Consider the following 134,562-nt stretch of genomic DNA (forward strand, 5'->3'; position numbering starts at 1 on the left):
TAAATATTTTGTCAAATAATCAATTACTATTAAAATATAACAATAATTGTCACTTGGCGGATAAATTCTACCAAAAATGTCAAAATGTAAAGTGTTGAAAACTCCAAAATTTCTCAAGTAACCAACAAGAGGTGTTTTCTTTATTCTTTTATTGAGTTTTACTTTATTACAAATTGTACAACTTTTACAATAATTTTCACAGTCAGAATTCATTGTCGGCCAATAAAATTGCGATTTTATTTTATACAACGTTTTTTCATGACTTAAATGGCCTGACCAAGGGCTATTGTGTGATTTGTTAAGAATTTCATTTACTAAAGAAGGCGGCGCATAAATTTGAGCATGACCTCTCAAATTTTGCGGCGATTTGTATAATATTTTACCGGAATCTAAGAAATATTCAGGTTGCTCTAAAATATATTGTGACTCTTCTAATTTTTTAATTATTTTTTTGATTTGTGGATTTCTTAATTGTTCTTCTTTAATTAAATCTTTACTCCAAATTATGGTTGGTTCGTTAACTTGAATTTGATTGATTGAGATTAAGCGAGATAAGCTGTCAACGTTCGAATGTGCAGATGTGTTGCGATAAATAACTTCCATGAATAAATTTCGTAGTTCGCAACACCAGCGAGCTAATTTTGAAACGGGATTTTTAATATTTAGCGTAAATTTTAATGCAATACTGTCAGTTATGCAATAAAATTTAGTTAAATAAAGATATTGTTTAAATTGTCTTGTTCCTAATATAACAGCTAAAGTTTCCTTCTCGGTCGATGAATAATTAATTTGGTGTTTATTCAAGAGTTTAGAAAAATATGCGATTGGGTGTTCTACATTATCATCTCCAATTTGACTTAACACTGCGGCTACTTGATAATTAGAGGCGTCACAAAATAAAAGAAAAGGTCTGTCAAAACGGGGAAAAGTTAAAACTGGTGCGGAAATCAAAGCTTCACGCAATATGTCAAAGTGTTTTTTATGTTGATCAGTAAAAATAAATTTTGCGTTTTTCTTTGTTAAATCAGTTAATATTTTTGAGTAGAGTGAAAAATCATCTATTGAAGTGCGATAGTAGGAAAATAATGCAAGGCATTGTCTGACTTGCGTCGGATTTTTAGGATAAGGTAGTTTTTTTACTATTTCCACTTTACTGGGGTTAGGTTTTATTCCTTGTTTGGTAATTAAATATCCCAAATATTCTATTTCTTCTACAAAAAATTCACATTTTTGAGGGGAAATTTTTAAATTGTTTTTTATTATCCTGTCTAAACATTCTTCAAGATTTTTAAAGTGGGCTGCTTTGGTTTTATTGAAACAAAGGAGGTCGTCTAAGTAAATTAAAAGTTCAATAAATTTTTTGTCATTAAAAATTGAATCTATGCATTTTTGAAAAATAAAACTTGAAATTTTTATACCCATTGGAAGTCTGTTTATAATAAATTTTCCAAGCTCTGTTATAATAGCACAGATTTTTCTGCTTCTTTCCGACAGTTTAATGCTGTGAAAAGCATCAGAAATATCTATTTTACTATAAAAGCATGAATCTGATAGTGAGTTTAACATTTTTCGGGCACAATAAATTGGCCAGTAATCATTTTTAACAAATTGGTTAATTTTACGGTAGTCAAAAACAGCTCTATATTCTTGTTTTTCTCCCTTTTTAACTTTTTTTGGAACTAGAATTATAGGTGATTGCCATTCGCTTCCACCTGGTGTAATAACTCCTTGTTTTTGTAATAATTCTAATTTTTCTTTTAATACATTTCTAAGTTTAATCGGTACTGGATAAAAATTGCTGCATATAGGTTTTGTGTCGCCGACGTTGATTTCGGCTTCAAAATTAGGTACATACGAGAACATTTTTGTCTCGTCAATAAAAGCATCTTTTTTGTCCCAAAGAAGAGCCATAAGGGTCTCTCTAGTCGCGGGATCTAAATGGGAAAGTTTGAATTTCGAAAAAAAAATTTCTTTAGTGTCTGAATTTTTTACTTTATCTGAATTAGTGTATTTTATGGTGTCGTTACTTTTTTCCTCAAAATCAGAATAATCCAGAGTGATATCGCTATCCAATGGACAAGAGGCAGATTCATTTTTTATATGCTCATCCTGTTGTAACTTAAACGCAGTAATAAAATAGTCTAATCCGTAACGTTGATTGACTTTTTCATTGTTTTGAGTACTATTATCATTATCTTCATTATTAAACGCGCGCGTTTGTATTGAGGCTGGCGGCAACACACCACGATTTGCCGTCCCTCGCTCTGCAAAAGAGCTCTTTCTGTCCTCTTTCGTCATCTCCAACTGAGCTATTTGTCCCTCGTTTCGAAAAGAAGTATGCTCAACCGATGCGTTGGTAGCTTGGGGCCAAGACGATTTTTCTTTGGGGGATAAATTGAGCAGTAAATCTTTTCTAATAAAAGTTGCAAGTTCTGATTCCTTCTTATCTCTATGAGCTCCGCCACAGAAATCAAAGGAGGCTAAAGAATTTACATTATTTTGGATCCGTGAATTTACATTATTTACAGTCACCTCGTTATTAAGATCATTGGCTTTTAATGGATAAATTGGAATCTTTTTATTATATACGAACAAAATGTTTTCTGATAGAATTGGTACTGCAGAGAAAATTCGGAAAAAATCAGTGCCTAAAATTCCACATACTGGCAGACTGATATCATCATTTAATACAATTATGAAATCTTTTTCAAAATTTAAATCTTGATAACTGAATTTTAAATTAGCAACTCCTTCTGAGTTTAATTTATTTCGTGTTACGCCAATTATATCTACATCAAATTTATTGCATTTTACTTTGGACATTAATAAATATTTTTTATTGAAAATTGATGCGGCGGCGCCAGTGTCAAGAAGTAATTTTACATTTCTTTTTTTTGATTGAGGCATTGTTACTTTAATTACATATACATCGCTAATTATTTTTCCACCGTTAAAGAAAGAATTTAAATGGGAAATATTGATTTTATAAGGAACATTTAAATCTTTAATAATATTTATTAAATCTTTAGCTGTTTCTCTTATAAAAAAATCAACCAATAAATCTCTTTCATTTTCGGTGAGAAAATAATTTTCGGCGGGAAGAGTGCCCTGTGCGTTTATGTCTTTTTCTAAGTAGGTGGGCTGAAAAGAAAAAGACAGCTCTAGTTTTTTTGACCGGATGTGTTTGGCGTCCTTTTCTCAGCATCTGCTTTAAAATTATGACAATTTCTCATGACGTGGGAAGGGTCTCCACAATAGAGGCATTTTAATGTGTTTGAGTTTTCAGAATTTGGGAAAGCTTGTTGTCCGAAATGTGGCGCTTGATGCTGCTGCATTTGGGACTGCTGGTTAGGGAAATATTGAAAAGCATACGGATTAAACGCTTGCGGAGGATAATAAGAGCGCGGCGGGAAATAACGAAAACCGTTGTTCTGTTGGCCTCGGCCACGTCCTTTGTATCTATTTTTCCCTCTGTAAGAAGAGAAGTTTTGTCTTTGCTGGGGTGGGTGCTGTTGGGGTGGGTTCTGTTGCTGGCCGGAAACATTAGATGGCCCAGCGACAGGAGCTGGCTGGCTTTTGGTGGGTTGGGTGGGTGGCAATACTGCGGGTGGCTCATTTTTGTCGTCCTCGAGAGACAATTTTGAAAAGTCAAGACGCGGACCTTTTTGTACTGCGCTTCTGTTTTTTAGTTCAATGGAATCCAGATGGTCATGTGCGTCCATATACGAAACTGCATTTATAACTACAGCTTGGCGGGAACACATTTTATTTAAGCGAAAATCGCTTTCTTCAGTTATTGCGGCTTGCAAAACTTCATTAAATGAATCTTTATGATGAGCGATCACTCTTTTTCTGAGATCCTCTTCATAAATCCCTTGAATGAATTGAGCCATAATTTGCTCATTTAATATTTCGTCGTAAACTTTTTTCTCGGCAGCCGTTGCTTTCTTATTGGGAGGTCTGGCATTTATATAAACTGAACGGAGTCGTGCGGCAAAATCAAGTATAGGTTCATCCGGTAATTGTCGAGTTAGAGAAAATTTTGCTATTTTTTCAGTTAAAGATTCAAATTTCATAAAAAGTTGGACTAAATTTTTACAAAAATCATCCCATTTTTTTTCTTCATTATACGAGCTTCGGAAAAGTAAAGTTTTAGCGCGGTCGACCAGTCTACTTTTTGCGACGCATATTTTTATTGTGTCAGTCCAATTTAAATTGTTGCCAATGTCTTCAATACATTCTAAGAATTCTGTGATATGCGGCGTGCATCCCGGCTTACCCGAATAAGTAGGAATTAGATTCACTAATTCCCCTCCAATAACCGGTGCTGGCGGGACTGCCATTTCGAATTTGTCAGAACTTGGTAATTTTTTATCAATTAATTTCTTTTTCAACTGAAAACTTTTTGTGCAAACGAATCTTGGATAATTTTTTTTTTGTTTTTTGCTTACCTATTTTAAAGTTTGATAAAATCACTGTAATGATAAAAATTGCTTGCCAATTTTTAAATAATCAATAATATAAAAGATAAAAATAAAATTTATTGAGGTTATTGAGAAAATATTTTCAACTTATTTTCTCTGTTATGAAAATAGTGTTTAATTATTAAATTAAGAAAAAAGAAAAAAAATTTTATTTTATTTGATTAAATGTTTGATTGAATAAAAATAAAAAATAAAATAAAATAAAATTAAGAAAGAGAGTAATAAAATAAAAATAAAAAATAAAAAAATTTGAAAAAATTTTGATTATGATTTTTTTTTTTTTTTTAATTTTTTTTTTGTAAATTAAAAGAAATTGAAATAATATTTATTGTTTTCGCGCGATAGGTAATTATTCTGACACCATGTAAATACGTACGTGAACCTGGGGGTTGGCCAATTTAATTAATTAATTATTTAACTATTTATAAATATATCTCCTTAATTAATATTTATAAATGGTCAAATAATGTAGCACGGCCCCAGATTCAGACGCGCTCGCCCGTCCTCTTTCAATACTATTGAGACGTCACAAGGAGATTAGCTTATTATGTAAACTATTATCAAGTGGCGGTAATACAAAAGTCAATACACACAAAACGCGACGCGGAGCGTGGGTGCGTTTTGGCCAGATGTGTGAGAAAAGGAAGCGGCGGCTTCTCCTGCTTTTGTCGTCAAGCGCTTCGGCTACAAAAGGGCGCGCTTTTGAGAAAGCGTCGCTCTCACGGAAAGCGAAATTGAAAGTTATGCTTTAAATTATTTAATTTAAACGTCTCAATTATATTGTCAGATTACGAACTTTCAGAATGATCGATTGGTCTGTTTTAAAATGCAATTTTGTTATTTATGATATAAATAAATATTAAATTTATATAGCGGTCTTATTTATTTATAAGTTTTAAATTGCTGCATTTCAATTTCTTAATATCTAAAGGATTTTATTTGTCAATTTAAATTGGCTAATTCTTACAGTGAAATTAGAGGATTTTTATTCTGTTGATTGCAAGGTTGATACAAATAAAATAATCAAGTTTTGTTATAAGTTCAATAACTATTAATATTGCTAGCTAATTATTTTGAAATATTCAATTCGTTTAATTGCACAATAATTAATTAATTTTGTATGTTGTGTTTCCACTGTAAAATTTCTTTTTAAGATTACAAATAACTATGATTTATGAATTAACATACAAAGTAAATTTGATTGAGAGATGGATTTTAATTGCGAGAATTAATTCCTGTCTTGCCTAAATTGATTTATAATTAATGAACAGGCCCAAGCCTCTAAAAGAGCCTTGTCCTCAGACTAACAATATCTTTTTTTATGAGAGATGAACTTTTTGTTTGATTCGGAGAGAGAGAACGGAGTAAAAATAACAGCAAGACAATATATAAAAGTACACACAATGGGCAAACAATTCGCGCAAAATATATGCAAACCTTTTCTCTGAAATGAGTGCGGCGGCAGGATGAACACGCCTGGGGTTGACACAATTTTGTATTCAACAAGATCAATTACAACTTATTGAACGGCTAATTGTAGTTGGAGATCTGCGTTTGACGGCCGGTGAACGAGGTCTGATTTTTATTTTCCCGAACTAAATTTTGAGGAGAAAAACTCCTCCTAACTTTAAAAATAAAGCCAATAAGGGTGGTCTAAAATCTAGGAATGCATCACGTGACGTCCATGACAGATAATTAATGTGACACAGAGCAAACCGGTAGGGCGCACGGACTTCGGGGGAGCGGCGAACTTGTCTCTTCTTTCTTGACGAGCAGGGAGCGCACACTCGAGTATAATTGATAATAAAATAATCTCGCAATTTATAATGTTAAATCTCTCAATTTAGCATGCCAAATTATATAATATAAAATTAAATATAATTCTAAAGGATATAAAATAATACTCCTAATTAATCGACCAATAAAAAAAAACTAATTATTAAAAATATTAAAAACTAGCCCTCTCAATATTCACACCTTTGACAGTGTTGCCAGTCGCAACCTTGCATTTCGCCGCCACTCTTATATCTTCTTGCGGCCTTGAAAGATTTGTTTTCTTGCTTTTTGCTCAATTTATTGTGATTCCATCCAGCGTTTTTTTTAAGCTTGCCTATATGTGTTGTCGAAGTTAAATCTGGCTCTATAATTATCACACGTTTCACAATTAGTTTTATTTACCACTTCTTTTTCCGGTGCGGGCAAATTAAAAATATTGCCTAGATTTCCCTCTTAAGTAAGTAGCTTGATTTGTATGTACTGATTAACCAATTTAATTATTTCACTGCACACACTTCGTAACGGATTTTTTTCAATTTTGTGTAATGTCATTAGTAAAAATTTTATATCATAAATTGAAATTACAGGCATTATAAATTATCAAGTAAAATTAACAGCATAAACAATTAAACTTATATTTTGCAGCTCAAGAGCGCAAAAAACTCAAAAAATTTATAAATCATTAAAAATTTATAATTTTTGAAAAAATGCCATAAATTTTATGCTTGCAATTTTTGTAAATTATTTTGCTTAACACAACCAAAAAGAACAGTTCTTCGCGATCATTTTCAATTTTATGTTTTGAAATTTGGTCCCGTAATTACCGAGATACAGCTCTCAACACAAACCCTTACGTAAAACGAATGTGGGGTGAAAATAAAGTACTTTGACCTTGGAAATATATTGCCTATATTAAATTAAATCAGTTTGTAAATTTCATTAAGATATTCCACGGTTATCTATTATTTTGTAATTTTTTATTTTTCTGTATTTATTGATTTGGTTGTGTGTTTAGTGGCCAGAAAACAATACAAAACGTCGGGTGTGGTTTTCAAAGGACCATATTTAGTTATGGCGTTGGAATTTTTCAAGTACGAGCAGCCGTTGAATTTTGACAGCGATTCAAAGTTAATCAAAATCGCTATACTCGCCATGCATTGTGCGAGCGAGCCCCTCTCGCGCTGCTCTCGCCTCTCCGCCTGCCGCTATATCAGCAGCGAGCAGAAGAGAGCGCGGCGGTGGGGACGTGGGGGTTGCATACGCAAAAATCGGCAACTTTCGGCGGCTCTATAGGCCGAACCATGGTAGATCGAGACTAATGAACTTCAACACGTAGTTCCTGAAGGTCAACCCCACCTCCATGCCAATTTTCATTAAGATCAATTTTTGCTTATCCGCACACCTCCCTTGTGAGTCCGAAGACCAATTCATTGCTCTTCTTATGAGTAGAGTTTTAACTGTAGCAGAATAAACAATAAAAAAATTTTATATACCATGATTTTTCTTCCAGCTTATTGAATAGAGCTCCCATCCCATCTATAATTAAACTCCTTGGTGGTTTGCTCTTGCATTTTAAAAGTAAAATCATGGTTAGGCAACTCGCGCAACATACATGTCGCTCGGGCTGCCTACTTCTCTTTATTCTGCGATCGGGCGACTAAAAGCTCCATCAAACGAATTACTTTGGCCACAACACCGTGACTTTAAAAATTCAATGTTTCAACTGCATATTTTTACTTTGTTTCTTTGATTATGTATTAATCATGTCCGTCTATTATTCAATTTCAATACCGTCTTTCGAACATTAACTGGATTCTTAATTCAAATAATACTTTAAAAATAAAATTATACTTTTTTTTTTGTAAAACTTGTAATTAAATTTATTTTAAAATTTGAGCAATAATCATCGTTAAATCATCATTAAATCTGATTATGTGCAAGTAAAATTGTACCTAATTGGAGCACATGGCAACAATTCAAATTTGCTCATCTTACAGTTGTAATGAGAGGACCTTGATTAAAAATAGCTAAAAGTGCTTCCTCAATGCTTTCAAGAACGTCTACATGCCGAGACCTTCCTTTTTCTTTTTATTCATTTATTTATTTTGTTAAGCATTATACACCACCACATGCATAGTAATAAAGTTTTTTTTTAATTTTAATATTTGCATTATTCAAATGATAGAACTTGTTCAAGTCATAGAATTTGTCCTCTAATACAAACGCTTTCCCCTTTTACAACAAGATCCTCATCGTTTTTGAGGACTTTCAAAGATTTTGTCAAGGCATTCAAAATTCTGGGGATCATAATTTTGGGGTTTTCAACAGATTTAAGTATTACAAACGGCAGTTTTGATAAAAAAAAAACCTTGCAAGCACTCAACTCACCCCAAACAAAGGGCCGGGGGCACAAAGAGAACGAAAATTGGCCGAGGTTACACAATATTGGCTCTCATTTTATCAGATGTAACTCTTTCTTGCAATTAAAATTCATCGAAGCAACGTTTTTTTTTTAAATCGTAATACAAAATAATCCGTATTTGCTGACAGGAGAGTGTTGGTCAAAAACTGCAATGCTTTGAAAACACCTTTTGCTCTGAATAAAGTGCTCTTGGCTCGACAAAATTTCCTATCGCCACTTGTCAATTTATTATTTTTGATACATCAAAATATGAACAAATAAAATTAAATATATTAAATTTTATTATATCATATTTATCTATAATGTTAATACTATAAATCAAGCACTAAATTTAATATTTTTGAAACATGCATATCAAGTGCACCTCCAGCCTCAAGTAAGTTCGGCCGGTGTGCTTTTTTCTCCAGGGCGGGCCACTCATTATACAAGAGAAATTTTGTCTCTGCGTGCAGAATATGTGGCCAGCAATTTAAAAGTGACTGTTCTTTTGCTTTTTTGGTACTGTGGGTTTGCCGCGGCGGCCGAGTCTCTTTTGCTGTGGGGCGTTTTGGCAGATTTCTGCTGGTTCAAAAAACTTTTTGCTATTGAACAATAAAGATAAATAAGAATAATAGCATAAATAGTAATGTGGAGCAGGATATATAAATATATATTGTTGGCAAGGTCAAAGATTACGACTCACGACATGATCTATTAGGCCCCCAAATTAGGTTTTGATTGGTCAACCCCTGCCGACGACTTTCACAAACTCTTGTTGCATTATAATAAAGGAGTCCCGCAATAGGGCCGAAAAACAAGGCCGTAAACGGCTGAGCGGAACAAGGCCGAAAAGGAATAGGGCTGAAAAGGAACAAGGCCAAAAGCTGTAAAATAATCGATAATCGTGAGCGCGTTCAGCTCAGCAAACATTTAAACTGAAGATCCTTTGCGCGCCGATACCGAAATCCTTCGCGGCCGTTTTGCATTGGAAAAGTGACGAAAATTTAAAATTTTTGTAGAAGACTTCAGCAAAATATACTTAAATTTTAGGCGAGACACATATCAGAAAATCACAGAAATTTTGGGGAAACACAATACAAGATAAATTGATCTCTTGGACTGCATAAAAATATACCATATTGAATTGGAACTCGGAAAGCAACCTCAAGCCAGGTTGCGCCCACTTCGGCCCAAGTCAAGTTCAAGTCCGTGCAGTGTAGACCAGGCATTACGGGTTGACACAGCACGGTAATAGATGCTTTCCTAAAGAAACCAGTTCTTCCTATTTAGTTTTCACCGGTATTTTGGCCTTGTTCATTTTCTGTCCTTTTCCTTTTTGGCCTTGTTCCGCTCAGCCGTTTTTGGCCTTGTGCCTTTTCGGCCCTCTTCCGGCACTCCATAATAAAGTAAGCACTTGGAGAGCCCACAAAGGATAAAAAATTTACTTAATTTTATATGCGCGAGATAAATGTTAAATAATTAAACCTTGGCCGCGGTGTGAAGACATGAGGTCCTGAATGCAAGCACGAGTGCAAATTTTCTTGAACCAGCTGTGCCAGCCGCCGATTTTGTTCATTTAAAATTTGGAGTCGATCGAAAAGCCTCTGCGACTGCAAATATTTTCCCCTTTCAAGCACCATGGCTATAAACGGCAATTATTTTTGTGTATTTTTGATGATTCATCATTAATCAAAGCTTTAGCAAAATTCTTGCTAGTAGTGGTGCCGTTTTGCTTAACAATTACTTTTTTTAAATACATTGTTTTCGACAGTTGAATTAAACAATGTATTTTAACAATGTGGACGAAAAAACAATAACATTGCTCCAATTAAATTTAAAATATATTATTATTGTTTATTTGTCCACATTGTAATGATAACAAGACTGAGTCTTTTTGCCCAGCATAGGAATTCGCCCCCAAAAATATATTTTTTCAGTAGAAAGAGTTGATCCAATATTTTATTGCAGTGAAAATTTCATAAAATATTTAAATGTGTCGCTTTAAGATTAAAAAAAACCAAAACTCCTCGTCATGGGTGAGCTTGCCCTATTTTGCGCATCCTTGAAAATTGGCCGGACGACGGATTGTGCCTAATGTCGAAAGTGAAATTTGCATGCACTAGTCCTGAGCGATAGATTGGTGCGGGATATTTTTGCAAGGCAGGAGATTGAGGAGTAGATCCTGATGAAATGATAAATAATATCTTAAAAATAAAGAAAATAAATGTTTCAGGCTATTGAAAACAAATTAATTCATTTTAAGTGCTTGATGCAGTGGTAGCCGGCCTGCAATTGTGCAGATGAAAGAAGGGTTCTTTAAACGCGAGTAAGCCAGCTCAAAAATCGTTTTTATAATTTTCAATTTAACTAGAAACACCAGCAACTTCTCTAAAAGCCAAATTAATCAGATCATCGCAATGATAGTCAAATTTCTTATCAGATTTGGGTGGATTGCTGCTGCCTTCATTCTGGCTTTTTCCGATTCGGGCATTTTCCAAGGAAATCAACTATTAATTTTCAGGCCAAATTAAAATGAGGTACGCGCCAGCCAACACCTGGCACCAGTATTTGGTGCTTTTTATTTATTTACCTTTGAACAATTTGTTGACCGCGAACCTCCGCCGGACAAATTTCCACCACCAATTCTGTTCAGCAAAGCCGCCGATAAAGTTGAACAGTTCGGACACCTCTGTATTTCTTATAAAAATGAGAATGAATTGTAAATTCCTATTTTATCATATTAAGTGATGGAATAAATCATATAACGCCAAAAGTTTGACGACGAGCACTCCAAAAGAGCGATGATTTGGAGACCGCGAGATTTTTTTGCAGAAAGTATTAAAAAAGAGCACATTTCATGCTTTTTTCCAATTTTCTGATGAAAGGCGATCGTTCACCTGCGGCGATGTCTGGGAGATTACAAAAAATGGAAATTGAAGAGTGGGCCTTTGCCAAAAGGGCGATATTTGTAAAAATAATCGTGATCTGCCATTTAAAAACTTACTCTCTAAGCAATGTCAGTTAACATTTTCGTATTTTTACCAATTTTTTAGGAAGCGAAATTCTGCAGCTGCGTCTTCATCTTCAACTCCACTCTCAAAGAAGAAAAAGCGCAAGTCTGCTAATTAATATTTTGGTTTGGATTTCATTTGAAAATAAAATTTTGATTAATTGCACAGAGATGAAGCAGTCACAAAAGAGGGAGAAGATGAAGTTCTGGACAAAAATGAAGGTGGCAGAGATGATCTTCTGAGACAGGGCAGCTTCAAACGGAAAGGCACGAAGAAAGCATCAATGGGTACCAAACCTACCAACGACAGCAATGCATCCTTGCAGTTACAAGGTTTTGTTTCGTTTTTTCACGAAACGTTGCTTAAAGTTGGAGAAATAGAGCTGAAACGCCCTTATATTGGCCGAATCATCTACGAAGATGGGGACTTACTTCACGTCCAGGTGTTCATGTAAGAAACTCCAAGTTATCACTATTATATGGTAATTTTTTGCTGAAATTTTAGGAGAAGCTCAGAATCTTATCTGAAAGGATTTGAACAGAAAAATGAATATTTCGGAACAAATCTTTGTTTGGATGTTCATACAACAAAAATATTGAGAAAGCCAACAAAGATTCAACACAAGTCAGATTTCGACAAAAACAGAAGCTCAAGTGGAACGGGTTTTTACCAGATGAGGTAATTTTATCTGCTGCACTGCTAATTTTTTTTGGTATGAAAATAATAAATTTTTACCTTTTACTTATTTAGACTTGATGAAAAGAGCGGCGCTTTCACAAGTCTGGGTCCGACAACGGGAAACGAATGCGACTTGTGTGAGAAAAAGGAGAGAACAAGATATGGACAAATGGTCCAGATGGAGAAAGACGGGGTGAGAGATATAAAATATTAATGTTATTTATTGTAATTAATTTAAATAAAATTTATAGTCTGCCTTCAAGTATAAAGGAAAATCTTACTGTGTTGGTTCATATGCTCTGACTACCAGACTTGTGTCTCCTATCCCTGACACATTGCCAGCCTCAAAGGTTTCTCTTTAAATGATTTATTGATTGGTTTTTGTTAAAATGACAAATTATTTAGGATGAATATGACCCTGATGTTTATACCGAGTTTTACCGCGTTGCCAAAAGTAAGACTTTGGAGATAAAGCATACAGTCCTTGGAGTATGTCAAATATTGGAAATCACAGCTAGCCCAGCAGGCGAAATTGATGCTAAGGACGTTAAGCTGAAAGTTAGGGTTTTCCGACAAGCAAGTGACACGCAAATCCCTAATCGAGAAACAATTTGTCCTCACGAGTTGTTCTACACAGAGGAGGGTAATTAAAATTAAGTAATAATGTTTCTTCATTTTGCTTTGTTATTCTCATTTTAGTGAAAGAAATCTCTGCAAATGCGATCGTCGGGCAAGCTTATGTGGCTTACAAAGAACGTTTGCCGCTTCAAAAATTTAAGTGGATTCAGCAAGGAGACAACAGATTCTGTTACGATAAACAGTACACGTTGGGCTCCAATACACTTTCTGACGTTCCCAACGTAGCTAAAGAATCCATCGGCCACATGGACCCAGAGGTAATAAAAAATTTTTCTGACACTTTTATCATAAAAATATACCTTTTCTGGCTTGAAATTAGACGAAGAAACCTGTTCACCCACCAAATCACAAAGTGCCGACTGAGAGGCTAAAAGCATTGGATGTGTTTGCTGGTTGTGGTGGTCTCTCACAAGGTTTACATGAGGCAGGCATGTGTGAGACCAAGTGGGCTGTGGAGAGAGACGCAGATGCCGCCCAGTCCCTTAAAGTAAACTTCAAAGATGTGACAGTTTTGAATGAAGACGCGAAACTGATGTTAAAGAACATGAAGGAGGTGAGAATTATACAAAATATTAAATAATGAATTTTTTAATAATTTTAACTTCAACTGCACAGAAAAAAATTCAAAACGACAAAGGGCAGTCTTACCCCAAAAAGGGTGAAGCGGAATTGGTTATGGGGGGTGCACCCTGCCAAGGATTTTCGAGGTTGAATCGGTACTCCCAAGGAAAAGCAGCATTGCTCAAGGTATTTTTTCAGTCTTATCAAAATATTCCTTCCTTTAGTGATTGCTTGTTTTGTGGACATTTTTTTAAATTAACATGGTTGACATAATTGAAGTGTGTACCGCGCATGACGAAAAATTCCATAAAAATTTCGCAATTAATTTTATATATGCCCACTTTTTCTTGCTCTCAACTTTCAGGTAAAATGTTTATGCAACTTGAGCAACGCTAATGATGCGCCGGTTGCCTAATTTCTCAATCGTGCAACTATTAGGCCCATAAAATGAATTTATTTGACCCAAACACAAACTTTTCATATTCAATATTAAAACTGCGGAAACTTTGATTCTTCAATGGGTGCGCTAAACAATTTTGCTCTCGCGCTCATGGGCAACCTTGCTCTCGCGCTAATGACTTTTCAAATTCTTGCGCTAGCACTGTGCGCTCAAATTAACAATCATTTTATTTGATAAAAAAAATCCAAGGAACAAATACATGTCAGAATCTTGGCCTCATAACTAAATGAAAATCTAGAAAACAATGCAATACGCTGATGTTCTTTTAGAACACTTTTAATGCAATTTTTATATTTTAATTATTTTATAAGCTATTTTTCAAAATTAAATTAAATAAAACGTCAGCTTAAAGTATATTATGATTATTAATTTAATAATCAGCAATTTCAAATGCAAATAAGTAGTTTATTTTTGTGTCAGAACGTCACGATTGAGGGTTAATTCATAGGGATTGAATTTTAAGTAGACTTTTCCTCGATGGATTGTGTGAGTTGTTTGTTGTTGAAAACTGCAGCCAAAAAATATGCAGAGTAGAATATTGTATTTTCTTAAAAAATCAACAACTCACTTTATATTAAATATAAAAGAATTTAAATTATGATTTAAACTTTCCTGCTTGATATCGATCATGCAACTCATGACCATGGAAGAGCTAAATTGTGCATGTCCAGAGTTTCTCAGATTTAAAAAATTCTTTTAAATTATTGCTGTGGGATTAATTCTTTAAAACTTGCTGACTGCAATTTTGAGCGCACTGAGCTCGCGCTCAACTCAAAAGCGCCCATAGCATCCTTGCTTCTTAATTATTCAACAATCTTGTGCGTCTATTATCAACTTTAAAAACTGCCATTAAAATATTGATTGCATTTTAGATATTAATTTCAAATAATTTGTATTTCTCTTTTATATAAGAGATAAAATTACCTTGCATAATAATCACCATAAACAACTTAACAATTTAAGTCTTTTTTGGTATTTTTTGTTCTATTTTCAATTTCTAAACTGATGAAGCTCGCGGAGGATACCTACTAGATCTAGCCAAAAAATATTTCTTCCGCAAAAAAAAAATTGAAGCTCGATGATGAAACTAATTCCAGGGGAGTCAAATCCTCTGCAAAAACTTTTAGCTCCAACAACCAAATCACTTTCATAAGCAGAAATTTTGGGGTCTTCGGGATATTTTGTAAATAATTAAATTGCATTATAAGCCAACGATACAAACGTTGGCAAAATTGTGTCAGCTCCTATTAGATTGCTCCTTGATAAATATTTAAGGTTAAAGGTAACTGACCCTGGCATAAAGGTCCATGAATTTTATTTTGACCTGTGCTCCTTGAAAATTTGCAACTTGAAAAAATCATATACAACCAAGAGATACGTCATATCTTATGGTATCAGAGTACAAATTTTTAAAATTGAGGCATTTCATCATATTTGAGTCATATTAAGTAGGATTATTATTGTTAAATTCATATTCGAAGGCAAAGGACTAGCAAAAAATTGGTAGGTTTAATTTACTTAAAAACAAATTCACCTGCATGAAGTTCTGAATGAAAAACATTTTTGCTAAAGAATTAAATGTCGAGTCTAACTGTCGGAGAGATTATTTCTAGGAACTTTTGCGAACGGTTATCATTAAATTATTTAGTTATTAATTAATTAATTAGCGAGTAAAAACTTTTCGAGGAAACTTTTCTTAATAAATTGTGCGAATTAATAATGAAATATTTTTTGTAATTTGCAGAATTCATTGGTGTTTACTTTCTTCAGCATCATAGCATTGTTGAAGCCAAAGTTCTTTATTTTTGAGAACGTTAAAAACTTTGCCTTCGCTGAGAAGGGTTATTATCTGAAAAGAGTCATCGCTCGCTGCCTGAGGATGGGGTATCAGGTGAGATTTGGAATCCTGCAAGCAGGCGCATATGGAGTGCCGCAAGACCGCCAAAGGTAATAATGTGATTGTTGTAAGTTTAACATGCATGTAACGATTACCGACTGCGTGCACTAGGATCATCATCCTTGGGGCTCTCCCTGGCAACAAGCCGCCTCACTTGCCAACAATCACGCATGTGTTCAACCACAGATCGCATTCTCTCAATCTTGATGCTCAGCCGGTAATTTTTAGTAATTTAAATTTTCATTATATTTAACGAAAATCTTTGTCAGATCGACGATGGAACAGCCATTGTTGACCAAAACTGCAGAGACGCACCATTTAGAACAGCAAATGTGTATGACGCAATATCAGATCTTCCGGATATCCAAGGCAAAGAGAAAGTGTCCAGCAATAACACATACTCACACTGCAGGACGATCTTTCAAGAAAAAGTAAACAAAAATTACTCTATTGTCCTTATAATTTGTTTTTAAATCCATTATTTTCCAGGCTCGAGAGCTTTCAAATCAACTGGTCGATCACACGATTAAAGTTTTGTCACTTCTCGACACACTGAGAGTGAGTTTAATTCCTTGTGGCGGTGATTGGAGGTATTTGCCAAACATTGAAACTTACTTGCCAGATGACAAAAAAGTAGAGCAACTGTAAGATTTTCACATCTTGTTGATTTGATATCTTGCGAATATTAAAATTTAACTTCTCACTTTCTAGCAAGTACTTGGAAGGCACAAAAGTTTGCCCTTGCCAGTTAAAAAAGAATTCGAAGAAAACGATTGAATGTGTCAAACAAGGAAACACCCTCATTCCGTGGTTCCTCTGTCACTCAGGAGACAGAAATGGACACTACCGTCAATCGTACTCGAGACTACACAATTTTGAGCCATTCAAAACAACTATCACCTCTCCAAAGCCAAGCGGGAAGCAGGTAATTTTTCAAATTATTAATTTCAAATTTCAGTTTAACTGACGTGCGGTTTTCAAACAGGGCGCAGTACTGCATCCAACTTTCCACAGGTGCTACTCTGTGCGTGAACTCGCCCGGTCTCAGGGTTTCCCAGACCACTTTCAGTTCAGTGGGTCCCTGGATGCCAAGTATTGCCAGGTAATAAATTATAAAATTGTCCTTTTAATGAAACGAACTATTTCAATATTTTCCCTTTGAATAAGAGCTGTTATCATTATTACTACCTCAAAGTTAATGGCCAAGTTAAAACATTTTTCTGCTTTTTAAATATCCTAGATTTCAATTTTATTTACATGCCTCCATTGCAAGTAGTCTGTTGAGGCATTTGGACACAAAAACAGATTGTTATTAATATTAATTGTTATAGATTGGCAATGCTGTTCCTCCGCCTTTGGCTAAGAGGATTGGAATGTGTTTCCCGTGAATGACCAACCAGACTCCTGATCGACTGCTCTAAATTCGTATACAAGTTCTATAGAAATAAATTATTTTTAAAATTTAAAATTTATATCTCTTTAAATGTTTTTAATTTGCAATTCATAATTTCCTTTACCTTAATTCCAAAATTGAAATTAATTTATTTTTTCAATCATTTTTTAGAAATAAATTCCCGTTTGATATGACAACTTTTATAATGACACTTAATTTTAATTAAAATTCAAAAAAAAATTATTCTAATGAAAGTAAAAATAAAAAAAATTAATGCAACAAGTATAAAAAACTGCTGACCTGAATATGGAAATAAATTATTTGTGAAAATTGTGGCTTCTTGAGTTTAAATATCAAGCTTTCAAATTTTTTTGCTGATAAATATGATCAAATCTTTGAAATAAGTCAATTAAGGTGGCGCCACACTAACGTTAAGGGAACTGATTGGTTTTGATTGGCCCACCATAAAATATTTGAGTGGAACACGTGACTGCGATAAGCAGTGAGACCCAGTGGGTCTTTTGCTCTAGCGTTGCACAACCAGTAGCTGCAGGATCACAGGCACGATCACCATGTGGAGCTCTTTGTTTTCTGGGTGAGAGTTTTTTGATAAAGCAATCTTTATCTTTTCTATTGATTTATTGTTGGGTTCAACCATTGAGATTATGTGGAGTGAGTTTTTCATTCGCTACATAAGAGTTGCAAAATTCATCGGCCAAAATAACATTTAATTATTGATGGCCCATCTGCATTCATCTATATCGCTCACATGATTCGAGTGATTAAAAAGACTGATATCTCATTAACTTTTAACTTGCAGTATTTAATCTGGTGTCCACAAAAAACGTTGAAAGAGACAGAAATTATATCATCAGTATTACAAAATGTAATTATTATTGTTTTTGTTGTTAAATTTTTCTATTAAATGTGATTAAAAATAAAAATTGTATTCTTTTTTTATATAAAATAAGATTTATAAGTTTTTACAAAAAGTAAATAAATTTAAACCCGTTAAAACCTATATAATTTTTCATTTCAATTCTTGAATGATTAATTATTGATTTTCTTCATTAAAACAATAAAAACACATTGATATTTCTTTAAAATTAAAAAATTTCTAGAGAAATGGATCGAAACCCATTACAAAAATCCCACATTCAATGATTAGCTGGTCATATATTTGAAAGCTTCATTTCAAATTCTTTACATTCCCAGTCACGTTTGTGCGTGTTTTTTTCTTTCAGAGGCTCCAGCGCGGAGAAAATGTTGCAAGAATCTACTTTCACTGTCAACGGAGCGACAGTCACTGGTCTGACATTTGAATACTAAAATTCCATGGAGATTTCTAAGTAAGTTAAAATTTTAGTCGGAAATGAGGTTTCGGTGACGACGTCCCTGACCTCGTACTTGAGAGAAACCTTGAAACTCACCGGCACTAAACTCAACTGCGACGAGGGCACGTGCGGAGCGTGCATAGTCGTGGCCAAAATTCAGCGTCCGGGAGCCACGGTCAAAGAGATGGTCTCCATCAACTCGGTGCGGATAAAATAATAATATAAAATAATAAATTAAATAAATTTCCCCCCCCCCCCCCCCAAAAGTGCTTGGTCCCGGTGCACAGCTGTCATGGCTGGGAAATAACAACCATTGAAGGAGTTGGAAATAGGCTTGGTTACCATGAGGTCCAGACTAAATTGGCGCAAAACAACGGCACCCAGTGTGGATTTTGCACTCCTGGTTTCGTCATGAATATGTTCAGGTTGATTATTTTTATTTTTTTTTATATTGGTAAGAGACTAATTAAAAAAAAAATTAATGAGACTATAAGAAAAAAAGTAATATTAAATATGTAAATAATTATTTCATGAAATTTCAAGTTTGGTATCGGATGACAAAAAACCGACCATGCAACAAGTTGAGGACTCGTTCGGAAGCAACATTTGCCGCTGCACCGGCTACAGGCCGATTCTGGAAGCCTACAAAGAGATGGCTAGTGACGCGCCACCTCCGCACCTGAAAAAGCAGTGCGCTGATATTGAGGCAGGAAATTCTCTTAATTTAAACCACAAGTTAACCTCAAATAATCATTAAAATTTAATTTATCATAGGATATTTTCAAAACTTGCACTAAAACCGGCAAACCCTGCGCCGGAGATTGCAAAAAAATTGAACCGCAGTCCATCAAAATCAACCTGGGCGCTGAAAGTTGGCGCAAGGTCATCAAAATCGAGGACTTGTTTGCAGCCTTTGCAGAAATAGGGCAAGAAAAGTACAAACTGGTGGCTGGAAACACCGGAGAAGGTTAGATCTTATTTCTAAAAATCCTTAAAATTTAATTTTTGTTTTCATCAGGGATTTACCGTTCCCAAAACGTCACTGTCTACATTGACATCAAGGACATCCCTGAGCTGAGTCAGGTGATCACCACGCCTGTTTTTACAGTTGGTGCCAACAAGACCTTGACTGAGGCAATTCGCGTCCTCAAAGGTCAAGCTGGAGCCAATGGCTACGCATATTTGACCGAAATAGCAAAACACTGGGAGGACATAGCAAGCCTTCCTATCAGAAATGTAAGACAAAAAAAATTATTTCATTGTATATTTGACTTTACAGATTAAGTTGTTTACAGATCGGAACTCTAGCTGGCAATCTGGCTCTGAAAAAAGAACATCCCGACTTTCCTTCTGATGTGTTTACTATTCTCGAAGCTGTTGGTGCACAGCTAAATATATGTTAGTATTTTATTTTAAATATTTTAGTTCTAGCTTTATTGATGCTAAATACTCGTCAATAATTCATTTCAATATTTTCATTTTTAAATAAATAGTTCTATAAAATAAACAATTAGCAATATTCATATTTAAATTTATTTTTTTTCAAAGAAATATTTGAAACTGTCAGCAAGGTCAACGCATCACAACAATGGAAAAAGTTTTGATTGTTGTTTGAGCTCTCTTGGGTACAAGTAAAGTTGTACTCGATCAGAACGCTCGCAACAATCGAAATTTACTGATTCTCCGACCCCGACTATCGGCATTTTTTTTTTTTACAAAATTCATTTAATATAAAATAAATATAAGCCAACATTCAGTTTTCAGTGTAAAAAATTATCACAGTTTTTGAATTGATCTAATATTTTCAGTGACTGGAGTTAACACTCGCGTGAAGCTGACCCTGCCAGGGTTCCTCAACTACAACATGAGCAAGAAAGTGATCGAGAGCGTCGAGTTCGCCTCTCTGGACCAGACGTACACCCTGCGCACCTTCCACGTGCTGCCCAGGTCGCAGAGCTTCGTGAGCCACGTGAACGCCGCCTTCCTCATCAAGGTCACGTCGGCCACTTCGTGGGACTTGGCCGAAGCCCCGCGCCTCGTCTTCGGGGGCATCGGCGCCCAATTCATCCACGCCTCAGCCACCGAGCTGCTGCTCAAGGGCAAAAACCTGCTGGATGCCGCTGTGGTTACGCAGGCCATCAGCACCCTGAAGGGCGAGGTCGTGCCTGACCAGGTCAAACCTGGCACCAGCACCGACTACAGGAAGAAACTGGCCGTCGGACTTTTCTACAAGTTCCTCCTCGGACTTGATCCAGACAAGGTTTTATTATCAAAAATTGATTAACTAGAAAAATTAAATTGCAATATTAATTAAGTTTTCTGCTTTCTTTTTCAAAACATAAAAAAATCGATTTTCATATTTTCTTCTTGAATGATTTTAGTCCTTAATCATTTGGATATAAAGCAATATTATTATGGAACTTTTGCCACATTTAAGGTGAATCCATTGTATCGCTCTGGCGCCGATATTATCACCAGGCCCTTATCAACCTCCACTCTGGATTATGAAACAAACGAAAGTGTTTATCCACTTAATCAGCCCATTCCCAAGATCGAGGCCCTCTCCCAATGTTCAGGTATGAACAACCAAGACAGGTAATAATAAAATTAATTTATTCATTTTAATGAATCCAGGTGAAATCGAGTACATCAACGACATTCCTGAGCGACCTGGGGAGTTGCACGCAGCGCTCGTTTTGACCAAACAGTCGACAGGAACAATTGAATCGTATGATACAGCAGCTGCCAGCGTAAATAACTTTTGTTTCGTAATAAACGTCGGACTCAAATTTAATTTAAGTTTTGTAATGGCATCTTTAACTTCCAAAATTTTTACACCAAAAATATACAGAGTTTTGAAAAGTAATTAAAAATTTTAAATATTGATGAAATTATCCTTTAAAATTTAATTGTGAAAAGATGAATTTTACAGGGTGTTCCAGGATTCATCGCCTTTTACTCGGCAGCAGATTTGGGAGACATTCCAAATACTTTCACGCCCTCCAGCGTCTATCCACAATTTCTTGATGATGAGGAGGTACATTTTTTGCAATTTTACTATAGCTTTTCTATTATTATAAGTAATTTTTTTAGATCTTCTGCAGCGGTTCAGTGAAATACGCAGGGCAGCCGGTCGGCGTGATTGTGGCCTCGAACAGGGCGGCCGCGGTACAGGCTGCGGAATTGATCGACATCAAATACAAAAACGTCACAAAACCTCTGCTGGATGTCATGGAAATCGTCAGAATGACAAAAGAACGCATCGTTGTCTCCGGCAAAGATAAGGAAAGCGAGCAGTTGCTGAAATGTAAATAATTTTTTATATTCCCTTAAAAATTTTTAAAAATAATTATTTATTGGCAGCGGCTCACAAGGTTCAAGGAAAATTCGCCATAGGAAACCAATACCCGTTGTACATGGAGAATTTGTCATGCATTGTGGTGCCAAATGAGGATGGCTTTGACGTTTACTCGTCGACCCAATGGATGGACCTGGACCAAAATGTGGTCTCCAGAACAGTTGGAGTTCCTGCGACCAAGTATGCTACCAGCTTATTTTCTTTTTGGAAAAAAATTACCGAAAATTCAAAAGGGTCAAAGTCCACGTGAAAAGGATCGGCGGTGGTTTTGGTGGGAAGCAGTCCAGGTCGGCTATTCTGGCGGCCGCCTGCTCTTTTGCGGCCAAAAAGCACAACAAAGCTGTCAGACTGATTCTGCCCTTCACTACCAACATTGAAACCACCAGCAAAAGATTTGCCCAGCGAAACGAATACGAGGCAAGTATTTTTAACTCTCCGATCAAAAGATTTTGAAAAAATCTTACCAAACTTTAATCATATTAAATTATTATTTGTTGCAGGCAATTAATAAATATTAAATACACAAATCTTTAAAAATCATTGAAGTAAAAAGATGGAACAAAATTATTTTCTTAAGTATTGCAATTCAGCTCAAATTTAATTTAATTTTCAATTTAGAAAAAAGATTGATTTATTGTGCAATTTTTTTAGAAATTTCATTCAATATTTTTAATATTTTGTTTCAAAGGTTGGATTCGACAACTCGGGAAAGATCGAGTACGCCATCATCAACATCTACCAGGACAGCGGCTGCTCGCGAAACGAGTCGCCCATGGGCATTTTCAACGCCTTCTTCACGAGCTGCTACAGTCTCGAAGGATACAAAATTCAGCCGCACGAAATAATTACCAACAAAGCTTCCAACGGACCTGTGCGAGGACCAGGTCAGACACATATAAATATTATGAAAATAATTTTTGAGAAAATAAAAAATTAAGGCCCAATCGAGGGAATCGCCTTCCATGACGAGATAATGGAGCGAATCGCCAAGACCCTGAAGAAAGACCCTCTGGAGGTGAAGCTGCTGAACATGCAGACGATGGACAGTCCTTTGCCCGGTTTGATCACAGAGCTGCAGAGAAAAGCCGATTACGCCAAGCGCAAGCAAGAAGTGGACGCTTTCAATCAGGTTTTTTTTAATAAAATTATAAAGTAGAAAATGTTAAAATAAATTAATTTAGAGCAACCGATGGAAAAAGAGAGGCATCGCCATCACTCCCATGAAATACCCGTTCTTCCTATGGAACCATTTGACCTCAACAGTGTCCATCTATCAAGGAGACGGGTCAGTCTCGATTGCCCACGGAGGAATCGAAATGGGCCAGGGATTGAATACAAAGGTTTTTTTTTAATATTTTATAATATTAATAATTCATTATTTAAATTAAATGCAGTTGTAAAATTTTAATTAGTAAAAAAAGATAAAATAAAATATTTTATTTCTAAATTTATTTAATTTTTCTCAGGTGACGCAGGTTGCAGCGCACATTTTGGGACTGCCCATTGACCAAATTTCAATCAAAGAGAGCAACACAATCACTGGGGCGAACAACAACATTTCTGGTGGAAGCATCATCAGCGAAGGAGTTTCATATGTAATTTTAAACATTTACGAAATTTGCAAAATTTCAAGCTATGTTTTTCAGGCTACGATGAAAGCGTGTCAAATTTTGCTCGACCGTTTGGCCCCTGTCAAGGCGACAATGGAAAACCCCACTTGGCTCCAGTTGATTCGCAAAGCCTACGACACAAACGTGAACCTGACTGCGCAATTCTTGTAATTGTTAACAAGCTATTTGTAAAATTTTAATAAAAAAATTTGATTTCCAGGTTTTCAAGAGACGTTCCTGACGTCAAGAATTACAACATCTGGGGCGTTTGCATTTCCGAAGTTGAGGTGGATTTGCTCACAGGCGAAAGGATGGTAATAAAAAATTTATAAAATTATATAAACTAAATTATTAAATAAATATTTATGATGAATAGATTTCTCGCGTGGATCTTCTAGAAGACGTCGGACAAAGTTTGAGTCCGCTCATCGACATCGGGCAAATTGAAGGGGCGTTCGTGATGGGTCTCGGTTATTGGCTTTCGGAGCAAATGGACTTTGACCCCGACTCTGGCAGACTTTTGCAAAACCGTCTTTGGGTAAACCATAAAATAAAATTATTTTTGCAGATTATTGACTTTTAATTGCAGCATTACGTGGCCCCTGGCGCTAAGGACATTCCGGTTGACTTCCGTGTCTACCTACGCAAAAACGCACCAAATCCGCTGGGCGTTCTTGGATCAAAAAGTAAGTAAAATTTTAACAATTAATATTTTTAATTTTATGTTTTCTTATGTTCTCTATTTATTGTAATCACCGCACATTTAAATTGTAAAATGTGAATAATTTACTGAATTTAATTCTTAATTTTTTTAGCTACTGGTGAACCGGCGATTTGCATGAGCGTGAACGTCTGGTTTGCCATTCGGAACGCTTTGGAGGCGGCGAGAAAGGACGCTGGCGGACAAGACGTGTACTTCGACATGGGTAATTTTAGGATTTTTCATTTCTTTCCTTTTAGAAGTTTATCTTTTAAAATTTTGCAGATCATCCAGCTACAAATGAGCACATCTTCCAAGCATCCCTCACTGATCCCAGTCAATTCCGTTTATAATTATGCTATTCCATCCTTTTACTATTGTCGAGGAGCTCCGTTTTCATTATACATACTTTTTTCTAATAAAATGCAAATATCGTTGCTCGCAAAATTTATAATATTTTTTTCAATTATTTTTAATCATGTGAGAAATAGAAGAAATTATTTTCCCGCAACGAAATAAACTTGATAGTATAAATTAAATTTTGATTCTTCATTTTCATCAGTTCTTGCCTGACTATTTTTCATTTGACAAAATTAATGACACAAAATTTGTAAATCGGTTCAACCGCAATCGCGGTTCGAGGATTAAACATGATCTTGTAATTAATTTTAGCGGAAAAAAATATAAAATAATGACTCACCATTATCCAGCGTATGCACTCCATAGACTCTTCTAGATCACACACAGAGGACATGGTGACAGGAACAAAAACACTGATTTTGAAGCACAAAAACGGTAAAACTCAGCGGAATGCACTGCACTAACTTGAGTCAGAAGCAAGGATCTTTTATAAGTAAAAGATCCTTGATCAGAAGTCAGAAAAAGGAAAACACACTGCACAATCCACGCATTGTTTATTGTTTTGGTGTGTACGCGTGTGGAGAATGGACAACACTGAACACGCGGGGAAGCCGGGGAACTTTGAGGGTGACAGGATTTCTCTGCTCCTTCCTGTACTCTCCATTCATCAACAAGTTTTGCACGTATGTTGGCACGTATTTTTGGTATTTGAAGCTAACGACACTAGCGACTTACTGCGGGGGTTTCTAAAAGTGAAGTAAAATTCTGGCAAGAGTTCAATGAGTCCTGGTACTTTGTTTAGCTTCTTTCTGCACCATCATCTCGTGACGTCAGCCTTGCCGGCTGCAATGCTCCCGCTTTTTTTCGCCTTTTTAACATGTTGTCATCAATCTTTTAATTATTTTCATCTTTTTGCCCTTATTTAAGAAAAGACACGTTCTGACCTTCGCTTTTTACTGAACCTGAGGTCAATTTCTATTGCATTTAACTGCAATTTCGTCGCGAGTTGTCTAAATCCGCGCTGAAATGGAAGATTCCCAACTTCACATCGGTAAGCAGGAGATTTAAATTTTTTTTATGTACTTTTTCCAATGATTTGAATTTGCATCAAAACCAACAGTTCATTCTTGGAAAACTCGTTTTGTGGAAGACAACCACGAGCACTGCGTTTCAAAGCTGAAGGAGCACGAAACATGGAAACAGGTTGGAATTAATTTTGATTTTTACTTTCTACAGTTTTGAAAATTTCCCTGTAGGTGCACTTTTATTCTGCTCCCCACTCGCACCACTACTCAAATGGCCAACTGGTTAGAATTCAGGGCATGATTCAGGATATGCACAACCCCGAGTTCTACATGTCCAAGTACACCGTCCGCAACAAAGTGACCGGCACCCGTCAAATGCATTCTGGAAAATACAAAGATGTCCTGCAAGTGGAGGTCTGTATATAAGCTTTTTTTAATTTTTAAGGTTTCATAAATTATAATTTTAGAGTGACGAGGAAATTGAATTTCATGACGACAGAGAGTTTTCCAAAGAGAGACAGAGCCTCTTTTGCATTCCGATTCCTGCCTTGAACGAGTGGGTCAAAGATGTATCCTTTTTTTTCTAAAATTAATTCATTGAAAATTATTTGTATTATTTCTGGATATGTCCTTGACAATTTAAAAGTTGCACAAGCAAAACTTGGTCCTTCCAGAGTCCAAGGAGGGTTCGGACGCTGACAGAAGAGGCCTGAAAAGGAGTGCAGAGGAGAATGAGGACGAAAACATGGATGTTGAAGACTCCGCTGGCAAAAACAAGAAACAGGAAACTGAGAAGGCAGCTGGAGGTGGTCAGGCCACGACAACACTGGAAAGCATTCAGAACTTCAGCTTTCCGATCCAAGACTGCGAGGGACATTCCTTCATTTTAAAGGTTACTTTTTTAGCAAAATTGTTTTTGAATTTATTTTAAAATAAATTTCTAGGTTTATGATTCTGAGGATTCAATTAAACTCAACTCGATGGTCGAAGTTGTTGGCTTCTTGTCTACGGACCCTGCCCTCACCTGTTTAGATGGGGGGGAAATGGACAATGATCGCAACGCAGAGCATCCTCCCCCTTCACTCGTACCACGTCTGCATGTGCTCGGCATCAACATTTTAGAGCACTGCAACCCTCTCCTTCCCTCATTCAACTTCAAGACAGGTGTGACTTGAAAATTATATGTAAAAACTTTTTCTAACAACAATTATGTATTCAGAGGCGCAAAAAGCATTTGAGTTAGCGAATGATGTTCTGCTCGACCTGAGGATTATTTTCACCCCTCTGCTTTTTGGTGACAAATTGGCTGTTGATTTCTTCATTTGCTTTCTCCTCTCAAAAGTGTAAGTCAGTTTTTTTTCAAAATCTGATTTATTATTAAGGTTCATTTTTGTAGATTTGCCCGGAAAGACGTTACGAATGTGGGGAATCTTTCTGTGAACTTCCACGAGTTGCCAAATTTGACGGATTACACAACCAGATTTTATCAAATTTTGGAGAAAATTGTCACCAAGTCTCACTACTTCCCTTTGACCATCGAAGGGCTGAACTCAAAACCATTCACACCCAAGTATATTTATAAAATTTCCTTAAATTAAGTTTCTAAATTTTTTCATCTAGGAAAGACTACACATCAAATAAGCTAAGAAGTGGCCTCTTGCAAATGTCGCAAGGAACTCTCCTGGTGTTTGACGAAACTAAATTGAATGTTGGGCAGCTCCAGGATTTAGGTAATATTTTCAGATTTTTTTTTTATTCTTATTAATAATTTTCTGAAGGAACGAGAAATGTCCTTGCTCTCAGAGGATTGCTGGAAAGGCAGGAGGTGCTCTACGACTTCCAATATTACAACACTCCTTTCCACACAGACCTGCCTATATTGATTTTTTCTGAGAAGAAATCTTTGTTTCCTGTGAGTGGTCTTTAATTTAAAAATTGCTGATTTAAATAATTGTTCAAAAACAGTGTGACGCCAGAATTCCTTTGGAGTGCGATCCCGAAGCATTGAAAGTCATCAACAGCTCTTTCGAGGCAGCCAATTTGTACCTCAAAAAGGAAGAAGTTCTCACCAGGATCAGAACTTTCCTCACAGCTGCCCAATTGGCAGACTATGAAATTGCTGATGAAGCACAAACGGTAACTAAAATAATTATGCATAATATCGAATTGTAAAATATTATTTTATTTAGAAAATTCAAGAACATTTTGTGGAAATGCGTCAGAAGGACAAAAATTTCACTGGTGACGATTTGCACATGATTTTGAATTTGGCCAGGTTTCTTTTACAATATTTTTCAAGCACGTAAAAGTTGAATTTAAAATTTTTTCAAGATTGGTCACTCTAAGCTCTGGGCAACATGTGTTGACTGTGGAAATTTGGAAGCAGGCTTGCGACATGGAGGGAGCAAGAAGAGCCCGTCTGTGAGTCAAATTCAAAGTATGTCAATCCTAAAATTAAATCTTGCAACTCACTCATTTTATAAGCCGGTATTATTTTTCTCGCAAACATATCTTGTTGAACCCCAGCAGGCCCAGTCATACCAATGATTTAACCTGAAAATATATCAGATTAGCAAAAAGTAATTTTAAATAAAAGAAATCAAGGCACATACCAAAATATCATGCATTCCTCGGACGGAAATTGCGCCGGTTCTCCTGGGGGCCAGTCCAAGTAGGTCAAAGGTGCCCCGTTGGCCCATTTGGTGTAGTTCGTCTCGCCAATTTTTGTCAGGCCAGAAAACATATAAGTGCCGTGAAGACCTGGAATTAATTTTTTTAATCATTTTGATAAACCCTAAAAAATTGCACCAACCAGCAGCCAAAATCAATCTCTGAATGCAAAAATTCCGTTCAGGCGTCTCTGCTGAGGCAATTTCCATGCCGTTTGCTTTGCATTGTAGTTTTGCATTGTCATAGGTTTGCTGTTGATTGAAAAAGAATATTTGAGATAATGAACAGATTAATTTTTATCAATTTGGTTACCGAGTCTGCTGAAATTACAAATTGACCTAGAAGCACAATTTAAATTAAATAAAAATTAATAAATGGTTAATTAAATAATTCAAACCTGGAGTGCAAATCTCCTTCGGTGATGGGTTGAATTCGCAAACGTATGGAATTGAAAGGTCGCACGGAATATCTCCCCAGATTCCATTCCTGAAGAAATTTTTTTTTTTTTTGAAACTTGTATTATGCCAGAAATATCAAAAGATCTTACTCAAAGCCAGCGCAATGTTCGCCTGACCAGGCTTTCAAATTAAACGAGACTGGGAAATCACTGTAGGTCAACAGCTCGCCATTTGCCCATCGAGTGTAGTAAATTTCGCCTATCTTATTTAACGAATGCCACATGAGGGCATCTTTTTTGCCTTGAATATGAATAATTTTGGCTTATTTCCATAATTTTAGTACACAAAGAAAAATTGGTTTTACCTGCGAGATAGATGACATACCGAACACAAACGTTTTCCTCTGGTGTTTCCATCGAAACTAAATCACCGCTTGATTTCTTGCACTCGTCCCGAGCTTGCGACCAGGTTTTCTATTTTATTTTTTTTAAAAAAAAGGTAAAATTTTCCTTTGCACGAGAAATTATTATAACTTACCGGGTCCGTTGATACCGAGTAATTTGATTCTAAAATTGAAACATAAATTTTTGTGAGGAAAAGTTATTTGTGTGCGTTTACGTCCATCACAGGGGTGTTTGAACGGATCATGACCCTCGCAGGCATACAAGTATCCACCTCCGCAGGGTGCATCGTGCCAGTGTTGGGTACTGCATTATTTATCAAATTATCATGCAAAAAAGATTTTTCTTCTCCAATCTTACTGAAAAACGACACAGTCCTCTGAAGCAAACGCCTCAGGATTTTTGCCATCCCAGTCTGTGTACATCAGATCCGCGCCGTTCAACCACTTTGAATAATTTGCCACTCGGCGTTTTTGCAAACCGATCCACGCCTGTGTTGCTCCAAGCCCTGGGCAAATTATTAGCACTAAATCGACGGCCATATTCACGTGCTATACCTTGTCCCGCTAGGTATTGTCCCAGACACATGTTCTCCTCTGGTGTTTCCAAATTTGGCAGATTCATGTTTTTCTTGAAGCACTCGAACCGTGCGTCATCAAAGCTTTTCTAAATTCAAACATTAGCAATAAAATGCAAAACCAAAAAAAAATACAAAATTAATTCACTGATTCAGTCGACACGAAGAATTTGTATTCTTGAAGAAAGAAAAAGTAATCAAAATTTTTAATTTTAAATGGTGCAATTTTTGAACATTTACTTGAGCAAATGTCTTTGGCTGCGGGTGACTCGCAGATATATGTGTTTGACCCCATGCACGGTGTATCAATCCATTCGCCATTCCTTTATTATTATGAATTATACACTGGACTCATAAAATTTCAATTGCTTACGAGTAAGCGACGCAGTTTTCTTCTGCAAACTGCGCTGGCTCGCCAGATTTCCACGCACTGAAACTCAACGCCGTCCCGTCCAACCACTGCGTGTAATTTTTCTGCCCAATTTTGTTCAAACTGTGGAAAACGAGACTTCCACTTTTTCCTGTTCAGCAAGTTATAAATTTGGCCTTGTGCAGAATTTTTTCGACTTGCCTGCCATTGCGATTTTATCTTTGATACAAGCGTGATCCTTGGCAGTCTTGATGCTGGCCAAGTCCATCGACTTCTTCTTGCACTCGGTCCTCGCGCCACCCCAGGTTTGCGTGTCAGTAGAAATGGTGAAGGTTGAAGGTACTATAATATTATTTTTGAATATAAATCAAAATACCTGATCAGTTTTAAATCAAGTTCGCAAATTTAAAATGGAAGCTAATCTTCCAGCGCAATTTGGAAAAACTGTATTTATTTTTAATAGAGTTAACTTTACAGAAAAGAGCCCTCAAAATTATTCAAAAATATATATATGTATCATTTTGAATTAAATAAAACTCACGTCCTTTGCAAAAGTCTTCGATGACCCCTTTTTCACACACATAGTATGTGGCGTGAGTGCAACCAATGTCATACCAATGCCCATCGCTGACAAGTAATTAGAAATTAAAAATATCACCAATTTTAGTATAATTTACATATTCAGAAGACAATCCTGAGTGGCAAACGCCGATGGTTCTCCTGGAGGCCACGCATTGTAGGTCAAAAGCGCGCCACTGTCCCATTTAGTGTAATTCAGTTCACCCCTCTTATTCAGGGCGGTGTAAACCCAGGCGGCACTTTGCCCTTGGAAACCACGTTGAATAATTGCACTTTTTCTCTTTAAAATAAGAAAATTCTAACCTTTCCTCAAAATTTCCCTCTGGACGCAAAAGTTTTCAAAGACGGTTTCAGCAGTTGCAAGCAGCATCCCCTTTGATTTGCACTTGATCTTGGCGTCGTCATAGGAGACCTTTATGATTGGCAATTAAAAAAATATATATTAGGGAAAACAAAATAAACATTATTTTTACAGATTCAATATTCAACTCGAATTGGCCTATTTCATAGAAGAACGTAATTAAAAATGAAAATTTTTAGTAATTTAATTAAACCATCGACGCAAAGCTCCTTAGGTGCCGGATTGAATTCACAAACAAATGGAAGTTCTGATGTGCATGGAAAATCGCCCCACATCCCCGATCTGACGTAAATGTCAATTCAAATTGTTAATCATTTCAAACTGAACCGACTCAAATGCGCCGCAGTGTTCGGTAGTCCACGCTACTGGGTTGTACGAAGGGCCAAAGTCGTGGTAGGTCAGGAGCTCCCCGTTGCCCCAGTGGGTGAAAAAAGTCGATCCCATTTTATTTAACGAGTGCCACATTCGGTCGTCCTTTTTGCCTGATTATCGAAATTTGGTTAAAAAAAAATTAATAATTAAAATAGTATTTACCCGCCAAATAAATAATGTATCGGACGCAAATGTTTTCCTCTGGCGTCTCCATTGAAGTCAAACCGCCTCCCAACTTTTTGCACTCGTCCATCGCCAGAATCCAAGATTTCTGAAAAATTTTAAAATTTTTAAAATTTTCAAGTCTGATTTGAACATACAGAGGTTGTTGAAATGTTGTAGTTGCCAACTGAAATTTAAAATAAAAATTGAGTGATCAATTTTAATTATTATTATTATAATTTTTAATTGTGTCGCACATCCGTCGCAAGGGTGTTTGAAGTCATTTGATTCGCAGCCGTAGAGGTATGAGCTAGTACATGGTGCGTCTTTCCAATGATTTTTCCTGAAGAGATGCTACGTTTAGTTTATAAATAAAGGAGTGAACTGTGAAAATACTCTGCAACGACGCAATGTTCCGAGGCAAACGACTCAGGATCGTTGACATCCCAGTCGGTGTAGGTCAAAGTTTTGTTGTTTGACCAGAAAGAGTGATTTTTCGTCATAATTTTGTCAAGACCAATAGTCACAGGCGTCGTATCAAGACCTGAAGAGCGATGATTTGGATAATATCCACGTTGAAAACTTTTCTTTTACCCTTTTCTGCAAGAAATTGACCAAAGCACGCGTTTTCTTCGACAGTTTCCAAATCAACGATTGTCATATTCCTTTTCAGGCACTCTAACATCGCTTCTTTGTAAGGTTTCTAAATCATTTTTTCTATTGTTAGTTCTGATATCTCTGTTAGACGGTTTGAAATACTTGATCGGTGGAAACGAAAAATTTGTACTCTAGGAAAATTTATTTGCGTTACTAAATGTTTTACATTTTTTAGTCTCATTTATACTTGCGCAGGTGTCTAGGGGTGCTGGGAATTCGCAGACGTAAGCGTTTGCTCCTGAACAAGCTGTGTCTAACCAATCCTTATTCCTTAAGTCAAGGAATCGATATGAGTGAAGATCTGATTGTTTTTAATATAAAAGAGAGAAAATCAAGGAGAATAAAGCTCGTTATTTTCTATGAAATTATTTATAATCTCGCATTGATTGAAACCAATTTAAAAACACAATAATTAATTTCATAAAATTACTATTATTCGTTCTTTGATGTTTAATGACAAAATGAAAATTAATAAGTATAAACAAAGATTTCTTATTGTTAGTGCTTTTTCAGATTTTTTTGTGTTGGGTGCCTTGATCAGTGAGAAATAAACAACAATGAAAAAAGAAACCCACTCAATTTTCTTATAATAAATTGGAATATAATTTTTGAATAAAAAAAGAGGGAAATTTACTGTGTGGCTCCGCAGTGCTCTGTAGTAAATTGCGCCGGTTCGCCTGCTTTCCAGTCAGTAAAAGCTGGACTTGCCCCGCTGTACAGCGAGGTATAGTTTTTCCGGCCGATTTTGTTCAACCCGTGGAAAACAATGCTTGCAGTTTTACCTGAAATTGTTTTTTTTATTTTATTTGTTATAAAATTGAAAATTAAAATTCACCAGCCAAATCAATTTTATCCTGAACGCAATTATTTTCCTTTTCACTATCAATGCTGACCAAATCGCCTCCAAGCTTTTTGCAGGCGGCTCGGGCGCCACCCCAAGTCTGCGTATCACTTGACACGTTGTATTTGGATGGGACTAAAGCATATTTTTTTTAAAATCATAAAATCAGCAGCTAGAAAATAATTACGGCCTTTGCATGGGTCATTTATCACAGTTTTCTCGCACACGTAGGCGGCGTTCCACTCACAAGGCAAATCATACCAATGTGATAATCTATGCAAAATATTTTGAAAATACAATACTTTTCAATATAAATTAATGTGAGGTTTGATATGTTTACAAATGAAGGCCGCATTGCTCGTTTGGAAACTGGGCAGGTTCTCCCACGTTCCAGTCAAGGTACGTGAGTGGCGCGTCGTTGTACCACTTGGTGTAATTACTCGCGCCGCGTTTGTTTAGCCCGTTCCACACGTACTTGCCCGACAAACCTTTATGAATTTTAAATATTTTTAGGTCAGAATAACATTTGTGTTATTTCACCTTTCTCGTCCAGCAAACGCTGAATGCAAATGTTTTCCTGTCTTGTCTCGGGAACTGACAAAGTCATTCCATTCTTTTTGCACTCCAATACTGCCGCTTCAAACGGCATCTAGAAATTCAATTTAATCACAATTAAAATTAGATTAATTATTTTTCATTTCGATTTCAATTTTCACCTCGGTGGGGAAAGCAACAAACTGGTCTGTGAATAAAAAAAAGTAATGAATCGTCATGAGTTAATGAATTAAAATGTACCCAGATAATTGATAGTGTGCGAGTGGTTTTTCTATTCTTGTTAGTGTTAATTAGTGTCTTTGTTTGTGTTGTAAAGTGTAAGCAGTTTCAGAGTTTAATTTTTAAGAAGGTTTTTACGTGGATATACTGAAACTGAGCGAGAAAAACTTGGCTTTAAAGAATGGAATACAAACCAAAATTTTGAATTTTAATTGAGAAATTTTTGCTCTGTTTACCCTAATTTTCTGAGTTTTAATTGAATTTTTTTATTTTTAATAGTGACTCAAAAATATTAATTTTTGAGACATTTTAAAAAGTAATTTCTCAATTAATAGTCAAAATTTTGTTTTGTATTAATTCTTTAAAGCCAAGTTTTTCTCGCACAGTTTCATTAAATCCACGTAAAAACATCTTAAAAATTAATATGTACCTGGGTCGCAAGGATCGATTTGGGAAGACTCGCAAACGTATCGCAATGTCCACGTACAAGGCACGTCACCCCACTTTCCATATCTTTACGTTTTGAAAACGATTGAAGTGATTAATATTAAATAAGAGGCCTTTGTTTACTCGAAAGCGCCGCAACTCTCCCAAGGCTTTTGTAAAGGATTTCCAGGAGACCAATCGTTGTAAGTGAGGGCCTCGCCATTGCCCCAAGTGTTGAAATCGGGTTGCCCAAACATATTCAAAGAGTGCCACACGCGGTCGGCCGCCGTTATCCCTGCCAAAGATTTGTAACAAAAGAATCTAAAATAAAAATTGTTTTCCACTGACCTGCCGCCTTCAAAATAGATTTGACGCAAATATTTTCCTGCGGCGTCTCCATCGAAGTCAATTCCATTCCCTTTTTCTTGCATTCAAGTCTCGCATTAGCCCAAGTTTGCTTTTTTTTAAGTAAAGTTTAGAAAACGTTATTTTTATTTAAAAATTTCAAATATGTGTCTTACTGTGTCATTTGATAAAAAGTGAGTTGTGGTCACTAAGTTTGTTTGTTTTTTAAATCATTTTAAATTAAATTTTAAAATTTAGAGTTGGCTTTCTTACTGTTGAAACAAGGGTCTAAAATGACTGTGTCCTCACACGCGTAATTATAAGCGCCGGTGCACGGAATATCCAACCAGTGGTACAAACTGCATTTAAAGTAAAAATTAATTGTTTTCTTCAATTCTCGTAACAAACTAAGAGCCGGCGCATTTTTCAGTTCCGAATTGCGCGGGATTTCCCGGAGACCAGTCCGTGTAAGTGAGAGGTTTTGCGTTCACCCAGGCCGTGTAGTTTTTCATGCCCTCCATGGTCAGTCCGATGTGCACCGTGTCCTTGTCCATCCCTGCAGTTAAATTTTGAAATTAAATATTTCAGTAAAAATGCGCAAATTGTTTGTTTTCTTTCCTAAAGAAGCGAGTTGGCGTTGAAGGCAAATGTTCTGGTCAGGCGTTTCCAAGCTGACCAAATCCATTTTAGTTTTTAGACATTCAGCCCGAGCGTCGTCAAAACTCAGCTTGTTGGTTGAAATGAAAAATGGTTTCTCATCTAATTGATACAAGAACATTATTTACAAAAGATTCGCTAAATAATTTAAATTAGGGAATAAATTGCTTTCATCATATATAAAATTTAATGAAAGTTGATACAATTTTATTGATATTTTGTTTTTTGGACTAAAAATTTTATTACTGGTGGCATTTTTTTTTTTTAATGGCACTCACTTGAGCACATGTCGAAAGGTTGAGGCGTTTCACAAATGTAATTGTGTAAATCAACGCAAGGAGCGTCAGCCCATTTGTCTTCCCTGCAATAAATAGTGATGCAAACTAAAAGATGATATAATCAATTGATTACCAAATCACAGCGCAATCTTCGGTAGCAAAGGCGGCAGGTTCGCCCGCCTTCCAGTCATTGTAGGTCAATGCTTGGCCGCTCAACCACTGCGTGTAGTTCAACTGGCCCATTTTGTTCAAAGCCATCAAGTAAATTGTGCTCGTTTTTTCTGCCAAAAATATCATTTTCAGATTTAAAAAGAAGGTTTTTGAACTTTTAATACTGTTAGTCGAGATTAAATGCTTGACGCAAACGTTCTCTTCCACCGTCTCCAAATTCGCCAAATCCATTCCTTTCTTTTGACACTCAACTCTTGCTTTCCCCCAGCTTAGCTGCTCATTTGTTAATTATGCAAACATTATTTGGAATTACTTTTATAACAAACCATATCCACCGAAAAAGTGTAATTTGATTTAGCTAGTTCAATGCAATTCATAATTTTTTTATTAAAATAAAATTGCAACAATATAATTACAGTTATAACAAGGTGGCGGAGGTGTCGTCGGGGCAGCAGTTGACAACCCGCCAACAACCGTGGTTGCTGCACCAGTTGAATTAGTTGAAGCATTATTTGTCCTGGTAAAATGTATTTAAAAAAAATTATAAGACTTTTGCAATTTGCGTATTTTTTTTTTTTTTTAAATGCGTCACTAGCACAACTCAGGAAGTGCTTTCATAAAAATTTTTCAACGCAATAAATTTGCTTTTCCCAGATCACCAATGTGGAGCCGCGGCCGGGAAACGCAAAAATTAAAATGTGAACATTGAATTTTTACTCTGGATTCTGCCCCAAATTTTGACTAAATCATTGACTATTATTTAAAAAATCTTACGTTGCGCCTGGTGCGGGGGCATTTGTAGTTCCACCTTGAACCGTCGGCCCCAATGTAGCTCCAGGAACTGCAGTCGTGTCTAGCGGGTTGATTGGCCCGGTGCCTGCAGGAGCTCCAGGGAAAAGAGTGGTTTCTCCAGGCACCGTCTCCGGAGGTAAAATCGTATTTCCGGCGGCGTCGGTTACTGGCGCTGGCGTTTCACCAGGTCCCAAGGTGGCACCTAAAATCTCAAGACAGATGCTTGCGTACTTTTTTTTGTATTTACGAAAACTTTAAATATCATTCTTTAAATAGATTAAAAATTATTCATTTAATAATATTTTTTTAAGTCTCATTATTATGATATTCATCGGATGACAAAACGCTCACAATTAATAATAACAACCAAATTATGATTTTTCAATTTTAAAAACGCTGTCTTCAATTATTTCTGTTAAATCACCTGGATTAGATGGATCTATTGTCGCTCCAGGAACAGCTGGGTTTAAACCTGGGATTGTCTGTCCTGGCGCAAGATTTTCGCCTGGAGCGAGAGTTTCTCCTGGGCCGAGTGTTTCTCCTGGGGGAATTGGTGCTCCGCCCGGATCAGTGGGTCCCGCTGGGTCTACTGGAGGGTTGCTTCCTCTAGCAGGAGTAGTCGCTGCCTTCCCTGGCACCAAAGTGGTCCCTTTTTGACCAACTTTTGTTGTTTTCGTAGGCACATTTCTTCCTGGTTGAGATTTGGTGCTGTTGCTGGTGCATCGTTTTATGCCGCAGCACTTAATGATCTGTTTCCTTTTTTGCAGCTTTTTTATATAAACTATAGTTCGTCGAGGACTTCGTTTTAATATTTGGTGCTCTGGCAAAGAAGCTTCTGTGAGAAATTCTGCAAATGATTTATAAAGCGTTATGATTTTCATTTTTTTTTCAATCAGCAAAAAACAGTAAGTGTACTTCAATCCTAGAAGAAAGGAATTTAATAATTTTATATCATTAACATAATTTTGGGACGCTTAATTTTTGCACGCTTAAAAGTAAAATTTGTCATTTAAATGTTGTTGCAATTTTTTTTTGTATGAAAACAGTATAATTTATCTTGAGAAAAAACCTTATATTACTGATCAATCTGATCTAAATTAAACAGTTGTAATTAAAAATATAAAAGCTTATTCTGAATTATATAATTTTAAAATGGTTTAAAAAATTAAAGTTCTTACCAGAACTAAACAAAACTTTGCGGCTCCTGTTGTTAACTTCTTTGTCTTGTAATGATACTCCGTAATCAGCAATAGTTGCCTAGTGAGTAATAAAATGTAAGAAATAAGATATTTACATATTCGTTGTTTTGTGTAACATTTACCATTACAGCGAACATTACGAGACACGCCACATTGCACATGTTTTCGTTTGCGCAGCTTCAGTGACTAAAGGGACATTTTTTGGGTTTTGCAACCTTGTGGCGCTAGTTATTAAAAACTGAAAAAGTTGACGTTGACGTTTGTGGCTCAATACGCAGGTTGACGCGGACGTGACGATTTATTGCCCATAGCGTTTGTTCTCTGCACATTTCCATGCACGTGACGGAAGTTGGCATCAATGATTTGCTTCAATAGAATTTTTTTTTATTTCTATACAATGTGCATAAAATGTGAAATTTTACTAACGTCATCAAGCCAACAATACTTTATTTTATTTGCGTGCAAAAAATAGAACCGTACTTTGCAAATAATTAAGAGCTAACACTCTTAAGTGTTCCACGTCGTTAATATCTCTTAAATTAATTAAAATATATCCGCTCTATTGTGGACGAATCCATAACTTTAATTTACAACGTGGTACATTTTTTCAGCATTAATTATTACACAATCAACTTAATCTAGAAATAAAAATTAAAAAGTATAAAAATGGAAGCCCAAGTTTAATTCATCAAATAATGAACACCCATAGGTACAGTATTCCCAAAGAAATATCATGAATTCTACAAGAGATTCCCCATGAAATTATATAAATTATTTTGTAAATTTAAGCTTACTTAAAATTTAACAAAATCCCGAAATTAATGTGAAAAAAATTAATTCAAAAAAATTGTCATAAATTAAAAAAAGAACAATTAAAAAGAAACCAATAAATATGAATTTAATTGTAAGCCAAATATTAATTTCTAAATAAAAATAATATTACTTGGAATGAAAAAAAGCTCTCCAAAGCAGTGGCAATGCCACAGCCACAGTCAAGACAAAAATAATTGTGGGAAAGGAATAAATTATTTATTAATTTTTCACATCAACGGTCTACATAATGACAGTGTCCTCGCAAGCGTAATTGTAAACGTTGGTGCACGGAATGTCCAACCAATGGTACAAACTGTAAATAATATCAAAAATGAATTATTTCCCTCAATTCTCGTAACAAACTAAGAGCTGGCGCATTGATCAGATCCGAATTGCGCGGGATTTCCTGGAGACCAGTCTGTGTAAGTGAGAGGTTTTGCATTCACCCAGGATGTGTAGTTTTTCGTGCCCTCCATGGTCAGTCCCATGTGAACCATTTCTTGTTCCATCCCTGCAGTCCAATTTTGGAAATTAAAGATTTCAACAACGAAAATTAAATTCTTTCCCAAGGAAGCAAGTTGGCGTTGAAGGCAAATGTTCTGGTCCGGCGTTTCCAAGCTGACCAAATCCATTTTGGTTTTTTGACACTCAGCCCGAGCGTTGTCAAAACTCAGCTTGTTGGTTGAAATGGAAAATGGCTTCACACCTGCAAGAAAATTAGAAAATATAAATTAAATTATTTCAACTAGAGAGAGTGAATTTTTTAGATCAAAAATGCAAATCATTTATAATTAATAATTTGAATGTTTGAGAACAATTATCAATAATTTGATATTTTACTAATTTATTGTATAGTACTTTTTGTCTTATGTTTTCTTTAATAAAAATAAAAAATGGCACCAACTTGAGCACATATCGAAAGGCCTAGGCGTTTCGCAAATGTAATTTAGAGAATGAAAGCAGGGAGCATCAAACCATTTGTCTTTCCTGCAATACAATGTGATTCCAAATCGCGATTTAATCAATTGAATACCAAATCACAGCACAATCATCGGTAGTAATAGAGGCAGGATCGCCAGGATTCCAATCGTTATATACCAGTTCTTGGCCACTCAACCACTGCGTGTAGTTCGACTGGCCCATTTTGGTCAAAGCAATCCAATAGATTTTGTTCGTTTTTTCTGTCGCAAACAAATATATTCAAAATTGAAAAGAAACTTTATTTCACCTAGTTATATTACGATTAGCTGAGATTAAATGCTTGACGCAAATGTTCTCTTCCACCGTCACTAAATTCGCCAAATCCATTCCTTGCTTTTGGCACTCAATTCTTGCTTTTCCCCAGGTTTGCTGCAAATTTTAAAATTACACTAAAAAATTTAATAATTAACAAACTAAACAAACCGTTTCCATTGAAAAAGTGTAATTTGATTTAGCTGTTTCATTGCAATTGAAACAATTTTTTATTATAAAAGGTTAAAAATATAAATTAAAATTTACAATTATAACAAGGAGGTGGAGGAGTTGTTGGGACAAGAGTTGTTGATGTGCGAGTCACAACTGTGGTTGGTGCAGTTGTTGCAACACTAGAAGTAGTTGATTTGCTTTCACTGGCAAAATAATTCAAAATATACTTTAGATTGTACAAAATAAGTAATTTAAAAATAGGTTTAATTACATACAGTTAAGTCACACACTACATCAAGATATTCAGAATTTTACTGGAAATGCTTTCAATAAAACAGATTTGCTTGAAAAGGCCTAAAACTTTTTCCACATTTGCATGTAGATTTCTCATTTGGGAGCTAATTAACTTTTTTAATGTCCGTTATCCTATCCAATATCAATGAGTTACTTTAATAAACTAATAAATTAATTTGACTTCATATCTCAGCATTAGTTTTGTCCTTTTTTCATTACTAGAAAAAAAAGAAAAAAACTAGTCAAGGGTTAAAAAAATTTTGGTTGGTTTATTTCTTGAAAACCAAAGCTCGAAATCAATCAATCAACAATTTTTTTCTTTCTAAATTTGGAGGTTAGTTTTGAACTTGCAGCTTAAGTAAATACCAAGGAAGCTATATTAACTTAATTAAAATTAACAGAAATTTATCTTACACTGCTGTAGTTGTGCCTGGTGTGATGGCATTTGTTCCAACTTGGGCAGTGGAGGTCAAAGTTGTCGTGACCGCAGAGGTTGTGGTCGTGACACTTGCGTTTGTGATCGCGTTTGTAGTCGCAGGTGTTGTGGCGCCATTTAAAGTGCTGGTGGTGTCGATTGGCCCTGTACTTATTGGAACACCAGATGTCATAGCAGGAGTACCAGGGTCAATGGTGGTGTCTGCAGGCGGCTGCGTCTCCGTAGCAACAATTGTAATGCCGGCTTCGGTTGTTGACGCTGGCGTTTCACTAGGGCCCAGGGTGAGACCTAAATAAATGAGACGACTTGGACTCCTGATTCATTCTTTTGAGCAAATGACGCTAGTATGGTTGATTTTTTTATTGCAAATAACGTTATCTCTGTCTTAATGGTTTTTGTGTTTTGCAAAATTTAGAATTTAAAATATAATAAAAAAGCTTGGTTAAAACTTTATATTTAAAATAATTTCTGATATAAACAAATAATAAACTTTTTCATTCCCACACGCTAACTTTTCTAAAGCATATTAAATTCAATATTCTAATTTTGAAAATGTAAAAGTGAATCAATCACCTGCATTAGATGGAATCTCTGTCGCTCCAGGCGTTATTGTATTCGGCACTTCAGCCGGAGCGACGATTTCGCCTTCAGCTGGAGTTTCACTGGTAAAAGGACCATTTTCGGTAGGTCCTTCCGTATCTGCTGGTGGGCTGGTCTCGTCAGCAGTGGAAGTCACTTTCTTCCCAGGCGCCAAAGTGGTCCCTTTTTGACTATCTTTTGTCGTTTTCGGAGGCGCTTTTGTTTCTATTTGGGTTGTGGAGCTGTTGCTAGTGCATCGACGCATCCCACAGCATTTTATGATATACTTTCTTTTTTGCAATCTTGTTACATAAATGATTGTTTTTCGAGGACTTCGTTTTACAATTTGGTGCTCATGCGGAACTTCTAAATGATATTCGACAAATGATTTGAAATGTGAATGGATTAATGCTGTATTTCCTGCTATGTACATATAAAAATCACTAAGCAGATCATTAATTGTTTGTAAAAAAATCCATCCGTTTGGTTTGCATTAAAAAAATTAGACTTGATTAGTGAATAAAAGTGAAAAATATGCTTATCAAAATTTTCAGTCAGAAAATGGCTATTTTTTTTTATAGGCAAACACGTTATGGTAAGATAAAAAAGTTATAAAATAGCTAAATGTTTTAAAAAACTTTTTCTAACAATAAAATTGATAATGCGACAAACACACGTTTTGTAATTTGTTTTATCTCAAACGTGTCGAAAAGTACAGTGTCTTAATATAAAACTGGCCTGGACGTACATAATATGTGTCCAAAAATGCAGTGAAAATTTAATTTAAATTTATTTATTTATTTCGCCAATGATTTATCATCGCAGTTATTAATTTTTGTTAACCGATTAACTTACCAGAACTAAACAAAAGCGTGTGTTTCTTGTTGCTACCTAACACTTTGGGCAATAATGGTGTACCGTAATCGAGTAGCGTCACCTGTTGAAAAAAAATTGCCAACACAAATAAAAAATCACAACAGTTTTCAATTGGAGCATTTTTACCAGTAGTACTAACATGACAATGAATGCCGTATTATTTTGCATGTTGAATTTTGAGTTTTGAGCAAATTGTTAAACTTGCGTGGCCAAAATCTGAAATATATGTTTGCGGCTCAATTCATAGAAGCGGCGGATGCGATTCCAGCCTGCGTTCTGGATGTTCTCATAACGGACTTCCGCTTTACTGGTTTGGTTTTTGAAACTACTATATTGCTCATTTTTGCTATCAAGCTCAATTTTTTAATAATTTATAAATTCAGTGTAAAATAGAAAACGAGGCAGCAAACGAAAAAAATAGATACAACCATGCAACACTATACTATCTTGATGGATGCCAATTTTACAGTCACAATTCATGTTTTATTTACATCAATTAAAGATTTTTTAATCAATTCAATGTGGACAAGTCCGAAATATTTTACATTAGTTGTCATTGAGAGGGACATTAAATTAAAATTTTCAATTTATTATTTTATTTCATTCACATTCAATAGCAATCAAAGTTGTTTTAAACTATTTTGAGTTATGAATAAAGATATGTAAGTATTTACAAAAATAAATATGTGTGCCCAATGAACTGTACAGAATATATAATTATAATTAAAATAAATAAATTATGATTTCAAAGTTAACTCTGAAAATTTAGAAATTTTTGCATAAACTTCAAAATTAATTTCTTGTATCCCGTATTTTTACCACCGTTTTTGATTTGAAATAACAATATAGTGATAAAAAATATTATAGTTGCACAATTTATGGATTTTAAAACTTTTCGCATTATTTTTCATGACAGCTTAATAAGCGGCCTGCAAACCAACAAAACGCAACCTGCTCGATTAGTAGGTCGCGCAGGTTGCATAATTATAGAAACTTACGACTTCTTTTGGCTGCGGTTTTTACTTTAAGATTTAAGTTTTATGTTTCTTAAATTTTTCATGAAATCAACCTTCAACCATAAGTGGAAAAATTTCAATTCGATAAACTCTGAAGAAAATATTTATGTTTGGTTGAAAATCTTTTTTGTTTTGGTGACATTCAGCTTATTTTGATCACAAAATTTGTATTTATTACAATTTCTCAATTATTCGGGTCAAAAAGCTTTCATATCGTGTAATAGGAATTGAAAAGCAATCATGTTCCTGGACAGACCAACCCCGTTGAAGACTGACCTCGCAGATTTATGTTGACCTGGCAGGTGCGGAGCATATCCCAAGCTAGCTGTCCACCTCGTCACAAAAACAGCAATGTTTCGCAAGTAGGTGACCCTAAATTTCCTCGTCACAATAACCATCCTTCTTATGATTCAAGCTAAAAATTAGAGATTTTGCCCCCTGAGCTGTTTAGATACTCTTTAAATATTTTCACTTTGTAGCATTCGAAAAAGAAATTTGATCCGATAATATTTAATATTTAATAATGCCTACTCTATCAAAAAATATGCTATTGATATTAAAGGATTCTGTTAATATTAAACAATTTCATTCTAAATAAAGCCAGGGCAGAGAAGCGCGCGCACATGAATGGCACATCGCTTTCTTGAAGGTCACATGCAACAACTTGGCCGCTGATTCAAGACGAAAATGCGGTGGCTTTTTTCACCATGGAAAATATGGGTGCTAATTTGATTACGCGCCAAGTAATAGGATCTTCGTATTGATGACGTTTTTGTAGCAAAGTAAATGTTGTGAATATATAATATCACATTTAAAGAAAACGTGACTATAATAAATTAACATAAATTTGGAATAAAAAAATTAGGTGAAAATCAAACTAGCACATATTTATCAAATGACGCTAAATTCCAGACACTGGAGTTTTAGTATTTTTACATCCAATTGAATCTTGCAATTAAACTCACTCCTCAGGTAATATAATTTTAGTATAACAAAATAAAATTTACGATGAACTTTATTTGAAATCAACTAAGGAATCGTCCCATTGTGAATAAAAGAATATAGCCAATGTACAGTATTATAAAAGTAGGGAGGCGCGCGCATATCAATGCCCGTTGCTTTTTCTTGTATATGCCACTCGCAACACGCAACTTCTTGGCCACCAATTCAAAGGGTTATTTTTTTGTCTTCAAAGAAAATAGGTTGCTAATTTGATTACTGGCCAAGTAATTGGATCATTGACGACGTTCGTAACAAAATTAATGAATAAAAAATCTTACTTTGTAGCATATTATATTTTGGAAATTAAATACAATAAGAAAATTATTTTCTTTTTTATTTTCTACTTTACTAATAGTACTTAATTATGCTGAGTTTCAGTTGACTTTAATTTTAATTTCTGGTATGCGAACAAGATGAAACCTTTTAATTATTCTGTGTTGAAGAGATTGATTTATTGAAAAATTAAAATTAAAAGCAGGTGAGATTATAGAATCATGTTTATCATGTGATTATTTGCAATACAGACGAAATTCAATACTTTTTGCAATAACATTAAACTTAAATAAAAAATAAATGAAGCTGTTATGACAATATTATAATAAAAACAGTAAAAATGCATATGATAGTTTTAAAAACTCAGAAGGGTCAAATTATTTCCGCCTTTTAATGGGAACATCTAAATTACACTGGTGAGAAGGGGTTGCGCGCGCGTTTACGCAATGGTGATGGAGAAAATTCTCAAGACGGAGGAATTGTACGGCCTCTAATGTGACTTTCGGCCCGGAAAAGAATTAAGAGGATGCGTGGTTATCCAATTTCTGGCGGCGTCTTGCGTGCTAATGTCATTACAAGGCAAGATGCGCGCAGTTGAAGGCACTGGTATAAAAGGGTTGGAGGCCGGTCAGAAAGCAATCCAGTCGGGAGATCCTCACTGACCAGCAGAAGACCACTGAAGTAGTTCGCAGTCCGCTGATTTTCTTCAGTTCACACTCACCATGAACGGTCCTTCGGTCAGTGCTTTCAACTATGGCGGCGGCTTCAGCGGCAACACCACCGTCGTCGACACCGTCCCGCCTGAGATGTTGCATCTCGTGGATCCTCACTGGTAACACACACAAAATCCACTTTATTTTGATTATTTTGCTTGAAATTTAAATAGAGTTTAAAACTAGATTTAAATTTTTATTATCATATCAGGGATGATTGCAACGGCCGGTATTTTATTTAATAGCTTTTTGACCAATTTTGCCACAGTTAAATTAAAATATAGCCAGACTCTGCCAATTTTGATCTTGAAAAGTTCAAATTACATCTTCTAAAGAATCCAGATAGAAAATAACACAAATATTTTGCTTTCAGGTACCAGTTCCCTCCTCTGAACCCTCTGTGGCACGCTTTGTTGGGCTTCGTCATTGGCGTCCTCGGCGTCGTCTCGTTCTGCGGCAATGGAATGGTCCTCTACATCTTCGGCACCACCAAGGGCCTGCGATCACCCTCCAACCTGCTGGTCATGAATCTGGCTCTTTCCGACTTCCTCATGATGATCACTATGGCCGCCCCAATGGTTATCAACTGCTACTACGAGACCTGGGTCCTAGGTGAGTGTACCTTTAGTCAATAATCTGAACAAAAAGTGACCATGAGCATCTATCCAAAGGACCCTTCTTCTGCGAACTGTACGCTATGTTTGGCTCAATGTTCGGCTGCGGCTCCATCACCACAATGGTATTCATCGCCTTCGACAGGTATAACGTGATCGTCAAGGGCATGTCAGGCACCCCTCTGACCAGCAAGGGCGCCCTCCTCAGGATCTTCTTGCTCTGGGCCCACGCAGCTTTCTGGACTTTGGCACCTTTCTTCGGATGGAGCAGGTACAAAATAAATTCAACCAATACATTCTTGTTCTAAATCAAAGGTCGCAACAAACAGGTACGTTCCTGAGGGCAACATGACCGCCTGCGGAACCGACTACTTGAACAAGGATTGGTTCAGCCGCAGCTACATCTTCGTCTACTCGTTCTTCTGCTACTTCTTCCCTCTCTGCGGAATCATCTACGCTTACTTCTTCATCGTGCAGGCCGTCGCTGCCCACGAGAAGAACATGAAGGAACAGGCCAAGAAGATGAACGTGGCGTCCCTGAGGACTGAGGACAAGGCCCAAAGCGCGGAGTGCAAACTTGCTAAGGTACCAAACAAATTAAGCTTGCTGTCATGATCCTGACCTGCTTTCCTTCAGGTTGCCCTGGTAACCATCTCCCTGTGGTTCATGGCCTGGACGCCCTACCTGGTGGTCAACTATATGGGCATCTTCGACGGTGCCGCCATCACACCCCTGACAACTATCTGGTGCTCAGTTTTTGCCAAGGCCAGCACCGTATACAACCCCATCGTCTACGGCATTAGGTAAAAAATTTTAACAAAACATCTTTTGGTCAACTTTAATGAAACTTGTTTCCTTTCCGCAGCCACCCTAAATACCGAGCGGCCCTGTACAAGCGCTTCCCTAGCCTAGCGTGCAACGCGTCCAACGACGACAACTCGTCGGCCGCGTCCGGCTCGACCGTGTGTGCCGAGAGCACGGCAGCTCCCGCCTAAACGACCAGCAGCCCTTTCACTCCCGACGGACTCGACTAGGATCTCTGCTGATGACAAAACTCCGCGCACCAACCGATGAACTGAATAACGAAACTAAACTACACACTGCAAGAATAGTCTCTCTGCACTTATTTTTTCTAAAAAAACACACACACTCTCTATAGCTCACTAGTAGTTCATAAATTCGATTTGAGTCACACTATTTTAGTTCAGGAAGTAATAAATGTAAAAAGCCCAAAAATAAAGAAAAAACTGCAACTGAAATAAAATATACTGATTATGATTCACCATTCAAATGCCCCTAACAACAGCAATCGATTTTCGCCAAAATTGGCACCACCAAGAGAAGTCTTAAATTGCAAAGGCTTCTCCTTTAGCTTCTTATCTGTTGACGTCGTCGTTTGTTATTAACATAAGACATAGGAGAGCAATGTAATTTTTAACAGCATTTTATTTTTTCACAAACCACAAGCATATTTTTCCTACCGACCTGTTACTTTTATTTGAATTTGAACCATGAAAAAAAAGCTGATACGTAACTTTTTTTATGTGCAGTAAAGTGAGAAAAAGTTTTTTTTATTAAATAAATCTTACAAAAAATGGTAAATTTAGTAAATAAGGGTTTTGTTTTCTTATTGTAAAACGAATCGAAATATCTTATATTAATTTCAGACTTGACTTGAGGATGATAAGAGAGATTAGACAATGGATAGCAATGGAGCAAAAATTACTTTTCTGCTTGGAGTTTTATTTAATCTTGAATCATTGATATATGCGCAAAACATCCCATTTTGTCAATAGAACGCGGTTAAATATGATTTGCTGGATTCTGTTACAATTTTTCTCTTAAAACGGTAAAAAATGCAACTGCTCTGCATTTAGATAAAAACGCACTGGACGGACTAATAAAAATGAGGATGGACCCACGTGGAAAAATTGGAAAAGGAAATCCATGAAGAGAACGGCAGAAAAAAAGTTTAATTAATTCATGAGATTAAAAAGTCTAAGTTTGCTATCTCATGGATGTCTTTTAAAATTTATGTCTTCAGTTTTTACGCTAATATTGTTTCGATAATTTCAATTTTGTTTTAATGTGCATATTTTAATATTTAATAATATTTATTTAATACACTATAAAAGTTCTAGCAAAAAGAAAAATAAAAGACATATTATCCATATTATAATATCTTTTTCAATGCGCAAATGAGGTGATGATGATAATAAAAACTTGAATATAACAATAAAAAATTATTGATTTCTTTTTAGCTTTACCAAAAATAAATAAAAGAGATTGGAGATGGCTTTCTGCAAGGCAATAAAAGATACAGGCATATTTTCTTGGCCCGGAAAAAATGCAAAAGTTAATACATACAATATGTAAGATCCAGGTTTGAAAATCTCAATGTAATATCAAATTATTAAAAAATAATAGCACTGTCGAATTTAATGGCACAAAAAATGTTGAAAAGCTTTCCAGTTTTTAGTGAAATTGACAATATATGTTGGCTAAACCTAATCTAAAAATTTAAATATTTGTTGCAAAAATTAAACTGTTGCAATATATATTAAAAGAAGCATTTACACGTCACACGCTTGTTGTGCGTCACTTTCACGTGTCTTTCTTGTATAAGTCACGTTTTGCAAAAATTAAACTGTTGCAATATATATTAATATTATATATAAAGCCATTTATTATGCAGATGATATTGTTTTAACCTCAGAAAAATTAAGTGACTTGAAAATTGCTTTAGCCAGAATGAAAGAATTTTTGTTAAAACGCAGTTTGAAACTTAACTTGGAAAAGTGCAAATTCATGAAATTTAGAAATAAGGGTCTAGGAAAATATGCATTAAGTGACCGCCTAGATTTAGGTGGAATTGAAATAGAGAGAGTTGCTGAGTTTACATATTTAGGAGTTACTTTTCAACCATCAGGAATCTCTTTTGGAAAGCACATTGAAAAAAGAACAAGAGCTGCATTGCTGGCCACTTATAATATACGAGAACTAAAACAATTATCCATTGAAACAGCACACAAGCTATTTGATCTAAAAATTTCCCCAATTGCGTCCTACGGCATTGAAGAAATATGGCCTTTCCTAACAAAGACTGATTTTGAAAATCTTGAAAAAGTCAAAACAAGATATTTAAAAAGAGTTTTAGGACTGTCCAAGTATATTAGATCTAGATTTGTGTATGAATTAGTTGACACTGATCTCTTTGTATCGGACTTACAGGTAAAATATTCTCTAACTGAAACTGAAGCATTCCAGAAATTTTGTGTGTCTAAATATTTAAACAAACTTGAGATATGTGATGAGTTCTACGAGACAGAAACTATGAAGAATAAAAATTGGCAATGTGCAATGTTCAGTGATCGCCAAGTGTTTACGAGATTTGCCTGTCACGGGTACCACTATTTATTTTGTAAGAATAAAAATTTTCATTCTCAAGCGACAATAGATTGTGAATGCAAGCACTGCGGTAAGAAATGTTCACAATATCATATTCTTGAATGTAATGAACGAAAACTAAGCCTAAGAGAGGCTGCAAAAATCAAAATTAACTAATTTTGTACTTTGTAATAATTATCGAAACAAGCTTAATTGTAAAATTAATTTTAGGAAGACAAATTAGCTTTAGACACCCGTTGTACACCTAGTTGTGTTCAATAAATACTCTATCTATTTTGCAAAAAATATACATCAGGATCGAGGTGGAGATTAGAATTTGTATTGAACCTCGTCGAATCAATTTAATAGTAAAATAGGCTAATTTAATTACCTATCCTCAGACAACGGCGACCATCTGCGGCCAACGACAATAATTGCATTATATTTAATCGCAAATGGTCCCGTAATGCATGCGTATATTTGGGGGTGCTAGCAGTACGACACGTGAGGGGGTGCTGCACAATATAGATGGCCTCTCGCACGACGAGGGCTGATAATTAATTTTCTTAAGACATCTTTAAGGTTTCTGCCTTGGTGGAGGCTGCGGCTGCCGAAATCCAATTTAGCCCGCTAACATCATTAGCATTGGACAGGTGCGCGAACGCATTCGCACAGCCCTCGCCAAGTATAAAAGGGCCTGCAACCCGACAGACCAACGAGCCGCATCCGAGAGGGTTTAGACGGACTTCCTAGCTTCCCAGGCTTAACTTCGCAAACTGAAGTAGTTCGCTGTTTTTAACAACGATTTTCTCTCAACGTTTGTGTTAACTCTACACTATAACCGGGTAAGTTGAACACAACTCAAACTGAAATTTGATAACTAAAATTCACAACCTTTGGTTGTTCCTTTTTCTTCAACTATAAAAATGATAATAATGAAACTTTATATATTTTTTTTTTAACAAATATTACATAATATAATAGTAGAAAATTATAATAAATGTAAGAAAATTGCAAACTAATGAAAGAATGAAAACTTATAATGATAATTAATTGATCATTTTAGAATCATGCCTGGAATTGCTGAGCCAAGCTTTGCCGCCTACCAACAACAGTGGGGCAACAATGGTGGCTGGGGCGCCAACATGACCGTTGTAGACAAAGTTCTGCCTGACATGCTGTCGATGGTCTCTCCTCACTGGAACCAGTTTGCGCCGATGAACCCCCTGTGGCACGGCCTTTTGGGCTTCGCCATCGGCGTTCTCGGTGTCATCTCGATCATCGGCAACGGAATGGTCCTCTACATCTTCTCTAACACCAAAGGACTGAAGACTCCCTCCAACATGCTCGTGATGAACCTGGCATTCTCTGACTTCCTCATGATGTTCACCATGGCTCCCCCCATGGTCATGAACTGCTACTACGAGACCTGGGTTTTCGGTAAGATTCCAATTCACTCGGGAATTCCGATCTAAAGATTTTCCTCTCTCAGGACCCCTGATGTGCGAGCTGTATGGAGCTCTCGGCTCCTTGTTCGGATGCGTCTCAATCTGGAGCATGACCAATATTGCCATGGACAGGTACAACGTCATCGTCAAGGGACTGTCTGGCGAACCCCTGACCAGCAAGGGCGCCATGATGAAGAACCTCTTCGTGTGGGCCTTCTCTCTTGGATGGACCCTGGCTCCCTTCTTCGGATGGGGCAAGTACGCACCTGAGGGCAACATGACCGCCTGCGGAACTGACTACTTGAGCCAGGACCTCGTGAGCCGCAGCTACATCCTTTTCTACGCCTTGTTCTGCTACTTCGCTCCTCTGGCCACCATCATCTACTCCTACTTCTTCATCGTGCAGGCTGTTGCCGCCCACGAGAAGAACATGAGGGAACAGGCCAAGAAGATGAACGTTGCCTCTCTGCGCTCTGCTGAGAACCAGGCTACCAGCGCCGAGTGCAAGCTCGCCAAGGTAAAACCTTTGACTTCAACCTCCATCACCTTTTTCTTATTATATTATAATTGTTTTTTGTTCAGATCGCCATGGTGACCATCTCCCTGTGGTTCATGGCCTGGACCCCATACCTGGTCATCAACTTCACCGGCATCTTCGCAGGCCCCGCCATCACTCCTCTGTCCACCATCTGGGCCTCTCTGTTCGCCAAGGCCAATGCCGTCTACAACCCCATCGTCTACGGTATCAGGTAAAATCCCTTTTTTTAACCTGAATCACAAAATAATGCTTTGATTTTAGCCACCCTAAGTACCGCGCCGCTCTGCAGCAGAAGTTCCCCAGCCTGTCTTGCGCCCCTGAGCAGGACGACAACGTCTCCCAGGCTTCCTCTACCACCAACAGCGAGGAGAAGTCCGAGAAGGCATAAGCGGCTTCTTACCGCGAGAGTGCTTCCGGTATTTCGGAAAAAAGACGACCCGGCGATGCACCTTGTATACTGTCTTAATGCACCTAACGATCTCGAAAAACAAACCCATATTTCAGTTTCATTATTTAGTCACACTTACATTTTCATTTCCCATTATAGAAATTCTGTTATGTTCAAATTTTTTATCTGTAATAAACCCAGCATTCAAAAAACGAAAAACAAATTGCTTTGACTTCAAACAAACACCCTTCTTCAAACAAGATAAAATAAAAATAAATATTTAAAGAATGGCTTGTAAAACGAATTACAGTGTTTTGTTGTAATTTCATATATTATTAATATTTTAACATATCTTTATATAATTATCTTCTTTTTACTTCAAAGGTGGCAAATATAGTACGTTTTAGAGTAAAAATTATGGCAACGACATGTTGACTGTACTCTCAACCCTCACTCAGTCTAACGCAATAAAGGGAATTAAAGCGTCTTATTTTTCTTACATGAAAGCCATACAGGCACTCAGCAGTTGAAATGCCGTTAGAACGCAAGAGTTATTCACACATATGCATTAACATAGAAAATAACGATAATAAGATGACTGAAAAAAAAACATGTATTCACAAATTGACTCACATTTTAGCGTTGCTAATGCGAGCGGACAGTTCAAAACATAAAAGTTCAATATAGAGAAATTTTAGCGCTGATCTTTTTTTCCAGAAACACATCAATTGACTCACTGCCTGTTTAAGATTAATTTCATCATTTTTGGCAGTGATCTTAAAATTTCACCCCCGCAGATCAAAACTAAATTTAATGAAGTTATTGAAATCTATGGTTTTCAATGTGTCTCAATTTGTCAAGATGTGGACTGCATCAAAACCGAAAATAAAATTATTTACAAATTAAAATAATACTTGTTAAGGTTTTCAATAAATCCAAATAATATAAATTAATAATTTATATTATGTGGTTTATTTCAATATCACATTTGTTTCCACATTGTAAGAGAGTGAATGGAAGAAATGAAAAAAACAACCGAAATTTGATGCCAGAAATATGAGAGTTAAAATCAATCTCAAGAATAAATGAATTTTCAACATATTTACTCATGTCGTTTCAATTTTCCAAGCTGTTATAGTTGTAAATCTTCAAGTAAAGATTAAAAAATTATCTCAAATGTAAAAACGAACAAAATTTATTAATAAACCAGACTCATACATAGTAGCAAAGAACCAAACACTTCTCATACAAATAGGACTTGAAGAGTGACAAGACTGACAAGGACGCTATGATATCTGAGAACAACTGACAATGCGTAATAAAAAGGCTTCGTATTAAATATTACGTAAATGGAACGTCTCGGTTGATCTCCACTGCAGCAGATAAAAGTTTGCACGCGCTTTCTCAACTTTCCTCTAATCGAATTATCCCTTTTGGGCTTAGCAGGGGATGAGAGCAAGTATAAAAGCGGCCGAACGCCAGGCAGAGAGCATGAGCCACTCATCGACCAGCGGGCGTCGCAGAACCGACCACCGACTTTCCCGCCTTTTAAACTCTACCTTAGAAAGGTTCCAAGAGATCCAACATCAAGGTAAAGAACTAATAAGGAATTAAAGTTGAAGAGAAAATAATTGCCTGAAATTTCAGATGGCTTTGACTGGTCCAGTGTTTGAGGCCTACCGCGGCGCCAACATGACCGTCGCGGACAGCGTCCTGCCCGACATGCTCCACCTGATCGACCCTCACTGGTACAAGTACCCTCCCATGAACCCCCTTTGGCACGCCATCCTCGGCTTCGTCATCGGCGTTTTGGGAGTCATCTCATTCTGCGGCAACGGCATGGTCCTCTACATCTTTGGCACCACCAAGGCGTTGAGGTCGCCGTCCAACCTGCTGGTCATGAATCTGGCTCTCTCCGACTTCCTCATGATGATCGTCATGTCACCACCCATGGTCATCAACTGCCTGTACGAAACCTGGGTCTTTGGTGAGTACAAACTGTAATATAAAACGATGAGATACGAAGTGAGCTTCATTCAAAGGTCCTTTGATGTGCGAACTGTACGCCATGGCTGGTTCCCTCTTTGGCTGCGGAGACATCTGGACAATGGTCTTCATCGCCATGGACAGATACAACGTCATCGTCAAGGTAGAGGCAGAAAAAATCACAACGAAATCCGATTTTTGACAAAAAAATTCCCGCAGGGTCTGGCCGGCAAACCCTTGACGACCAGCACCGCCCTGCTGAGGATTGTCTTCGTCTGGACCTTTGCCACCGTGTGGACTGTCGCACCCCTCTTCGGGTGGAACAGGTAACTTTGAAGAACAAATTTTGGAAAATGTCACACAGATACCATCAAACACAGGTACGTCCCTGAAGGCAACATGACCTCCTGCGGGACTGACTACCTGAACCGCGAATGGTTCAGCGCCAGCTACTTGGTGGTCTATGGCATCTTTGTATACTTCATCCCGCTGTTCAGCATCTGCTTCGCCTACTATTTCATCCTCTCAGCCGTTTTCGTGCACGAGAAGGCCATGAGAGAGCAGGCGAAGAAGATGAACGTGGCCTCGCTGAGGTCCGAGGACAAGGCCCAGAGCACCGAGTGTAAGCTGGCCAAGGTCGCTTTGGTCACCATCTCGCTGTGGTGCATGGCGTGGACACCCTACTTGATCATCAACTTCAGCGGCATCTTCATGAGCGCAGACATTTCGCCACTTACTACCATCTGGTGCTCCTTGTTTGCCAAGGCCAGCACAGTTTACAACCCAATTGTCTACGGCATTAGGTGAGCCATATTTATTTATTATTTAAATTCCTAAAACCTATGAGATGATAATTTGAATAACTCAATTATAAAAATAATAATTATATTAATAGTGTTGTTGTTGCATTTGATTTCATGGTTGTGATGAAATTTTTCACACTCAAATCCAAGAATAAAAAAAAAATATATAATGAGAAGAACTTCTTCATTAAGATTTCTTTTGTTATTTTGAGTAAAATTAAGTGATTTGTACTCAACTCGCTTTAATTTGGGCCCATCAATTTTCAGTCACCCAAAATACCGGGCAGCCCTTTACGCGCGGTTCCCTGCGCTAGTGTGTGGAGGCACAGATGACGACTCTTCTGCCTGCGCCTCACAAGGCTCAACCAGCACCGAAGCAGAAAAACCCGAAAAAGCCTAAGCTGAACCATCGCTGACAATTTTTATCAAGACAATACAACGAACGGACTATGAACTTCTTTCCATTAGAGCAAAAATTTTTACAAATCTTGAAAACCCATCGATTGTGTCTAGACTGACCAAGCATCAATAAAATGTGAATTGTAATCACGCAAGCTAATTTATTATAATTTTAAATTCCCATGAATGAAAAAAATGCAATTGTAGTTGTTCTTACCGTAGAGTGATCACTCGGCACTAACAAGAATGTCCTCGGGCGACATTTCGCCCCACAATTTGATGGCACCCTCGCTGGCTGATACCACTTGATTGCCTGAAGGGTGCACACTCAGGGTAGGCACCACGATTGGGCGCGGGCTGTGCGCAAGTTTGCCCAATACCTTGCCGGTCACCAGCTCCCAAATCCAGATGCAGCCGTCGGCCGAGCCGCACAGCACCGTCGAGTCTCCTGGACCTGGCAGGTTGGAAATTTTTTTTATAAAGGAGCATAAAATAAAAATTTATCACAGCTTTTTTATCATATTAAATATTAAATTTTTTCATAACATATTAAAATTTAACTGGAAATAAAAACATAATTTGTTGGATAAAGGGTTTTGTCTGCACTGCCTTACAATGAGCAAAAAAGAAACAATAAATTAATTGACATTGATGAACAAAGTTAGTAATAAATTATTTATCAAATAACTATTTTGATTGAAAATTGATCTTATAACAAATAAATAATATAATAAATAAAAGGATTATTCATACGTTGAAGTAAGGAACAGACCTGTGGCTACTTCAACACAAAAGTCCTTGGTGGTGTGTCCTGAGAACTCATTGAGCAGTTCGCCTGCAGCAGTGTCTATCAACCGTACGGTGGCATCGGCACAACTGGCCACCACACACTGCCCATCCCTGGTGAAGGTCACACTGGTTGTGGCCTCGCCCAGTGTGTCAGTGGTCAGTTGTCCAGCGCGCAAATCGTACTCGCGCACTTTGCCATCCACAGATCCTGTCAGAATTTTACTTTCAGTCACCTAAAAAAAAGAGAGAGGTTATACAATATTTTCCAAGATGATTTTTTTCAAACATAGATTTTTAATAAATTGGAACAGTCTGATTCTTTCTGTTTTCACATACCCCGCCCAAAGTTGAAGATATCGATATGAGATTTTCACCACTTCACCATCTTAGTTTGAAAGCGACTTTCCTAAATTTTTGACTAAAAATTTTCAAAATTGCGGGTTTTACGGGACATTTTGGAAAAACAAAAAAACGTGATTATCTCAGCTTCTAGTGGTCGTAGAACAATTTTCCGGGTACGGCTGAACTCGTCTTAGCAAGTTCTACAACTTTGCTGTTGAATGTAAAATTTTAGGTCAAAGGTCAAGGTCATTTTTGGTGACCTGAAATTTTCAAACTCAAATTTGAAAATGTGCTGCATGATGAAAATCATTTTTGAGATTGACATTCGATTCATCATGAAATTTTACGTATTATATGTCAAAATTGCGATGTTGATATTTTTAGTTTAATTTAAATAAAAATAAGAATATTAAAAAACGTGGTTTTTCGCACCTCGGCAGGCAGTGTCAACAATATAATCGTCTGTAACTTTTGTTCTGATGATTTTAGGTACAAAGTGGTTATTACCAAAGTTAATCTCCACGTCAAGACCAATCGATTGGTGTATATGTCAATGACCTTCAGTGACCTTGGGGTCAAAGGTCACCCAGGTCGGTGACCTGGGGTCTGGGGTCACACGACCTAAATGTGTGATACGTACTTAGAAAGGTCTTGTCAAGAGGATAATTTTGGTCACTAAGTTTTTTACTTTACGTCTACTACAAATCGAATAATTATAATTTTTCCTAATTAAACGCAGAAGTTTGCGTAAAATTTATTGGAAATTAGAGATTACTCGCTTTGTGGTAGACGTAAAGTAAAAACCTTAGTGACCAAAATTATCCTCTTGACAAGACCTTTCTAAGTACGTATCACACATTTAGGTCGTGTGACCCCAGGTCACCGACCTGGGTGACCTTTGACCCCAAGGTCACTGAAGGTCATTGACATATACACCAATCGATTGGTCTTGACGTGGAGATTAACTTTGGTAATAACCACTTTGTACCTAAAATCATCAGAACAAAAGTTACAGACGATTATATTGTTGACACTGCCTGCCGAGGTGCGAAAAACCACGTTTTTTAATATTCTTATTTTTATTTAAATTAAACTAAAAATATCAACATCGCAATTTTGACATATAATACGTAAAATTTCATGATGAATCGAATGTCAATCTCAAAAATGATTTTCATCATGCAGCACATTTTCAAATTTGAGTTTGAAAATTTCAGGTCACCAAAAATGACCTTGACCTTTGACCTAAAATTTTACATTCAACAGCAAAGTTGTAGAACTTGCTAAGACGAGTTCAGCCGTACCCGGAAAATTGTTCTACGACCACTAGAAGCTGAGATAATCACGTTTTTTTGTTTTTCCAAAATGTCCCGTAAAACCCGCAATTTTGAAAATTTTTAGTCAAAAATTTAGGAAAGTCGCTTCCAAACTAAGATGGTGAAGTGGTGAAAATCTCATATCGATATCTTCAACTTTGGGCGGGGTATGTGAAAACAGAAAGAATCAGACACAAAATTTTAGTGATGTGTAAATTAATTGGTCTTTTGACATTTATGGTCTTTCGTGATTAAAATTTCAAATAACCTGGATAGAGGTGACGCTGTCCTTCGCGTCGGTGAGGATCTGGATGGGGTCATAGCTATGGCTGCGCGTGTCCCACAGACGGACTGAGTTGTCGTGGCTGCCGGACGCGACTACGCTAGAATCCTCATTGAAGCGGACGCAGGAGACAACGGTGGCGTGGCCGCGGTACCGCCGTAGAGACTGTCCAGTGCTCACATCCCACAATATGACCATTTTGTCAGCGCCGCAGGACACCAGTTTGGCGCTGTCGCAGGAACTGGCCACGTCCAGCGCCTCCTTGCCGTGGCCAGGGTACGTCTTGAGAAGCAAGTTGCGGTTTGGGTTCCACAACTTGATCTTCCGGTCGGAGCCGCAAGTCAGACAGTACGAGCCATCTGCATTGAATCGGACGGCACGGACGGCGCCCTGCTTGCAATCTATCGTCCGGATGCAGTTGGACAGCGTCGTCGCCACTTCTTGCGCCATTTTTCACTTAATTTTAATTGGAAGAGGTGCGTTCAAGGTGTTTGCAGACTTGCTTCAATTGGCCAACCAGATCTTGCATCTCATTCACGTCGCACACAAAGTGAACGGGCTTCTCTTTACCCTCGGTGTCCACAGTGTTCAGCTCCAACTGGTACTCGAGACCGCCTACTCGCTCACTGCTGCTATCCTGTAATCACACAAAAATTCTCCCATTAGAAAGACTAATTTAGGTCATAAAAAATAGCACAATTTCCTATCATTTATCTATACAAATTACTTTTTCTTTTTAAAGAAAAAGTAATAACAAGTTTTTTGCTGGCACTAGCAGAAAAAGCATGCAGGATAAAACAAAGGACAACCAAATTAACTTTTTTTGCAGATAAGAACAAAAACCAAGTCAACTGAGGCTCATTGTGGCGGATGGGGTCTTTTTGGTCTTGAAAGTTTATGCAAAATTCTTGCTAGTTTGCATTGTTTATTGATGTCAATTGCTGTAATAAGACATGTTTTAGTTTTTGCAACATTTAAAGAGATAAAAAAATTCCTGATTAGTCTCTCATTTCGCAATTAATGTGGAATTAAAATTAAATAAATGAAGAAGGTAAAATAATCTTAAAATTTACAAAAAAAGATCTTACAAGCTAGATTTTAAATAATTACCTACAGATAATAAAATTAAATTTAAAAAATTCTTTGAATTGATTTAATATAATATTTTTGACTGAAGTCCCCCCGCCTCATGAAACGATCCTAAGCAAAAAACTTCTTCCATGCTATAAAATTTTTATGATAAAATAGCTGATTATCAGCGGTGGCAAGCGGTGGGGAACGCAGTGCAACCGGGCCCGCCAGAGGTCGTGCGTGCCGTGGTGTTGGTGCTCAGCTGGTGCTCTCGAACAACAAGTGGTGTCAAAGGCCCCTTGCTTATGACAGAGAGGCGATGGTGAACGGGGACACGGAGCTGCGGCACCTGTCGCTGTCACAGAAGCGCGAGTTGGGCGAAATCCTGGAGGTGCGCGACTCGTGGAAGGTGCTCATGTCGGCCATCGAGGAGCCGCCCTCGCAAGGCGACCCTGGCGGAGGACGCAGGCTCAAGTACACGGCCCGGGACCTGAGCGTGCTGGAGCGCGAGGCCAAAGTGAACCCAAGACTGACCGGCGCCGAGATCCTCTTCGACGAGTGGGGCACCAGTGGCCGCCAAAGACCCACCCTGACCACCCTCGTGAACCTGCTGACCGACCTCAAACTCTACAGGGCGGCCGACTACGTCTCAATGAACCTGCTCGGCGGAGCGCCCGTCCAGAGACAGGAACAATTTCACAGGAGAACTTTGACTGGTAAAATAAAATTATGAATAAATTATTGAAGAAAAAAATTAATAGTTCCACATTTTTTTCTTCAATAATTTTAAATTTTGTGTAATATAGTAAGAATGGAATAATTTAATTTTTTTCAAGTTGGATTTCATATTATTTTAATTATAAAAAAATATCCAAGCTAAAATTTAATTTTTACGTTAGATTTAATGGAGACAAAGGTAATAAAGTCGACTGACGAGCCTGCCGCTCAACTGGAAGCGATTCCTTACCCTGAGCTAGAAAGTTGCTGCGGCTGGGACTACAAGGAGCAGGGGAAGGAAGAGTGCATAGGGGTTGGCGCCTTTGCCTGTGTTTTCAAAGCCATCGTCCCTGCCGTGAATGGAGGAAAACCAGTGGCCGTGAAAAGATTCCACCAGGGAAACTCCAAGGCCGGAAAACAGTATGAGGTGGAACTAGAGGCTCTCAAGAGGATCAAACACAGAAACATTGTCCGAATGTTAGGCTACAGTGAGGGGACACACAGGTTGAATACTCTATAAAATTCAAATTTGATTAAATTGCTTTTATGATTCTAAAAGTTGGCAAAATTCAAGACTGAATTCATAGTGCGGAGTAAATAAATTACCAGCGGAGCCTTGAATTTTTTTCAACTTTTGATTTAAATTTTCAGGTGCCTGGTGCTCGAGTTGCTGGACCAGGGCAACCTCGAGGACAACCTGGCATGCAAACGCAGGTCGCAACCAATCAGCTGGCGGCCACGCGTGCAAATTGCATTAGGAACGGCCGAAGCCCTCGCACACCTCCACTCGCAGAAGTTGGTGCACCGAGACATCAAGAGCGCCAACATCCTCCTGGACGAGGCCCTGCAACCCAAGCTGGCCGATTTTGGCCTGATGCAGGAAGAGGATGATGAGGAGCAGGACTCGGAGTCCGAGCTCGAGATTGCAGGAACCTCCTGCTACATGTCCCCAGAGGCCATCACCTATGGCAAGGTCACCCTCAGAGGAGACGTCTTCAGTTTTGGTGTTGTTCTGCTTGAACTGCTAACCTCCCTGCCCGCCGACGACGACAACCGAACCTTCAGGTGAAACAAATGCAAGCCTAATATTGTTCAAATTTTGATTTGATTTGTATTTCGAAGGTCGCTTCTGTTGCATGTTGAGGAAATATGCGGCGAAAATTCAGTTGCACCCCTTCTGGACACAAAGGCAGGTTTGTGGGGCGGCAAGGGTCAACCTGTGGCCCACGTCCTTTACAACCTGGCAGTCCACTGCGTAAACAGACGAGACGACATGCGACCAAACATATCCAGCGCTGTGGAAAAACTTGTTGATATTTTGGCAGTAAAAACTAAAGTTGTTGATTGAAAAATTAGTGCGTTTTGCTTTACCTTTTCGGTGTAATTTAGACTCCAGTTGGCATCGACGACCTTCGGCAGGTGGTTCTGCACAGATTTAAGGCTGACAAGGGTAGCGTTTCTCACGTTGTCTAGAAGTTTCAACAGGAGGTCTGTCTTGGCCGCAGGGAAATGCTGCTCGGTCAGGTATTCTCTCAGGTCCTGATCCTGACGAACTGACTCAGCGACGAGGGCCAAAACAGTTGTCAAGCATGAGTTCAACTCCGGCCCAGGCAACGAGTCACCAGCTAAAAAAAAAATATGTTTAATAGTAATGATATTTAAAAAATCATTTAATTTGCTTGTTTTTACATAAAATAAAAATTAATAAAGAGAGAATAAAGAGAGAACAATTAATAGTAAAAAAAAAAATGTTAAATGTAACATGAATAAAACAAAAAGCAAAGTGCGAAGTACATAGTTCTTTGTGACTTATTTTCTTATTTGAAAAAAAAAAATAAAAAAAAATATAACCGTTCAAAATTCCAGCTTGCTTCTCGTCTTAAAAAAATTATCAATATGTAATTAGAAGAAGAAAAAAATGGTAAATAAATGATTAAATTTTCTGGCAGTATGTCGTTATCGCTAAGAAATTTAATTATGTATTAATTAAAAAAAAAAATACATAAAAATTGAAATTATGATGAATGAATAAAATGCGTCATCTTTCTGTTTCTTCGCACGATTTTACCTGCAGAAGCTGCTGTGGCGGAAGCGACGATGAGACTCTTTGCGGTGGACAAGACGAGAAGAAAATCTTCGTCGCTGATTTGGGCTAAATTTGTCAGTTTTTCCGACAATTCGGCACTCAACATCCTGCGAAACAACAAAATTAACAAAACTCACTCACTAGTAGGAGTAGGCGTGGCGCCTGGAGATGCTCAACTGTTCGCGAATCGCATCACGTGACCTCCCTATCGCCTCTTGTGTTTGTAACACGTGCACGATTCGGCGATTTCCAGAATTTTCAGCAGATTTCACCCCGGATTTTATGTACGTACCCAACCGAAACTAAATTCTTTACCTCTAAACCGAAGATTAAAGTCCCGTAGTTGGAATTAAACCGAGTTTGGCCGTCCCGGTCTCTGTCCGAGTCGGATGGAACGTCGCCAAATTCGCGTTTCCTCATGGCTCCCATGCTGTCATTGAACCACAATTTGCTAAATTTTGCCACTTTCGAGTCTATTGAGACCCAATTAAACCTAAAATCCGATTTTCTTCTTATTATCAGCGTGTAATTGATGACTTTTGTTTGATTGCAGGTGTTAAAAGGGCGGAATTGCCAAGACAAAATGCAGTTGTTTGTTCGCGGTTTGAGCACGCAGGTGTTGGAGGTGTCCTCAGATGAGACGGTGGGACAGATCAGGAGCAGGCTGCTGCAGGCCGAGTCCGTGGAAGGCGAGCTGCTGCTCAGTTGCGAGGGCGTGCCTCTGGAGGACAGCCTGACCGCCGGCAGCCTTCTGTGCCCCACTTTGGACGCCAATGTGTCCGTCAAGGGAGGAAAGGTGCACGGCTCGTTGGCCCGTGCTGGAAAGGTCAAGGGCCAGACCCCCAGGGTGGAGAAGGGCGAAAAGAAGAAGAAGAAGACTGGTCGCGCTAAGCGCCGCATCCAGTATAACAGGAGGTTCGTCAACGTTGTCCAAGGCTTCGGCAGACGCCGCGGACCCAACGCCAACTCGTAATGGCTTAATCTATTTGTAATGAAACTCTTTTGATTGGATTGAATGGAGATGAGGCGGAAAATACATTAAAATAAAAAAAAAATTACATGACATTTTGATTTTAAATTTCCTCTGCTTAAAGAAAAGGTAAACTTTGGTAGTTTATCAAAAATGGAAATTCAAAGAAGTTATTTGTTAAAGCAGTGAAAAAATTATTGCGAAATGTTGAGTTGACAGTGAACCATTTTTCTCTTAATTTTTTAAAAGAAAAATATATTTTGCAAATTTGTAAAGGACTTAAAGAATCAATTTTTAATCCTGGTCCCAACAATTTTATTGCACACTGAATTCTTTCCTTTACTATGTATTTTATTTCTGCCCTCTTAGTGTAGGTTTTTTCATCCGCACACTCAAGCTTGTACAAATATGCATAGCATGGCTGGAATTCTGCAATAATTGAGTAAGCAAGTTTAAACAATTTCCAGAGAGGCATTCCTATTGAAAAATTGACAAAACTTTACTTGTCCTTTATATTTATACTTTATGATGAAATGCATCACTGCAATTAAATAAATAGCATTTTATATTTTTCTAATGTTTTTTCCAAAACATATATATTTATTATTAGATTAAATATTGCTAATTTATATAATGATCTCAGATGGATAGCATTTTCTTGACATATATTTTCATTACAAAATGAAGATACCAAACAAAGAAACAAATATTCAAACATATTTTTCAAAACAATTAACACTATAATATGTAGTGGCTCCTCTCTTGATTGACTATGTAATATTTTTCCCGGTTTTTCCCTTGCAATTTTAGAGACTTAAAGGCAGAGGGACAGCCAGGCCACAATCAGCAAAATTCCTCCATAGGGAGTGACGGGTTTTATGGTGGTTTCGCCAGTTAGAGCAAAGTGGTAGCACGGCCCACAGAACAGCACCAGTCCAGACAACATCAGGGAACCACTCTGAAAATTTGATAAACAAGAATCACATATTTGCATTTTATGAACAAATATAAAGAACTAAGATGATGACAAAATTAATAAAAAAAGCTTTATACTTTTAGCAGGATTTTAATAAAATATACTGACCAGAACTGGGCGCCTGCAAAGAGGAACAGCAAGCAGGGCCAGACTGTGCAGAAAGTGATACTGATTGGCAGTGCTAAAGGCCCTCTTCCTTTCATCGGACACATCTTCCTTTAGTAGAAGTGCTGCAAGAAAAAGTCCTTGAATCTCCCTTCAAATATAAAATCTTCACTACTTACAGTGCGCCCCATAGGCACCAAGACCAACGCTGGCCGCTCCAGAGAGGCCACCAATTCGCACAAAAGGCCCGCAGCTCTTGGCCATCCTGGACAATGAATTAGCAGCAGCTGAACTAGCCATGGTGGCGCCCTTCTGAGTAGCCTTGCTTGCCGTCTGCTTAGTCACACCCAAAAGTGAACCCTGCCGAAAAATAATGATAAAAAGTTGAGAAATTGTTTATTATTAAATAATAATTATTCCGTGCGGATCAAAAAATTACCCCTTTCTTGAGGCAGTCGACTGCGATTTTGCTGACCGGATTGTCAAAGAGGATATAGTTGACAGTTCCTTCGACACTCATCGTCTATAGGTCATTCGAATCCTGTGCAAATTATGTAGATTGACAGATTGACACCAGGGACGATCAAGGACGTACGATCGTCGCTATCAAGTTTGACTGTCAAGTTTTGAACTGAAAAGACAAAATGATGATGAGATGCTAGTAAAACAAACTAAAAAATAATGTTAAAATTGAAATTGGTTGGCAGCACTGCTTGGTTGGCAGCACTGCTTGGTTGGCAGCACTGCTAGGTTGGCAGCACTGCTTCGGTAAGGAAAACACTGGTTTAGGAGGGTCGTGTGTCTAATTTCGCCTTTTTTCCCTGAGTTGAAGGCCATGGCATCTGCACATGTGCCGTGGAGGTCACCACGAGGGTACGCTGCCCAGCCACCCATAAATTGTGGCCCTTCTTACGGACATACAGAAAATAGAGCAAAATTCCATCATCCAGCATGGCCCGAAGGAACTCCACCCACCCCCGGACAGGAGATGGCGCCAAACCCTCTGCAAAATGGAAACAATGGACCAGTTCTCAACTCAGGAGGTTTTGGACAGACTTATGCAGGAGGTCCGGCTCCTCCGGGAGCTGTAGTAACGTTGGAGGAAATCATTCAGCGTGTTTTCCAGCATGTCACGCTGCAATTCTCAAATCAGCTCAAAATTCAGAATGACCAACTTGGCGAAATGTTCAGTAAAACAGTATCTTTGATGCAGGAGGAATTCGAAAAGGAACGTTTGTCCTGGAAGGAGAGAGATGAGAAGCACGAGGCTAAGCTGAGGGAGCTTGAGCGGAAGGTCCTTTTCTACGAGAAGAATGCAGAAAATGAGTCGAGCGGTACAGATAACAGACGGAGGCAATTTCACGGCAGGTATCAGAGAGGTTATTATCCACCAATTGCTCCTCTGACAAAGGCTGATGACACACCCTGCGTGAACCAATACATCGATCGCTCTGCCCAACTCGATGAGGCCCTGAAGAATGATGAGTCGCTCGCAGTGGAGGGAGCCAAGGTCAAGTTTGTTGAACATCAAGGGGTCAGTCTACTGGATGCCAAGCAAGAGATAAAGGCACACGCCATAGCCTCTGATCTCTGGACCAGCATGGGGGCTGCACAAGAGGTTACGGCGGCGGTGGGCAAACCAAAAGCGGAGCCGGGAAAGACTGAAATAGGCGGAATCATCAGAGAGAAGACTGAAAAGTACGGTACTGTGTTTCACGTGGTAACTAAAATGAGGTCCCCCCACAAGTTGCACAAAGCACCTGAGCCTTTCCTAAAGGGAGTGAAGACTGCATTTGCTAAGCTGGCCCAAGTCATTCGAGAGGAAGAGATTGACGAGATTGCAATGACCTACATGTGCAGTGGAGTAGCGAATAAATAGGGGTTCTGGATAAAGTTTGCAACTGCGCAGGCGCAAAATTATTGATTAATTATAATTAATTAAATTAAAATTACATTGATTAAATGGAAATTGCATTGATTAAATGGAAATTACATTGATTAAATGGAAATTGCATTGATTAAATGGAAATTGCATTGATTAAATGGAAATTGCATTGATTAAATGGAAATTGCATTGATTAAATGGAAATTACATTGATCAAATTATATTGATCAAATTGAAATTGCATTGATTAAATGGAAATTACATTGATTAAATTGAAAATGCATTGATCAAATTGAAATTATATTGATTAAATTGAAAATATGTTAAGAGTTCTAATGAGTGTAATTTGTTTAATAAAAATACATATTTACGATTAATTTTTTTTATTGTAAATTCAGCTTATGTACACAACTAAGACATCACTGAAGAAGGAATGAGAATGTTTTAGTATTTTATTCCAAACCTGCGTTTCAACACGCATGCTAACATGCGCAATACAAAAAATCAATAACTTGCTTGAAAATATACATTTCTGAAAATGATAAAATTATATTATTTATGAAAAAAAAAATTTATTTGAAAAACGAATTCAAAAAATCAATAAAAAAACATTGCGCATGTGTACGTGTAATATATAGTCTAGATATTATTTTTATTTTTTACCAGTCTCAAAATGACTATAGTCGTGATAAGTCTTTGCGGATATAACGATCACAACGATATCTACCAACCGAGAGAACTGGGAATTTGCGCAGACGATGATGGATTTGCCAGAGTTTACCACATGGAGCAGCTCATACCGCTCCAATATGTAAACTCGAGGGAAAAAATTAAAATTGAAAAGTTTATTCAAGATACAAAAATCATTTGGGATCACGGCACTTTAAATAAGGGAGATTTCTACTACTTGCTGCGCAAATATTCAAAACTATCCGATATTATCGTCACAATGGGAAAGGAAGATCAAAAGACTCTTGAAAAAATGCTGCATCGTAAGATATGGAACGCCGAGGATCACGGATGCAAGAAGGCAGATCCATGCTCTTCGCCGGCGTGTGATGCTCACTCCGAATCCGACGCCGTGTGCGTGCAGCGCACAGCACAACACGTGTTTAACTATATGAGGAATGATCACAAAGTCAAAGTTAAAATTGAATGCGACTGCGTCACTGAAAATTTGATAAAAACGATGCAAAAGCTGTAAATCATCTTAGTCATGAAAGTTGCAGTGATGAGCGCGTTGGGATATTACGATTTTGAAGAAAATTATTTTTATAGAGAATTGTCAGTTTTCTTCAACGGACGTTTAGACACTTATAATTATAAAGACGATCATATGCGAAACGAGAACAAGATACTTTATAATTATTATTCAAATTCTATTGGACTTAAGGAAGGTGATTTACCTATTCAAAAACTAGGATATGTGGACAGTTATATTGAGAGAGAGACCGATGTCGTACTGACTTATGGAGAAGATAACGTTAATGTCTTACATAATCTCATAAGCAAGAAATTTTGGAACTTGGAAGATTTTGGCTGTCCAAAAGTCGATTTGAGTGAACCGCCGTGCAAAAATCATTTTGATTACAAAGCACCTTGTACTCGTCGAACGGTTTTGCATTTAATGAATTGGTATTTTGAAAATGAAGAATATGTCAAGTGTCAAATGAATTTGTGTGAAATGAACCTGCAGTCATTTTAAGAAAATATGTTTTCAAAGTATTTGAAAAAAATTTGTGTGGAAATTTTTAATTAATTCTTTATGTAAAATCTAAACTGCAGCAAAGAAATGACGAGCATAACACACGAGTGGTGTGAGCTGCGAGCGCAGCAGGGTAGATTTTATAATGATGCATGAGGGAGCGTTGCGGTTTTGCATTTAATGAATTTAAAGAATATGTCAATTTGTGTGAAATCATTTTAAGAAAATGTATGCAATTAATTTTTAAAAAAATTTGTGTGGAAATTTTTAATTAATTCTTTATGTAAAATCTTAAAAACTGCAGCAAAGAAATGACGATCATATCACACGACTGGTGTGAGCTGCGAGCGCAGCAGGGTAGATTTTATAATGATGCATGAGGGAGCGTTGCGGTTTTGAATTTAATGAATATGTCAAATTTGTGGGAAATCATTTTAAGAAAATGTATGCAATTAATTTTAAAAAATAAAGAATTTGTGTGAAAATTTTAATATTCTTTAAATCTTAAAAACAGCAGTAAAGAAAGAGAGTGAGCGCAGCAGGGTAGATTTAATTATGATGATAGGGCGTCGGTTTTTTAGTATTTTGAAAAATATGACAAATGAAATTAAGAAAATATAATGTTTAAAAAAATGAATAATTTGTGTGAATTTTTTAATATTAATTCTTTTAAAACAACTTCATTAAAAACAGCAGCACCAAAAAATACAAGCAGCACTTACGTCGCACGAGTGGTGTGAGAGAGTGAAATAAAAAGCGCAGCAGGGCTTAATGAGAGCTGCATATAACGGTTGATGAATCAATGCATTTTCAAACTTGCATTTGAGGGAAAGCACAATATTCTCACATCAATGCATTTGAATTAAAAATTTTGGGGTGTAAAAAAGCGAGTGAGACGCCACACGCGAATGCAGTTCGCATTAGATGCATTCGGCTTCCGGCAACGCAACGGTCGACATGGAGTACGTTTCACCGCAAATAAGTGTGAAAAATCCTTGTTGCAACTCGCTTCATCGGATAAATCAAGTCAAGGTATGTGTAAAAAAATTCAATAATTTTAAGTAAATTATTGGCACAAATTTATTTTGGCAAATATCATCTTCAAGTTCAATTATATTGATTATATTTTGGCAAATCTTTGTTACATCTTCAATTTTATTTTGGCAAACATCTTCAAAGATAATTTGGCAAATATTCGTAAGTTTCATAATTTCGCAATTCAATTCTTACATATTTCAAAAATATAACTGTTTGAGTATTAAATGTTCCATTTGATTAATGGACAAAAAATCTTTATCCAAAAATACACCAAATTTTATAAAACTTCTTTCAAAATTGAATTTCTTCTCAACAAAATTAAATTCATTCTTCTTAAAGAAACACTTTAATTTTACAAATTTATCTCAACCTAATTAAATTTCTCTCTACAAAATTAAATTTTCTTTTTAAAGAATCACTTTAATTTCACAAATCCCTCTCAACCAAATTAAATTTCTCTCCACAAAATTAAATTTTAAAGAATCACTTGACAAATTCATCTAATCCATGTACACAAAATTAAATTTTCTTTTTAAATTCAATTTCACAAAAATTTTTGAATTCCCTCTCAAAACTTCTTAAATCTTCTCCAAATTTTTGTAAGAAATTTATAAATCCCTCTACTATGAAAATGAGTTTTTACAAAATTTTTCTTTTGTACCTTCAAAGTCTTTTCGCTCTCAACAAAAATTCTATATTCACTTTCGTCGAGCAATTCTTATGCTCGTACGTGTGGGAACAGTTTTTTTAACAACTTTCTTCTTTTGAATTAAACGAGGAATGTGAGAGCGAAATGGATTTGTTGGAAGAGCAGCGTGAGGAGCAGGGGACGCGTGCGGTGGTTGAGGAGCAGGGGACGCGTGCGATGCTTGAGGAGCAAGGGACGCGTGCTGCATGACAGGGGGCATGGCAAGGGGCGCTTGCATGTTTGCGTGCGGTGGTTGTGATGTGAGAATCGGAGCATGCATGGAGGGTGGACGAGGAGGCAGAGGGATCATGGGAGATGCACGGGGCGAGGGAAAAGATTGAGAGGGATGTGGCATTGGTGGCAGTGCAGGAAGAAGTGGCGGAGGTAGTGATGGGGGTGCCAGTGCAGGAAGAAGTGGCGGAGGTAGTGACGGGGGTGGCACAGGTGGTGGAAACCAAGTAGATGCAGCAGGGTGTCTCGGAATTTTCTTGATAGCGCCACGGCCTACTGTTTGAAAAAGTGGTCCGCCTGCATTAGCATAATGACCGACCGGTTCTTGCCTATGTATACGAGGAGGTGATGGCCAACTCATAGGCTGGTTAGCAGCAGGGGCTATAAAGGAGTTTCATAAATATTTTCCTCGTTAGCATAAATAGTTGCCACCACCGCTAATTCATCCTCCACCTCGCTAAAACTACTTGTACCTGATGAGGGTGCAGGACCAGCAGCATTCAACGGAGGGACATTCTGTAAAGATGATGGGTTAGTTGGTGTAATTGATAATGTACGAGTTATGGTGTTGTAATTTACAATGGCATTGAGCAAACGGTTGTTAGAAACTGGTAGTGCTATATTAAATATTTCATTAGGAGTTATGCATTCCTCTGCTGCTCTGGGAGGAGGGAGTGGTGGGGGATTAATGTTGTTGGCAGCTGTAATTGCTCTTTGTACACCTAACGTAATAAAAGAATCGGGTAATGGTAATCTTCTCACCCTAACAGGTCTTCTTCTGAAACAAGGCCCTTTCCAAACTAGCAGCAGCACCAATCCACACAAAGCAAGCATGATCATGACACAAAATAACCAAAGCCAAACTAAAAAAACCAAAACTTTAAAAAAAATTAAACAAATTTATACGCCTCACCACTGGATGTGGTAGGTGCAGGAGGTGTGGGTGCAGGAGGCACGGGTGCAAGGGTCGGCCAAGTAATAATTGGAATGTCTGTTGTTGTCGACAAAGTTGTTGCTCGAGTTGTTGTTGATGGGCGTGTTGAAGGACGAGTTGTTTTTGATAGGCGAGTTGTTGTTGATGGACGAGTTGATGGAGAATGTGTTGTAGTGCTGTCGCCAGGAGCCAACTCGCCGCCTAATCAAAAAAATTTACATTTTTTTTACAAAATTAAATTCAAATCTTACATTTGTGAAAATCGGTAGTGCATCGACAAGACTCCAAACCGCAGATGCTACAGGCATGGCATGCTAAAAACAAAAATTTTAAAAAATTGAAAAGAAATTTTAAAAAATTCACCTTTTGAACTTCCTGTCCAGGTTTTATATGATCCTTGATTGCATCCATCAACAGTGACATCTCGAATGGCAATTGCACCTAACATTAAATGATTAAATTATGCAAAAAATAAAGTTAGATCTTACTTTCTGGACATGTCATTGGGCTTAACAGGGCGACAACGTAATCGTCCTCGGTGAGGTTTTCAGACTCGAGAACTGAGAGTGCAATATTGACATTGCTTCGAACCAATACATAATCAGTTAGGGTGTTAAACTAAAAAAAAAAAAATCAGTAAAGTTAAACACAAAATTTAATAATATACCTGAATGTACTGTTGACTATTGCCGCTGAGCATGAAAATTCCTGCGACATTATCTGATGCCCAGAGTGTGACACAAGCTTCTTGCGAACCCTCATCAAAGTTAAGCGTCAAGTTTGCTAAATCTTTTCTCCACACACTGGATAGACCTAAAATTTTAAAAAAAGTGAATCATCTTTCCAAATTCCTTAATCAAAATTCATCTTTTGTATAAAATTTCAAATCAGTAATTATCTTTTGTAAAATATCAATTCAAAAACAAAATCTCTTTTAAAAATTTCAGATTCTTTTGATTCTTTTCAAATACATTTAATTCAAATCTGTGATTCATCTAACAATTTCAATTAACAATTCAAAAACTTGTTAAAAATCTTAAAAAATTTCTTTCTTTTGATGAAATGGAAAATTCATATTAAAACTAATTCATCTTTTGTGTAAAAAAAATTCATAATTTCTTTTCATTAAAAATATTCAAACTTTTGATTAAACTTACCATCAACTAGACGAACAAAGCCTGAGACTTTAATTCGATTTTGATCGTGGGAGCTTTTCACAACACTGATGCTGGAACCAATTTGCACAAGGACGCGTCCCCTACTACGTCTCGACAGAATGACTTCCTAAAAAAAAAAAGCGTTAGAAAACAAAAACCTCGATAAAATAATTCCGTACTGTCCAAACTCCATTCGGCAGAGGAATGTTGTTCTCGTCAATGGATAAAACCGCTTCCTTCCCACTGTATTTAAAATACAGAGTATCTGAAGACCAGTTGCCAATATCAAAGCCTTCACTTGGTGGAAACCCTAAAAATTACAATCAGTGCAAACTCAAATCAATTAACTAAACAAACCATTTTCGATCTTTTTCCCGATGAAATTGGGAATAGCCACGCCCCTGGGCAGATTGCTCAAGTTGTAATCAGTCCATCCGAAATGAGCCTGCAGCTAAAAGTTTTGGATAAATTACATAAAAAAATTTGAATTTTTATTTTTACCTTTCTTTCATTCAAAACTACTTCCTGGGTGAAATGATCGAGTCCAATCCATTCCACGTTGGTGTCATTGACACTTTCGCATGTTGAAAATTGGAGGCCTTGCCGGAACTCGATCGCTGGTTTTCAAAATTTAAATTGAAAATAAATCATTCAAGATTAGTAAAATTAACTCACCATCGATTGCCACGGCAAATAAAAGCAGCAAAATCAATTTCATTTTGGAGCTCAAACGTGGTACATCACCAAGACCACGCCATGACGACAGATATACCGGTATTAACCGGTGAGAAATTTTTAATGTGTGTAATCCTCTATCGCAAAAGAAATCAATATTTGTAAACAAATGTATTTTTTATAATAAATCTAGGCTGAAAAATAGATAATTCGTCAATATTGGTATAGAAAAACCAGTAATTGGTTAGAAAAACCGGTAATCGGTTTTTCTTTATCCACTTAACTAATTGAACCAATAAATTTTGTCTAAGTGGTTTTTTGTGTTGTGAAACGATTGTAGGTCGTTTCCTAGACTGGTACAAACATATCCGGCAGAGGTCAGGGCGGGCGGGTACCGAATGGCAACAGTGGGCTCTGAAAGGGGGCGTAACGAGGAGGTTGGCTGATTTTGTGATGGGATTGTTAGGTGAGGAGAATGTTGAAAGTGGGATACTAAATCAAGCGCGCGTGATTTAAATTAATAGAAGAAAAATACAACTATTGTACAGCTCACCCTGACGGTCCTAAACATTAATTGAAATTATTGGGTTTATGGTCCTCCTGTCCTATAAAGTATATTAAATTTATTATTTTTTTTCTGAAGAAATAAAAATGCAGTAAAAATACATCTTGTGTTGTTAAATTTAATTTCTAAGTTAATTTAATATAAAAAATCTGAGAAATTTTAGAAGTTAAATTGGTCAAGAAAGACAAGGATTACAATGATTTTGAGCAATTTCAAGTTACAATTTCAGTAAATGAACAATTATATACATAGTAGAAAAATTATGTACGTAGACAATTCAAGTCAAGAAGGGTTTTACTCAGAGGGCCTAGAAGGTCACTGCAAAAATAATAATGAATCCAAACTTTCTTTAAAATATTTTTTGAATTAATAGATAACAATTAGGAAAAAAATATGATATTGCTACGAACATCTTAAAAACCAATCGGAACTAGTTAAACATAATTTTTATTTTAATTTATGATTTACAAACAAAATAAATTTATTTACATCTCACTTGCCAAATAAAGTTTGGGATATTCTACATGTACGTAGCTGCGGACAAGCTTGTCAGGTCTTGGATTATAGATGAAAAATACATTAATCAGTCCAGAGGTCGTCCAGGATCAGTATTTTACTTTCAGCCATCGTAGAACTGCATTTCAGTGGTCTCCAAAACCTTTAATCATTTAGATTGTGATTTAAAATTTTATTTAATTTCCATAAATTTGACGTTTCAAAAATCTTTTTTTGGTTAAATTGAGTTTAAATCAAATTTTATCTCTTTAGATATTTATACTTAAAATAATTTAATATTTGTTAATATTTAAGAAACATTCCGTTTAATTTTTGATACCATTTTAATAATTTATAAGTTCTTAATTGAAAACTAAATTACATACCTCCGTCATTATATTTCCCTTTCCTGATCGGAAACATGAAGTTGCGACTCGATCTCGGGAGAGCCTGGTTTTTCCTTGAATTTGAGGCATCGCAGGGATTCGTGATAAAAAGCGAGTTGCTCTGTTTCCATGGCGTACAAATTATTTCGCGTATAATGCGCCCAGAATACCAAAATAATTGTAAAATCGCAAAAGAAAATCACAAACCAAATTTTGGGTGTTTGTTTGTTTTGTTTATATTTTTGTTGGCTTGGCTGCTACGAGTGCTACGGTGCGGGTGCGCCTCGCCTGGCTCGCCTGCTGCCACCTGCTGCCTGCTCTAAGGACCAGTGGCAAACAGCCAGCCAGCCGCTGATTGGCTGCAAACGCGCCGTGCACCTGACACGGCGCGCGAACACTCTTCTCTTGGCGGAGGAAAAAATAAATGGCCAGGAATATTATCTTCAATTTTTCCAATTTTTCTATCTTTAACGCTGATCTTCGGCCGCAGTATGATTTTGATAATTTAATTTTTATTTAAAATTTTTGCAACAGCTATTTGCGGATTGATTTAATTAAATAATTCTCAAGAGAAAAAATTTGAAAATTTGATTAAATATTTTATAACAAACATAAAATTTCTGATCTGCAATTTAATTCAAACGGTAAAATATTTTAATAAAAAAATTTAACAACTTTATTTTTTTTCTGCTACCGAGTCAAAATTTTTATTTTTGGAAAACTCTTACGGAAAGCGAGAGAAATTATTAAAGGTCAGAGTTTCAGTGGACAAACAAAAGGTTTTTGCTAGTAAAAATTATATTTGAAAATATTAACTAATAAATAGTCCACGCTAGACACACTCTCACTTGAGAACAAAGAACTGCTATGAGACATGGGACCGAGTTCAACTTAGGCAACTGAACATTTAAGGTTGGGGGAAATAATTAAAATTTCATGCCAAATGGTTAGAAATTTATGATCATTATCTTTCAAAAATGAAATTTTATTAAAAGAAGCTAATTGATTTGATTTTCTTTTTGTTAATTGATACCTCTTTGTGCTGGAATGAGTTCTATTTTTCTGCTGGGTGATCATTAGCATTAACGGAAAAAAATAAATAACAAACAGCCCAATATATGCAAAGTGAAAAATGTCGTCTATTAATAAATTCATTGAGGAAAAGCCTAGATTCCAATCAACCAGAACCAACATGAATTAAATTTTTAAGTCCAACACAACTATGATTTACTAAAAAAAAATATTTTTTTGTTGCTCTAGTTTTCCTAAAAAAATTGAACTATTGTGAGTTTTCTGTAGACATTTTTATATTTTTCTAAATTATATAATTTAATAAAAATAGTTCTATTTAGTAAGAAGCTTCTTGTAATTTTATTTTTAAATTTCTATGAATTTTTATGTTCCCAAAACTAATTTATTGCGTTATATTTTAATTTTTAATTATTCATCATATCTGCATCATATAAACTTTTTAATGCACCTCACTATATTTTGCATATTTTATCTGAAAAAAAATATTGCTAAAAATTTTATTAATGTTGATTTCAGATAAAATATAATTATAATTATTTATTAAATCAAATTAATCGTATTTCTTAGCGCAAAAATTACAATTTCATTATTTTCGGAGCGCACCGGATAAAAGAAAACATTCATTTCTCATTGAGATAAAAGACTATTCTACTTATGTAATAAAACTTGAGTGTCTTTCACGTCCTTTATCTCCTCTCTGAACACTTTTCGTGCCTATGGAAGCAGCGTTGCCAAGCATTGCATAAAAACCGGTTTTTATATTAGCCACTTTTTACCGTTCTAGGAAACTGTCCCCAACCTGTGAAACAGTTTTGATATTACATACCGGTATTCAATTTAAAACGGTAAGAAGTTTCAAAAAACTTTTTTAATACAATCAGTACTGGAAGTTTAATTACAAATTTATGTTAAAAAGCGTGTATATTTTCATCTTTTGATAAAAAATTGCCAGTTTTTTTTTACAAATTGATGTTATTTACAAAGGTTAATGGAAGAAAAAAACCGGTTTATACATCAGATTATTTTTTATTAAATCCATGACACTCACTAAATCCACATCAATTATAAACGCGCAACACTTTTTTCTCTTCGGTCAGCAAAATTTCCTCTCTAGATGTTTCCAGAGCAGACGCGTATTTCTCAAACAAGGGAATCAATTTATAAATTCTTTCGACGCTTGCTTCCCCCAAATAAACTTTACCAAACGAGGGAATGGCCAGTGCAATAACTTTTATTTTGTGATGCGAAACGCACCCGGCCTCCTGCATGGTACCGTAGAGCAGATAATGCAAAGTATCCTTGTCATTAAATATCTTCAAAAAAAGGTTGTAATCGAGGATTGCGTGCTGGGGAAAAGTCGTGTATCCACCAATTTTTACAGCAATTTTGTCTTTTCCATCCTTATAATCAAATCCAATAGAGATATATTTTTCAAAGAAATTTGAGAGAGAAAATGTTCTCTCGGCAAACATTTTGAACTGAATAAAAAACAAGGATGATTTTCAGTTTATATACATTATACAAATCATGCGCAGTATATCTCGAGTTCTGAAATCAGTTTTTTAAGCATGGGATTTTTTGTTTTCAAAACTTCCACATTCCCCACGTCGTATTTCAGCACATGAAAAATTTTATTTGCGTCTCCCAGAAAACGAACTGCTATTATATTAAAATTATCGACGCATTATACTCATATTATAGTGAGAATCTCTGCTTAAAGTAACATTATTGTAGTATTCTGACACATTATTTTTCTACCCGTCCCTAGCAAAGTGTCATTAAAGCCACCTTATTTTAGTGTTACTTTGTGTGATGCAGGTTGCCTACTCTAGTGCCCCTGATGTCAACATCTTATTCTCGTTTTATTCTCCTCTTTGACAAATATGTTAGAGACACCTTATTTTTTGGGCTATTAAAGTACATTTATTTTCATTTTATTTTCCTCTTCTACTATCATATTATAAACGCCTTATTTTTTGAGCTATTAAAGTAACTTTATTCTATTCTTCTAGGCACATTCCAAAAGAGAAATATTCCAGCATGATTTAAACTAATATTATTTTACCTTTATAAAATCTTGAAATCAGTATCATATGATTGCAGAAGCCAATGACGTACAACAAATTGTCCAAGTGCGCTTGTGCAATTTCTCAATTAGTGTGACTAGTGTGTATATAAATGTATAGAAAAAGGCATTGTTTAGTATTTCTTCCAAACAGTTTTTTTGTATAGTAGTACATTTATATTATCAAAATATTTTTATTGACCAAAAAGACACAGTTATTCATATATGAGTGCGCTCGCGATCTAGATTTTGACTAAATTCCGCAGTGCTAAAGGCGAGTTTCACAGTGCACACTACTATTTATTATCAAAAGTATTAAGTAACAATTATTATGTGAATTTTGTTATTTTGTCAGCCCTATAAATTTGTAATCAAAAGCATTTCGGTCAGATTTTCTAAAATTAATATGAAGATCAAGCAATTAAATTTATATTAATTATTGGAATTCAACTTTAAACAATCTAAAGTTTGACATAAATATCTAAACTTTTTTTATCTAAACCATTACTTAGACATATGCAACATGCATTACAAAGGTGCATTGCCGTCTTGCCTGCGCATCAGGGAACGGGGGTGGTAATGTTTATTTTGTGAAAAACAGAATAATACGAGCAAGTGCCTGAAATCATCTCAAGGCGGTGCTGTATCCAAAAAGGTCGGATGCAATTCCTACCTGAGAGTAGGTTGCAACGCTGCGCTTATTCACTCTGCTCGCTGGCAGTGCAGTTTATTTGTTTGACCCACATATATAGGGGAGGAAGCGAGCGAGAGATGACAGTGACAAAGGACACAATAGAAATAGCTTCAGGGCACTGAGCGAAAATAGGAGAGGCCTCGCGAAGGAAGATTTTATTTCTTCTCTAGTTTTGGAGATCATATGGGGAGTGCCGTTAAAATTAAATTCAGTTTTTAATTATTTGCCACTGTCCTATTTGAGCCATTTTTATGGGAATTACATCATTAAATTCCAAATTAAATTCTCTTTTATATATGGATTTTTCAATTATTAAAAAAAATCAGAAGTAATTTTAAAAAACAAAAATTAGGATTTTGTATGTATTTTGAGATAATGACTATTGAACATTCTGGAGGTCTGTATTCAAAAGCGGATAAAGTTTTGTTAAAAACGTACCCGCCAGCCGTTCTCTCAATAACACGTGCTATAGGTGTGCATTTTTGTCGTGTTTTTTCTTATTTGGAATTTAAGTTTAAAAAATCAGGAAAGGCTACACATTTCTTAGGCACATATTATAACGCGCAGATAAATGCTAGATATTAGAGATTTTTTTATAAATATTACTGACAGTAGAAAGATGCAAATTTAACCTCAATATGCTAAAATTTTCGATTTTTCTGAATATCTTGCTTGCTTTGAGACAGAATAGCTTCAATTAATTTGTGCAGGTTAACAGGGCCAAAATATGTAAGTCTGTAAAATTTTGAGGGTATTGGCTTCATAGAAGTTGAGATATGAGTAATTAATACTTTTGGCACGCCCCATTCAAGCGGCGCGAAAAACCGGGTGCGCGCTTACTATGAGTGATGGTTGGGATTTTCCTTTCACGCGAGCAAGAATTCAAAAAATTTTGTAGCTTTGTCCCTATTGAAAATAAAATTTTGATTTTTGAAAAATGGATTACATTTTATCATACTAAAAATTTTGCCGTTCATTTTTTCCATTTCCATTGCACTGGAGGTGAGATATTCACAATAAACTGGTTTTAATTGTCACATTTATTAAAATAAAATCGGAACAATAAAATTGTTGGCATGATATGATCAAAAAGTAAATTAAATAAAATAAATGTCGTGTTTATTTAATATTTTAAATAAAATGAGCTTATTTGCAAAATTATAATTTGCATGCGCGAAAATAACTTATTTTGGACGCAGAAAATAATTTTCCATATTTTCAGTTGGACTTCCAATAATCGTCGATAAATTAGTTTAATGATAAATGATAAATATAATTTCCAGTATCTATGAAATTAAATTAATTAATATGAATTAAAACTTTCACTGAAAGTTTTTTGAAAATTGTTAAATTGATTGCGCTAAAAAAATGAGGTCTCCAAACTCAATTTAACTGCCACACATATTTCAAACTTCAAACTCATAAATTTGCATTTTGCAGTAAATTAAAAAAAAATTATTGAACCATGATTATTTTTAATCTGATACATATTTTTCCAAGAGTTCGAGTTTGTTTGCTCTGCGACTGCAGCTGATTGTGAGTGTAGGGCGAAAAGAGTTTGTTTTTTTGTTGAACGCGACCCTGCCGTGTTGCCAAGCCACCTTCAGGTATGTATTTTGTTCCGAAACGCCGCCCCCGCTGGCTGCTCGACGGTCCGCGCGTTTGCTCGCCCCATGCCTCATTCAAGGGAGAAGCAGCGACCAGCCTACACCACACAATACACAAGCGATAAATCAAACGATATTTTTGCAACAAAACCAGCAAACTCATGGATTTCCTGGGTTGAAAGGTAAGCTGACATAAAATTTTTTAATATTCTCAGCAAATATTAATTTTGATTTGAATTATTGACCGACTCCTAAGCAAATGAAAAGAGATTTATAGACGCCAGATTTTTCTTTTTATGTCAGCAATTATTTCGGTTTTATATTATTATATGTGGTTGTGATTTAATGTTTCGGAATTAAAAATTCCCTTTTATATAAAAACTTTGGCATTTAGGCACACAACTTTTAAAACATCATTGGGTTGGTTAAATTACCGAAAGCATAACGAGTAACGACCAACCGCCAACCTGTCAATCATTTTTCCCACCTGACGCGCTCCGAGCGCGCTCTGCGTCAGGGTGCCTAGAACTATTCTCTCCCTTTGGGACATGCATCCCACATTGCTAAGCAGGCATGAGTGTGGGATGCAATTCAAAATAATAAAACTGCAAGAAATAATACATAAATTAATACATAAATAAATAAATAATAATAATTTTGCGGTTGAATCATAACTAAAGAAATATATAATTTTTTATTACTAATTGAAAGCGATTAAATGATATATTAATTTTTTTAAGAAGTTTTGAAACTTTTACTTATTTTATGTTGATTTCAGATCTTACTCCATGATGAAAAAAGCTGCTTATGGAAATGGAATTGGACAGAACACATTTTCATGCACATATTTATAGTAAGTTCATTTTACGGCTTGTTTCATTGCATAAAAATTATTGTTTTTTTTTTTGCCATTTTCTAACATTTAAAATAAATTTTAAATTTTATAGAATTATATTATGGATAAATATTAATTACTTGTTTCAATTTTTCAGACAAAACAAAAATGAGATGTCAAATAGCCACCCAGAGACAAGAAAGGCAACTGAATGCCATAAACAATCTCCATAACTTCTTGTCATCAATGCTTCTCCTCAACTCAACAATTCTATGTAATGTAATTAAATAGTTTTTTTTATCTCTTTTGAAATTAAATTTGAATTTATTGAACTTATAACAGTTATTTTTCAAATTTTTAAACTATTTCATTTTAAGCAGATAATTAATTATTCTTCTCCAACAGACAATGATCATACTTTATATAAGTCTTTCTTTATCACTTTTCATTACGCAGTACATTTAATTTAAAACATTGTAACAGGTTCATAATCCTATTATTTGCGCTTGATTTTTCTTAATTTTGCACTAGTACGAATATTAAATAAATCATTGTTTATTCTGGAAGGTCTTATGTATTTAGAGATACAAATGAATGTCTTTTTCTAAACAACTTTGCAGCTTTGTGCTTTGTTTGCTAATTCTTATTCTGTTTTTGTGATTATTGGAAGTGAAGAAAACGGGCTTAGTCCTCCAAGGAGGTTGTAAAAATTGTTTTTATCATAAAAGAGTCTACCAGTTTTGGTCACGGTCTGCGACCCTATTTCATGAGCAAAGACAGAGCTCGCTAAAAAAAAAAAAAATAAATAAAACAATTTTTTTCAATGAGGACAAAGCCCATTTTCTTCCATTCCCTGATTGTCTCCTTGAGTGCCAATTTCTTCTCAAAAATTTGTGATAATTTTTTGTTGCTTTATCAATAAACAAAATCATTGTAGAAAACTAATTACTCTGATTTATGCAAATCTATTCCCTGATGTGACGTCACCAAATGAGTGACGTCACCAAAAAAAAACTAGAATACTAGAATAATATGAGTGGCCATGAGGGCCCATAATAGTAAAAGAAGTATCAAATAATGGTAAAATAAGATGTTTTTAAGAGGTAACCTAGCAATGCTACCGACCTATACCTGATAGACTTAAAGACATATTATTCTGTCCTTATAGTAGTATTCAGACTCACATTAAAATCGTCTTTTCGTGATACTTTTAAGAGTAAAATAATGTTACTTTTCTCCATAAGCGAATAATACGTGTTTAAGATATCGATAAAGGTAGAATAAGAGCAAATATTTCTCTGGGAGGTCCTCGTGTATGCTTTTCATTGAAGTCAATGAAGCGTCAATATCGTTTTTATATTTGCGAATATTATCGTGCACGAGTTTGTCAAAGTGAACGCTCTCGCATCTTTTTTCTCCGTCGTGAGGAATTTTTATAACTTCCACTCTTTTTTTGTCATCGATTTTTAAATCTTTGACCAAAATATCATATTCATCTCCTTTCTGTAAATAGTGCACCGAGTACCAATTAAAAAGAAAATAATGATTAATGTCGCTACTGCGCAAAATTTCAAGCAGGTTTTGGTCCAAAATCAAATCTCCGTATTTTGTTTCCATGACGCATGCCGGAATCAATTCGCGTCCGCAGCAAAACGAGGCCTTGACAGCAAGACCTACTCTGATGAAGCAATTATCAGTCAGGGGGAACTTTTTCGTCAAAAACATTTTGGCAACTAAAGTAAATTTATAAAATTTTGTATAGTTATAGATTTTTTCGCGGATGCGCACTAAGCGATTCATCGCGATAAATTTCCATGTGCCACAAGTTCAGTCATGCCGAGAGACGCGGAGAGATATGTCGACCACGAGGAAATCATCAAAATTGGACCGAAATTTACAGTTAACGTTTTTACATACGTAACGTATGAACCTGTCTGGATGCGACGCGTCAAGATTCACATAAAAAAAGACAAGAAAGAAATATGCATCAACTCGCCAATCTGGTTGGAAATTTATAATTTAAAAAAAGAACTCGTATCTTACTTCAAAACGTTGGAAGAGAAAGAAATATTTTGCGGAGATAAAGGAGATTTCTTTTACAATCTGAAAATCATTTGTAAAAATAACCAAATCTGTTTTAAAGACGCTGTAAATGAAGTTTCTCTTAAAAAAACTCAACTTGTGAAACTTTTCGCCAAAGCATCGCAAATCAATAACCGTGTAATTCGATTCGCTGTATCCAGTACTTTGGGCCACGATGGACCAAATTACTTTTAAAAAATAAATTGCTTTCAATAAATGCTTTTGTTATTCCTCGGTCCCCCTTGCCCGGCTGTGTGCGCTCAATTAAAATCAATTTTCTTTCAAACTGTTGGTTGTGACTTTTTCTGGATGACGAAATCAAATACCATTTTTTTTTAATTTTGTTTATTTACATGGCCGAAAATTTTTTTTCACACAACAACATCAATTACATTTAAATTTTATTCTCTGCATCGCACTGCTGCACTGCATAATACGTCAGCTCCATCATTAGCAGCTCTCTATCGAGCCCGCGCATGTTTTCAATTTTTTTCAATTTGTAGTCTTCGTACACGCGATTCACCTCCTCCGTCATCTTGACATTACGATCCATTTGTTCATTCACAACTTCACTCAACAAAAATAAAGCGTCCAAACTTTGACGAGCTAGAAAAATTTCATTTCTGGACTCTCTTGTGTATTGAATAAACTGCAAAAGAGCTTCCGATCTGGTTTGCTTGGTGGTGACAAGTGTGTCATACTTCCTGTCGACATAGCGCATTGCGACATCTTGCTCATTTTCCCCGTTGAAAAAAGACAAAATCTTGGCCTTGTTTTCGATAATTTTCTTCCACAATTCTTGCGCCAGGTAGATGTTGTTTTTATTATCTTTCATGAGCAGGACGGGTTGCAAAATTCCATTTTCATTTTCATATCCGGTTAGAAGAAGCTTTGAGTGACTCTTATTCAGATTGAACAGTCTAGCGCAGTACATTTTGACTGAATAAGAAAATAAATGCAAAAACTTCACTTTTTATCAAGAAATTTAAGCATGCGCATAGCGATTTGTTCATTTTTTGCGGCGGAATTTAGAAATAGCTTGTAGTAACTCTGCACATTGTCCTTTTGTTCCATGTGAATCAAAAATAAAATCGCAAATATTCCGCACGGTGCCGATTTTTCATTTTGAATTGGATATTTATTGCAAAATATTTTTTCGCAATTTCGATTTATAAAATTTATAATGTGATAGTTGCACGGAATAAGACCCAGGGAATCGCTGTAAAAACAAACTCTCTCTCCATCAACTTTTTTCATTACAAGCGCGACCCAATGACCAATGCTTTTATCCTGGTTTGTATTTGTATTTACTACAAAATAGGAAGGAAATTTTACGTTTTCCTTTGGTAGTTCATTGCAAGCACAGCAAAAGCCAAACGATCCAATGTACTTTAGAACCTCCAGATTGTCCATGATTTAATCAATAGTTATTTTATCTCTCTGTATTCCAATTACCGAATTTTCAAATTCTGAAATTAAAATCAAAGATAAAACATCTGTGGTGGAATCTTCGAATCCAATCTCCAGCCCCAAAGTGCCTGCCTGGCCAATGTAACTCATATGATTTAAAGAAACGTTTTGATTAAAATTTTGCGCCATTATGGCAGTATCATTTTCGAATCTTTCGAGCGTCATTCCGCAATCTAATTCTGATTTGGAAATTCCTAGCTGCTGTAAAGTATAATTGTATAATTCGGTGACATTTTTTGATTTGAAGCTAAATGGTATCGAATAAGTGGGAATAACTACGTTATTATAAGTAAAATTGAATTTGTTCAAATCATTCCCCTCGATTTTAAAACCCGACTCGTCCAAAGAACCCAAAAATTTTTTTGACGGCACCAAGAAAAATACCACTCTCGAGGGAATTTTCCCGATGAAAAGATTTTGCAAGCTAAATGTGTCCATTGATTTTGGAATCGAAATGTGTCGCATTTCTATTCTATTGAACGGAATTTGATAACCAGTCTAATTCATTTCTTCCTGTACTTTATTTATTACAGATTGATCTACTTTCACGTGTCTTATATATAGTTCTAACGTTAAAAGTTCAATTCTACAATCTTTTTTGTTTGTGATCAATACAAAATCATTTGAATTTTGCTCTAATCCTATGGATAATTCAGTAAACGGCGGCAGGTATTTTGGTTGCTTAAAGAACGGAGATTCAATTGAACCTATGAAAAAAGGTTTGCTCCCTTCTTTTACCAAGCCGGCTCTCTCGACAAAACCGGCTGACTTAGGGTTTCCTATCGCCCCAGCCTTATCATCTGACCACCCTATGGTGAGATAATTGCTTCGAAATTCATGGTCATAATTAAAATTTGCCAAAATGTAACTCAGATAATGCTGCAAATGACAGCTTGAAACTAAGGTATTGTTAAGATAAATGTCTAGGGTACTAAACAATGAACCCAAAATATTATTTTCAACACTTAAATGGTCGGTGTTTGCCAGCGGACCCAAGGGTTTTCCATCTTTGTCCACCACCCTAAAACTAACTCCAATCTGTGTTGCTGCTAAATCAATATAATTATCATTTTGTTTCGGTATGACAAAATTAATTTTGGGCGATCCAGAGAGCGATGTTGTCGGCTTATATTTTACGATAACTGCCTCTTCGGCAGCTTTTCCTTTCAACATTATTTAAAACAACCTTCTTTTACGCCGACCCGCTCCTTTTATCTTCTTTTTTGTCTGTTTCCTTCTCTTTTTTACACCTGCCCCCTGCTGTGAATTTTTTGAAGCTTTCTTTTTCTTTTTTGCATTTCTTTTTTTAACTTTTTTAATTATGCTTTTTGTCAACGTGAGCGCAGGCTGAACGAGGGCCGTGCCGATTCCCAAACCTCTCATACACGACTCGCTAGATACGCACCCCAAACTCATTGTATGTGGAGGATTAAAATGCTTTCTCCTTGTTTTTTATCCTCAGATTTCAAAAATTCAAACGGCGTAAAATCGTCTTTCAAAAGTTCAAACGTAATATCAGAAATATCCTCCTGTCCAAAACTCAAATAAAGAGGTTTAGATATTTTAACCAATCCGTTTGCTTGAATGATCGCCTTTCGAAGAACCTTCTTTTGCTCCTGACCGAATAATGTGCTGCTGACGACAGAGCACATTATATTTATAGTGTCCTGAGTCTTGGGTTTTGGCAAATACGCTTCAATTAGAGCAATTTTTTTATCTCTCGTCCCCAAACTTTCGGGTAATACGAGCGTAAATTTTTTAATGCTATTTTCGTAAATATTATTAAATGCGTTGGATTTTGCTATGAGCATCATCGTGTACGATTCAACTCACGTCGATTGAAGCGCCCTAGTATTTCCTCTTTGTCTTTATCAACTACTGTGTACAATGGATATGGTTTTGCTATTCTTTTTGAAATGAAAAAACCCTCGTCCGTCCAACCCTGCTTGTATTTTTTAGAGAGAATGCTTTTGTAAAACGGAAGGCGAACCTCGTCTGATTCCTCAAAGACAAATTTTGGAACTTTTCGTGACAAATATTCTTTATATAGTCGCAAAAAAACTTGTTTTTGATTCGATTTTGATTTCAACACATCTACCGGTGCCATTCCCAAGTTTCTGTTGACTGATTTATTGATTCCATCGTTAATTTTATCTATCACATCGATCCATTTTTGCGTTTTTGCGTGGTCAAAGTATCGATAAAGTCGTTTTTTGATTAATTTTATTCTATTTTCACTCAGAAAAGCTTTTCTCTCCTCGTTTCGCGCCAATAATAATTTTAGATTATTTTCAGTCAAAAATTTTTTAAATGTTTTATTATCGTACTCTCGTCCTTGATCACTAAATATTCCGAACGATGGTTTGTGCTTTTTGAATAATTTTTTAAAGCCTTCGGTGACGTCACTTGCCGATTTTGTTTTGATTGGAAAAATATAACTCATTCTGCTCAGTGTATCTACGCATACACAAAGATAGGCAAAATTTCTGTTAAATTTTTTTAACGCCTGCATGTCTGCCAAATCTGAATGCCAAATACTGTTTACGTCCCAAGCATATGCTGGATTTGTCGGGAATTTGCTTGTTCTCTGCGCAAATCGCGTGATTGAGGGTATTGATTCAGTCCACTCGATAATATCATCTTTTGGATAATCATTTTTCAACAAATTTACCAAATGCGTTTTGCTAGTAAAAGCCGATGGCGAATGCAAATTGAAGTATTTTCTGTCCAGCACGCGCTTCATTTTACCAATCGTATTTGCTCCACTTTACAATTTTTGCCGGCCTTATATAGCCAATTTCTTCTAAAGCCCTAGCGAAGCCTTTATAATCCTCTACCACCTTATCTGCAGGATTTACAGTTTGTAGAATGTAATCAAAAAGTGAAGCTTCCCCAATTTTATTGTTATTAAAAAATACCCCTTCGACGTTCCAGCTAAATTTTTTAGATTTTTTTATCGCAGAAAACAAAGATCTGGCTTTATTTTTCCATCCTTCCGGGAGTTTATCTATCTTTTCATTTACTTCATTTTCTTGTTGGTTTTTTACTTGTTGGATATTTGGTGGGGTTTTTTCCTGCTGTATATTTGGTTCGGTTTTATCCTGCTGAATATTTGGTTGGATTTTTTCCTGCTGCATATTTGGTTGGATTTTTTCCTGCTGTATATTTTCCTGCTGCATATTTTCCTGCTGCGATTTTTCCTGCTCCTTTCCATTTTTTTTCTCCATAACGGCGTCATAAATTTCATTGTAGTCGAGTAATTTGGGTTCCTTTTTCGACTTTATCAGATTTAAATCGTCCAAATCCACCAAATAAAGTTTTTTGAATGGTTCGCTCATTTCAAAACACTTTTAATTATATCAAAAGTGCGTTCGTCGAGCTTTGAAATTTCAATTTTTTTCTTTTTACAAGATTGATCTCTTCTCAAAATGCACCTGCAAGCTTTGGTTTGATTTCTTAACACGTCGAGTTGAGACTGATCAATTTTTATATTTTTAAGCCTTATATTGTGTAGAACCTCGCAAAATTCTCTTATTATTTTTCGATCAATATTATTCAATAGGATATTTCTAATCTCGGGAGGCGCTTCCAAGATATAAAGTAAAGCTTTTTTATTATTCTTCATTTATGGCTATTGGGGATCCAGAATAATCTTCTATTGGGATGTAATAAGTCGGGTATTCGGCAAGCAAATCTGAGCAAAATCTTAATTCATTGGGACATGTAGTTTGAAAATTCATTACTAGATATCCAAACTTGCGTTTGCTCGCTTCCTTATATATGCTGGTCACGTAGCTTGTCTTGTAGGGCAGCTGACGCGCAAGCGCTTGGAACGATAAATTATCTCTAAAATTTTGAAAGGCGATTATGACTTTTGCATTCAACGAAATTACTCTCAGTGCCGGCGACAGAAACATGTATTGCATAAGATAAAAAACACTGATTGATTTGTGATGAGCTTCGCGCACAAATATGCTTTGAGCAATATTAATTGACTCTGTATGCCCGTCGTCGATAACTATACAACGATTTTTCCCATCGTTGGGCAAATTTTCGGGTAGACCTTGCACAAATGTTATTTTTTCTTTAAAGTCGTCAAATGTCGGGTTATATATATTGTAGTAATATATTATTTCGCTGATATCCTTGTCAATGTAACGATTGATATTTGCCAATAATCTCAATGTAAGATATGTTTTTCCTAAATTGAATTTAATTAGTAATTTTTAAAATTTGATTTCAACTTCAAACCTGAATTTGATGTGCCGTAGCATAAAACTGACACTGGATGAGTAAATTTATAGAAAACCATGTTTCAGCTCAATGTCCTCGAAGCTATTGCTCCTCGAGACGCGGCAGCGCGTTTAAATACTTTCAAGGACATCGATAAATTGGCTCTCGAAAGCGCCGGCCTCGAACCACGGCTCACTCAAAAAATGATTGATTCAGCAATGATTCCACACGTTCAAGGGCGTGAAATCCGCTTGCATTGTCCCAGCTGCGGCTTGTCTTTTAGATTCATAAGTATGTTTAATGTACAAAAATATAAATATAATAATTTTTTTATTTCAAAACTAGATCCAGAGAAGTTCATCATACAACACAAAGCCCTCAGTCCGTATTGCGAGACATTAACCATGAATTATGTCTTTCGCGAAAAAGTCACCACCGCTGAAGCTTTCCGCGAGGGCGGAAAAGAAGATTGGCAAGTGGCTGTTCCCATCAAAGACGTCACATTCCCGATCCAATGCACCATCTGTAAGGAGAACGAAGCCTACCTCTCCCGAGCAAAATGCGGCCACCTCATTTGCAAATCATGCATGGAAAATCCAATGTTGAGCCATGAGAAATGCCATTTCTGCCGACAACCGATTGAAGGAAACATAATCACGAGGTTGCCAGATCAAATGGCAGTTGATTGTAATAATTTTCAATGATCAAAATGCAATTTTTATTAATTATTATACATAGTGCCAGAGCCACAGCTGCGTTTGCACCGCATTAAACGTCTGCCCATCGAAGTGGACAACAATGGTCATCGCGTCGACAAAGAGCATCAAGTGGAGAAAATGCGACAAGGGCTGCTGGAACACATTGAAGCTTACGAAAGCAGTAAGTGTAGATTTTCTCGCATAAAAATTTTATTGATTTTTTTTAATTATTTTAGTGATAATCAGAACTCTCACCAATGGAGAAGAAGGTACGAAATCAAAAGTGAAGCTGCCTCTCGCATTCAAGCATCGGTATGGTAATATCAAACTTATTCGTCCATTCCGTCTGTCACTGACACATGACGATCGAAAAGTCCGCTTATTTAATGGCTTCATTGACAAGCACGGCAATGTCCACACGCCTGAAAGATTTCCTCGTTTCTTGAGTTCTGCTGAGAACAGGGATTTGACTCCTTTCCAGAGCTTTTACAAAAATCATATTTTGGAGGTTAGGAATCAAGAGTTGAGGTTGTTGATTAGCAACACTGAGACCATGATCAAGAATGTCTTTATTCATTCTTTCCCAAAAACTGACAACGAAGACACTGATTTTTCTGGCCCTGATAGTCCTGAAAATCCTGAAGATCGCGGTCCTCTTCAGGAGGAACAGGGTGTCGAGGGTAAGGGCGATGAGGATCAGAGTGAGGGTCAGGATGACGAGGATGATGAGGGTGACGAGAGTCAGGGCGAGGACGAGGGCGAAGATCAGGGCGAGGAGGACGAGGATGAGGGCGAGAGTCAGGGCGAAGACGAGGATGGTGAGGGCGAAGATGATCAGGGACAGGGTGAGGATGAGGGCGAAGATGATCAGGGTGAGGATGAGGGCGAGGGACAGGAGGACGAGGATGAGGGACAGGGTGACGAGGGCGAGGATCAGGGTGACGAGGGACAGGGTGACGAGGGTGAGGATCAGGGTGAGGGCGAGGGACAGGGTGACGTGGGCGAGGGACAGGAGGACGAGGGGCAGGGACAGGGCGAGGACGTGGGTCAGGGACAGGACGTGGGTCAGGACGAGGGTCAGGTCCTGGATGAAAACTTTCTCACGCTTTTTGTTGGTCCTCAAGGTCCTCAAGCTGTACCTGTGGCTAATGTCATCAACTACACTGTCCAGAATTCGATGCTTATCGATCTGGACACGAATGCCATTGTCCCTGACACTGCATTTCACACCCCCTCCACTCGACCTGCGCGCGTGGCGTTTACGCAATACGCCACTCTTGACGATGCTCATATGAACTCAATTTCTGAGCAAGTTGTCACAGATCGAGCAGGTCCCTCCAGACATAACGTTCACTCGCTCCTCACGTGTCTGCGTGAAACATTGACTACTGCAGAGCAACACTCTCTTTTACTGCAGATTCAGGCTCATGTGAATCATGATGAGCGTCAACGAAAACGACCAAGATTCTCCTCGGGCGACTCCGTTTCCTCCGAGTGACATTCCCAGCCAAGAGATTTATTTGCGTAGAAAGAATCTCAATTATACCAATGAAGACGGAATTTTGATTGGCAAGTCTTTGTTTCATAACAATTATGTTGATTACATCCTTCCAAATTACGAAAAAGTTGGAGGCATAGAAGAATATTTAAAATCGCAAGAAGAAAAAGTAACAAAATTGCTCAAAAAAGAACTTTTGGAAAAAAAGACAATCAAGTCAAACATGTTTTTAGTTTGCTTATTCAGTGGTCCTTATGACGTCACTAAAGACGCTAATTTCAAAACATTTAATTCAATGATATTAGATCAAAATGATATTTCCGATTTTATTGCCACACAGTACAAAAAAATTTTGAAAGAGGCTGAAACTTATTCGTTCATGGGCAGTGGATTTACCTTCAGGGCGGTCAAATGCTTGGAAGTTAGGGTTTCAAAATATAGATTCATCCCCGGTTCCTGTTTCATTTCCCTTCCCAAATGCATTTCTGATAAAAAAGCAGTAACAAATTTGAAATGCAGTGAGGAAAATTGCAATAAATGTTTCTTGCATTGCATTGTAGCAGCCAAGGCGAAAAGACCTGGTAGTTCAGTTCAACCTAGAATCGAGAAAAAATATATGAAAAAGTTTACGTGGAATATCACTTTTCCAGTTGGAATTCCCGAAATCAAGCAGTTTATGAAGGATAACCCTCAATTATCGATCAATGTTTTTTCTCTGGATGAAAAGAATAACATTTTTCCAATGTTTGTTCCACGAAAAAAATGTAAAGAACACTATAACCTTCTTTACATTTGCTCGCGAGGAAAAGCTCATTATTGTTTAATCAACGATTTGTCCCGTCTGATTGGATCTTCGTTATCAAAAATAAAGGTAAAAAAAGAAATATGCACACGCTGCCTTTTACATTTTCATTCAGTTGAAAAATTAAACGATCATGAAATTAGATGCAGCAAAGGCAAACTTACACATCTCTCCCTTCCAAAACCTGGTTCGGTATACAAATTTGAAAAACATGGTGCTGCTCTGCCTGTCCCTTTTCTCATATCAATGGACCTAGAAAGTTTTCTTGTGCCTGTCGATTCATGCATGCGCGATCCTTCTAAAAGCTACTCTGAAATTGTACAAATCCACGAGCCGTTTTCATTTGGCGCCGCGTTGCATTCCATCTACGATCAATCTCAAGTTTCAAATGTTCCATTAGGTTATCATTCAAAAATAACCGATGGAAAACGACTCGGAGTTGAAATTATTAATTATCTAGATTCCGTTTCGCAGGAAATTGCAAAGATATTTTCGCGAGACTGTCCAATTCAAATGTCAGCCGCAGACGAAGAAGGTTTTCAGGCGGCTGATAAATGCTACGTTTGTTCAAAACAATTTACCGAGAACAATGTAAAAGTACGTGATCATGATCATTTGATTTCGGACCGAAATAATTACAGAGGAGCTGCTTGCTCAAGTCCCTGCAATCTGAACATGAAAAAGGTTAAATTTGTACCTATTTTCATAATGAATCTCTCGAATTATGACGGGCATTACCTGGTAAAGCTTTTCCTTTCTCACAAATTCAACATAAACGTTATACCTTGCACCAGTGAAAAATATATTAGTTTTTCAATTAGAATCAATAAAATTGAATTTAGATTTCTCGATCTGTACAGATTTTTCCCAGAGTCGTTAGATTCGCTCGCTGCAGTCCTTCCTTTTGACAAATTTCATCAGACAAAATTATATTTTGACCCCTCTGTTCACGATTACGTGTGCAAAAAAGGGGAATTCCCCTATCAATTTTTGACCGGACCTGAAAGGTTGAACGCTAGCTCACTGCCAGAAAAGTCATTTTTTTACAATGATTTAAGCGATACAGCAATTAGCGACGAGGCTTATGAAAGGGCAAAAACAATATGGAGAATATTTAAATGTCGTACGTTTAAGGATTTTGTGGACGTTTATCAAAAACGTGATGTGTTGTGTGCTTTGGACGTGCTTTTGTTCTACAGAGAGTTGATATTTAATAAATTCAAAATAGATCTCTGTCACTTTTTGACCATTAGTCAGCTCTCTGTTAATTTGATGCTAAAACATACGGGTATAGAAATAGAACTTTTGACTGAAAGTGAAATATACGATTTTGTCGACTCTTCAATAATGGGAGGTATTAGTGTTGTAAACAAAAGATTTGAAACAGCAAGTGAAACTTGCCGTATTTTCTATACAGACTGTACGGCGTTGTACTCGTTCATAATGCTTACTTTTCCTCTACCCTATGCAAACTACAAATTCATTTCGCCAGAGGGATTTGATTGGAAAAATATCAATCCATTGGGTGAAAAGGGTTATGTTTTAGAAATAGATTGCTCTTTCAATGATAACGTTCATCAGCGTTTGAGCTGCCTACCCCCCTTCCCGATAAAAAAATGTCCCCCTAACGCATTGTTTGAAAAATTGATTTTGGACTTTGAACCCAAAAAGAAGTACATTACATCATTGGCTATGCTCCAGCAAGCTTCTGCCTTGGGGGTGTCGATAGATAAAATTCATAGGGTTTTGGAATTTAGTCAAAAGAATTACATGCGTCCTTATGTTGAAATATTACAAAAATTTCGATCTGACGCAACTTGCACCAGTGAAAAAAATCTGTGGAAATTAATTTGCAATAGCACCTTTGGAAAAATGATTGAGGACCTTAAAAAAAGGAAATTGATCAAGCTCGTTTCCAGCGATCGGGCTTTGCAAAAACTCGTAAAAAAACCTACATTCATTGATCGAATTATCTTATCCGAAGGAATGGCAATTGTGGAAATGCATAGAGGTAAAATTGTCTTGGATAGGCCGATTATTGTGGGGCAGAATATTTTATTTTGGAGTAAATATTACATGTACTGGTTTTTCTACGACGTTTTGAAGAAAAAATTTGGTTCAAGACTAACTCTCTGTCTTATGGATACTGACGCATATATTGTCTCTATAAAATCGGATAATTTTTATCAGGAAATGAAATCGATCTCACAATACTTTGATTTTAGCTCTCTCCCTCCTTCACACCCATTGTACTCGACTGATAATGCATGTGTGTATGGTAGCTTTAAGGATGAAACAAAAGGCGTTGCCATTAAGCAATTTGCAGCTCCTCGTAGCAAAATGTATTCATTTGTGTGTAACGATGAGGAGGTAAAAAAAGCCAAAGGCGTGAAACGTTCGGCTATTTGTAAACTTACTCATGAAGACTATGTCAATTGTGTTTTGAACAATGCGAGGAAATATTCTAGTTTTTACAATATTAACTCTAAGGATCATGAATTGTACACGATGAAAATCCAAAAATTGGCTTTGGATTCCTCCGATGACAAAAGAAAAATTTTGGATGATGGAATATGTACACTGCCATATGGTCATTATGCTTTGAGATGATTTGCGTGCAATAAAAAAATATTTTGAAAAAATACCATGTATTTTAATTCTAATAAAAACAAAAAAATGATTATGACTCATGTTTTTGGTTAATTAACGTTTTTTTTTTAATAATTTTCATTTCAATATAATTTCATCATTTTCAGTAATGTATATTTTCAAGCAAGTTATTGATTTTTTGTATTGCGCATGTTAGCATGCGTGTTGAAACGCAGGTTTGGAATAAAATACTAAAACATTCTCATTCCTTCTTCAGTAAGGAGTTAGTTGTGTACATAAGCTGAATTTTCAATAAAAAAAAATTAATCGTAAATATGTATTTTTATTTAACAAATTACACTCATCAGTACTCATAACGTATTTTCATTTTAATCAATATAATTTAACCATTTAATCTATATAATTTCAATTTGATCAATGTAATTTTAATTTAATCAATGTAATTTTCATTTCATTAATGCAATTTCCATTGAATCAATGCAATTTCCATTTAATCAATGCAATTTCCATTTAATCAATGCAATTTCCATTTAATCAATGTAATTTCCATTTAATCAATGCAATTTCCATTTAATCAATATAATTTTAATTTAATTAATTATAATTAATCGATAATTTCGCGCCTGCGCAGTTGCAAACTTTATCCAGAACCCCTATTTATTCGCTACTCAGTGGCATGGACAGGCTGCATCGCCTCTGGGTCTTGGACACTCTGTACGAAGAACTTCGAGATGTCCCTGTCACTGTTCATCTGTACAACAAGTATGTCTCCAAACGCTGGGGAAACTGTGGGAATTTGTTCAACCCAAAGGAGGCCGGAGAGGAAGAAGAAGAGACTGGAGGGAAGCCGGATGACGGAGAGCAGCTAAATGATGCCCCTAATTCGCAGACTGTTGCACCCAGGGAGAGAAGCAAGCGCAACTGTGGTGCTCGTGAGAAACTTTCTTTATAGATTTCCCTTGTCGAAACAGCGACGTGAGTAACTTAAAATTAGGGCTTTGGAATTGTGAAGGGCTTACGAAAGCATATGAATCTCCGATTGCAACAGAACTGCAAAATTATGATATTCTTCTTTTCACGGAAACATTTTTAAAGAAACCACTTCACATTCCTGGTTTTTATTCAAGGCAAGTTTTAGCTTCACAAAAGGAGGCAGGGCGACCGATGAGGGGAATTTCCGTGTATTTTAATTCTAGGTTAGGAAATTTACTAAATGTGAAATATTTGGAAAACTTCATAATTCTAAATTTTGATGACATTACAGTAGTAACATGCTATTTAAATCCGAAGATACGTTCTACAACAGTGACTAATGAACTTCTCTCAATCCTTAAATATGTTGAAAATTTTGAAAATTTCATTTTGGCTGGAGACTTTAATTGCCGACTGGATACTAAAAACAGAAAAATTGACTCGCTGCTTGATTTTGCTGAGGAAAACAGTCTGACAATAGTAAATGAATATCCATATAAAAGTACCTACGACTGTAGTAATGGTCATAGTGTGGTTGATTTAATCTTCAAAGGGCCAAAAATTTACACCGAAAATTTTAAAATTTGCCCAACCATAAGAAAACATAATTTTATTTCAATAGAATTTAATTTCACAAAACAAAAGAACAGAAATGGGGACATGTCTTTGAATAAGAAAAATTTTAAATTAGATGAAAACATACTTAAAGAGCTTATTGAGACTAAATATAAAAATATTCTAAGAACAAATCTGGAAAAGGGGGACGTTGAAGAGTTTTATAAAAATATGATAAATATTATGAAAGAGGCCGACATTCCTCGTAGGCAAACTGAACGGATTAGTCAACCGTGGTTTGATTCTGAATGCTACGAATTAAAACAGAAATTGAACGAATGGAGAGAGTGCTTGGAAGTGGCTGAAAGTTTAAATGTAACTAGTATAATCAAGATTCTATTACCGCACTATACCGCAATAAAAAGAAATTACAAAAATGTGTGTGAAATGAAGAAGAACGCTTTTGTGCAAATGAAGGAGTTGGACATTTTAAAAGAGGCGGAGCAGAATAAGTGCTATAAAATTCTCAAGTTGAGCAAAAGTTTTTACAATACAAACAATATAATGATGGATGAATGGGAGTGCAATTTTGAAAAAATTTTCAACGAGAAAAAATTGAGTGAAAATGAATCTTTAAATCTGAAAGAGATGATAGTAGATTACAGAAATGATATAAATTTTTCACCTATTATGGAAGAAGAAGTTTTGTTAGCATTAAAGAAAATGAAAAACGGGAAATCCCCTGGACCTGACAAAGTGAAGAATGAAAATATTAAACTACTTGTTGAATCCTTACTCCCCGAAATAACGCAATTTTTCACCAAATGCTTGGAGCTAGGAACATGTCCAGAGGAATGGAGGCAGTCAAATCTAAAACTCTTGTATAAGGGAAAAGGGGACGCGGAAAATACAAATTCATATAGAGGAATATGTATTAGTTCGGCTTTTTACAATCTGTTAGATCGTGTACTGCATGCACGTATCTACTCATCTTTGATTCACGAGATTCCAGGCAATCAATATGGTTTTGTGAAAGGAAAATCCACTTTACAGGCAATTAAGTCCTTAGTTAATAACATTCAAGAGACAGTTTATAAGAAGAAATCACCCTTATATGCCTTATTTTTGGATGTAAGTAAAGCTTTTGACTCAATAGATAGGGCGTTTATTTTTAAGAAGTTAATAGAAAGCAAGAAGCTAACGTTCACGGAGTTAAATTATTTAGCTCACAACTTAGACTTAAATTTCTTGAGAATAGTAGATGGAGTAACAGTATCAAAACTTATTACACAATCAAATGGGGTAAGACAGGGGGGATGCACGTCCCCATTTCTGTTCAATTACTCTTTAGCTGATATAAATAATATTCTACGAGATTTGCCAAACGTGAAAGCCATTTATTATGCAGATGATATTGTTTTAACCTCAGAAAAATTAAGTGACTTGAAAATTGCTTTAGCCAGAATGAAAGAATTTTTGTTAAAACGCAGTTTGAAACTTAACTTGGAAAAGTGCAAATTCATGAAATTTAGAAATAAGGGTCTAGGAAAATATGCATTAAGTGACCGCCTAGATTTAGGTGGAATTGAAATAGAGAGAGTTGCTGAGTTTACATATTTAGGAGTTACTTTTCAACCATCAGGAATCTCTTTTGGAAAGCACATTGAAAAAAGAACAAGAGCTGCATTGCTGGCCACTTATAATATACGAGAACTAAAACAATTATCCATTGAAACAGCACACAAGCTATTTGATCTAAAAATTTCCCCAATTGCGTCCTACGGCATTGAAGAAATATGGCCTTTCCTAACAAAGACTGATTTTGAAAATCTTGAAAAAGTCAAAACAAGATATTTAAAAAGAGTTTTAGGACTGTCCAAGTATATTAGATCTAGATTTGTGTATGAATTAGTTGACACTGATCTCTTTGTATCGGACTTACAGGTAAAATATTCTCTAACTGAAACTGAAGCATTCCAGAAATTTTGTGTGTCTAAATATTTAAACAAACTTGAGATATGTGATGAGTTCTACGAGACAGAAACTATGAAGAATAAAAATTGGCAATGTGCAATGTTCAGTGATCGCCAAGTGTTTACGAGATTTGCCTGTCACGGGTACCACTATTTATTTTGTAAGAATAAAAATTTTCATTCTCAAGCGACAATAGATTGTGAATGCAAGCACTGCGGTAAGAAATGTTCACAATATCATATTCTTGAATGTAATGAACGAAAACTAAGCCTAAGAGAGGCTGCAAAAATCAAAATTAACTAATTTTGTACTTTGTAATAATTATCGAAACAAGCTTAATTGTAAAATTAATTTTAGGAAGACAAATTAGCTTTAGACACCCGTTGTACACCTAGTTGTGTTCAATAAATACTCTATCTAAAATTGAAATTTTGCTGTTTATGTTTACCAATTAACAGGAAATCCGCCTTCAAAATTATGAAGTCTTCAACCTTAGCAACACGCAAAATTTGGGCAAAAATCTATGTTATGTATGTAACTCTGGTTTCTTTTCCTATCTCCGGTTGTTTTCTTCTGCTTAGAGATTGTAGAACCATGGGATACGAAGAAAGGCGGAGCCCCCCCCCCCATAACCACAATGTTAAACTGGTACAATGTACAATTGTAATCAAATGGGAGCTGGTACGTAAGCCCCGCCCTTATTCGTATTCCATAGTTCTACTATATCTACTTCTGCTGCTGCAACCTGCGATTCTCCTTGCTGCGATTTTTGTCTAACGCTCATGGCGCTCGTAGCGGTCGATTGGTGAAGCATTATTGAAAACAAACCCTGCCGGCCAGCGATTTCGTTGCATCTATTTTGCACCGATCTTGAAATTTCCGATTTTCTGCTCTCTGCTGACTCTGCTCGATCATCGTAGGATTTTTCCCAGAAAAACGATGGCCGGAAAGGTTGACTGGGCGGCATGTGCCGAGGAGCAGCAGAAGATGCTGGCGTCCGAGCTAAAAAACCTCAAGGTGGAGCAGGGTGGTGAGGCCTCCGTCCAGCACCACACCGGCGACGGTGACTCGCCCGAGGACAACCAACCGGACGAAGCCATCTCCTCGGCGGAGGTGTCGTTACTGCAGAAGGTGATTCGCAAGGGTCTGATCACTTCCAAGTACGACATCGAAGTGCAGCGCAAAGACCCCAACTCGCCGCTCTACTCGGTCAAGTCGTTCGAGGCACTCAAGCTGCGGCCCGAGCTTCTGAAGGGCCTCTATGCCATGGGCTTCGACGCCCCCTCAAAAATCCAGGAGACGGCCCTGCCCACGCTCCTCGCTGACCCGTCAGTTTTCATTATTTAAACTGAAACAATTTTATTCATTAAAAACATTGCAGGCCGCACAACATGATTGCCCAGTCGCAGTCGGGCACCGGAAAGACGGCAGCTTTCGTCCTGGCCATGCTGAGCCGCGTCGACCTAAACCAGAACCATCCACAGGTGCTCTGTCTGGCGCCCACCTACGAGTTGGCCCTGCAGATCGGCGAGGTGGCCACCAAGATGGCGCAGTTCCTGCCTGCAATGAAGATTGTGTTTGCGGTGCGCGGGGAGGACCGTCCAAGGGGCACCAGACTCACCGACCACATCATCATCGGGACACCGGGGAAGGTCCTTGACTGGGGCGTCAAGTACAAGTTCTTTGACCTGTCGAAAATCAGAGTATTTGTGTTGGACGAGGCCGATGTCATGATTGCCACTCAGGGCCACCAAGATCAAAGTTTCCGAATCCACAAGTATCTGCCCTCTACCTGCCAGGTTATGTTCTTCTCTGCCACTTATGAGCAGCAGGTATAATAATTTACTCCAGTAAGGGATTTTAAAAATCATCCAAGATCAGGGAAATATTCCTCAGATCTATTCGCAAAAATTTTTGCTCTCTCTGATAACTTAAATTAAAAACCTTAAGGTACACTTTTGTTGTTGTCATCAATCAATTCCTTAAGAAAAGACCTAAGCTCAGCTTTATAATTGATTACTTTACATGGGTTTAGAGATTTATTATTTGATTTATTGTATTTTGCGTTAAAAGAAATAAATAGTGCTAATTTTCTTAGCAAAATTATTGATTCAACTTTAATCTATTCTACATTTCAGGTGATGGAGTTTGCTGAGGTGATTGTGCCAGACCCAATCATCATCAGACTGAGACGAGAAGAGGAGTCTCTGGACAACATCAAGCAGTACTACGTCTTGTGTTCGGACCAGGAGGCAAAGTACAACGCAATTGCCAACATCTATGGGGGTATCACCGTTGGCCAGGCTATCATCTTCTGCCACACGAAAAAGACCGCCGGCTGGCTGGCGTCCAAGATGGCCAAAGACGGCCACTCGGTGGCCTTGTTGAGTGGCGAGCTGACTGTGGAGCAGCGAATCTCCGTCCTTGACAGGTTCCGCCAGGGCACGGAGAAGGTTCTCATCACCACCAACGTCCTCTCCAGAGGCATTGACGTTGAGGCTGTGACCATTGTGGTCAACTTTGACCTGCCTATCGACCTGCAGCGCAGAGCCGACTGCGAGACTTACTTGCACCGAATCGGCAGGACGGGCCGCTTTGGAAAAATGGGCCTGGCCATTAACCTTTGTGACAGCCGCAACATGCACATCCTCAAGGATATCGAGATGCACTTTGGGAAGGAAATCAAACCCCTGGACACCGAGGACCCTGACGACATTGTCAAGCTCAGCCAAAAGTGAAAATGAATGAAAACTGATTTAAATCAAAGGACAGCCAGAGAATTGTTTCTCAACAAAGACTATTGAGATTTTCCTCTACGTACTGTTGTTAAAAGTCACGTCATTTCGTTCATTTTTTATTTTAAGGAATAAAGTTAAATTTGCACTCAGACACAAAATTGGGCATATATATGCCATTTTTTGATACATTCAATCCAAAATCTATCTCAGAAATGTGATAAATGTTATTTAGTATTAATTTAAATAATTGTATTTTGTTCACATTTCACATAAGTTAAATTAAATTATTGATGAATAATCATCTATGGCAATGAAAGGAATAGTTGATCGAAATGGCAATATTTTTATTTATTTTTAGATTAACAAATTTCCTGTGAAATTTACTTTATCATAAATTATTTTTCTGTTATTTTTGAAAAAAATAAGACAAGGAAAAATTTTTGTGAATCAGAAAGTTTTAATCCTTGGTTTTGAATAAAAATTGGCAATGTGCAATGTTCAGTGATCGCCAAGTGTTTACGAGATTTGCCTGTCACGGGTACCACTATTTATTTTGTAAGAATAAAAATTTTCATTCTCAAGCGACAATAGATTGTGAATGCAAGCACTGCGGTAAGAAATGTTCACAATATCATATTCTTGAATGTAATGAACGAAAACTAAGCCTAAGAGAGGCTGCAAAAATCAAAATTAACTAATTTTGTACTTTGTAATAATTATCGAAACAAGCTTAATTGTAAAATTAATTTTAGGAAGACAAATTAGCTTTAGACACCCGTTGTACACCTAGTTGTGTTCAATAAATACTCTATCTCTATCTTAATCCTTGGTTTTAATCATCGCGCCTTTTTACACACTTGTTACCCGATCCGTGTTGGCCAATAGGGTCGTGTGTTTTCGACCGTCCTTTGCGTTCATTGGTCGACTCAAGCCATTTCTTCTTGTGGTGTTTTTGTTAATTAATGGACGATCGCCAGCTGTTGCGAGTGGAACTTTCTCTCGAGGGTCCCTGCTCGCATCACCTTCGCGATATTACGTCGATTAAGTTTACGTAAGAGCCGAATTAGAGACGGATGCGAGTGCTGGAGCCGCCGACCGAGCGCACAGCCCGTGGCCGAACCGTCCGACCGAAATAATCGTCCCATCATTTTCGAGCCCTTAAAAAGAAAGTCGTGTCTGCAAATGGCACGAGTCTCCGCTACTTTTCACATTTGAAAGGTGAGATTCAGATCATCTAGATCGGGGTCATCCGTCGGACACGTGTCGTCAGATTCGGACACCTTCGTCAGAATTGTTAAACGGTTGCACTTGAAGACGAATCCAATATTTATCTTTAAATACTGAATGGAGACCCTGTTCTGTCACCATATGTCCATTTGTCTTGACCAGTCCCACGTCATCCAACACTATTGTAATAAATTGTAATAATTGCAAAAATTTCCCCTCAGAACGGACCTGCAATTCCCAGGATGGCGGAAAATAAGCTGCAGTTCTTGGGCAACAGGGAGCACGAGCTCAAAATCGGACAGTCCTTCTACAGCAAGGGCAACTCAGGCGCTGCCTTCCACTCCATTAAATGTGAACAAAAATCGATATGAAATCTAATTAAATTTAATAATAAAAAAATTTCTGCAGATGACTTCAAGCCAGCAAGTGTGGATGTGCAGAAGATGGCCAAGGTCGAGGTGGGCTCTACCAACAACATTACCGTGACTGTGCCGAATGTGGAGGGCGCCACTGTGGGACAAACGGTCTTCCGTGGCAATCAGAAGCCGTACCAGAAAGAGTGCGTCCTCATCATTGACCACAACACGGGCGAAATCACCCTCGAGAGGCTCAACAGCAACATCCAAGTCAAAAAGACTAGGTGAATAAACCAATATGCATCGACGCAAATTTTTGCATCCACCTGAAATTCACCTTCTTAGATCCTTCTTAAAAATTGGAATTTTTGAAAGGTTTTTTGAAAGCAAGTAGCCAAAGTTAGAATTAATAATCAAATGCACCTAAAACTTTACAAACTTCTTGATTTGATCTCTGAATTGATAAAAATTTTTGACTGCTTGCGCTTTTAAAATGCATTAACATGTAAAGCCATTGAAAGATTTGCAAAACTGGAGTAAGTATTTTGATAACAGATAAGCTTTAACAGTAATTATGCTTGAAATTATTTTATTGCTGCTCTTACAATTTTAGGTTACTGCAAGACTTTTCATTATTTGAATTTCGAATTTGTAGGTGCGAAGGGCCGTCCAAGCTGGGAGTGCCTCGTTCGGACACGCCTGAGGCGCCGTCGAAGCGTCTGTCGCCGCAGTCCAAGCTGTCTCCCCACCACTCTTCAGCACCGACGCCCCCGTATGGTTCTTCCAAACCGTACTGCTCGCCCTGCGTACCGCGACACTCGCCGCTGCACGCATCACCCCCTCTGCCGTGCCGCAGTCCCCTTGCCAACCCCCAGACGTCACCCAACTACCCCAATGCGCCCACCCCTGTTGCAGGAGCCGCCGCCTCCGCCACCCTCTCTTCCCCCAGCTTACCAATCATTGGCCTCGATGACGGTCCGCCAGACGAGTTCCCTGTTACAGAGGTCAGTGACCCTTTCAAATCCCAAAATTTTGCTGAATTTTAATGTTTTGTGATCCAGGAGGCAAACGAGGTTGGACTCTTGTCCCTGTCGGACACGTCAAGTGACAGCAGTAGCGACAGTGCCTCCAGTGACAGCGAACCCGAAACGGCTCCACCACAACGACCAAAAACTCAACAGATCAATGGTAGGTACCAAATTAATTCATGAAGCCACAGATTAACATCATATCCCCATTAAAAATTCACATTTTCAAAAAAAAGGCAAAAAAAAATTAGTTCAAATTTGAAATGGATGGACTTGTAACAATTTTGATTAAACTCCAGGTCACACGAATGGTCGAGCTTCACCTGCCGTTGCGCCTGTCCTGTCCATGCCTGACCATCTACTGAACGACGATCTCCAACTCTCCGAGTCTGGGTCTGACAGCGATTAATCACGCTACTCATCCATTCCAAGGCCTCTCTCTCATGTCTAATTATACTTGTATTTGTTACTGCCGGCTTAATTGCTGTTGTTGTGAAAAATCAGGTGATGTCGAGGATATTTTTGTATTAGGTTCGCTTCAGAGCTTAAGCCAATTGTAGAAGCAATCACGAATTGGCTCTAATCAGTCGCCTTTCAAGATAAATTAATCAAGATTCAATCAATCGCATCTCATCTAACCTTTTGTTATTGTATAATATGAGCTAAGAGGCATCTAGTACGGATGATGAAGGTATGTTTTGTCTTTGTTGACAAATCTTTTCAGCCTTTTGCGGCAGAATTGTAATAATAAAAAATGCAAAGTTTAAAGCATTTCATCTTCTTATTTTCAAAATAATTCATGATCACATTAGAGTTCTCAAAAAGCTGCAATAGCACTTAAAATTAGCTTGGCATGCTGTTAGTTTGGCAAGATCTAGAATTTGGCTTTTTCATAAAGGTCCAGTCAAAAAGATTTGAGTTGTAAATAATGTTCTCCTAATATACAATGGTTAATGAGATTTCTCCTCCAAATACTGCAGAATAATGCCAGCCAGTTGAGCCCTGGTGCCGAGACCTTTGGCCCTGGAAACCTGGCACTCTAGGTACTGGTTAGGCCCAAGGGAGGGTTGACACACCTGCTGTGGGTGCCACAGTCGAAGGCAAGGCTCCACAGCCCGTAGGACGTTAAGGCCTTCTGACCCTTGCAAGAAGAGGGACAGCAGGCTAGGCAGTTGGCTGTCCTTGTCAGTAATTGGAATATCACGGTCTTGTCGCACGAGAGGGAATTTGTCATCCACTTTACTTCTTGCTGGAATTTGTAGTTTCGTAATTAAATTGATATTAAAATAGTGATAAATTTATTACCAGCTACATAATCTTTGAGGTAAAATGAGAGATGCTGATAATTGGCTGAATCGTAGTGGCCGTACTTTTTGTTAATATCCAGTTCTTTGGGCCTCTCCGACTCCTGATAGACAATGTCAGGGTGATACTCGGAAAAAGGAATTGGACTGAAGATCTGCTTGTGCAGGATGGTGTTCATTCTCACCTGAGAGTAACATATAATTAAAAATTTAAATAATAAACTTAATTTATTCCAACTCACTCTATTGAGGAAGTCTTGTCTCAGGTTCATGGTGGGAGAGCAGACAAGGACCATGGCCTCCTGCGGCAGTTTCCTTAGGGCGAGGTCAACAATGGCCACATCAGGGGGACGTTGGCCTTTACTTTTCACAGACAACCAGGCCATCAGCATGCCGTCCTGGCGCTGCACCATGGACTGCACCTGAGACTTGAGCCCACCAAAAACGTCTCTGTTATCTCCCTTTCCGGGAGCCATAGGGTCGTAGAGCAAGACCAGCAGAAGGAACAACTTGTCCCTACGTTCAGTGCAAATCTTAAAAAAAAAAATTGAATCAAGTCAGGAATAAGCCAAACAAAACTAAAAATTAATTACCACTTTGGAGGTGGTGCACAACTCCGAATATTCTTTGATGAAACGGGTTGCGTCTGCCATTTGGTTTGCTTCCACAGGTAAAATCAGGTGCACTCGAGAATTCTCCGTCACATAAGGCATCGTTACAACTTCCACCTTGCCCAAGAGCTTGGAAATTTCAACCCTAGTTAAAATCAAAATGATTTGTGGAAATTTTGACAATGCAGGTTTTGACGCATACCTTTTTAAAATTTCTAGACCAGTGTCCATGTCCCTGAAGGCAAGGTCAAGAATGTAGTCCATCCCTCTGGAGGGGTCGTACCTTCTGTATCCATTTACGAGGCGCTTGTACTGTAATTTCCCTTCGTACTTTTGCGCCATGTGAGAAACGCTTGAATTCAAGATGTGCTACAATGCGTCTCTTAAGTAAAGGAAAATCATTTGAATTTTGTGTTTTTACTCGCATGTCCTCTCTGTCCGCCCCTGAGAGGTCTTTGACACTGCCGAAGTCTGACTCGGGGTAGACGTGGTGCTCAGTGAAATAGTCCCACTGAAGAACGTCAAAGCGATTTTGCGGCTTACTTGTGGGCTGACTGCCCACAGGCCACGTTATGTTGTCTGCCACTTCGCCTATTGCAGGGTGCATTTCCAGGATGGACGACTGGAGACTTGCAATCGACCGCTCCAGCTCCACAAGTTCAATCTGATTAAATTTTTTCAATTAAATAAATAAAAATAAAATAATAATTGAAAATACCTGACAAAAGTATTTGTGCAACTTGTAAAAGGTTGCTGCATCAGGCACTGGGAAAATCACTTGGCTGTCAGTTCTTAGGCGCTTTAGATCGGTGTCCGCGTTAAAACCACTGTCCACTTTTTGACTCCTAAACACTTGACCCTTTTTGAAAAAAAAATTACTTATTTTTTGGACAGTTAAGGTTTTTCAGGAACTACTTGTAAAGAAGAGGCGCAAGGCTGGCCTGAAGAGTGCACAATGCACCTTCCTATATTGTCATCGTCGTTGTCTGAAAAAGCGTTCCGAACGCACCAGTCTAATCCCTCAACAACCTTCTGCATTACAGAGTTGCTGAGCAAAATTCCTCCGTCTGAAATAATTTTTTTATCAGAATAAATATATCTTATTTTTGTTTTGTTATTTCACCTAAAGAGCAGAAGGCAGTTTCCTTGTCTGGCATGAATCCTCCTATGTGGACGTCCTCGCTGACACTGATCCTCTTGACAGCCTCTGTCAGGTTGAACGCCCTGACGTAGCTCTCGTCCTTGACCAGGAAGAAGTAGTCGAACTTGTCCAGATAGTTGTCTGCAATGTACTTGAGGACATGGAACGGCTTAAGGATCTTCCTCGAGTCGGAGAAGCCAATGATGCCGGTCAGATTGATTCTGGGCGGATTGACGCCGTTGTTGAAGAACATAACCTTGTCCACCAAGTGGGCCATTGTCTTGTTAATTGCCACACCCCTGGTGTTGATGCTACTTGTGGTGGTCATGACTCCTACAAACAGCTTTTGTCTTAGGCCCAACTCGGACGAGTAGTACCTGGGCCGGACAATGTTCTGCGGCACCTTGAGGGCCTTCTTGGGCTTTCCTGCCAGGTTAATTCGCGGCTCAAAGTCCTCACTGTTGCCCTGCACAACCTGCTGGCTGCGCAAGGAGCGACCCTGCGAAAAGTGCAGGTTGGAGGCTCCGAGCTGCTGCTTGTTGGCCGGAGAGGGACATGGCGCCTCCTCGAGGATGGGCGTCAGGAAGAGACAAAGGCTGATCCCAGCGCACAAACCCACAAAGAACACCGCATTCTGCCGCCGCTGCAGTTTGCACACCAGAAAGCTGGTCAGCGTGTTCATTGCTCACCAACGGCTGACCCAAGATTCGAAGAAATTTGCTTAGGACTGGCGTTGAGAATATTTGCTGATGACGTTACTTCTTAATGCGACGAGCCATTTTATTTTTTCTCTGCTGCAGCTGCCACGTTCACATCTATTTGTATAAACAAAAAAAGACAAACTTGAATGCAATTACTCTTAATAATATATGAAAAATAATAGATAGATAGATAGATAGAGTATTTATTGAACACACTAGGTGTACAACGGGTGTCTAAAGCTAATTTGTCTTCCTAAAATTAATTTTACAATTAAGCTTGTTTCGATAATTATTACAAAGTACAAAATTAGTTAATTTTGATTTTTGCAGCCTCTCTTAGGCTTAGTTTACGTTCATTACATTCAAGAATATGATATTGTGAACATTTCTTACCGCAGTGCTTGCATTCACAATCTATTGTCGCTTGAGAATGAAAATTTTTATTCTTACAAAATAAATAGTGGTACCCGTGACAGGCAAATCTCGTAAACACTTGGCGATCACTGAACATTGCACATTGCCAATTTTTATTCTTCATAGTTTCTGTCTCGTAGAACTCATCACATATCTCAAGTTTGTTTAAATATTTAGACACACAAAATTTCTGGAATGCTTCAGTTTCAGTTAGAGAATATTTTACCTGTAAGTCCGATACAAAGAGATCAGTGTCAACTAATTCATACACAAATCTAGATCTAATATACTTGGACAGTCCTAAAACTCTTTTTAAATATCTTGTTTTGACTTTTTCAAGATTTTCAAAATCAGTCTTTGTTAGGAAAGGCCATATTTCTTCAATGCCGTAGGACGCAATTGGGGAAATTTTTAGATCAAATAGCTTGTGTGCTGTTTCAATGGATAATTGTTTTAGTTCTCGTATATTATAAGTGGCCAGCAATGCAGCTCTTGTTCTTTTTTCAATGTGCTTTCCAAAAGACATTCCTGATGGTTGAAAAGTAACTCCTAAATATGTAAACTCAGCAACTCTCTCTATTTCAATTCCACCTAAATCTAGGCGGTCACTTAATGCATATTTTCCTAGACCCTTATTTCTAAATTTCATGAATTTGCACTTTTCCAAGTTAAGTTTCAAACTGCGTTTTAACAAAAATTCTTTCATTCTGGCTAAAGCAATTTTCAAGTCACTTAATTTTTCTGAGGTTAAAACAATATCATCTGCATAATAAATGGCTTTCACGTTTGGCAAATCTCGTAGAATATTATTTATATCAGCTAAAGAGTAATTGAACAGAAATGGGGACGTGCATCCCCCCTGTCTTACCCCATTTGATTGTGTAATAAGTTTTGATACTGTTACTCCATCTACTATTCTCAAGAAATTTAAGTCTAAGTTGTGAGCTAAATAATTTAACTCCGTGAACGTTAGCTTCTTGCTTTCTATTAACTTCTTAAAAATAAACGCCCTATCTATTGAGTCAAAAGCTTTACTTACATCCAAAAATAAGGCATATAAGGGTGATTTCTTCTTATAAACTGTCTCTTGAATGTTATTAACTAAGGACTTAATTGCCTGTAAAGTGGATTTTCCTTTCACAAAACCATATTGATTGCCTGGAATCTCGTGAATCAAAGATGAGTAGATACGTGCATGCAGTACACGATCTAACAGATTGTAAAAAGCCGAACTAATACATATTCCTCTATATGAATTTGTATTTTCCGCGTCCCCTTTTCCCTTATACAAGAGTTTTAGATTTGACTGCCTCCATTCCTCTGGACATGTTCCTAGCTCCAAGCATTTGGTGAAAAATTGCGTTATTTCGGGGAGTAAGGATTCAACAAGTAGTTTAATATTTTCATTCTTCACTTTGTCAGGTCCAGGGGATTTCCCGTTTTTCATTTTCTTTAATGCTAACAAAACTTCTTCTTCCATAATAGGTGAAAAATTTATATCATTTCTGTAATCTACTATCATCTCTTTCAGATTTAACGATTCATTTTCACTCAATTTTTTCTCGTTGAAAATTTTTTCAAAATTGCACTCCCATTCATCCATCATTATATTGTTTGTATTGTAAAAACTTTTGCTCAACTTGAGAATTTTATAGCACTTGTTCTGCTCCGCCTCTTTTAAAATGTCCAACTCCTTCATTTGCACAAAAGCGTTCTTCTTCATTTCACACATATTTTTGTAATTTCTTTTTATTGCGGTATAGTGCGGTAATAGAATCTTGATTATACTAGTTACATTTAAACTTTCAGCCACTTCCAAGCACTCTCTCCATTCGTTCAATTTCTGTTTTAATTCGTAGCATTCAGAATCAAACCACGGTTGACTAATCCGTTCAGTTTGCCTACGAGGAATGTCGGCCTCTTTCATAATGAAAAATAATAAAACATCTCATTCTTCAAATAACAACATTATAAAGATAAAACTAAAAGTGGTATCTAGTAATCTACTGTATGTATTTACCTTCTACGCATACAGAGGAATTATAAAGTTTCCTTCCTCTAATAATATTCCTATTCTGAAAAGGGGGTTGGTTCTGCTTTCTTTTTTCGAAGAAGTAATTTAATGACCTGTTGAATTTGTTGAAGGGGCAAATCTTTTTGTTGTGGTTCGTCGTCTCATCATGTGTTCACCAGACGGCCGGCTCCCTGCGCCATCTGGGGGAACTTCATTTAGGTCATTGACTCTGCTCCTCTTTCATTCATTTGCTTATAAATGCACAATAAAGTGCTCTCTGCTCTTGTGTTTTCTTGCTTGTGTTGATTAACTCACAATAGTTAAATCAGATTAAAAAAATAGATAAAGTTAAACTAATAGAAAATTTATGTATTAGAAATGCGTTGAACTGATTCAATTTCTTGATTATCACGAAACTGCCTTTTTAGTTTTAGGCAAAGTTTTTACGACGAAAATGACTTCAATTGGGCAGAGAGAGCAGCGCTCTCCTTTCGCATTTGCACCAAATCTGCCGTAATCCTCTCCAAGTTGGCGGAAATATTTTTTGAAGTTTCAGTCTCGATCTGTACACCATTAAAAGTTTCAAAATTATTTTGAAGTCTGAGGAATTAATGCAATAATTAACCTGATCCTCCAAATCTCTGATTTCCCTAAGAATCGATCCAGTTTCTTCAACAAATTTTACAATTTTGGAACAATCATTGTGCAGCGTGGCCAGCAACTTGTAGGCATTCCTTGACGTCTCTTCTCGCTTGGCATCCTTATTTTTTTTTTTTAATACAGGAATTTAAGTAAAAAATTTTTGGAAAGTACCTTAAAAATCATTTCGTCAGTGACAGCAAATGACCTGTCCAGCCGACCTGATAGTTGGTTTATGTCTTTTTGGACCATCCTAGTGTCCGCCAGAATTTTATCTATGTCTTCTTTTTGTTTCTTGATGTTGCCGATAATTTCAAAAATTCTCCGAGTGTACGATGATCTGCAATAAACTCAAGGTTTTACAAAAACCAAATTTTATTTAGTTTTTTTATACCTAGAAATGTCTTTGTTCATCTTTTCATACTCGATTTTGAGTCTACCCTGCAGTTGCTCCTTGTCTTTTACCTCAATGGCCAGCTCCTTCAACTTCTCCTCGACACCTCTTGCTATTTCTGCCTGCATTTGAGCTTCCGTCTATAAAGCGTAAAAACAATCAATTCATTAAATAAAACAATTCGAGTCCTCTTACTAAATGATGGGAGTTTTGTCTCAGGTCTCTATACTGCTCGATCAAAGGCGCGCGATGTTTGTCCCACTTTGAAGCCAGGGAGAGCAACTTTTTGACCTCCTCTTTTATTAAATCGTCCAACTTCTGCATATTTTCTTCAGCTTCAGGCAGAAGTTTTGCAACCTTCCTTTCCCTCATCAGCTTTTCATCTCTACACTTGACTTCTTCCTCAAGTGATTTTGATTGATTGGAGATCTATAAAATTTTATAAAATTTAATTGTAACATGCAATGATCTCTAAATTACCTCTAATATTTTTGACTTGTTCAAAATTAAATCGCTCTGAGCACTTTCGATCTGTGCCATTAATTCAGAAACTTCCTCCTGCAATTCTTCGATGATCATCTCTTCATTTTTTAAGGGCACTTCCTATTAATTTTAAAAGCAGACGTTAAAATAAGCAATTTATTAATTTTCTTTTTAAATACTTCAAGTTTCTCTTCCACCTCCTTCTTGATGGCCACATCCACTTTGTCGAATTTGGGTTTCGGGGGCAATGCAGGTTTTTCAAGGGTAAAGACCGAGTTCCAGTCTTTGACCCTGGTCAGAACTAGTGCCTCTGCTGAAGTCAGGCAACTCTCGTTGAGAACAATGAGAGAAGGCATAAGCTGTCTCATGTCTGGTAGCTGCCCAGTGATGGGCCAAACTGGGTCCAACGGGACACTCGAGAACTGACTTGAGGTCAAGGTCAGTGGGTCGACGAAAGGGCCACTGGGAGTGGAAATTATCCCCTTCCGGCGGCACTTAACAGGCAGCCACGGTTTTGAGATCTGCTGCTTCAGAGTATAGACTACCTTTTGCCTTTGCAGATAATTTTTATCTAGGAAAAAATTAATTATTTCAGCTTCATCAGGTATTTGAAAAAAAAAATCACAAACCTAAAGGCACAACAGGCAGTTTTTCAGACTCTTTGGGCAGCAGTTCCATAAGAAACATGAAGACTTTGCGAATATCTGCTTCTGTCGAGTAGAGGAATGTTTGGTAACCAATCTCTCCCTTGTATCCAAGATCCTGTGTAAAAAAAATAATTAATTAAATTTAGTATTTTTATTAACTCTTTTTTAACATGCCTGACACGCTTGGGCAAGGGTGGCTCCGATTCTGAAGCGGACCGACATCGAGGGTGGCATACTTAAGGGTGCGTCAACCTCAGGGTTGATGCTCTTGAGGCACCGGGCCGTTGCTTCCACCACCAATTCGGTGCTGAACTGGCCGATACTGCGGATGTCTTCGTCCAGCTCACTTGGTTTACAAAAATAATTTTTAAATTAATATTTATCATGTATGTTACATATTTTTAGTTGAACATTAAGCATTACCATCCGACTTGACGGAGGGAGTGAATGATGATTTTGTCAACGTCTTCCATTTCAGAATTTTGAAATCAGAATGTTTACAGCCCACTTTGGCCGGTTCTTCAAAGAAATTAGAGAAAATTATCAGCTGGAATTATAATTCAGAGTCGTGAGATTGCAATCTATCAGTATGTAAATCGTTGCATGACGAAGTTTTAGCCGAAAATGCCGAAATTAGGCTTGCTTCGTGTATTGCTAGGAATGTCAAATCGGTCAAATCAGGTGAGTTTTGGTTCCAGTGGCGCTGCGATCGTGCGGGGTGTGCGAGAAGTAGCAGTCGCAAAAATAGGCAGGGTCGACCAATGAGGATCGAGCTCGCAACCGGGTGTGCGTGAAGGAATCAGCAGGGCCGTGTCCTGTGTCGCTAACCTGTCCGCCGGAGAGATCTTTTTTCTTCAGCCACCCTTCGTCAAAGGTATGTACCGGCTGTGTTCGGCTGCCGATCGGCAGGTCCTGATGCCGCCCTCGCTTTAGGCTGAAAAATTTCGGCGCAAAGCCGAATAAGCGCGCGCCAATCGTCGCCGCAAAATGTCTCGCACGTGTTTCTCGGTCGCCTCCAGTTTCCCGCAAATCAATAAACCCAACTCGTTTAATACCCTTAACGGACACGTCTGTCTATTTCCGCCCTTAATTTTCAAAGTTAATGTTTTTGGGAAAGAAATTTGACCCGAACTTCCCTCATGTTTCCCTAGCTTGAGGAAGCACAGCGAGGACAAAAACAAATATGTAGAGAAATTACATAAAGAGATTTTGAGGCTAAGGACGGGTTTTCCTTGGATCTTTTCTCCGAACAATGGCGCCTTGCTTTTTATGCCTCGAGCCGGTTGCTCTTGTTCACGTTGCTTTTATTTGATCATATTGACAGGAAATTTTCAGTAAATTTCATTTGATCGATCCAATTGCGCCGATCGATTTGGCGCCTGCTTAAAAAAACCAGAGGCGAAAGTGGTGGGGAGCGGCTTTGGCTTCTTTATAGAAGAGCGCAGATTAATCCATAATTTGCTGATAAGACGTTATTTTAATAGAACGCCGGTTTTGTGAAATAAAGGTGAAAGTTGAAAAGATCAAAGCCGCGTGTGCGATAGCGAGAGATAAATTTTTGCACATTGAGGGTTTTAGTTTATAAGAAAAACAGAACTTTTAGGTCAAAACCAATAGAAATATGTACAGCAGGGGTGGGAATATATAGTGACCAGTTCTTCTCTTAAAAATAATAAATTTGACGAGTAATTTCTTTTTTGTCATTTTTAAATTTCCTGCATAATTTTTTAATTTTTCTTATTTTCACTTGAATTTGTAAGAAAGCTTTTTAAAATTTTTATTTTAAAGCCCCTCTGGAAATCGTCAAATCAGGAGGCATTAAATTTGCTCCACTATAGTTTTGCAGACGGCGTGTTAAATATATTTATTTTGATGTTTTGCAGACCAATTGGCCAATAGGACGTGCAAATGAATGGGAATTGGTCGCATGTTAATTTGTCCGATTGATAAAAGTCAAGTGCGCGTGTCAACAAATGCAAATTAAACGCGGGCGATGGATTCAACCTTGGCCAAAGTCGGATTTGAAATCTTTGAATTATTCCCGACGGCAAATTAGCACCGCTGAATTAATTTCAGTATATCGGTGGGGCCAAAACAATCAATTTGTTTGCTCGACCCAATTTATTTTGTACAACATCAAACAAAATTTGAGTAGTTAAAGTGGAGCTGCAGCTTTGAATGAAATTTTTAATTAAATTGAGGAAAGCCGCAATTTTTATTGAAACAGTCTCTGACCTAACTGAGGTTAAAACTTAAAACCGTGATTCCCCAATTTCCTGTTTTGTTTCATTTTTTTTCCTATTAAAAAAGTCAAGTTGTAACAGGAAACGCGCTTTTTAGTAAAATTTATTTTTACTCCACAGTTTGAAACGGAATTCCTTCTTGTCTCTGTTTCTCTCTCAACAGAATTTCTTTTCTTTGTTCTGGCGCGAAGCACTTAAGAGATAAGCTTGCTTGCCCAAGGCTACGTCTCGCGAGAAAAACGCAGGAAAGGAAAAGGACAAGTTTCGCTATAGTGGTGCACTCGCGGCTCTGAGGTCGTCGACACCATATCGTTGCTAAACTGGTCCAATTCCCCACACAACTCAATTTGGCAACACTGAATGATGCAATAATTGCGAATTTTAAACCAACAAAAAAAATTTGTGATAATTAGAGTCATCCGGAGCAAACAGATGTTGAAGGAAAGATGAGCTGTTGTAAATTTTTCCTCATTTTAAAAGGGAAGAGAGTTGCATGTTTGTGGACAGTGTCAAAATCCTTGGCAATTTTTTTTCCAAAAATACATTTCTCGCCAATTTTCCTGCGTTTTTAGGGATTTTGGCCAATTTATTTATATAATTTTTTAATACATCATCATTTAAGTTTAATTTTTCTTACAATTGAGAATAAAAATTTTGAAGAGAAGCTCTAAAACTGATATAAATAGCATTTTGTCTATTCCTACCTATCAAATAGAGAATAATTCAGAGATTTTCACTATTTAAATCTTTATCAATTGATTTTTATAACAATTTTACAAAACGTAAATAGTTAATTGAAGGTAAATAATTATTCAATATATTTCTACTTTTTTGTACAAATGCAATTTAATATTTTATTGTACGACGAAATCAGAAAAATTATTTGTCTTCTTCCGTCACGTCGTTTTCTCTTTTTTCTGCGCGCCAAAGTCATTTGTTAAATTTTAAGGAGTTTGAAAACAATCGGAGGCGTGGGACGTCTGCAGGGAGCTAATGCCCATTATTTCAACGCTGAGTGGCGATTTAACGAAAACACGGCCGCAGTCAAAACAAAAACTCGTTTTTACTTTTTTTCCTATGCGGATCCCGAGTTCAATTAAGTCATTAGGGCGGCCCTGAACCGAAATAAGTTCGCGGTGCATCTTTTTTTTCTTTCTTTTGCGAGGAGCAAAGTGATGTGCCCACTTAAGGAATCCGCGATTACGTCAGCGGCCGAAAAAACGCCATTCATTCGCACACGCGCCAAAATGGAGAAAAGTCATGAGGAAAGAGAGGACGACCGGTTTCCAAGAGAATTACGAGCGGCCGTGACTGCCAATTTTGCTGGAGGCCTCGCCAAGGGATTTTGCTTTTATTTCGGGACGCAGATTTGTGGAAGGAATTCATTTTAATTGGCGAAAAACGGCGATTGAATCAAATAAACACACCTGCTCGCAATTGGCTCCGAGCCACGCGCGTGCAAATTTGGCCCAAATTTATAGTTTCATCAAAATCAGCTGGAATTTGCAGGAAAAGAGTTGCCGTTGGAAAGAAATTTTATTAGTCAGTATAAATAAACTAAAAGTTTCAATTGAAAATTTTAAATAATCCTATCAATTATAAAAATACAAAAGACATTTGACTCTGGGAAAATTTATGAAACATAAAATTAAAATATATATTTATGCCTATTTTATTTAAAATAAAACTATTTTAATTTTTTGTTCAAATTATGCATATTTTTGCGTGGGTGTCGCGTATATAGTTGCATTCGTATTACGTGCCAAATTTGCTGCAAAGAGTGAACCGCATCAGTTGAAACGCCGCCAGCCATAGAGTGGCTGTCCGGCGCCGACGAGCAAGGTGTGCATTTTTCACCGGCTAATTTCGGCCGCTGACTCTCTTTCTCAGAAACCATTTCCTTCCGTCCGAAACGAGACAAGTGACGCACAAATCAAACCAATTGCATTTAAAAAAAAAATCGTGGAAAATCCATTATTATAGGAACTCCTATGGCGTTTAGGGTTTTGTGAAAACAATTAGACATTTCTTTTAATAGAACGCAAGTAACATTCAGTTTCCGTTGCGGAGAGCTTTGAAAATTAAAATAATAATAATAAAGAAATAAAGGAAATTAAAAAACTTATGAAATTGATATTTAATTATTTTTTTTTATTTTTTGATATTTTTCAAACTAATGCAACACTCATAATAATTTTAAAAACAACAATATGGGAGTGAAAATAAAAGTAAAACTTTTTGCAAAAAACAATATTTTAAATTAATCAAAATAGTAATTTTTTGAAAATAATTATGATATAAGTGTGAATAAATTTTAGTTTTTCTTTTTACAAAGAACTTCAAGGCTACATAATAATCATAATTTATTTATTTCTTTTTTCATATTTATTTGAAAGTTCTAGAAGCTTCTAAATTTGATTGCAGGATTAAAGGTTGTTTTTTTATTATTATTTTTGTTTGTTTTTTTGTTGATTGAGGTGACAAATGGTTTGATTTGTCTGTCAAACGCTTGCGGCGATCACATGATCGGGCGGAACGAAGTGGGTCGGTCGGTCGGGGGGCTGCCAAGCGGGTTAGTTATTCTGGGCGCGAGTAGTCTCGGGGGCTGCTTCTCCCACCCTCCCTCCTCCGTCCACATGTTGCGTTCGCCGCCGCCGCCGCGACTCTTCTTGCAGTCTGTCAATCGCGAGCGACTCGCGCGCGCTCTCTCCTCCGACGCAACCTTTCTGCCCTGAAATGTGTCGCCCGAATGGAGTGGCCCTTTGCAAAAACCACACCCTCGTCGTGCAAGGTACAGTCGCTATTCAATTAGGGGTGTATTTTTATAACTTTTTGCATTTTTGATTGTGAAAAGTGTTGGTTTTGCGAGAAGGCGATTACGAGATTGTGTCGTCAATATTTGATTTTCGCGTCGACATTGCAAAGTCGTGAGTTCACTTCGAGGACACCTGCACTTTTTCGCGCCAACTCGGCGAATTTCTGCCGTCTTGATCATAGCCGGACGCTTCCAGGAAACCCTGCAAACAAACATCACAAAATTGAGAAATTCTGTCTAAACAAAAATCAAACTTTTTTAGTTTTGCAGAAATGCGCTGGGGAATGAATTTGTGACTCATTTTTGCGATTTAGGTAAATTTTTATTTCAACAAATGATTTGACCGAAGAAAAAAAAGTTATTAATAATAATCGTATATTTTTAAAATAAACAATTAACTAAAGAAAATGCATCAAAATAGTGGTTTTTAGATAAAAAAAATGGTAAAATGTTTCACAATATTAAAAAAAAATCCAAGGATCATTATTATCATAATGATAGTTTTGAACTTCTTAGCATCTTCATAAAATGCTCTTGTTAACTAGTTCTAGCAAGATCAGAGCAAGATCAAATCTGGAAAGCAAATTACCAAATTAGTTAATAAAAAAATTTTACTTTTTTTAATTTAAAAGTTATCTATATTTTCGCATGATTAAGCAAATTTTTCTTAACTCGGTCGATCCTCAGATTTTCCTGTTTTGCAGTTTACTCTTCTTTGGTCTAATTTCCTGGTGCGATAAACCGCTGATGCTGATAGGGAAAAGGCGCGAAAAGCAAGCTGCCGTCTTATCTCCCCCCACTTATCGCAAACCTGAGCGTTTTTATTCTATTCTTGTCGTTTGAATGAAAGTGGAAAATCAATCCATGCGAGGCACGTGCGTGTCTCCACGGGGGACCTGAAATAAATTTGGTGCCTTTCATGTGTGGGCGAGTGTGCGAAAAGTCGAGAAGCCGTTTTCCGCGGGTCAATTCACAGATGGCGCCGCCTGTCCGCTGGAGAACCACCCCCTTATCAGCTCAATGGAGCGCCGGTGCTAATTCGGTGAATCACGCACCACTGTAGTATCAGTCACTTATGGACTAAACCGCTGTTTGCTAATAATATTTTCTTGGGAAATTGTTTAAGTATTGCGCAATAATTTCAATTATTTTGCAATTTTTGAAACCTTAAAAATTCCCTTTTATTTTAAATTCATATAATTTTTTTTGTTCTCCCCAATTTGTTTGATTTAATGCAATTGATTTTCATTCACAATTGACACATGATATTTTTAAATTTGTTTATGTTCTTAATTGGGTGCGGACATTTTGCACTCGGCGGGGTTTCCAGGAGGGTCGGTGAGCGAAATATGATACATGTACATTAGCATATATATCGACAATTACGTCATCGCGGCGCGATGTAATTCCACCAGCACACGCGCGGGTCATGTCATGACAAGGCGGCGTGTACATGCCCTCGCCCTGCCTCTTTTTTATCGCACCTCGTTCGCCGCAGCCCAACGGAGGAAACAAAGAAAGAAAGAGAGAAGATAGAGAAAAAAAACTTGACTTGTTTGCATCGAGATTCCGTTGCAACTAAGCATCACGTGGTCTGCAATTCAACGAGGAAATTCCACCCAAAGAAATGGGTTCAAATAAAAAATGCATTCTTTTCATATTACAATTTAATTTTTGTATCTGTGAAAATCAATCCAACAAAAAATCAAGCAAGAAATATGAGAGAGGAAATATTTTGCGATGAATCAAAAATTAAAAATAAATTATTCGATATTTATTTTCAAATCAATTTTGTCAGCAAGTCCGATTTGATCGAGCGTGTGATCGCGGCGTGCTCCAATTATTTGCACAGCGAATCGGCGGGAGGAAAAACGAAACGCAGCACCGCGTCAGCAAAGACCATCCATACTAATTACGCGCGCCACTGACACTCGTCACTTTTAATTAGAAGCATCACTTGAAGCTGCTGACGCCAATTCTCGCGTAATCGCCTTTGGCCGCGTGCAAAACCGAATTCCTGCATTCCCTGCTCCAGTGGAAGAAAGTTTTCTTGCATTTCAACATTGCTTAGATATTTATTTTATTAAATAATGAATTTTACCAAAACTCCATTTGATATTTTTACGGATCAAACCAAAGAAAAGCCGAACCGTTTCGTTTGCAATTAAATTTGGCAAGTCTGCCTAGCCGACATTGTACTCTTTTGATTGCAAGACTTACTTTCTTTTTCGCCCCGTTCTATTCAGCAGGGAGGGCTAATCGCTCCCCGCGCAGTTTGAAAAGTTAAGTGACGACGAGCGAGAATATATATAAAAAAAGTCAAAGTGCACCTTTGGCCGTCGGCCAGACGATTTACACGCGCCGTGAGTGACCAAAGTTCAAGCCAAGTTTCGCCGTTTGTTGGCGGATGATAAATAATTTTTGGCGTTTTACTGCGAAATTCGCGCGTTTAATTGACCCAACCGCACACGTGCCTAGCAGCAACAAATTAGACGCCAAGAAATAGTTTTCACAACCGATTAACGGTTTTTGCAAAACTTCTACTGAACTTAAATTTGAATTTGAATTTTGCTGTATTTATGAAATTTCAAAAATTTCCACTAATATTTACAAGTTTTGATAAGAATTTATTTGAAGAATAAAATTTTAGTGAATGGGATTCAAGTATTGCTTATTATTATTATTATTATTATTATTGAGACGCTTTGCCAAAAGTTTCAATTCCTTGATCTGTATGTCAATTGTATTATTGAAATCATTGTGATATAAAAAGCATTAATTGAAAACTGTAGAGAACGCATTGATTTTTTTCCAATCAAATTTATTAATTGTTGTTATTTGTAACCATGCTTTCAAATCTACAATGAAAGCAGCACGACTTGTGGATTAACATTCGAACAGTTTAATTAATCGTGTTGTGGCGACCCGCACAAGGAAAGTGTATTATTATTTGTGCGCATGACTCACTCGCTCGTTGGCCGCAGTTGTTTGAACCCGTTCGAGGCTGTTTCGTCCGGTGCTACTAGTGGGGCCAATAAATAATTGACTACGCGTGTTGCCGCGCTAATCGGCGTTAATTGGCTATTTTTCCGATGATCCGTGTTTTTGTTTGCAATGCCGCGCTTAATTTATGTAACTTGTTTTTATTTGCTTGCGCCTGCGATAATCAGCGGAAAGTATGAAATCAATAACACTTGTTGTTCGGTAGGTGCGTCGTGACCCCGAAATTAAAAATAAAACCATGTATCCCTAATTTTTATCTTTCAAAATTCTGTTTTTTACATTTACGAGCCAATAAAATCGATCAATCAATGAAATGCAGCATTTTAAAACAGCAGAATTTTAAGAATTAAAATTCGTCAAATGTTTTTATTTACTTCTTATATAAGAGATTTAGAAATTCATGTTTTCAAGGTATTTCTAAGTTTTCAACAGTTTTTAAGAGGTTTTTTTAGAACTATTTTTAAGTACAACCAAAACTGCTTTAAACTTAACAACACGAGCCAATAATCTACACTAATTATTATAAAAAGTCACTCGGACACTAAAAAAAATTTGGAGTACTTTTAAAAGATAAAATCTTTTCATCCTTCAATTCAGTTTATTTTTCTCCAAAACAAGTCATCAATCAACTATCATAATCTCTTGAAAGGTACTTTAGAATGGTACGTTGTAAAACGAAAAAGTAGAAGATTTCACGGCAGATTATAGAATGCAGCGGTATGACGCAGTTTGCAGCGTTCCATTTCGTAGCCTGTCTCGCCAGCGCGTCGCTTTAATTTATAAAAAGGCAAAATTAGCAGCAGAAATTTCGTAAAACGCGCTGATAATCTGTTAGTTTGATCACCCGCTGCGACGCGACACGAAAAATTAAAGTGACACTCTGGAGTGCTGCTGCAAAATTGGGTTAACGCTTAAAACCGGATGCAACTTTTATTATCTCCCATATAAAACTTTTTCCTTTAATGAAAGTCTCTTCGCCAAGTATGAGGCTTTAAAATAAATCCATGTTTTATAATTCAAACTGAAATTGATGAAATCTTGTAGTTTAATTCCTTGACTTAAAAAACTAAATCTATATTAAGGTTTAAGGTTAAACTTTTCATCAAAAGGAAATTTTTGCGTATAAATGAAAATTTTTCAAAAATGATTGAAAGTTTTAAAATATCTTCTATAGTTTTTCAAAAATTCTGATAATTGTCCTCAAAAGGGAAAAAACAAACGGCATAAAATTGGTATTCGAAAAAATTATAGAGACTTGGAATGTTTCCTTGTAGGTCTCGACCTTGGCTGAGTCGCGAATTTCGTTGGTGCGAAAAACGTCAGGCTGGAGGTGTGTCCGCTCGCTTGCGTGCGACGGACACCCTTTTTTTTTGCATAAAATCCACTCGGTTCTTCTTTTTGTGTCTTTTATTATCTGAAACCACACCCTCCGCGTCGCGTCCCGCGGCTTATCTGCATCTGTTAAAAAGCGCCCATCCATTAGCCGCAGATGTAGTCGGCCGGTGTCAGTTCTGATAGAAAGGTAGGCGCCATTTATTTTTCCTCTATTTTCGAAACAAAGAAGCTTTTCACTCTTTTTTTGCGGCAAAAAGAAAATAAAAAGGAAAGAGAGACGCGTCTGCCGGGCGTCCGCAGTAGCTGCCGCTCCAATTTCCTCGCCGTCTAAATATTTACGCTGCTGACGTCTCGAGGACGCGTTATTTTTTATGACGGTGCGTGTCACATGCGCGCGTATGGCAGCAGCAGGTCGTCAAGACTCCAATTCAGACTCGCACAACAACCAATTTTTCTTTCTTTTCTCCGCCGGAGAAAAGCGTCTTTCAAACGGAAACAAAAATGTATTGATTTTCCTCACAAATAGGGCTTCCCGTGAAATAAAGAAGAGGAAAGCCAAGAATAATGAACTTCCTATTTTTTTAGTCTGTTTTTCCCGTTTTTCATAGTTAAATTAATAATTATGGGGCTATTCTATTTAGGAAAAATCACATTAAAATAAAAGAGCCCTCATTATATTTTAATCGTTTTCAAAAGGGTTTTCAGGGTTTTTTGTGGCAATTGTCCAAAAGCAGAATGTCATATTCTTAAATAAAACATCTAGTTTTTCTAAAAACTAGAAAACATCGTGGCAGCTTTTTTAATTATTAGTGGGTTTCGACAAAAGAACTTGCATATTTTTTAATCAACTTTAAAGTAAGTTGAAATTTAAACAAAAATTCACACACAAAAATGATTTCGACATAATTATTCTTGTATTTTAGTTTCTTGGAGAAACAAAGCTGGAAAAATTCTGAGAAAATACTATTTAACTGGAAATGTCAATTTAGAAGAAAATATTTTAACAATAAGCAAATTATTTAAATTTCTGTGATTATTTTGAAAGCTCAAATCTTGTTGGAAACAATTGAGTGCTAAATTTAAATAATTAGAAAAATCATAAATGGTTCCAAATCTAATTGCTTGTTTTGTTTGCAGATGTCTGCCTGTAATAGCGTGCAATTACGGTGCTGCGCCCGCGTGGACCGACAACTGGTGTCCTAGCCAGGGCTGAAGGTTCGCCCAACGCAACTCGCCAGGGCCCGCCTCCTCCTCCACACCCCCCAGCAGCAGCAACTAAGCAACCGAACAACCGCAGGCGCATTCTTTTCCTTCCCTCATCTTATCCGCTAAATCTGTGTGAGTATATCAAATTAATTTTCAGAAATCGCTGCGGCGACAATGCAGATTGGGCGCGAGGCTGCACCTCTTGTGAAATTGGTTTTGGCAACGCCACACTTCTTCTTGTCCAGGGACGTTGGTTGAATTAATTGGCTTGTGCAAGCTCGTCAGCTGGAAATAAATCTGAATTTCGAGTGATGCGAAAAGTCTTCTCTGCGTCGTTTGCAACTTTTTAATTCGCCACGAGCAAATGTTATGCTGGTTGATTACTTTGCTTGTGACAGTTTGAGGCTTTTGTCCACCGCCGCGGCCTTGCATCCTCCTTGTTTGTTGATCGCAATTGAATCTCTCGCTGGCGCACCTGACAAACCGAAAAACAACAAGCCGCTGTTTGTTCCTCTGCCGCGGCGATTGTTTGTCAACCGCCGTCAGCATCTCGCTCTCAATCTGTCACTTGATTGCTTTGCACCTTCAATTACTCCAACTACACCAACAAGAGATTGAAATCAAGAGTGAAACTCGTGCATGAATTGAATGAAAATAACCATTAAAAAAAAAAATCTACTAACAAAAACAAGCACTCTCGAAATTGAATTTTTTTTTTTTTTTGTGATTATGAGGTTTTTAGGAAATTGATATGAGGCATTGGTACGTTTTTTTTATATTATAATCACATGCTTCAGTTTTTTGTTAAAATCATAAAAAAAAGGCAGATTTGGGCTCAAAGTTTGAATGAATAGGTTTGAAACATTCCTTTATTTTGTTTGACGCGGAATTTTTATTCAAGCTGTGTTGAATAAATAATAATAATTTTAATCTTCTTACAATTAGCAAAGGATTTTAGTGGCATTTAGTGGGTAATATTTTTATAAAAATTAAAAAAGCCCATTTTCGAGATATATTTCATTATCATTTCCAATCAGATGTTCAGGATTTGTTCATGCCACCCCATTACATTTTGAAGAACGCTTTATTGGAACAACAGCTTTGATTTTTAATCGGCTCTTTGCTAAACGTCCTTGGTTGGAAGTGGCGCCGTGTGAGCTCCGTGGGTGCACTCGCAGCTAATGTTTGTCGTTAAAGGCGAATTGCAATTTTAGCGGTGATTGCCGCCGGTTGGATCAATGCGCGAAAGCAGCTGTGGTCCAAATGGGTCACGATCGGGCAGAGGCAGGCGCCGGGCGCTCAATTGGCAAATGATCAATAGCCCTCTCTGCATGCGCCACCCCCGCCCGACGATTGAGCAAAAAGGTGCATCTGCATGAAAGTTCTTCCTTTGATTGCTTGGTTGAAAGATCTGAAGGGGACTTCGATTGCAGTTAATTTGTCAAAGCGCTACGTCCATTTTCAAGATCAAAGTGACATTATAATTGAAAATTTGCAAACTTTTTTAATTGTATTAACGTGGTTTTTTCCTGAATTATGATATTTTTTTAAACTAAATCTCACAATATTTTTACACTTAAATGTCTTAAATAATCACTTTGAACAAATTTCAAACCATAATATTTATTATAGTCTACAATAAAGTTGTTCATAAATTTGTCCTCATTTTCCCAATTGATAACAGATGTATTAAAATTAACAAGTACTGCGTCACCTTATGTCTCTCATTAATTTCACTTTTAAAATTGGAAAGCTTCAAAGCGTGGGTGCGACAAATATGTTTTTCCTCCTGCGCTTTCCTGTTGATCTTTTTTCGTGTTGCGCTTCGGCGAATGACGCGCTAATTTTTGGTTCGGCGGATCGATGTCCGCCGTCGCCGTTTCGTCTCGGATGCAAATCGTGCTTTCGGTTTGGTACGACCTTGACCTCGTCCTTCGCCAATCCGCCAAGGCCAGCGGATGCTGCATTCGAATAGACGACTAATCTCTGATGGCTGACCGGCACTTTCCATCTCACCGCTAATCCCAGGTTAATTATATGCCTCTCTTTATCACCTCATGCATGGGATTAACGCCGGCGAGTCCGCAAATATAATTCTCGTTGCTGTCGTTTCACTATCCATTTTGTTCAATAGGGACAAAAAATTCACTGTATTATATTTTTAAAATTGAAGTGTAGAATTCTCAGTTCGTTTAAATTCAATTCGAATTTATCCTCAATTTGCGAAGATGATTGATGATTTTTAGATTTTCTTTTTGTATTATTCTGTCCTTGATCTCTAAATTAAAATATAATACCACTTACCCTTGCTGACGGTTAATCAATATATGAAATTAAACTTGCCAAATTTTAACATTTTATTGTGATTTTAAAAATTTTAGGTAATAAAATTGCTCAAATTTTTATTTAAAATTGAATCCAATGGGGAGAAACACTAAGCGCTGAAATTCCTAAAATCATTTCGTTTTTTTTATAATAAAAGATTATTGAATGACGTTCTTGTCAAAGATATTGAAACAAATTCCTTCACTTCATAAAAAAAATCATCTTCTGTTGTAAAATAATTACTTTATTTGATTTTAACTGTCTAAATTATGTACTTGGGCATTGATATGTCAGTAAAGTCAATTATTGCAATAAATGAACAAAATAGCAAAATATTTTTCTTCAAATTTCAATTGTTTGTGTGTCAAAATTATATTTTACCTGTTTCGCTCTTTCACGTAAAATCCCCAATTGTTATTGCATTGAGCAAATATCGCCTCTCCTTGAAACTCAATTTGTTTTTCTTATAAAATCATCACCATCATCTAAGTAAGAATCGCATGCAAATATTTCTACGCCATTTAAGATATGCGTAGTTTTTTGTTTTGGTTTCTCCTTTCCGAGGTGCAAAGTAGGCCATTCAATTACCGGGGTTGCGGCGAAATGACAACACGTCGTTGTTTTTGAGCCCAGGGTGCAGAACAGAGGAGACAAAGTCTTGGTGCGCACGCCGGGAAAAGTTCTGGACCCGCGGCGAGCGAGCGAGGGGTTGGTTGGTGAGGAGGCGATCGATCGCGGCGCTTATCAGCAAGTGGAGGGGGTAGGGGAGGGCGGCTCGTATAAAAGGACGGCGGCGTGTTGTTGTTGTTGGAGCGCGATGGTTCGGACGGTCGGTGCACCATGACGATTGGGCCGAAAATTAGCACCCGCCGCGACTCGGCGTATAAATCGAGGCCCGCCATGCCGCACCTGCTCCATTCCACCCACTGACCCACCCCGTCCTCCGAATGCTGCTGCTGCTGCTCGTGTTGATGGCCTCGCCGGCCCTCGGCGCCGCCGAGGCCGACGGCCAGGAGTGGTGCAAGGACGTCGCCTGGGTGTTGGTCGCCGGCTTCCTGGTCGCCTTTTTCCTCGCCTTCGGCACCGGCGCCAACGACGTCGCCAACACCTTCGGCACGTCCGTCGGCTCCGGGGTCATCTCGCTGCGCAACGCCTGCATTGTCGCCACAGTATTTGAAATCCTCGGCGCCGCCCTCATCGGTGAGTCGAAAACGCTAATTTTATGTTTATTTCCACAGGTAAAAAAAACAATCCGAGCTCGCCTGCCCCTGAATTCACTTTTGTGTCCGAACCGAGTTGCAGTATTTTTTTGCTGAATAATTATGCCGACTGTGATATTCCCCGTAATTTTAGTTAAACCAACCGTGATGAGTGAGCGTGCGAATTAAGCCTTTTGCTTTCTTATTTTTTACTTTAACTTTAGTTTTCCCTTGATCCGTGTTTTTTTTTTAATATTTTTTAAATTAAAATGGTTGAGTTGACGGACGCTCTGTGGGTTTTGATCCTGGGGTTCGTGGTTGCGTTCATTTTGGCCTTCGGCATCGGCGCCAACGATGTGGCCAATTCGTTCGGCACCTCGGTCGGTTCCAAAGTGCTCAGCGTCAGGCAGGCCTGCATCCTCGGCACCATCTTCGAGATAGCAGGCTCGGTGCTCATTGGTAAGTACAAAAAAATTAAATTCATTATTATAACCAAAATTCTACAGTTTTTCGCCTTTTTTTATGTTAAATAATTTAAATATCTATTGAAATCGATATGTGAAAAAAATATAAATTTTTTTTTAAAGTGGTGAAATTTTAAAACGAAAAACATCTATGATTTTTTCCTGTCAGTTGCCATTGCAGTGAAAGTTTATGATTAACAGTTAAAGGCAAATAATTACGTAATCAATTTCTAGACGTGAAAATAAATAATATTTGTACAAATAATTTCCCACATTAACCGTGATATCTGCCCTAAATATTTATACAATTTAACTTGATTCTTAAAATTGAGAACTAATTGTCTGTTAAAAAAAAAAATTATTTGTGGTGGTAAAAAATGGCGATGAACTTTTGAAAGTGGGTCAAGGTCTTAAAATCTAGAAGCGTCTTGCTATTAAACGAATTTATTAAATTTGAGTGTAAATTTGAAACTAGTATTATTTCCTCTTTAACAACCTAATTCTTTTGAAGTAGTGAAAAAAGATTGAATATTCATAAAATCGCACTGAAAATTTGTCTTCAAATCAAATCTTTATTTTATTTTTCAGTAGAATTAAAAAAATTTCAATTTCAAACAATTGATTGTTTGACTTGTTTGGAGAAAAATAAAATGAATTGAATTGAATAGAAATAAAATAAATCTAAAATTATGATTTTTCTTATAAAAATTTGAAAAAATCAATATATAATCACATTTTTTTTTAAATTGGGCTTTTCCTTTTAAAAGGCGTCGATTCCCAGAACTTGACGTGTCTCGCCGCCACCCGTGACCTTCTAGCCATCCGAAACCCACGTGCTCGCGGCCGTCGCTAAAAATAAATATCGCCGCCGCCGCGTGTTTCTCTTTCTCTCTTGTTCTCTTGACTACATAATTTCGCGGTTCGTCGTTTTGTCCCATTTTTTATCTGCCGGATTACGCAATGTTGCGAAAAGTGGACGGGATGACGCAATTGTTGGACGTGCCCAATTCTCTGTGCGCCCTTTTATCGATCCACGCTGCCGCCGCCGCCAATGCAGCGTCGCACTTTTCACGGCGCACGCAGCCTCCGCTTGATCAATTGACCCAAAAGCAAATCCGCGCCACATGAAAATGTAAAGTTCCACAAAAATTAGTTTTCCAGTATTAATTTGAAATAAACGAAGAATATTTTATAGTTTTAAATTCGTTTTTATGTACAAATTATGCAATTTTAAGGCTAAATCAAATAAGGATGCTTTTAGAATAAATAATTTAGAAAATTGTATTCAAAATGAGTCAATATCAGGTTACAAAACGCAAAAAAATTCAATTTGACTGACAAGTAAAGAATTCAATTCTAAAGTAGTCGATTTAATAGAGTTCCTGTAAATATTTATAGGCTTAAATTAGTTAAGTCAGAAGTTACTAATTTAAAATTAATTTGTTTTATTTTATTCTCATCCCATTTTTTTTCTATCTAGTTTTGAAGAAAGGCTTTGAACGAGGTTGTATAATTAGAAAGAAAATTGTTGGTCTTAATTTATTTCTGTTTTAATTATCTTGTCTTACGCACGCTGCATCGTGAATCATTTTAATCAATTTATGGCTGACATGAGAGCAAAATGTACCAGTCGCGATAAAGCGAAAATTGCGCACTTTGCAGCCTCCACAGTTCAAGGTGGCGCCGTCGCCATTGGTCCCTCCGACATCACACACCTTCCATTCTTTCTCGGCTGGCTCCGAATATAATTTTTTTTTCTTTTGACTCTGTTGTTTAATCGGAAAAAATCACGCGCATCCTCTCTACGGTCGGGTTCGATAGCCAAAGGGTCAAAGGTCGCGGCCACGATTCTGCTGACTGCTGCTTCAGCCGCACGCTCGCCTTTTTCCAAACGGAGCAGATAAAATAAGAGATTGTTCCGACGGCGCGAAGGTCGCCTCGGGTTCACCACACGACGGGAAAAAATTATCGAATAACGTTTGTCAGACGTCGAAAAAAAAAGACGAGAACAATTTCGTGTCGAGATAAAAATTAGGCAAGAGTAGATCTAGACAAATGTAGGCAACCTGCTTCACATAAGTGTCCAGCAGGTTGCATTTTTCGTCAAAACTGCAGAAATGAAATCTATCATTTTAAAATTAATTATTTTAAAAAGCTTTAGAAAATTTGAGCTACTTTAATTATAGTAATTTTAATATCCCACGCATTTTATTCAGATTTACCTTCTTTTCGTCTGAAAACACTTTACAATTTTTTTAATATCTCGTTTTAAATTATTATATCATTGTTGCAGGGTACAAGGTGTCGGATACAATGCGGAAAGGGATACTCGACGTAAACGAGTACATAGGCCACGAAAAGGAACTGATGATGGGCTGCCTGTCCGCCTTGAGTAAGATCCAGATTAAAATTTTTGTCATCCCTTTCTAATAAAAATCAATTTATTTCCAGCCGGCAGTGCTGTTTGGTTGATTGTGGCCACGTACTACAAGCTGCCCATCTCGGGCACCCACAGCATCGTCGGCGCCACGGTCGGCTTCTCGCTGGTGGCCCGCGGCCCTAGCGGCATCACCTGGTCCAAACTGCTCACCATCGGTACTTGATAAATTTCCAATTTGAATTGATTGATGCTAATTTATTTAAATTAAGTTGCTTCCTGGTTTGTGTCACCGGTGTTGTCCGGCCTGATGTCCGCCGCCCTCTTCATGCTGATCCGCTACTTCATCATCAGGCGGCCCAGACCTTTAATACCTGGTCTCAGGGCACTACCCTTGATCTACGGCGTCACCATCATTGTCAACGTTTTCTCTATTTTCCACGATGGGCCCAAGCGTGAGTTTCAAACTTAAAGAGGAAACTTCAATTTTTTTATATTTTTAAAGAAAACAATAATTATAATTATGTCCTTGAAAATTTCCAAAGTAAATAATTTTTTTTTAATCAATTAAATTATCTGGATCAACTTGAAATATGCACTTAATCACTTTTTTTTAAATTCTTTTTGTTTTTACAGTTCTGCACTTCGACAAAATTCCACTTTGGGGCTCGATTGTGGCCAGCCTGAGCATTGGCGTGGCCGTTTCCCTTGTTGTGCAGTGCTTCGTGGTACCTTACCTGCGCAAGAGCATAATTGGTAAGTACCTTCATTTGAAAAGTTCAAAACGCCATGCGAAATGTTCAAAAAGCTCCACAACCATATAAATTCCAAAACACACCTGTGTTGCCCTGTAAAATAATAGGAAAGAAATATGCCTGCTTCTGGTTGTTAGTTTGCTTTAGAAGGAAGAAAATAAATATACGCATGACATTTTCACTGAATTGGCCCTATTTGGAGAAAAAATCTAGTGTGTTTGGAGCGTTATTGTTAGAGCATGGCTTCACCTGGCGCAGTGGATAAAAATTTGACCCTTTCAGAAACAACGACGAAAGAGTGCGAGGGCCAGGTCAAGTTCACCTTCGGCGAGTCTGCAGGTAATTTGAGTTAATCAAGAAGTGGGGCGGTCTTTGCTTTGCTTACCTCTAACACGTCGTTGCTTCCCTTTGTGCCTTTTGTTGAAACCTTTGCTGAAATTTGACCTCTGGCAGAGTCGTCTCGGGACCACAGCCCACAGCAGAGCAAAAACATCTCAGTGGAGGACATGGGCAAGCTGGGCGTGATCACTGAAAACATCGAGATCACCGCCCTGAGCGCCGCCAACCAGCTCAAGGCCAACGGAAACTCCAAGGCCACCAATGGCTTCATCATGTCTGACAAGGTCGTGACCAAGATTGGTGAAAACGGCGACGCTCCGGTGGCGCAGCTGCAAGGAGGACTCAACTCGGGCAATGTCACCCCCGCCTATGGTCTTTCACCCAACAGCAGTGCAGTGCCCTTAATCAGGGAGAGGGTGCTGACGATACAGGTAGCTTCAAAATCAAATAAGATCACTGCGCATGCGCAGATTCCAGGCTGCGCAAATCACGCATGCGCTATAGCGTATTGGACAAAAATTGTCCAATTTCAGGTGCTAAAAAAAAGATTTCTTATTTTCATTTGATTTCCACCTTTCAGGACCCTGAAGCTGCGAACGGAAACCTGGCGAACGGCAAGGCCGAAGTTCACGACCCTCCCGAGGTTGGTCGTCTCTTTTCATTCCTTCAAATCCTGACAGCAACTTTCGGCTCCTTTGCCCACGGTGGCAATGACGTCAGGTACCTGCAAACCTCTCTTTTACCCTGAGTTGTGTTCTACAATCTAAAATTTCAGTAACGCCATCGGCCCTCTGGTCGCCCTGTGGATGATCTTCAAGGACAGCTCAGTGCACCAAAACGCCGAGACGCCCTTGGCCATCCTGCTGTACGGAGGCGTGGGCATCTCCCTCGGCCTCTGGATTTGGGGCAGGAGGGTCATCCAGACCATCGGCGAAGACCTGGCCGCCATCACTCCTTCCACGTAAATTGATTAAAATTCAAATTCTTGGGTTAGCATTGACTTTTGGTAAAAATTTATAGGGGCTTCACCATTGAAATCGGAGCTGCATTTACCGTTTTGCTGGCCTCGAAGATTGGCCTGCCAATCAGCACAACTCACTGCAAGGTGGGCTCGGTCGTGTTTGTCGGCTGGATGTCCTCGGAAGAAAAGGGCGTAGACTGGAAACTGTTTAGGTAACTTTTCATTCTTTCAATTTCTTTCAATTTGATCCTTAAGACGTCAAGATTTTATCTTTTCTTTCAAATTCTCGAAAAAGAAAAATTAATAATTTTTTGTTTGCAGAAACATTATATTTGCTTGGCTCGTGACGCTGCCCGTAGCTGGTTCGCTGAGTGCCGCCTGCATGTTTCTGCTGACGAGGCTGGCTCTGTAAGCGCACATGGCGGCCGAGCACACTCTCTCACACACAAAAGTGCAGCATTAAACAATAAGAGAAAAACAAGGAGACTAAGACATGATATAGGGAGTGCAACGGAGGGGGGAGAATGTATCTTAATTTCTTTTTTAACTCTTAACATAATTATTTTTTAGACGAGTAAAATAATAATTGTATTGAAAAGAAATGACGCGTGGTGAGAGGCCAGACCTTGTTCGTCGACAGGCTCCGAGGAGAGGAAGTAGTAGTTTTTAAAATGAGAATTAAGCAATATATAGATTTCATTATTTAAGATTCATGACGCATGTTAAGATGATTGTGTATCACAAAAGAGACAAAAACTCCGAGAGCAGAGTAACATCTATCTACTTTTTATATGTAATAAAACATACTACATTAGTTGTGTTTTAATTTGTTAGAGCAAAGTGGAATGTAGCCATTTTTTATTTATATGCAAGCGTTTGATCGTGATGATCTTTGAAATTTTTGTCGACACTGTTGTAATTGTGTAAAATTAATTTATTGAAAGGGCAAGAATATTGTAAAATGCTGGCAATTTGAGAAAGTAAAATTTATTTTTGACCATCTCACAAACACACATACACCGTTTAAAATTATATTTAGAGCTGGTAAAGACTGCGAATAATAGTGCTATCTAGGCGACGATTCTCTCGGCCCAAATTTTCACTCTCTGGCTGTTGATTAAGAATTTGAAACTTGAGTACGACCACTGTTGTAAGGACTTCTGCACCACAGGGTAGATTCGATTTGTGAAAACGGGAGGGAAAAATTTCTCAGAACTGCACCTCTTTGAATCTCTTCACTCACAAGAAGCAAACTTGCTGCTAAACTTTTTTAAATTCAACCTGAAGACAAAGAAAGGCCTGATGACTTAACCCCTTTTCTTTAAAATATTTTCCTACGAACACAACCTTGCTATATTTGAGGTAGGGAGTGTAATAAATAGAGTCTCTGTTAGACATAGCAAATAATACTTTTATTCAGAAATTGTATTCAATTAAAAATTAAATAAAAAATAGAATGCTTTTTAGCAAAATTCCTAATAAAATGCTTCTTGAGCCATAATAATGTACTAGTCTTTATTTGATTGTTGATTATTGATGTGGTGCAACAAGTTCCAAGCTAAATCTCAGTCCGTTTTTACTATCCGTGCAAAATGATGTCTCGTGCTTCGTTACACACAACATTGTACTTCAGAGCGGAGGTATACTTTAAAATTGTCTTTGTTTCTCCGAAGAAGAAGAAGAAGAAGAAGAAGAAATGACTACGCAAAAGTGGCATTTCAAAGCCAGTGTTAAAAATGTGGATCAAACTAATTAAAAATATTATTGGTTCTACAATGATTCAGACCTTATCTGGAGAAAATAAAAGTCAGATGAAATTAAAGGAAATTGAAATTTTCTAACAACACCGTGGTTTTATTTTTACAACTATTATCATTTGTTCCTTTAGAAATCTTCATTTTTTTCAAAACATAAGGATTTCTGTTCTAAAAAAATCAAATAAAAGTTGAAAAATTAAAATTGACACATTAATTTGTTTTCCCAGCAGTGGAATTCTCGCTCAGTTCTGAATCCACATTAAATTTCTTTTGAAAAATTCACTTAATTGAACAAAAATTAAGTGTTCTTAATTTTTCATATATTCGTGAGGCAAAATTGGATTAGTTGTAAGATAATACTTCAGTCTTCAGTATAATATATTCATTTTTATTTTATCAAAGTTTTTGAAAATATTTCGACACGAATGTCGTCCAAATAACCCTTTCCAGAGCCATAGTAGCTACTCTCCATCACATCCTTCTTCCTCTAGAATTATTTGCAATTAATTCAAAATTTCCACACCATTGGACCAATTACAACACCAGAGTAGCAGAGCGACAGAGGAAGCAATAATTATATTTAATTAAGGTATTTTGTATGTTTTTATTTCTGCAAGCTAGTTTTTCAACTGGCATTAAGGCTGGAAAATGCTTGAATAATATTCCACTCTCGGGAATACAATTTTATTTAAACATGCGCAAGATAATATAATTATTCCTAGTAAATTCTGCTTTGATTTAGGTGTACGCATTGGATCATGAACTCGTAAGGCCACATATGAAAAGCAGGTTACGAGCATATTATGAAATAAACTAATTTTTAACTTATAAACTTAAAGTCACATATATAGTTATGATTTCAAACTAATTAGTTTCAATTTGAGCAAGTTTACTGGCCTAGCACCGCACTTTGAATAAATTTTTTTTTTTTTTTTTTTTTTGCTTATGGCACCCGTGAGCTTATTAGGCTATTGGGTCGGTCTCTTGCCGTAGTCTTTGAATAAATAACATATTTCTAAACAATTTTATGTGGAAAAAACATAACTTTAATATCACAAATAACAAGTTTGAAAAATTAAATTGAAATATATAAATATTGGAAAGAGAATGATTTATATTTTCTAAATCAATATACAAAACACAAAAGCGATAATATTCTTAAATATGTATTATTATCACAAATCACAAAATTATTTTGCCATTAACTAAAATTGTTTTGTCAAAACTATATTTTGCAAGTGTTTTTTTTTTTATTATTATTATTAATATTATTGAATTTTTGTAGAGTAGTTTAGTGCATTTAATTGAGCACCATTAAATTTCTCAGAAATTTATAACACCATTTAAAGATTATAATAATCCATATATAAATATCACTTTTAATAGACTCTGTCGTGTCACCACGACAGGGGCTAAATAGTATTAATCAATGAACACCTAAAACTAACGAAGAGCGGAGCTGGAGCCGAGCGCCGCCTTAATTTGCAGACTGGAGTTTGATATTTAATAGGCTTCTCTTGTGTCCCCCTTGGCCCCCTTGTGCATTTCATCCCCCATGTGACTTCAAACTTATCTCTTAATATCTCTTTAATCCTTTAATTAAATAGCCCAAGCACTCCTTAAATGGCTTGGACTAAAGTTACTTTAATTTATTATGACTTTAGTTGTGACTAGGTTTGAGTTCTTAATTAAAAGCAATTAATTAAAGTTAAGAATTAAAGTTAAAGTTATTATTAAATATAAAAGGAACAAAATACAAAATATGGCCAAATAGGATTCGGAAAAGCTAGTCTGATCTTACTAAGCTGAGGAAACGGAGGAAAGCGATAATTACCGGTCAATTAGGAATTTAGTAAAACGTGGTTGCCATTAACCGAATGGGCTGAAGATAGGACAGGGTGTTGTCTGCGTTTCGGGCGTCGCTCGTCTGAGGCTTCAGGCACGGAGAGCCGGCTCCGAGGCTCGACCGTGGGTCTGATTGGGCCCTGAGGTGGCGCGCGCCGATCGGTCTTCTCAGGTTGGCTGAAGGGTCCACGCCATCAGGGAAAGGTCGGCGGGAAATTTGGAAAAGCGCGCGCGCGAGGCTTGCTCGGAATGAAGTTAAGTTTCCTTTATATGAAAAGCTATGGCCATGGGCTAACCTTACTCGCAGAGACAATAATTGATACAAATATTTATTATTCTGTTCGACAATATTTCGCGAGTGTGTGTCACCACAGACTGCCCCCCCTTCAACTTGGACGCGCCCTCGCGTCCATCAAGCTGAAGACTGGTGGTGGCTTGGTGTCCGGTGTGGTGGTTTGGGGCTTGGCAGGGCGCCTCTGGTGTCGTACTGCTCGTGGTTGCGCTGGGCCAAGGCAGGCAGTTGGTGTTTGTGAGAGATAGGTCATCTCTGCTTGGCTTCTCAGAGGTGTTGGAATTGGTGTTCAGGTGTGTTTTTGGCAACTGTGAATTCAGGCAAAATGAATAACAAGTTGGAATTATCCTAACCTATTATTTGTTTCGAGCGGTGTCATTTGTTGTGATTTTGGTAAATTTTTACATTTTGAGATGAATTTTTTTTTTTAATTTCTAGATTACGGTAAATTGTTAATTTTAGCGTTACATGTGAATCTTTGAACCTTGTCAAATTGCAAAAAGTTTCCTGTGACAACATGAAATCATTTTCATTTTACATTTTGGTTGGATTGCAACTGGAATTTAATTTTAATTTACACTTCATTACACTTTCACGTTTTGGAGCTCGGAATGATTGGTTGACTTGTTTAGAAGTTCTTATGCTGTGCGGCGGCCAGAGGCCACGGCCTCGGCTGGAGTCACTGGACTTGGTGTGTCTGATGGCCATGCTCGTTTGTTTGTTTACGTGGCCAGCTGTGTTCTGTTGTTGTCTCTCAGCTTGCGAGAGTCGCGTTTCTGGTTGGCTGGAACTTTGCAGGCTGGCGAATGGGATTCGAGCTTGGAGTCACGTGACTGGTGCATGGAGAAGGTCACTTGCACTTTCACTTCACAAATGTCAACAACTTGGGCTTTTGCTGCTGATTTAGGTGAGATTTTCGGTTGTTTTGCTTGAAAATTGGATTATCTTTGTTCGTAGCACTTGTCTTGGTTGGCGAGCGGACTTGAATGATGATGGTGCGAAAACAAGCGGATTTCCCGGTCTTGAAGAACTGTGCACAGGCACAGTGCGATTCTTGCGAAGCTGCGGAGATATTTTGCGAGGAATTTCAACAGCAGTTACATAATAGTGGTGAGTTTAGTCAATTCCAGTGCAAGTAATTTAAAACTAATTGTAAGAAAATTAAAATAATTACATTTCTCTTCATGCATGTCGAGCATAAAAATAATTCATTTACAATACTTCCCGATGATGTTTTCTAACTAATGGGAGGAAAATTAATTATTTCATTGTTGTGGCTGCACATTTTGTTTTTAGATTATTTAACAATTTTTTCAATTAAAATTTTCGTTTCATTTTAGTTTAAAAAAATTTTCCCGTGGACAAAACAGCTCGGTTTGACACACATTTTTAAACATTTTAGAACACATTTTAATTTACGATTTCAATTAATCAACATTCTGTTTCATTTTCTTCTGTTGGACTTAAATCTAAACATGTTATAATATTTTCAATTTTAAATTTTTCAATTTTCCCAATTTGATTTAAATTAATTAAAAAAAATTTTTCAGAGCAAGACGAAGATGTCGGTTCTTCTCCTGCCGAGGGCTATTTGTGTTTCTTCTTGCGGAGCGGCTGGCTTCCAACTTGGTCCACTGATGGAACTGGATGTTGTGCTTGGGCTGCCACTGGAAGTGGGTCTTGTGGTCCGGACAGTGGACGGTGGTACTTGTGCTGCGC

General features: G+C 37.3%; 19 protein-coding genes and 1 long non-coding RNA gene across 37 annotated transcripts in view; 12 read left to right on the forward strand and 8 right to left on the reverse strand.

The window, feature by feature from the left end:
- Positions 1-17,798: 17,798 nt before the first annotated feature.
- Positions 17,799-24,794, forward strand: LOC132195860 (xanthine dehydrogenase/oxidase-like). 2 transcript variants are annotated; one of them, XM_059618122.1, is made up of 26 exons: positions 17,838-17,895; positions 18,121-18,186; positions 18,545-18,609; positions 18,667-18,836; positions 18,902-19,059; positions 19,178-19,340; positions 19,409-19,601; positions 19,653-19,870; positions 19,930-20,032; positions 20,443-20,894; positions 21,072-21,210; positions 21,269-21,384; positions 21,567-21,671; positions 21,728-21,941; positions 21,998-22,172; positions 22,226-22,409; positions 22,681-22,876; positions 22,931-23,121; positions 23,174-23,332; positions 23,459-23,587; positions 23,639-23,769; positions 23,823-23,916; positions 23,979-24,140; positions 24,192-24,288; positions 24,418-24,528; positions 24,588-24,794. In XM_059618122.1, exons 3-26 carry the CDS (start codon positions 18,564-18,566, stop codon positions 24,653-24,655), a joined length of 3,774 nt encoding a protein of 1,257 aa, XP_059474105.1. In that variant the 5' UTR covers positions 17,838-17,895; positions 18,121-18,186; positions 18,545-18,563; the 3' UTR covers positions 24,656-24,794. The 2 variants fall into 2 exon arrangements, with proteins under 2 accessions (XP_059474104.1, XP_059474105.1); XM_059618121.1 differs by lacking the exon at positions 18,121-18,186 and having other exon boundaries at positions 17,799-17,895.
- Positions 24,795-25,486: 692 nt separating this feature from the next.
- LOC132196056 (mini-chromosome maintenance complex-binding protein) lies at positions 25,487-34,905 on the forward strand. Of its 2 annotated transcripts, XM_059618445.1 has the most exons (14): positions 25,487-25,713; positions 25,783-25,865; positions 25,919-26,101; positions 26,155-26,256; positions 26,334-26,579; positions 26,632-26,851; positions 26,907-27,030; positions 27,084-27,257; positions 27,308-27,417; positions 27,466-27,599; positions 27,653-27,823; positions 27,877-27,962; positions 28,019-28,124; positions 34,879-34,905. In XM_059618445.1, exons 1-13 carry the CDS (start codon positions 25,689-25,691, stop codon positions 28,110-28,112), a joined length of 1,752 nt encoding a protein of 583 aa, XP_059474428.1. In that variant the 5' UTR covers positions 25,487-25,688; the 3' UTR covers positions 28,113-28,124; positions 34,879-34,905. The 2 variants fall into 2 exon arrangements, with proteins under 2 accessions (XP_059474428.1, XP_059474427.1); XM_059618444.1 differs by lacking the exon at positions 34,879-34,905 and having other exon boundaries at positions 28,019-28,159.
- Positions 27,849-37,937, reverse strand: LOC132196055 (macrophage mannose receptor 1-like). 2 transcript variants are annotated; one of them, XM_059618442.1, is made up of 51 exons: positions 37,840-37,937; positions 37,697-37,775; positions 36,943-37,365; positions 36,501-36,720; positions 36,143-36,243; positions 36,053-36,084; positions 35,891-35,999; positions 35,689-35,836; positions 35,556-35,638; positions 35,238-35,379; positions 35,029-35,175; positions 34,894-34,979; positions 34,797-34,828; positions 34,624-34,732; positions 34,420-34,570; positions 34,280-34,362; positions 33,792-33,817; positions 33,616-33,724; positions 33,416-33,563; positions 33,263-33,348; positions 33,070-33,210; positions 32,869-33,016; positions 32,422-32,504; positions 32,337-32,365; positions 32,172-32,280; positions 31,974-32,121; positions 31,835-31,920; positions 31,736-31,764; positions 31,578-31,686; positions 31,375-31,525; positions 31,237-31,325; positions 31,156-31,181; positions 30,986-31,094; positions 30,781-30,928; positions 30,645-30,730; positions 30,305-30,445; positions 30,107-30,254; positions 29,974-30,056; positions 29,882-29,910; positions 29,714-29,822; positions 29,517-29,664; positions 29,374-29,462; positions 29,293-29,321; positions 29,120-29,228; positions 28,905-29,055; positions 28,755-28,843; positions 28,670-28,695; positions 28,500-28,608; positions 28,300-28,447; positions 28,160-28,240; positions 27,849-28,106 (listed from the first exon to the last, which is right to left on the reverse strand). In XM_059618442.1, the coding sequence occupies exons 1-50, from the start codon at positions 37,876-37,878 to the stop codon at positions 28,165-28,167; spliced, it is 5,328 nt and encodes a 1,775-aa protein (XP_059474425.1). In that variant the 5' UTR covers positions 37,879-37,937; the 3' UTR covers positions 27,849-28,106; positions 28,160-28,164. The 2 variants fall into 2 exon arrangements, with proteins under 2 accessions (XP_059474425.1, XP_059474426.1); XM_059618443.1 differs by lacking the exons at positions 36,053-36,084; positions 36,943-37,365; positions 37,697-37,775; positions 37,840-37,937 and having other exon boundaries at positions 36,501-36,664.
- Positions 37,938-38,732: 795 nt separating this feature from the next.
- On the reverse strand, positions 38,733-42,398 carry LOC132196020 (brevican core protein-like). 2 transcript variants are annotated; one of them, XM_059618387.1, is made up of 11 exons: positions 42,249-42,398; positions 42,102-42,183; positions 41,241-41,612; positions 40,646-40,955; positions 40,031-40,116; positions 39,935-39,966; positions 39,772-39,880; positions 39,564-39,711; positions 39,435-39,517; positions 38,894-39,236; positions 38,733-38,843 (listed from the first exon to the last, which is right to left on the reverse strand). In XM_059618387.1, exons 1-11 carry the CDS (start codon positions 42,288-42,290, stop codon positions 38,771-38,773), a joined length of 1,680 nt encoding a protein of 559 aa, XP_059474370.1. In that variant the 5' UTR covers positions 42,291-42,398; the 3' UTR covers positions 38,733-38,770. The 2 variants fall into 2 exon arrangements, with proteins under 2 accessions (XP_059474370.1, XP_059474369.1); XM_059618386.1 differs by having other exon boundaries at positions 40,031-40,140.
- A 2,225-nt stretch (positions 42,399-44,623) lies between these two features.
- LOC132196141 (WD repeat domain-containing protein 83) lies at positions 44,624-61,450 on the reverse strand. Of its 3 annotated transcripts, none has more exons than XM_059618603.1 (7): positions 61,276-61,450; positions 60,579-60,832; positions 60,448-60,502; positions 57,405-58,056; positions 55,462-55,711; positions 54,907-55,143; positions 44,624-45,242 (listed from the first exon to the last, which is right to left on the reverse strand). In XM_059618603.1, exons 4-6 carry the CDS (start codon positions 57,867-57,869, stop codon positions 54,917-54,919), a joined length of 942 nt encoding a protein of 313 aa, XP_059474586.1. In that variant the 5' UTR covers positions 57,870-58,056; positions 60,448-60,502; positions 60,579-60,832; positions 61,276-61,450; the 3' UTR covers positions 44,624-45,242; positions 54,907-54,916. The 3 variants fall into 3 exon arrangements, with proteins under 3 accessions (XP_059474586.1, XP_059474585.1, XP_059474584.1); XM_059618602.1 differs by having other exon boundaries at positions 58,530-60,502; XM_059618601.1 differs by lacking the exon at positions 60,448-60,502.
- On the forward strand, positions 45,039-47,018 carry LOC132196138 (rhodopsin-like). Its single transcript, XM_059618599.1, has 6 exons — positions 45,039-45,245; positions 45,500-45,738; positions 45,798-46,011; positions 46,070-46,325; positions 46,377-46,543; positions 46,606-47,018. Exons 1-6 carry the CDS (start codon positions 45,136-45,138, stop codon positions 46,733-46,735), a joined length of 1,116 nt encoding a protein of 371 aa, XP_059474582.1. The 5' UTR covers positions 45,039-45,135; the 3' UTR covers positions 46,736-47,018.
- LOC132196137 (opsin-1-like) lies at positions 49,813-51,724 on the forward strand. Its single transcript, XM_059618598.1, has 5 exons — positions 49,813-49,972; positions 50,194-50,567; positions 50,620-51,092; positions 51,158-51,324; positions 51,375-51,724. Exons 2-5 carry the CDS (start codon positions 50,198-50,200, stop codon positions 51,499-51,501), a joined length of 1,137 nt encoding a protein of 378 aa, XP_059474581.1. The 5' UTR covers positions 49,813-49,972; positions 50,194-50,197; the 3' UTR covers positions 51,502-51,724.
- LOC132196139 (rhodopsin-like) lies at positions 52,980-54,850 on the forward strand. Its single transcript, XM_059618600.1, has 6 exons — positions 52,980-53,092; positions 53,149-53,488; positions 53,544-53,650; positions 53,707-53,813; positions 53,868-54,290; positions 54,558-54,850. Exons 2-6 carry the CDS (start codon positions 53,149-53,151, stop codon positions 54,688-54,690), a joined length of 1,110 nt encoding a protein of 369 aa, XP_059474583.1. The 5' UTR covers positions 52,980-53,092; the 3' UTR covers positions 54,691-54,850.
- On the forward strand, positions 58,732-60,850 carry LOC132196136 (uncharacterized). Its single transcript, XM_059618597.1, has 4 exons — positions 58,732-59,206; positions 59,390-59,711; positions 59,859-60,272; positions 60,330-60,850. The coding sequence occupies exons 1-4, from the start codon at positions 58,810-58,812 to the stop codon at positions 60,553-60,555; spliced, it is 1,359 nt and encodes a 452-aa protein (XP_059474580.1). The 5' UTR covers positions 58,732-58,809; the 3' UTR covers positions 60,556-60,850.
- On the forward strand, positions 61,427-62,352 carry LOC132196142 (ubiquitin-like FUBI-ribosomal protein eS30 fusion protein). Its single transcript, XM_059618604.1, has 2 exons — positions 61,427-61,577; positions 61,847-62,352. Exon 2 carries the CDS (start codon positions 61,877-61,879, stop codon positions 62,264-62,266), a length of 390 nt encoding a protein of 129 aa, XP_059474587.1. The 5' UTR covers positions 61,427-61,577; positions 61,847-61,876; the 3' UTR covers positions 62,267-62,352.
- Positions 62,353-62,839: 487 nt separating this feature from the next.
- On the reverse strand, positions 62,840-64,038 carry LOC132195839 (transmembrane protein 256 homolog). Its single transcript, XM_059618082.1, has 4 exons — positions 63,784-64,038; positions 63,524-63,704; positions 63,348-63,469; positions 62,840-63,221 (listed from the first exon to the last, which is right to left on the reverse strand). Exons 1-4 carry the CDS (start codon positions 63,862-63,864, stop codon positions 63,078-63,080), a joined length of 528 nt encoding a protein of 175 aa, XP_059474065.1. The 5' UTR covers positions 63,865-64,038; the 3' UTR covers positions 62,840-63,077.
- Positions 64,039-65,666: 1,628 nt separating this feature from the next.
- Positions 65,667-71,983, reverse strand: LOC132195838 (uncharacterized protein C11orf24-like). 6 transcript variants are annotated; one of them, XM_059618076.1, is made up of 13 exons: positions 71,658-71,983; positions 71,484-71,599; positions 71,340-71,433; positions 71,162-71,292; positions 70,983-71,109; positions 70,493-70,638; positions 70,314-70,443; positions 70,189-70,266; positions 70,077-70,139; positions 69,805-70,026; positions 69,654-69,754; positions 69,365-69,407; positions 68,446-69,272 (listed from the first exon to the last, which is right to left on the reverse strand). In XM_059618076.1, exons 1-13 carry the CDS (start codon positions 71,698-71,700, stop codon positions 68,671-68,673), a joined length of 1,896 nt encoding a protein of 631 aa, XP_059474059.1. In that variant the 5' UTR covers positions 71,701-71,983; the 3' UTR covers positions 68,446-68,670. The 6 variants fall into 6 exon arrangements, with proteins under 6 accessions (XP_059474062.1, XP_059474059.1, XP_059474060.1 ...); XM_059618078.1 differs by having other exon boundaries at positions 69,115-69,272; positions 69,327-69,407; XM_059618080.1 differs by lacking the exon at positions 69,654-69,754 and having other exon boundaries at positions 69,115-69,272; positions 71,658-71,981.
- Positions 71,984-72,651: 668 nt separating this feature from the next.
- Positions 72,652-73,577, reverse strand: LOC132195840 (uncharacterized). Its single transcript, XR_009441693.1, has 2 exons — positions 73,104-73,577; positions 72,652-72,880 (listed from the first exon to the last, which is right to left on the reverse strand). It is a non-coding gene; the product is annotated as an uncharacterized LOC132195840 (long non-coding RNA).
- Positions 73,578-88,866: 15,289 nt separating this feature from the next.
- LOC132196114 (uncharacterized) lies at positions 88,867-92,776 on the forward strand. The gene has a single exon (XM_059618535.1). It carries the CDS (start codon positions 89,256-89,258, stop codon positions 92,727-92,729), a length of 3,474 nt encoding a protein of 1,157 aa, XP_059474518.1. The 5' UTR covers positions 88,867-89,255; the 3' UTR covers positions 92,730-92,776.
- Positions 92,777-97,046: 4,270 nt separating this feature from the next.
- LOC132196124 (DEAD-box helicase Dbp80) lies at positions 97,047-99,779 on the forward strand. The gene is made up of 3 exons (XM_059618553.1): positions 97,047-97,558; positions 97,612-98,062; positions 98,369-99,779. The coding sequence occupies exons 1-3, from the start codon at positions 97,170-97,172 to the stop codon at positions 98,966-98,968; spliced, it is 1,440 nt and encodes a 479-aa protein (XP_059474536.1). The 5' UTR covers positions 97,047-97,169; the 3' UTR covers positions 98,969-99,779.
- A 138-nt stretch (positions 99,780-99,917) lies between these two features.
- Positions 99,918-102,350, forward strand: LOC132196125 (ELL-associated factor 1). Its single transcript, XM_059618554.1, has 6 exons — positions 99,918-100,186; positions 100,417-100,546; positions 100,604-100,835; positions 101,207-101,555; positions 101,613-101,739; positions 101,879-102,350. Exons 2-6 carry the CDS (start codon positions 100,438-100,440, stop codon positions 101,986-101,988), a joined length of 927 nt encoding a protein of 308 aa, XP_059474537.1. The 5' UTR covers positions 99,918-100,186; positions 100,417-100,437; the 3' UTR covers positions 101,989-102,350.
- LOC132196121 (chondroitin sulfate synthase 2) lies at positions 102,342-108,016 on the reverse strand. Of its 2 annotated transcripts, none has more exons than XM_059618545.1 (10): positions 107,878-108,016; positions 104,618-105,450; positions 104,410-104,561; positions 104,213-104,353; positions 103,916-104,158; positions 103,697-103,863; positions 103,477-103,639; positions 103,126-103,416; positions 102,885-103,068; positions 102,342-102,828 (listed from the first exon to the last, which is right to left on the reverse strand). In XM_059618545.1, exons 2-10 carry the CDS (start codon positions 105,315-105,317, stop codon positions 102,530-102,532), a joined length of 2,340 nt encoding a protein of 779 aa, XP_059474528.1. In that variant the 5' UTR covers positions 105,318-105,450; positions 107,878-108,016; the 3' UTR covers positions 102,342-102,529. The 2 variants fall into 2 exon arrangements, with proteins under 2 accessions (XP_059474528.1, XP_059474527.1); XM_059618544.1 differs by having other exon boundaries at positions 107,771-107,957.
- A 96-nt stretch (positions 108,017-108,112) lies between these two features.
- LOC132196123 (coiled-coil domain-containing protein 22 homolog) lies at positions 108,113-110,649 on the reverse strand. Its single transcript, XM_059618552.1, has 10 exons — positions 110,351-110,649; positions 110,102-110,273; positions 109,910-110,042; positions 109,460-109,851; positions 109,278-109,400; positions 108,993-109,226; positions 108,798-108,937; positions 108,578-108,743; positions 108,390-108,524; positions 108,113-108,327 (listed from the first exon to the last, which is right to left on the reverse strand). The coding sequence occupies exons 1-10, from the start codon at positions 110,398-110,400 to the stop codon at positions 108,208-108,210; spliced, it is 1,665 nt and encodes a 554-aa protein (XP_059474535.1). The 5' UTR covers positions 110,401-110,649; the 3' UTR covers positions 108,113-108,207.
- A 14-nt stretch (positions 110,650-110,663) lies between these two features.
- On the forward strand, positions 110,664-129,769 carry LOC132196122 (sodium-dependent phosphate transporter 1). Of its 5 annotated transcripts, none has more exons than XM_059618549.1 (13): positions 110,665-110,801; positions 120,461-120,661; positions 124,093-124,512; positions 126,811-126,909; positions 126,969-127,112; positions 127,167-127,349; positions 127,531-127,650; positions 127,932-127,988; positions 128,103-128,419; positions 128,569-128,708; positions 128,764-128,949; positions 129,009-129,161; positions 129,271-129,769. In XM_059618549.1, exons 3-13 carry the CDS (start codon positions 124,323-124,325, stop codon positions 129,359-129,361), a joined length of 1,680 nt encoding a protein of 559 aa, XP_059474532.1. In that variant the 5' UTR covers positions 110,665-110,801; positions 120,461-120,661; positions 124,093-124,322; the 3' UTR covers positions 129,362-129,769. The 5 variants fall into 5 exon arrangements, with proteins under 5 accessions (XP_059474534.1, XP_059474532.1, XP_059474533.1 ...); XM_059618550.1 differs by lacking the exon at positions 110,665-110,801 and adding an exon at positions 114,804-114,961; XM_059618551.1 differs by lacking the exons at positions 129,009-129,161; positions 129,271-129,769 and having other exon boundaries at positions 110,664-110,801; positions 128,764-128,953.
- Positions 129,770-133,302: 3,533 nt separating this feature from the next.
- Positions 133,303-134,562, forward strand: part of LOC132195927 (uncharacterized) — a 1,859-nt gene continuing 599 nt past the window's right edge. The window contains exons 1-3 of one of the 2 annotated variants that reach the window (XR_009441711.1): positions 133,303-133,750; positions 133,801-133,953; positions 134,394-134,562. The exon at positions 134,394-134,562 is cut by the window's right edge and continues 2 nt beyond it. Coding sequence is in view for 1 of the 2 variants with exons in the window: in XM_059618228.1 (XP_059474211.1) it covers positions 133,830-133,953; positions 134,394-134,562 (293 nt within the window). In the remaining variant the exon portion in view is untranslated. The remainder of the gene's footprint in view (positions 133,751-133,800; positions 133,954-134,393) is intronic. The other variant, XM_059618228.1, reaches the window with a different exon arrangement.

Source organism: Neocloeon triangulifer, unplaced genomic scaffold, assembly GCF_031216515.1.
Source record: "Neocloeon triangulifer isolate White Clay Creek 2 clone unplaced genomic scaffold, ASM3121651v1 ptg000011l, whole genome shotgun sequence".
NCBI lineage: Eukaryota > Metazoa > Arthropoda > Insecta > Ephemeroptera > Baetidae > Neocloeon > Neocloeon triangulifer.

Excerpts from the sequence above, each read along its gene's own strand:
- LOC132195860 (XM_059618121.1), top strand. The coding sequence starts at position 17,873 with ATGTGGAGCTCTTTGTTTTCTGG. Across the intron at positions 19,341-19,408 it reads AGCAGTGCGCTGATATTGAG|GATATTTTCAAAACTTGCAC; the intron begins GCAGGAAATTCT and ends AATTTATCATAG. Across the intron at positions 24,289-24,417 it reads GGGCGTTCTTGGATCAAAAA|CTACTGGTGAACCGGCGATT; the intron begins GTAAGTAAAATT and ends TAATTTTTTTAG.
- LOC132196056 (XM_059618445.1), top strand. The coding sequence starts at position 25,689 with ATGGAAGATTCCCAACTTCACATCG. Across the intron at positions 25,866-25,918 it reads AGCACGAAACATGGAAACAG|GTGCACTTTTATTCTGCTCC; the intron begins GTTGGAATTAAT and ends ATTTCCCTGTAG. Across the intron at positions 27,258-27,307 it reads TCAAAACCATTCACACCCAA|GAAAGACTACACATCAAATA; the intron begins GTATATTTATAA and ends TTTTTCATCTAG.
- LOC132196055 (XM_059618442.1), bottom strand. The coding sequence starts at position 37,878 with ATGTGCAATGTGGCGTGTCTCGTAATGTTCGCTGTAATG. Across the intron at positions 34,733-34,796 it reads ACTTTTTATCAAATGACACA|CAAACTTGGGCTAATGCGAG; the intron begins GTAAGACACATA and ends CTTAAAAAAAAG. Across the intron at positions 33,211-33,262 it reads AAATGACCCATGCAAAGGCC|TCCCATCCAAATACAACGTG; the intron begins GTAATTATTTTC and ends AATATGCTTTAG.
- LOC132196020 (XM_059618386.1), bottom strand. The coding sequence starts at position 42,290 with ATGCAAAATAATACGGCATTCATTGTCATGTTAGTACTACTG. Across the intron at positions 39,712-39,771 it reads GCATTTAATCTCAGCTAATC|AAAAAACGAACAAAATCTAT; the intron begins GTAATATAACTA and ends TGTTTGCGACAG. Across the intron at positions 39,518-39,563 it reads GATGATTGTGCTGTGATTTG|GAAAGACAAATGGTTTGATG; the intron begins GTATTCAATTGA and ends ATTGTATTGCAG.
- LOC132196138 (XM_059618599.1), top strand. The coding sequence starts at position 45,136 with ATGAACGGTCCTTCGGTCAGTGCTTTCAACTATGGCGGCGGCTTCAGC. Across the intron at positions 45,246-45,499 it reads CATCTCGTGGATCCTCACTG|GTACCAGTTCCCTCCTCTGA; the intron begins GTAACACACACA and ends TTTTGCTTTCAG. Across the intron at positions 46,326-46,376 it reads CGGAGTGCAAACTTGCTAAG|GTTGCCCTGGTAACCATCTC; the intron begins GTACCAAACAAA and ends GCTTTCCTTCAG.
- LOC132196137 (XM_059618598.1), top strand. The coding sequence starts at position 50,198 with ATGCCTGGAATTGCTGAGCCAAGCTTTGCCGCCTACCAACAACAGTGG. Across the intron at positions 51,093-51,157 it reads CCGAGTGCAAGCTCGCCAAG|ATCGCCATGGTGACCATCTC; the intron begins GTAAAACCTTTG and ends TTTTTTGTTCAG. Across the intron at positions 51,325-51,374 it reads CCCATCGTCTACGGTATCAG|CCACCCTAAGTACCGCGCCG; the intron begins GTAAAATCCCTT and ends CTTTGATTTTAG.
- LOC132196139 (XM_059618600.1), top strand. The coding sequence starts at position 53,149 with ATGGCTTTGACTGGTCCAGTGTTTGAGGCCTACCGCGGCGCCAACATG. Across the intron at positions 53,489-53,543 it reads GTACGAAACCTGGGTCTTTG|GTCCTTTGATGTGCGAACTG; the intron begins GTGAGTACAAAC and ends CTTCATTCAAAG. Across the intron at positions 53,814-53,867 it reads CCCCTCTTCGGGTGGAACAG|GTACGTCCCTGAAGGCAACA; the intron begins GTAACTTTGAAG and ends CATCAAACACAG.
- LOC132196141 (XM_059618601.1), bottom strand. The coding sequence starts at position 57,869 with ATGGCGCAAGAAGTGGCGACGACGCTGTCCAACTGCATCCGGACGATA. Across the intron at positions 55,712-57,404 it reads ACAGCGTCACCTCTATCCAG|GTGACTGAAAGTAAAATTCT; the intron begins GTTATTTGAAAT and ends TCTTTTTTTTAG. Across the intron at positions 55,144-55,461 it reads TTGTGTTGAAGTAGCCACAG|GTCCAGGAGACTCGACGGTG; the intron begins GTCTGTTCCTTA and ends CCAACCTGCCAG.
- LOC132196136 (XM_059618597.1), top strand. The coding sequence starts at position 58,810 with ATGGTGAACGGGGACACGGAGCTGCGGCACCTGTCGCTGTCACAGAAG. Across the intron at positions 59,207-59,389 it reads TCACAGGAGAACTTTGACTG|ATTTAATGGAGACAAAGGTA; the intron begins GTAAAATAAAAT and ends TTTTTACGTTAG. Across the intron at positions 60,273-60,329 it reads GACGACAACCGAACCTTCAG|GTCGCTTCTGTTGCATGTTG; the intron begins GTGAAACAAATG and ends TGTATTTCGAAG.
- LOC132196142 (XM_059618604.1), top strand. The coding sequence starts at position 61,877 with ATGCAGTTGTTTGTTCGCGGTTTGAGCACGCAGGTGTTGGAGGTGTCC.
- LOC132195839 (XM_059618082.1), bottom strand. The coding sequence starts at position 63,864 with ATGAGTGTCGAAGGAACTGTCAACTATATCCTCTTTGACAATCCGGTC. Across the intron at positions 63,470-63,523 it reads TGGTGCCTATGGGGCGCACT|CACTTCTACTAAAGGAAGAT; the intron begins GTAAGTAGTGAA and ends TTTTTCTTGCAG. Across the intron at positions 63,222-63,347 it reads TTTGCAGGCGCCCAGTTCTG|AGTGGTTCCCTGATGTTGTC; the intron begins GTCAGTATATTT and ends TCAAATTTTCAG.
- LOC132195838 (XM_059618076.1), bottom strand. The coding sequence starts at position 71,700 with ATGAAATTGATTTTGCTGCTTTTATTTGCCGTGGCAATCGATG. Across the intron at positions 70,027-70,076 it reads CACTACCGATTTTCACAAAT|GCGGCGAGTTGGCTCCTGGC; the intron begins GTAAGATTTGAA and ends TTTTTTGATTAG. Across the intron at positions 69,273-69,364 it reads TGGTCCTGCACCCTCATCAG|CCCCTGCTGCTAACCAGCCT; the intron begins GTACAAGTAGTT and ends ACTCCTTTATAG.
- LOC132196114 (XM_059618535.1), top strand. The coding sequence starts at position 89,256 with ATGATGAGCGTCAACGAAAACGACCAAGATTCTCCTCGGGCGACTCCG.
- LOC132196124 (XM_059618553.1), top strand. The coding sequence starts at position 97,170 with ATGGCCGGAAAGGTTGACTGGGCGGCATGTGCCGAGGAGCAGCAGAAG. Across the intron at positions 97,559-97,611 it reads CCCACGCTCCTCGCTGACCC|GCCGCACAACATGATTGCCC; the intron begins GTCAGTTTTCAT and ends AAAACATTGCAG. Across the intron at positions 98,063-98,368 it reads CTGCCACTTATGAGCAGCAG|GTGATGGAGTTTGCTGAGGT; the intron begins GTATAATAATTT and ends TCTACATTTCAG.
- LOC132196125 (XM_059618554.1), top strand. The coding sequence starts at position 100,438 with ATGGCGGAAAATAAGCTGCAGTTCTTGGGCAACAGGGAGCACGAGCTC. Across the intron at positions 100,547-100,603 it reads TGCCTTCCACTCCATTAAAT|ATGACTTCAAGCCAGCAAGT; the intron begins GTGAACAAAAAT and ends AAATTTCTGCAG. Across the intron at positions 101,556-101,612 it reads ACGAGTTCCCTGTTACAGAG|GAGGCAAACGAGGTTGGACT; the intron begins GTCAGTGACCCT and ends TTTGTGATCCAG.
- LOC132196121 (XM_059618545.1), bottom strand. The coding sequence starts at position 105,317 with ATGAACACGCTGACCAGCTTTCTGGTGTGCAAACTGCAGCGGCGGCAG. Across the intron at positions 103,864-103,915 it reads CGGACAGAGAGGACATGCGA|CACATCTTGAATTCAAGCGT; the intron begins GTAAAAACACAA and ends GACGCATTGTAG. Across the intron at positions 102,829-102,884 it reads CCTCAAAGATTATGTAGCTG|CAAGAAGTAAAGTGGATGAC; the intron begins GTAATAAATTTA and ends TACAAATTCCAG.
- LOC132196123 (XM_059618552.1), bottom strand. The coding sequence starts at position 110,400 with ATGGAAGACGTTGACAAAATCATCATTCACTCCCTCCGTCAAGTCGGA. Across the intron at positions 109,401-109,459 it reads AGGTGGAAGAGAAACTTGAA|GAAGTGCCCTTAAAAAATGA; the intron begins GTATTTAAAAAG and ends TAAAATTAATAG. Across the intron at positions 108,938-108,992 it reads GACAAAACTCCCATCATTTA|ACGGAAGCTCAAATGCAGGC; the intron begins GTAAGAGGACTC and ends TACGCTTTATAG.
- LOC132196122 (XM_059618546.1), top strand. The coding sequence starts at position 123,802 with ATGCTGCTGCTGCTGCTCGTGTTGATGGCCTCGCCGGCCCTCGGCGCC. Across the intron at positions 127,113-127,166 it reads GTCCAAACTGCTCACCATCG|TTGCTTCCTGGTTTGTGTCA; the intron begins GTACTTGATAAA and ends ATTTAAATTAAG. Across the intron at positions 128,709-128,763 it reads CACGGTGGCAATGACGTCAG|TAACGCCATCGGCCCTCTGG; the intron begins GTACCTGCAAAC and ends CTAAAATTTCAG.